Source organism: Chrysemys picta, chromosome 22, assembly GCF_011386835.1.
Source record: "Chrysemys picta bellii isolate R12L10 chromosome 22, ASM1138683v2, whole genome shotgun sequence".
NCBI lineage: Eukaryota > Metazoa > Chordata > Testudines > Emydidae > Chrysemys > Chrysemys picta.
Genome location: NC_088812.1, coordinates 10,003,992 through 10,126,581, shown reverse-complemented (window position 1 = coordinate 10,126,581; position 122,590 = coordinate 10,003,992). Strand labels below are relative to the sequence as shown.

At 48.2% G+C, this 122,590-nt stretch overlaps 2 protein-coding genes and 1 long non-coding RNA gene across 26 annotated transcripts; 1 reads left to right on the top strand and 2 right to left on the bottom strand.

Annotated features, from left to right (window-relative positions):
- Positions 1 to 48,300: 48,300 nt before the first annotated feature.
- On the bottom strand, positions 48,301 to 83,300 carry AKAP8L (A-kinase anchoring protein 8 like). 10 transcript variants are annotated; one of them, XM_065576340.1, is made up of 15 exons: positions 83,092 to 83,206; positions 77,938 to 78,120; positions 73,609 to 73,641; positions 71,962 to 72,024; positions 70,774 to 71,002; positions 66,823 to 67,285; positions 66,191 to 66,314; positions 65,936 to 65,982; positions 65,026 to 65,062; positions 62,950 to 63,058; positions 61,647 to 61,788; positions 60,625 to 60,730; positions 58,998 to 59,128; positions 57,506 to 57,601; positions 48,301 to 49,307 (listed from the first exon to the last, which is right to left on the bottom strand). In XM_065576340.1, the coding sequence occupies exons 5-15, from the start codon at positions 70,935 to 70,937 to the stop codon at positions 48,921 to 48,923; spliced, it is 1,806 nt and encodes a 601-aa protein (XP_065432412.1). In that variant the 5' UTR covers positions 70,938 to 71,002; positions 71,962 to 72,024; positions 73,609 to 73,641; positions 77,938 to 78,120; positions 83,092 to 83,206; the 3' UTR covers positions 48,301 to 48,920. The 10 variants fall into 10 exon arrangements, with proteins under 10 accessions (XP_065432412.1, XP_065432414.1, XP_065432410.1 ...); XM_065576342.1 differs by lacking the exon at positions 83,092 to 83,206 and adding an exon at positions 78,199 to 78,285; XM_065576338.1 differs by lacking the exon at positions 77,938 to 78,120 and having other exon boundaries at positions 83,092 to 83,210.
- A 50-nt stretch (positions 83,301 to 83,350) lies between these two features.
- LOC135977138 (uncharacterized) lies at positions 83,351 to 103,067 on the top strand. Its single transcript, XR_010594488.1, has 4 exons — positions 83,351 to 83,488; positions 84,914 to 85,075; positions 99,434 to 99,549; positions 102,417 to 103,067. It is a non-coding gene; the product is annotated as an uncharacterized LOC135977138 (long non-coding RNA).
- On the bottom strand, positions 90,064 to 113,113 carry LOC101946961 (zinc finger protein 883-like). 15 transcript variants are annotated; one of them, XM_065576355.1, is made up of 6 exons: positions 112,880 to 113,113; positions 104,748 to 104,780; positions 100,695 to 100,805; positions 99,487 to 99,750; positions 97,594 to 97,655; positions 90,064 to 92,191 (listed from the first exon to the last, which is right to left on the bottom strand). In XM_065576355.1, exon 6 carries the CDS (start codon positions 92,181 to 92,183, stop codon positions 90,585 to 90,587), a length of 1,599 nt encoding a protein of 532 aa, XP_065432427.1. In that variant the 5' UTR covers positions 92,184 to 92,191; positions 97,594 to 97,655; positions 99,487 to 99,750; positions 100,695 to 100,805; positions 104,748 to 104,780; positions 112,880 to 113,113; the 3' UTR covers positions 90,064 to 90,584. The 15 variants fall into 15 exon arrangements, with proteins under 15 accessions (XP_065432427.1, XP_065432421.1, XP_065432416.1 ...); XM_065576349.1 differs by having other exon boundaries at positions 90,064 to 92,194; positions 112,880 to 113,091; XM_065576344.1 differs by having other exon boundaries at positions 90,064 to 92,194; positions 100,695 to 100,842; positions 112,880 to 113,015.
- Positions 113,114 to 122,590: the final 9,477 nt, after the last annotated feature.

The following is a 122,590-nucleotide window of genomic DNA, read 5'->3' as shown; positions in this document are numbered from 1 at the left end:
GAAGCGCTGTGGGGGGAGGGTGTGGAGTGAGGATGGGGCCTTGGGGGAAGGAATGGAGTGGGGGCAGGGCCTCTGGGTGGAGCACCCACCCAGAAAAATGAAAGTTGGCACCTGTGATGTAGCGTATCACTGGAAAACCAATAATATACACTGATCATTAGTATTTTTGTGTGGTGTATGAACAGTGAATGCTCAGAGGACTGTACAAATGTGAAGGAAATAAAGGACTAAAATGTATCTGAACCAGATAAGTCTGGAGAGTGGGTAAACAGGTTTTTTTCCAGACAAAGGAAAGGCTGATGCCTCCATCCAGGTGTAATCACAGGTAATTGGCAATCACTATCAAGTGGCCATTCACTAGCATATCAGAGGTTGCAGAGACAGATCAATTTTTATTGTAGAAAACACTAGGTGAGAAGGAACCAGCATGAACCTTTTCCATCAGACTCCATGGCACTTTCCTCACAGCAGGGTACTGAACTTTGAGAAGAATACATTTCAAAAAGTCACTGGATTATAAAAGAGAGGAGCAAAGGACCCTAAGTGATCTTTCACCTGAGGCCTTGGCTACACTGGCGCTGTACAGCGCTGCAACTTGCTGTGCTCAGGGGTGTGAAAACGCACTCCCCCAAGCGCAGCAAAGCGCCAGTGTAATCAGTGCCTGCAGCGCTGCATGTTCGCTCGCAGTGCTGCAAGCTATTCCCCTCGGCAGCGCTGTGAATCCCTGAGTGTAGCCAAGGCCTAAGACAAAGGAGCTGAGCACATTGAACTTTGTGGGAGATCTTGACCCCGAGGTGGCCAGCCACATCTTGCAGGAAGGAGGGGTGGGAAGAATCTTACCTTGAACCAAGACTAGTTTTGTTAAGTCTTGGTCACTAGATAGCATTTTTCACTTCTGTTTTTAACCATTTCTGACTTTATCCCTTAAATTTGATACTCCTGAGGGAATTCTGCACCTAAAAATTAGGTGCACAATATTTTAAAATTTTGCACATTTTATTTGTCAATAAATAAATGTGGCTCCACCATGGCAGTGGGGAGCACAGGCCACTGGCTGCATTGAGGTGGGAGATCACCCTGAAGCCTCCACCTCACCCGATACAGGGACTCGGCAGTGAGGCTGCACCTGACCCTGACACAATGCCCCCGAAACACCACGGAGCCCTGCCCTTCTGTGCAAGGTGTACCAGGTGTGGGTGGGCAGGCTCAGCCCAGCAGGAGCCAAGTGTGGAAGGGCTTAGTGTGGGGGGATCCAGGTGTGGGGTGAGAGGTTTCTTGGTGGGGCACTCTGGGTGCTGGTGGTTCAGTGGTAGATCGGGGGGGGGGGCACAGTGGCTTGTTGGAGGGTGCAGGGGCAATGGGACTCTGCAGGAGTTCCAGGTGAAGGTGGTTGGGGCTCAGCGGGGGAGAGGGGTGTGGGGAGATGGGGCTTGATGGGGTGGGAGTCCAGGTGCAGCTGGTTGGAGATCAGTGGAGTGGCAGTCTGGGTGTGGGGGGCTCATCGGAGGGGCCCAGGTGTAGTGGGGTAGGCTTGTCAGGGTGAGGGTTCGATGGGCCTACTTAACAGGGCAGCCGCATGCCGGGGCTCCCGCTTGCCCCGCGCGATTCTCCTATCCCCTTTTCTTCTCCATCCCCGTCCCCTCATTCCCACATTCCCCTCCCCCTGCCCTATTCCACCTCCTTCCTTCCCCACTGCCTCTTCTCCTCACCCCTATTTCCCCCACCCCGCTTACCCAGCCCCACCACCCCAGCCCCACCACAAGCACTCACTATTGCACAGAAAACAGGAAGGCTCCCAGCACACAGAGGGAGAGCACGACTAGCACTAGGACCCAGGAAGCGGTGTTCAGCTACAGAGTCAGTGGAGCGGAGACACACATCCTCCTTCAGCTGGGCAGCTCTGCGCTTGCAGAAATGGGGAGGGGGCAGTGGCGGATAACCCTGTGCTCCTCTCACCCCCATGCCTCCTCTCTATTTGGTGGGGGGCAATCCTCCCCAAAAAACCTGCACCCATGGTTGTCCGCGTGTGCCTGCTCTGCCCCCGCGCGACTTCCTTGCCGTTTTTGGCCGGGAAGCACAGGAATTGTGCAGGGCGTGCTGTTTTCTGCAGGCACACAGAATCCCCCCAGGAGTAACTTGAGCTCACTTAAAACCTTTCTCTGTTTTATTTGTATTCTGAATCAACCCACTGCTGTGTTTGACATGACGTGATTATGAACACCAGTTAAAGCAACTAGCTGCTGTCTTTTGACTCTAAAGAAGCAACAGACCTTATTACTCCTATGAATGTTCCAAGAGAGGGCTGGACGTTTCAGGGCACACAGTTTTGGGGAAATTCAGGTCTAGGGTTGTGTTGGGATTGTAGTAGGAAGAGAGCTTGAGACATAAGGCCTTGTATCAGAGGGCTGGTATGAGGCACAACCTGCTCACAAAATCTGGCAAGAACGGGGCTAATAATGCAAAAATACACATTCCTAAGAAGTGCTAAGCACAGAGTACTCACGCAAACACAAGTGGTACCACAACATCCCAATACCAAGGATGGTACAAAAACATTCCCCAAGGGTAACAGGAACACACTGATGACTCCTAAAAGATAAAGTCAGGATGACAGTACGTAATAGAGATGTTTTGATTGAACCAACATGTACAAGGTGATGGGTAATAACTAGCCACGTCAGGGCGCAGTAACTAACTATGTCAGAGGCAGTACTAACTTGTTTGTATCAGGGTATAAAGATGAATCTCAGAGGGAGTAGCTTTGTCCCGCCAAGGGGGTAATGGAAACTCCCATCATTCACTGAGCTGCGTCCATTGTCACTGTGATGCTGTATAGAATCTGGGGGACACGAGGATATTATGAATGTCAATATTGTAAAATTACAATGGGTTATGCCAGATGTGCCATGTAAGATATCTGCAAAAATGTTATAATTTGCCAAATACAATAATTTCATTTATGTGTTTGTATCACCTTTGTATTATGGGTTATAGATATGTATGTATGTCTGTATTTCAAAACTTGTGCTATGCTTCTGGGTGACATCCCCAGACAGTTTCAGCACTGCCTAGCCTGCTTGATGGCCCATTAAGGACCATCAGATATACAACTGACCCATTGAGAGAAGGCAAGGGATGCACCTTATGACTCAGCAAGGTATGGACAGATCTCTAAGGCAGGGGTGGCCAACCTGAGCCTAAGAAGGAGCCAGAATGTACCAATGTACATTGCCAAAGAGCCACAGTAATACAGCAGCAACCCCCCTTCAGCTCCCCACTCCTCCCGCCCATCGGCAGCCCTGCTGATCAGCGCCTCCCCCTTACTCCCCGCACCTCCTGATCAGCTGTTTCATGGTGTGTAGGAGGCTCTGGGGGAGAGGGAGAAGCGAGGGCATGGTAAGCTCAAGGGAGGGGGTGGGAAGGGATGGAGTGGGGGCAGGGCCTGTGGCAGAGCCAGAGGTTGAGCAGTGAGCACCTCCCAGCACATTGGAAAGTTTGCACCTGTAGCTCCAGCCCCGGAGTCGGTGCCTATACAAGGAGCCACATATTAACTTCTGAAGAGCCGCATGTGGCTCCGGAGCCACAGGTTGGCCACCCCTGCTCTAAGGCTTTCAAGCCATGTGCTGGGCAGCTTGTGTTTGGGACAAAAGAAGCACAAGCCACATGGCAAAAGACTATAAAAGGCAGCTTCATCTTCTCCATTTTGTCTTCAGTCCTGCTTCTTACCTCTGGAGGAACTTTGCTACAAACTGAAGCTCTGAACAAAGGACTGAATGACCCATCCAAGCTGTGGATGTATTCCACAGATGACTTTCAAGCCAGCAAAATCACCAGTACTGCTAGGAACCTGGTATATGGACTCTGAAGTCTTTGTATGTATGTGACGGCTTTACCATTTAACATCTCTCTTCTTGTTTCTTGTTTCTTTATAATAAACCTTTAGTTTTAGACACTAAAGGATTGGCTGGCATCATGGTATTTTGGGTAAGATCCAAATCTATACTGACCTGGTAACATGGCTGACCCTTTGGGGTCAGAAGAACATTTTGTATATGTGAGCAGAGTTTTTAAATAACTTCTCACTGTACTGGACCTATGTGCTGATTGGGCGCCAGAGAACTGGAATGCAATGAAGGGGGCTGTGTGATTTCTTTTTTGCTTCTTGATAACCAGTGTGGGGATCAAAAGCACAGTTTGTGACTGGTTGGGGAGTTTAAACTTCAGTGTTACCCACCAGTCTTGGGAGTATCTGCTCTCCCTTTTGCAGCCTGCCCTGACCTTGGCGTTTCCAGTGAGGGCTGCCCCAGGCACACCAGGTCACAGTCACAGGCATATATGTCTTAATATCCTCGCAGAGTCTGCCAGGTGCTATTACCACGCTTTGTCAACAATAAACCTAGCCTGGTGCCTTCGTACCTTAATGGATCTTGTGGTCATTGGACAGTTCGCTCAAGGTCTGCTGTACCAGCTGTCTGGGGCAGCACAGAGGGAGAACACACACATGCAGCCGAACATCTAACCACAGGGATCACTTGGCTAATATTGGCTAATCAACAAAGGCTGATGGGTAACTAGGGTAACAAGCAGGCTACTGGAGTCAGAGTTGCTGAACCAGGGTTTCTCAACATACAGACATTCAGTGTGTACTTGTGTGCTGGCTGGGAGCTTCCAGACAGGGAGCTAAAGCAGCAGAGCATTTTAAGACACTCAGGGTTATAGGACAAGTGGTGACACAACCTCTCACTGGTCTGGGTTAAGCCCCCAAAGTGACACCTCTCCATGTAAAATATGTTATAGAAACACAAGAAGGGAGCCATTCTGACAAACAGGATGATAGACACTTTTTTGTGCCCCGAGTGATGCCTGATGGTTCAAGAATGATTTAGAGTCACAATAATGAAAATACCTGTAGTGGTGGAGAGGCTTGCATGTCTCAATGATCCTGAAAGCAATGCTGCCTGGAGTCATGTACTCCCTTAGGGTCACCCATGGCAGAACGGTCAAGGGCGAGGTTCCAGACAAAGTGTGATCCAAGAAGTCCCTAATGGCAGAGCAGATGGAGGATAACTGCACAATGGAGGTGAAACTGTTGTGTAATGTATCAGAGGGGTAGCCGTGTTAGTCTGAATCTGTAAAAAGCAACAGAGGGTCCTGTGGCACCTTTAAGACTAACAGAAGTATTGGGAGCATAAGCTTTCGTGGGTAAGAACCTCACTTCTTCAGACAGTTATAATGGCTGTGAAGGTGGATGAAGGCTGCAGCAGATAGAGGATCTCCAATCGTCATGGTGTCCATGTCATTGGTTTCAAGTCCTCTATCTGTCAAGGATAGTGTGGTGACTGTTGTTCACCAGTCTCCCCACTTTAAAAGAAGTCCCGCATAGGCAAATATGGGAAAATAACATTTGCACAAGTCAAAAGTCCAATGGCGAGTGGCGACGGGAACAGGACAGTGAAATACGGAAGTTCCTAGTCACAGACTGACACACAGGCAGTGGATGTGTGATACAGTCGTCTTGCTCGAGGATTGAGGCAGGTTGGGCATCTCGGCAGCTGCACCCACGACTGAGCAGTCCTTTTTAGGATCCACTCTCCTCACCCTACATGGGGAGGGGATTAGGAAAGGTACCCTAAAAATAGTCTTGCCTCTGTTTTTCCTGGATGGATAGCCGCATCCAGCAGGATCACCACCTCAGCGGTTGAAAATGTAAGACACTTTTCAACTTTGGAACTTGGAACGTATGTACTCTGATGGACAACTCAAACAGCGACCGGCCAGAGCAACATACAGCCCTTATTGCTTGTGAATTGAGTTAGTTTAACATCGATATTGCTGCTTTGTCTGAAACTAGAAGAGCTGATGAAGGACAGGTGAGGGAGGAGAAAGGAAGATACACCTACTTCTGGAAGGGAAATTCTATAGATGAACCCCGATTGCATGGAATGGGCTTTGCCATAATGAACAAACTTGTAAGGTGCCTTTCTGAGGTACCAGTGGGCATCAATGAGCAGTTTATGACACTCCAATTGAGGCTCACCAGAAATCAACAGGCAACTATTATGAGCACCTATGCACCAACACTGGATGCCAATGAGAATGTAAAGGAAGATTTTTATTCTCATTTGGAAACCATTTTATCGGAGATCCCTACAGAAGACAAGATCATCCTTCTGGGGGATTTCAATGCACGTGTTGGACGAGACTACACTATGAAATTAGGTCGATTTAATAGAAGTCGATTTTTTAGAAATTGATTTGATACAGTCAATTGTGTGTGTCCCCACTAAGCGCATTAAGTCCACAGTACCAAGGCTAGCGTAGACTTTCAGAGCGTTGCACTGTGGTAGCTATGCCACAGTTCCCGCAGTCTCCGCCACCCACTGGAATTCTGGGTTGAGCTCCCAATGCCTGATGGGGCAAAAACATTGTTGCAGGTGGTTCTGGGTACATGTCGTCAGGCCCGCCCCCCTTCCTCCCTCCGTGAAAGCAATGGCAAAAAATAATTTCTCGCCTTTTTTCCTGGGTTACCCGTGCAGATGACATACCACGGCAAGCATGGAACCCGCTCAGCTCACTGTCACAGTATGTCTCCTGGGTGCTGCTGGCAGACACGGTACTGCAGTGCTACACAGCAGCATCCCCTTGCCTTGCCTTGCGGACGGCAGATGGTACAATATGATTGCTAGCCGTCATCGTCCTGTGGGTGCTCCTGGCCGACCTCGGTTAGGTTGGTCGGGGGCGCCTAGGCAGACATGGGTGCTCTTGGCCGGCCTCAGTGAGGTTGGTTGGGGGCGCCTGGACAAAAATGGGAATGATTCCAGGTCATTCTCTTCTTTAAGTTTCGTCTAATGGAGTTTCAGTCCTGCCTGGAATATCATGCGAGCTAGAGGCTTCTGCCTCAGGCTGCTCTCCCAGTCGGCAGCACTGCACGGTCGCACCTACCCCAGCCTACCCCTTGCTCCCATGGCTCATGAAGCCTGGACAGTAGTAAGGAGCAGTTCAACTATAGGCTGAGCAAGTGCAGAATGGTGGTAGAATGTGCCTTTGGATGTTTAAAAACTCGCTGGCGCAGTTTACTGACCCGGTTAGACCTCAGCTAAACCAGTATTCCCATCGTTATTACTGCTTGCTGTGTGCTCCACAATATCTGTGAGAGTAAGGGGGAGACGTTTATGGTGGGGTGGGAGGTTGAGGCAAATCGCCTGGCCGCTGATTACGCGCAGCCAGACACCAAGGCGGTTAAAAGAGCACAGCAGGGTATGCTGTGCATCAGAGAAGCTTTGAAAACCAGTTTAATGATTGGCCAGGCTATGGTGTGAAAGTTCTGTTTGTTTCTCCTTGATGAAAACCCGCCCCCTTGGTTCACTCAACTTCCCTGTAAGCCAACCGCTCTACCCTCCCCCCTTTGATCTCCACTTGCAGAGGCAATAAAGTCATTGTTGTTTCAAATTCATGCATTCTTTATTAATTTGTCACACAAATGGGGGGATAACTGCCAAGGTAGCCCGAGAGGGGTGGGGGAAGAGGGAAATACAGGGGTGAGGTAGTTGTAGGGGCACCTCCTAGAATGGCATGCAGCTCATCATAGAAGCGGTTTGTCTGGGGCTCTGACCCGGAGCGGCCGTTTGCCTCTCTGGTTCTTTGGTAGGCTACATGCGGCACTGCTGCGGGTCCCTGTTATAACCTCTGTCCTTCATGCCCTTGGAGATTTTTTCAAATATTCCAGCATTTCGTCTTTTGGAACGGAGTTTGGATAGTACAGATTCGTCTCCCCATACATCGATCAGATGCAGTACCTCCCGTTCGGTCCATGCTGGAGCTCTTTTGGATTCTGGGACAGATGAGCTCTGCATGGTCACCTGCGCTGATCAGCTCGCTACGCTGGCCAAACAGGAAATGAAATTCAAAAGTTCGCAGGGCTTTTCCTGTCTACTTGGCCAGTTCTTCTGAGTTGAGAGTACTGTCCAGAGCAGTCACAATGGAGCACTCTGGGATAGCTCCCAGAGCCAATACCGTCGAATTGCGTCCACACTACTCCAAATTCGACCCAGGAGGGTCGATTTCAGCGCTAATCCCCTCATCAGGGAGGAGTACAGAAATCAATTTTAAGAGCCCTTTAAGTCGACAAAAATGGCTTTGTCGTGTGGACAGGTGCAGGGTTAAATCGATTTAACGCTACTAAATTCGACCTAAACTCGTAGTGTAGACCAGGGCTCAGACCTGTGGAAACAAACAATCGGGAAAGAAGGAGGTGGCAAAAGCAGTTCAAATGGAATTCTGCTCGTGACCAAGTGTGCTGAACATGAACTTATTATTACGAATACTCTTTTCTGACAAAAGGGAAAGTTCAAAACATCTTGGAGACACCCACGGTCAAAGCACTGGCATCTCCTCGACTACGTCATAGTTCGTGCCTGAGATCATAGTGACGTACTTCTCACAAGAGCAATGACAAGTGCTGATGACTGTTGGACTGATCATCGCCTTATCCGATCCACAATGAAAATGAAGATCGCTCCCAAATGGAGGCTGCAAAAGAAGCAGGTTAGGCGCAAGTTGAAGGTTCAAGATTTGAAGGATTCTATTTAGCGTGACCACTTCCAAGCAGTCTTAGAAGAAAAGCTCCCATCAGAGTTTCCGGAAGAAATTTAAGAACATTGGAGCCAGTTGAAAGCAGTAATCATCAATGCCTGTGAGGAACCCATAGGCTACCAAACCAGAAAACATCAGGACTGGTTTGACATGAATGATGCTGAAATTGAGCAACTCATCAGTGAGAAGAGAATGGCATTTTGTGCTTGGCAGAATGACATAAATTGTAATATAAAGAGAGAAGCCCATGCCAAGGTGAGGGCGGAAGTACAATGTAAAACCAGAGAACTCAAGAACAAATGATGGACTGAGAAAGTGCAAGAACTTCAACATCTCGCGGACATGCACAATACGTGTGGTTTCTTTAGTGCCACCAAGGCTGTTTATGGGCCAATTTGTCATGGTCTAAATCCTCTTCGCTCTAAGGACGGAACTGCATTTTTGAAGGACAACAAAGCCATCAATTCTCGCTGGAAAGAACATTTTGAAGATCTCTTTAACCATAATTCTATGGTTGCAGATGAAGTCCTTGAGCAAATCCCTCAACAACCATTTAGGGATGAGCTCGGAGAACCTCCCAGTTTGTATGAGGTACACAATGCCACCAAGCAAATGAAGAGCAACAAGGCAGCAGGTCTAGATGGGATCCCCGCTGAAATCTTTAAAAACGGGTGGACCAGAGCTCATAGGTGCCGACTCCAGCCCTGGAGCACCCACAGAAAAAAATTGGTGGGTGCTCAGCTCCCACCGGCAGCTCCCTGTGGCCCCGCCCCCCTGCTCCAGCTCATCTCCGCCTCCTCCATGATCGCACCGCCGTGTCCTGCTTCTCCCCCCTCCCTCCCAGCGCTTGTGCCGTGAAACAGCTGATTCGCGGGGCAGGGAGGGGGGGGAGGGGGAACACGGTGCGCTGGAGGAAGAGGCAGAGCTGGGGCGGCGATTTGGGGAAGGGATCCAATAGGGGCAGGGAGGGAATGGAGTTAGGGCGGGGACTTTGGGAATGGGGTTAGAACGGGGGCGGGGCCAGGGGGCGGGGATGGGGTGGAGTCAGGGTGGGGAAAGGCGCGGGAGCACGGGCACCCACTGGCACTGGAGAAAGTTGGCGCCTATGCCAGAGCTAATTCAGCAGCTTTACTTGTCCTTAAAATCTGGATGAAGGGGGAGATACTCAGTGAAATGAGGGATACCCTGATTGTCACCCTCTTCAAGAAAAGGGATAAAGTGGATTGTGGAAATTATTGTGGTATCTCCCTCCTAGCTATTGCAGGCAAAGTTCTGGCATGGATCCTTGCAACCCGCCTTCTGCCCCTGTCAGAAAAATTTTTACCGGAGTCACAGAGTGGTTTCCAACTATGTCATGGAACTGCGGATAAGATCTTCACAGCATGGCAGCTGCAAGAAAAGTGTCGGGAGCAAAACCGACCACTGTACATGGCTTTTATTGATCTAACTAAAGCCTTTGATTCAGTGAATCGCTGTGCCCTCTGGACTGTACTTTCTAAGATTGGATGTCCTGATAAATACATCAATGTCCTAAAATTGCTTCATGATACCATGAAAGCGACTGTTCTGAGCAGCACTGGCTCCCAGAGTGAACCTTTCAAAGTACAAACAGGAGTCAAACAGGGCTGTATCATCGCTCCAACCATGTTTGAGGTTTTTATTGCCGTCATTCTTTACCTAATTGCTGGGCAGTTTACAGCTGGCGTTGAAATCATTTACAGAATGGACGGAAAGCTGTTCAGGCGTAGCAGGCTGAAAGCCAAGAGTAAGATTTCCACATCATCTATTGTGGAACTTCAGTCTGCTGATGACAACGCAATCTTCGCCCACTCTGAGAAAGATCTTGAATGTGTTTGCCGATGCTTACTCATGTCTTGGTTTCACTCTTAATATCAAGAAGACTAAAGTGCTCTATCAGCCCTCTCCAAATGAGGTATTACATGCCCCATCTATCAAAATCAGTGGAGTGGCACTGGAGAAGGTCAATAATTTCCTCTACCATGGAAGTCATCTTTCATCCAAGGCAGATATTGATGCAGAAATTCAACGTCGGCTGAGCTGTGCCAGTGTAGCTTTTTCTCGTTTACAGCACAGGGTTTTTGAAGATCACAACATTCGAACAGACACCAAGCTTCTTGTTTATCAAGCCATTATTCTCCCAACACTGTTGTCTGGGTCTGAAACTTGGACAACCTATAGACACCACTTGAAAGTCCTTGAGAGGCACCATCAACGCTGCCTTTGTAAGATTCTGAAGATCAAATGGGAAGACAGGCGCACCAATATTAGTGTTCTGGAAGAGGCAAAGACCACCAGTATCGAGGCAATGATCATCCATCAGCAATTCCACTGGACTGGTCACGTTATCCGGATGCCAGACCATCGCCTCCCAAAACAGGTCCTGTTCTCTCAGCTGAAAGAAGGGCACCGTAACGTGGGTGGACAACTGAAGCATTATAAGGACTTGCTAAAGGACAATCTATAAAAGTGTAATATTGACATTGACACTTGGGAGACACTTGCCCAGGATCGCATAAAATGGAGTGAGGTCCTACGTGATGGTCCCCTTCATTTTGAACTTGCTCGCTGACAAGGCGAAGAGGACAAGAGGCGCAGGAGGAAGGAGAAACTGGTTTCCAGTCATGGTCAACAGCCTCCTGCTGAGCCTGAAAACATCTGCCCTGATTGTAATAGAACTTGTGGTTCAAGGATTGGCCTTATTAGCCACCTGAGGACCCATAACTCCCATAGAAGATGATCATACTCGGTAACGAGTGATCGCCCTTCATCATCAATGAAAATACCCAGCTCCTATATAGCCCTTTCCAGTAATAGCGCTCAACATTTTTTAAATGAGGGCAGAATTATTACCCCCCTTTTACAGATAGAGATACTGAAGCACAATGAGGGAAAGGGACTTGCCCAAGGTCATCTAGCAGGCTAGAGGTAGTACTTGGTCTAGAACCTAGGTCACCTGACTCCTAGTCCCATGGGCTATCCAGTAGGGCAGCATGAAATGTTGCTGCTTAATGACTAAACTAATGCAGAGTGCAGGTTGGCACTCAGTGCCTTGCATGCTTTCTGAACATTGAGTGCACCTAGACTTAACCCCCTGAAAAACAGGGAATACAGAATGCAGGAGATACACACCAGCTCTGCCTCACAATCTTAATTCTGGCACTGGAGTTGGCAAGAACCACAGGGAATATACTGCAAGTGTGGTTCAGCCTGGGATGTTGCATAATAGGCAGAATGGGAAATGTGCTATGTGGGGCAATGTATGCCAAAGAAGTGCATTCTCTCCTTTATCTGCATGCACTCCAGCTGCCCTATGACAGGGAAATGGTGCAAGGATTACTTTCAGCAGGTCACCACAGTTCACACTGCGATATCAGGAAAGGTGCATATGCACCCAGAAGGATCATGCACCCCTATTTCTGTGCTGTGATATGTGGGTTGTGCAAGTAGAGAAGCACTATGGTCTATCGTTGCTGTGGGGATTTCTAGCCGCCTGGAATAGACATGACAGGTAGACATAGACAGGACAGGTAGAAGGGAATCCTTAGGAGAAGGGTCATGGAGTGATAAGACCAGGCATCTATGGGATGGTTTGTGCAGACTAGCTGAAGTGGTTGAGTGTAGGCACGGTATAGCCAGCTGGTGTTCACTAAACTTGACCTAATCACAGCATTGCCTTAGTAAAGACAAAGTTTGATAGTTTGTCATATTGCACTCGTGTGCTGTGTTCCCACTGCACTCCACATCTGGAAGGCTGGTGCACTCTGATGATTGTCTGGGGCAGGTTGGGGCACTGCTCAAAGAGGGCAGAGGCAGGTTATAGGGTGGGGCTGCATTTCTCTGTATTTCCTGGTTTTAGAGGTTTAAGTCTAGGTGCCCTCAACATTTTGGAAGGTTACAAGGCAGCGCTAGGGAATCTTGAATCTGGTTTAACAAATTTTGGGGGGAAAACATTTCCCTTGTTTTTTGAGGAGGTGGTAATAGTGAGAGGGGCATGACTGAAAGGCACCTGTGGTGGGGCAATGAGGGTCTTTCTGGAGCAACTCACTGCCTCTCAGCTACCACATTTGCCCTCCTCCTGACCAATACATGTTCCAGTAGTGCTGGAGGGGCCTTGGGGAGAAGGGAACATGGTACCCGATCAGCTGTGAGGAGACCATCTATCAGCTGGAGGCAGGCAGGGGAAACCCTGACTCCCTACTCTATTTCAGGAGCTAGTTTAGGGAGTAGGGGCTCTCCACATCTCTCTACAGCATAGGCGGGACATTGTTGAAGTGTGACGTGTGGCCTGTTCATCCCAATGAGATGTTCTCAGTTAAATCAGAACAGTTCTTTGAAATTCATATAGCCAGACACCAATAGCCCAGAAAGGTATGAGCTGACCCTTCATCTCAATGGGTGTTCTCCCCACCATCCAGCTAAAGTCTACCCCAGAGGCTGTTGCAGAATACCAGTTTTCAAGACAATCTCACTATGAATGTGCGTTTTAGACCAATGTGAATATTACATTCAACTCCTTATTGGGGAACTGTATCCGAGAAGTCCCTTGACCTAATGACCCCAAATTTTCAATACAATGTACACCTTTACCTTTGTTGTGGCGTACTAGCATTCGAGCTAATCTCACTATGTGCATGGATTTTAGAGTGTGTTGAAAATTTTAAAAAGTTCCTTTTGTGGTAGGCAATGTATTGGGAACCCTTTGATCAAATGACCCCAAATTTGTACCACAAAATGTATCCAGCTCTCTTGCAATACACCACTTTTTAAGGCAATTTCAATATGTATATGGATTATAGAGCAGAGGTTCTCAAACTGGGGGGGGGGCGTGGAATTATTCTGGGGTGTGTGTGAGCAGCTTTAGGAGGAAAAAAAGAAGCTTTAGGAGGAAAAAAAACGTATCGCGTACATTTTACCCACAGAAATGAATCAACTAGTGACGCTGATTCCTCCAGACATAGGTCCTCATCTGGCACTGTGCATTTTGATAGATTTCTGTTAAGCATGCACAGCATTATACAAAGCCATTGCCATCTGTATGTTAATCCATTTGCTACGGCATGGTGTGCACATTTCATAGAATCATAGAATATTAGGGTTGGAAGAGATCTCAGGAGGTCATCTAGTCCAACCCGGTGCTCAAAGCAGGACCAACACCAACTAAATCAACCCAATCAAGGCTTTGTGAAGCTGGGCCTTAAAAACCTCTAAGGATGGAGATTCCACCACCTCCCTAGGTAACCCATTCCAGAGCTTCACCACCCTCCTAGTGAAATAGTGTTTCCTAATATCCAACCTAGACCTCCTGCACTGCAACTTGAGACCATTGCTTCTTGTTCTGTCATCTGCCACCACTGAGAACAGCCGAGCTCCATCCTCTTTGGAACCCCTCTTCAGGTAGCTGAAGGCTGCTGTCAAATCCCCCCTCACTCTTCTCTTTTGCAGACTAAATAACCCCAGTTCCCTCAGCCTCTCCTCATAAGTCACATGCTCCAGTCCCCTAATCATTTTCATTGCCCTCCGCTGGACTCTCTCCAATTTGTCCACATTCTTTCTGTAGTGGGGGGAATTTAATTGTAAGCATGGACCACAATAGCAGTTTTGCTCTTATTACAATAGATTGTTGGCCCATTCGTGCAACAGAAAAAAAAGCAACTCAAGTGAAAAACAAAGAATCCGAAATTGATTCAAGTGAAGCACCGCTGCCGTATATGTACTTATGTAATGGGAAGTAGGGAGGGCATAAACTACTACTGACACCTAGAGGGGGGAAGGGGTTGCAATTATTTGAGAACCACTGTATAGAGTACTTTTTAAAAAAATGGGTGGGTGGGGGTAATATCTCAGGAATTCCTTGATCAAACAGTCCTGCAGTTGCATCATGAACCCCACCCAAATCCCTGTTGCAAATCTGGGCACACCTCTCCATAACTCAGCTATCAGGTCCTGCTTCTTCCTGGCCCCTCCATGCCCTTGGTAAGGTTGGAAGGAGGAAGCTGGTGGGGCTGTGAGGAGTCCACGTACCAGCTGGAGATAGCAAATGGAAAGCGAGTGGAGATTCAGAGTCCCCATCCCAAATCTGGGCCTAGTGCACTGGGAAGGAGCCCTGCATAGCCCTCTGCAGCATGAGGCGGCTCCCAGAGGTGTGAAGCAGACCATTCATCTCAATGGAATGTTCTCAGATGAAAGAGAACACAGTTTGAAATATTAGCTCTGAGATGTGTGAACTGCTCCATTCATCTCAATGGATTCTCTCATCCACCTTCTTTGTCTTAGTGCTTTGATGCCAGTGCTAAGCACCAAGCATACGGAGTCTCAGCTCCCCAGTGCCATTCAGCTCCATTCAGTGCCTAGTAGGTGACTTGAACGTGCCTATTCCCAGTGTCCAGCACAGATCTGGTGCATCATGCCTCATGTTGCTCAGCCGAGTTCAGCAAATCTGTCTCCTCAGAGCACGCATTCATCTTGGCTCAGACTCTTGCACTGGGCTCTCTGGTTTCATTATCAATGTATCAGCTAGTCCCTGCCATATCAGCCCAGCCCCATGCCCACTATACCGGGTTTCATGTCACAGACGTAGGACGAGTCTACACTACAAAATAATGTAACTTAGGTCTACTTAGACATACAGCCACCACCGTAATTAAATCACTTTTGTATGTCCACACTACACTCCTAGTGTTTGCATTGCTTGCTTCGCTGCAGGGAACAGTGTGCTGTGGGTAGCTATCCCACTGTGCAACTTGCCATCATCTAGCACAGAGTGTTTTGGGAAGGGTTTGCAAGGCCTCATGGGGTCAAATGAGTCTTGCAAGAGTGATTGGGAGGATGGTTTCAATGTCCCATGATGCAGTTTTCTCCATCCCATAATTTTATCTGCATCCCATAATGTTTCATGTCTTTTTTCAAAAGCCCTCTGTGAGAACCATGGATTCTGCACACCTCTGCACTGTTGTGATGAATGTTGCAAGCACAATGTGCCTGATCCTGCAGTATTTGCAGAACTGCCAAAGGAGCTGCAGGGAACATGACAATTCCTTGGAGGCTAGGATAGAGAGAAACAATTCAAGGTGGTTGTTTGCATTCACAGGGCAGCTGCAGATGGTGGAGCTCTGGTACTGGGCTCTAGAAACAAACAGTGACTGGTGGAATTGTATCATTATGCAGGTATGGGATGACGAACAGCGGCTGCAAAATCACAAATGCTGGTGGATTACCGGGGTCATTTTACCGACACCAACACAGGATGGTCAGGAAAGGTGCATGATACATGCATCTAAGAACACAGGCCTGTTCAGAAAGCTGCAAGCAGGGACTTTTCTTTCCAGACCATATGATTACCACTGGGGATGTTGAAATGCCAATAGTGATCCTGGGAGACTGAGCCTACACCTTAGTCCCATGGCTCATGAAGCCAACTCAACAGCAGCAAGGAGCACTTCTATTCCAAGCTCAGCTAGTGCAGAATGACAGTTGAATGTGCCTTTGGCCATTTGAAAGGCCGCTGGCGCTATCTACTCATGAGATTAGATCTCAGTGAAAAAAATATCCCAATGGTTATAGCTGCCTGCTTCATAATATTGTGAACCAAATGAGGAAAAGTTTCCGGTGGGGAGGAGGTGGAACAGCTGTCTACTGATTTTGAGCAGCCAGATACCAGGGCTACAAGAAGAGCTCAATGTGGAGCTATATGGCTTAGAGAGGCTTTGAAAGACCATTCTAATAGTGGCATTGTTGGTTTTTTTTGCATGCTGGTATGAACCTTGTGTGTGTGTGTGTGTGTGTGTGTGTGTAGTAATATGACATTGAAAATGCACCTGTTGCTATTATCTGTGAATGATGTCAGACCCAGCCAGCATATGTTGTGAACTAATAAAGATAAATTAAGTTTCTATAAAGAGACTTTTATTCCAAACTTATGCAAACAGACATATTTAGAACTGAATTAAACTTTATAAATATAGGGAAAATAATCTTTGAAAAGGAAAGAACAATCATTTTCATTTCACAAACATACACCAACCATCTCTCTCACGGGTATGTACAATTGTGACTGTCTGTACTCTCCCCCATGGTGGAGTGGTAGGGGTAGCGCAGTGGCCCCAGACATGATGTGGAATGTGTGGTGGTGGGGTGTAGGGAAGTGCCAGAATGCAGTTCTCTATGGGCTGCAGAAGGAGGCAAGCACAAGTCTGTTGAACCTGAAGGTCAACAAGAGTCTCCAGCATGTCTGTTTGCAGCTAGAGAAGTGCTATCATCTCGCGCTGCAAGGCTCTCTCCTTTTCCTGTGCCTGTCTCCTATCCACACGATCCCTGTCCATTCTGTCCACGAGGGTGATCCTCCAAGACCTGTGATCGGTAACTGAAGCAGCAGAGGCTTGCAGGAGTTCTTGGAACATGTCATTCCACATAGAATCATAGAAGATTAGGGTTGGAAGAGACCTCAGGAGGTCATCTAGTCCAACCCCCTGCTCATAGCAGGATCAACACCAACTAAATCATCCCAGCCAGAGCTTTGTCAAGCCATGCCTTAAAAACCTCTAAGGATGGAGATTCCACTACCTCCTTAGGTAACCCATTCCAGTGCTTCACCACCCTCCTAGTGAAATAATGTTTCCTAATATCCAACCTAGACCTCCCCCACTGCAACTTGAAACCATTGCTCCTTGTTCTGTCATCTGCCACCACTGAGAACAGCCGAGCTCCATCCTCTTTGGAACCCCTCTTCAGGTAGCTGAAGGCTGCTATCAATTCCCCCCCTCACTCTTCTCTTCTGCAGACTAAATAACCCCAGTTCCCTCAGCCTCTCCTCGTAAGGCATGTGCCCCAGCTCCCTAATCATTTTCGTTGCCTCTGCTGGACTCTCTCCAATTTGTCCACATCCTTTCTGTAGTGGGGGCCCCAAAACGGGACACAGTACTCCAGATGTGGCCTCACCAGTGCCGAATAGAGGGGAATAATCACTTTTGGGGAGGGATAGCTCAGTGGTTTCAACGTTGGCCTGCTAAACCCAGGGTTGTGAGTTCAATCCTTGAGGGGGTCACTTAGGGATCTGGGGCAAAGTCAGTACTTGGTCCTGCTAGTGAAGACAGGGGGCTGGACTCAATGACCTTTCAGGGTCCCTTCCAGTTCTATGAGATAGGTATATCTCCATATATATTATTATTTCCCTCCATATGTGGGCAATGCTCCTACTAATGCAGCCCAATATGCCGTTAGCCATTTTGGCAACAAGGGCACACTGCTGACTCATATCCAACTTCTCATCCACTGTAATCCCCAGGTCCTTTTCTGCAGAACTGCTGCTTACCCAGTCAGTCTCCAGCCTGTAGCAGTACATCCTCTTCCTTCTCCTCCTTATCTGGCTGAGCTGCTCTGTTGGTGTAGATGGAGAGACTCTCAAGGCCACATTTCCAGATGAAAAAGATACAAAGCACTGAGGTACTATTGAGAGCGTATTCACAAGATAGATGGAAGCTTGGTATGCTGAACTCCCTCCCCTTGATTCACACAAGTTACAAGCACTACATTCTCACTTCTCCTTGGGATTCATAGAGCATGGGAATTGCCCCAGCCATGGTGATACAGCTGGGGGAGGGGGAGACGCGAGTTGGGACATAATAGGGGGTAGCTCGTGGGCATGAGTGTATACGGAATAGGGAAACTGAACTGAATACTGGCACCATTTTCCACGGGTGGTGGTGATTTTAGCTGATAACTCACTCCTAAAGGTAACGGAGGCTAAAATGGAATAGCTCCTGCATCTGTCCGGCTGCAGACTGGGTCTGTATGCTGCTAGCCAGTGTGCTGCAATGGTGCCTGCTAAAGTAATTGCAGAGTGGCATGGGAAAGTGTCCTACCACAGCAGAAGAAATAAGGCAGCTCTTCCCAGAAACCTTTGGCAGAGGATTGCAGACAACCTCCAGGAAAGTTTCAATGAGATCCCTATGAATGATTCACGGGACATCCTGGTGCATCTAAACAAATTGTTCTGCAGGGCCCCCTCTGCCTAACTGTACAGGGAGATGAGAAACAGATAGTGACTTTATCTCTATTGGCTATTGTGACGAACTGGGACTGTTCTTGCTGGGGTGTGTGAATGCTGACAGGCGAGTGTGGCTAGGATGGTCTGCATCGGTGGATGGGAGTCTGCCCGAGGAAACATACCTGAGCTTGTAACATGAGAACCCAGGAGGGGGTTGGAGGTCAGGTGACTTCGGGGCCCGGGAAACTGAACAAAGGCTGTGGGAGGGGTCGCTGAAGGGAGAGTGCTGGAAGCAGGCTGGAGAGATGGCTGGGAGGCAGAGATGGCTCTGACCCCCCAAAGGGGGGTGGGCTGGGATGCCCTGGGACCCCAAGCTGGACCTAACTGAGGGGGGCCCTGTTGTCTGTGCCTGCAAGACCTGTCTTGGACTGTATTCCTGTCATCCAAATAAACCTTCTGCTTTACTGGCTGGCTAAGAGTTGCAGTGAATCTCAGGAAGAGGGGTGCAGGGCCCTGACTCCCCCACACTCCGCAACAACTGGTGGCAGCGGTGGGATCTACTGCACCCCGTGGACGGCGCTTCCTGCAGTAAGTGACTGGGGAGCAGTAAAACGAAGGGGGATTGACGGGGACCAGGCGTGCTGAAGAAGAGTGAGAGAGAGACGGTTATTACCCCTGGGAGTGTGTGACCTCGAGAAGGGCTGGCACACTAGGGGTCTCCCTGGGAACTGTGGGGAGCTGTGAGCACACAGGCCAGCAGGAAGATGTATGCCAAGCGGCTTAAAAGCGACCTGGTGGAGCTGTGCAAGCAAAGGGGGCTGCGCATTGGGAGGCTCACCAAAGAACAGCTCATTGCCCAGCTGGAGGCGGAAGATCGCGCGAATAAACTAATCCCTGTGTCTCAGGGAAGCAGCCTGGCAAATGCAGCACAGGCACCAGTGTCTGTCCCAGCGGGGAGTGGTCAGCCGGCTGCTGAGGGCTTCCCGAGACCCCTCCTTCCTATGCCTAGGGGAAGGGTGGGGAGGAGCCCAGCAAATACCGAAGGCGCCGTGACCCCCCCGGCCAGCAGGGGATCCTCCCGGCGAAGCTCGCCGGCCAGCAGAGGATCCTCCCGGCGACGTTCGGCATCCGTGGAGCGGAATTGGCTGGAATGGGAAAAAGAGCTAAAACTGAGAAAGCTGGAGGATCGTGAACAACAGAGACAGCATAAACGGGAGGAAAAAGAAAGACAGCATCAGCGTGAACGGAAAAAGAAAGAGAGACAGCATCAGCGTGAACGGGAGGAGAAAGAGAGACAAAGACAGCATAAACGGGAGAAAAATAAGAGACAGAAACAGGAAAATGAAAAACAGCGTCAGCATGACCTGAAACTGGCAAGATTGAAGGGCAGCGAACCCCCGGCTGCGGTGAGTGAGGGGGGACCCAGGACTGCACGGATCTTTGATAAGTGCATCCTGGCCCCACGCAAGGAGGGGGAGGACATGGATGACTTCCTGAAGGCCTTTGAGACGGCCTGCGAGCTGCACCGGGTGGATCCCGCGAACAGACTCCGGGTCCTTACCCCCTTACTGAACCCCAAATCCGTGGCATTGTACCGCCAACTGGGAGAGGCAGAGAAAGGGGACTACAAACTATTCAAAAAGGCCCTGCTACGAGAGTTTGGGCTGACTCCTGAGATGTACCGGAAAAGGTTCCGGAGTCAGAATAAAACCCCTGAAATCTCATATCTGTAACTAGCCGTCCGCATGAAAAGATACGCCAGCAAATGGGCTAATGGGGCCCAGACAAAGAAGGACCTAATTAAACTGCTGGTACTGGAGCAACTGTATAAGCGGTGCCCATCCGACCTGAGGCTGTGGTTGGTGGACCAAAAGCCAGAGAACCCGCGACACGCAGGGCAGCTGGCCAATAAGTTTGTAAAAAGCCGGTCAGGGGGTGGCAGGAAGAAGCCCCAAAGGAACAGGCCCGCCGCGATGCAGAAAAAAAGTCACCCTGGAACCTCCCAAAGGGGAAATATGGGGAATCCCCTCCCACGGGGAATGCCCAGCGTCAGGGACAACCGACCGGCTCAAGGGGACCCACAGGACATAAGCTGCTATTACTGCGGCCGAAGAGGCCACGTTCGGGCCCAGTGCCCCAAGCTCAAGGACAGACTGAGCAGACCGAACCCGCATAGGGTTAACTTGGTAGAGGCCCAGACGGACGAGGGGCAGGCTTCTCACGCAAGAGGGGCTGGCAGCTTATCAACTGCTCAAAAGAGAGAAGGGCCCCAGGCCAGCTCCTCTAGGGGGCTGGATGCCCCAGACTCAGGGTTTTTGGTTTATACGGTGGGCGCGGGGCTGTCCCTCCGGAGAGAGTACCTTGTTCCCCTGAAGGTGGATGGGAGGAAGGTCAATGAATACTGGGATACGGGCGCAGAGGTGACGCTGGCCCGGCCCGAGGTGGTGGCCCCAAATCAGGTGGTGCCCAACACCTACCTGACCCTGACGGGGGTGGGCGGAACACCAGTCAAAGTGCCCGTGGCAAGGGTACACCTGAAGTGGGGGGCCAAGGAGGGCCCCAAGAATGTGGGGGTACACCCGTATTTGCCCACTGAGGTATTGATGGGGGGGGACCTGAAGAACTGGCCAAGCAACCCCCAAAAGGCACTGGTTGTAACCCGCAGTCAGAGCCGGCGAGGGGCCCTGCGCCCTGGCCTTGGGGGGGTGCCTTGCCTGAGGCGCAGGACCCTAACCTGGTGGGGAGGGAATGCCCAGGGACACGGCTCAGGGAGGCCGCAGCTTCAGACCCAGCGGGCGAGAAAGAGCAGGTGGCCATCCCTGTCCCAGCTGCTGAGTTCCAGGCCGAGTTACAGAGAGATCCCTCCTTGCGGAAGATAAGGGACCTGGCCGACCTCAATGCGGTACAAACCATGGAACAAGGTGGCCGGAAAAGGTTCCTGTGGAAGAAGGTGTTCCTGTACCAAAAATGGGCTCCCCCAGGAAAAATGGAGTCAGGGGGAATCAGGAGGCAGCTGGTGGTACCCCAAAAGTATCGCCGCCAGCTGCTGTGCCGGGCCCATGACATTCCCCTCTCAGGGCACCAGGAAACCTGGCGTACCCAGCAGAGGCTGCTACGGAGCTTTTACTGGCCTGGGGTCTTTGTTACTGTCCGACAGTACTGCGGATCCTGTGACCCCTGTCAGAGGGGGAGGAAGGCCTGGGACAAGGGAAAAACAGCTTTAGGACCCTTGCCCAGCATAAAGGATCCTTTCCGGAGGGTGGCCAAGGTTAAAAGGGCGGCTCTAAACCAAAAGAGCCCAAAGCACAGACCTCCAGACTGGAGCGCTGGGAGAAGACCACAGCCCAGTTGAAACCCCAGAGGTATGGGGGCGGGGAAAGGGCACAGGCCGCATAAACCTTCCCACATGCGAACTGCGAGTGCCATCAAGCACCCCCGACCTAAGGGGGGGCGTAAAACTGGAGGGGCCTGGTGTAATTCCCACCAAGGAATGGGAGGGATGCGGGGGCATCCATGGGAACGGGGGTAGGTTCGAACTTCCCCAGGTCACTGGCTAAAGTGACCCCGCTCAGTTCGGTCTCGAAGGGGGGAGAGATGTGATGAACTGGGACTGTTCTTGCTGGGGTGTGTGAATGCTGACAGGCGAGTGTGGCTAGGATGGTCTGCATCGGAGGATGGGAGTCTGCCCGAGGAAACATACCTGAGCTTGTAACATGAGAACCCAGGAGGGGGTTGGAGGTCAGGTGACTCCGGGGCCCGGGAAACTGAACAAAGGCTGTGGGAGGGGTCGCTGAGGGCAGAGTGCTGGAAGCAGGCTGGAGAGATGGCTGGGAGGCAGAGATGGCTCTGACCCCCCAAAGGGGGGTGGGCTGGGATGCCCTGGGACCCCAAGCTGGACCTAACTGAGGGGGGCCCTGTTGTCTGTGCCTGCAAGACCTGTCTTGGACTGTATTCCTGTCATCCAAATAAACCTTCTGCTTTACTGGCTGGCTAAGAGTCGCAGTGAATCTCAGGAAGAGGGGTGCAGGGCCCTGACTCCCCCACACTCCGCAACAGCTATTTCACTACTACTTCTAGCATGTAAATGAACAGATGTGTCCCTGCAATATCAAACTCTATCTTCCTTCTCCTGCATCAGGCTCACCTGTGCTGGACTGCAGGGACTGGCTTGACTGCTCTGGAGTCAAAAACAGGTCCTGGCTTGCTACACCTACAGTATCTCCCTGTCACCTGTCCCCCATACTCCCTCTCTTCCTCCTCTGACACCTCCTCCTCACTGTTCACTCCATGGGCCTGGATGGGACTCTTGGGGGTGGTGGTGGGGGTCTCCGCTAAGGATGGCATGCAGCACCTCGTAAAAGCGACATATCTGCAATTCCATACCAGAACAACCATTAGCCTCCCTTCTATTCTGGTATGCCTGCCACAGCTCTTTACCGTTCATGCAGCAGGTCCCTCTTGTAGTTCTTCTCCCCCATGCTCCCCTCATAGATATCGATGTTTCTATGGCTGGATTGGAGCTGTGCCTGCATGGCCTCTTCTCCCCACCGATCCAGGGAGGAGATCCATCACCTCCTGTCTACTCCAGGTAGGAGCAGGTCTGCAGCGTGGAGCCAGCATGATCAGCTGGGTGAGCTCTCCACACTGAGCAAACAGGAAATGGAATTTCAAAAAAAGGGCCGGGGCTGGATCTGGCCGCCAGGTAGCAGAGTTCAAGTGGTCATGGTGGGCCATTGTGGGACACCTCCTGAAGGCCACTAAAGTTGATGTAAGTAACACAGTGTCTACACTGACACTGCTTTGCCCTAACTCTGTCGCACTAAGTGCAACTCCTCTTGCGGAGGTGAAGTTATTAAGTCTGCATAGCAAGCGAGCTACATAGGCAGGAGCGACATTTGAGTGTAATTGTTTACTGAGTTAGGTCAATGTAAGCTGCCTTGCATTGACCTAACTGTAGTGTAGACCAGGCTGTAGTACTGTCCACCAATGGTGTTCAGTGTTGTAAACTTTCTGTAAGTAGAGATGATAAAGCTTGAATAGTGCAATCATTTTTGAAATATTTCTAAACCTTGTCCTTAGTACCATTCAATAGCGGAGCTCAGCTGCAGTCTGCAGATACAAATTTAAGAAGAGGCTCCCTTATTTTTTTCCTCAAGTTCTGCATCCCAAACTTAAAATAATCTGAACATTTTATATACAGCTCTTTCGGGGGGACCCATATCTCAGGAACCCCTTGAACAAACAAACCCAAATTTGCACCACTAACTATATCCCAGCACCATTTGTGGCACACCAGTTTTACAGACACTCCCTATTTTACATGGGTTTTAGAGCAACAGGAATATTAAACTCAGCTACTTACAGGGGAAGGCAGTATTTGAGGAACCCCTTCCCCTGATGAATCCAAATTTGCATCACTAACTCTGCCCCTGGTGCTGCTTATGCAGAACAATTTTCTAAACCATAGGCACCGGCTTCCTGCAGGCTCCATTCCAGGCCCTTCTCCCAAGCCCCCATCTCCATCCTGCCTCTTCTGGCCCCCGTTCCCAGGGCCGGCTCTACTGTTTTTGCCGCCCCAAGCAGCGCGCTGAATTGCCACCGCGGGGCAGTCCGTGTGCCGTTAGGGTGGCATGCACGTTTCCGTGGTGGTGGCAATTCGGCGGCAGCGCCTGTCTTCAGCTGGAAGACAGAAGCCGCCAAATTGCCGCCGCGGGCAGCTGAACATAGAAGTTGCCACTGAATTGCCGCCGCCGTGGAAACGCGTGTGCTGCCCTAACGGCACACGGACTGCCCCCGCTGCTTGGGGCGGCAAAAACACATGGACTGCCGCCCCTTGAAGATTGCTGCCCCAAGCACCTGCTTGGAATGCTGGTGCCTGGAGCCGGCCCTGCCCGCTCCACCCCAGGCCCAGCTCCCACTCTGCCCCAGGCACCGCCCGCACCCCATCCCTTCCCCCAAGCTCCTGTCCCGCCTTTTCCCACCCAGTTCTGCCCCCTCCCACCAGCGTTCCCCAGCAGTGTCTATGTTCTAAACTGTTTGAGCTCTGCTCCACACTTGGCTGCAGATGGAATAAGTTATTTGCAACACAATTGCCAACAGTCACAACCGTAGGAAAGCCCTTCAGTGTGTATGGCAACTTTGGGCCTGCCCCCTGAAAGTGCTCTGTTGGCTTTGGTGAATACAGTTTATTGGATCAATCCCCATTGCCTAAGCTCAGTGCAGTTGGCTGGCAAGAGGTCCAAGTGCAGGATAGTGCTATCCATGACACACTGCTGGCTAAAAAAAGAGATGACTTCCAGGAGCGATTATTCCATCCTACCCAAAGGCTAAACTACGGTTCAGAGAATGAAATAGACAAACTGATTAGTGGAGTGTTGCACTGAATAATGGCAGACCCTCTACAAAATCAGTGAAATCAACGAGTGCTGCCATGAGTGTCCTGCAGGAGGATTTCAAACATTTGGGGATGGAGAGAACCCTGGAACTCTTTCAGAACCAGCTCTATTGGCCCCGGATGGTAGGAAATGTGAGACATGTGTGCATTGTGTATCTAGAAAATATCACCAGCAGCAAGCCCGTGGAGCTAGTGTGCATTGATTTCCTGATTCTAGAGTCAAACTGGAAGAGTATGAGAAACATTTTAGTAGAGACTGACTATTCCATAGAGTCATGGAAATATGGGGCTGGAAGGGACCTTGAGCAGTCATCTAGTCCAGCCCCCCATGTTAAGGTAGGACCAAGTAAAGCTAGATCATCTGTGACAGGTTTTTGTCCAACCGGTCCTTAAAAATCTCCAGTGATGGGGATTCCACAACCTCTCTTGGAAGTCTATTCCAGAGCTGAACTACCCTTATAGTTAGAAAGTTTAAACAATGGAACTCTACAGACAACTATATACAAGAAACCCATGGATCACCACACTTACCTTCATAGATCCAATAACCACCCCAAACATACGAAGTAATCTATTATTTATTGCCAGCCACTCATATACCACAGAATGTGCTCCAAGAAGAAAGTCCAGGATATACATCTTAACACACTTAAAATCGCCTTCACCACACAAGGACACTCCACCATAAAAGTAGACTGCATCATGGAATGGGCCAACTAAATACCCTGAGAGAACCTGCTTCAATACAGAAAAAAAAACAACAAAAACCCTCCAACCACATACCCTTAGTTGTCACCTACCCTCCCCCATACACACTAGAACCATGTGGAGTATCATTAAATAATTACAACCCATACTCGATGGGACCACTTCCTGAAAGAAATATTTTCTGAACCTCCTCTTCTGGCCTTCAAACAACCCCCCAACCTCTACAAGCTGATGATTAGAAGCAAGGTTCCCACAGACCAGGACACACCAAGTCAAAGTGGCACCAGATCCTGACAGAACAACAGATGCAAAATCTGTAGACACATTTCCATTGCTATGATGATCAACATCCCCTACAACACACCTTTCGAGATTCATGGGTCCTACATGTGCCTGTCATAACATGTGGTGTACCTCATCCAGTGCACTAAATGCCCCAGTAACAAATATGCAGGTGAAACAAGACAATCACTATGCTCTCAACTGAACTCACACAGAAAAATGGTAAAAGACAAAAACAACACTTCACCTGCGGATGAACACTTCTCACAAAGAGATCATTCCATATCTGACCTCTCAGTTCTTGTCCTAAAAGGAAACCTGCACAACACCTTCAAAAGACAAACCTGGGAATTATATTCATAACTTTCCTAGACACTACAAATCATGGATTGAATAGAGACACTGGATTTATGGCTTACTACAACAATCGATAACCCACTAAATTCCCCCCCCAACACCCACTGTTTCCCCCTCTTTCTGCCCTGTTAGTGGAGAGGTGTTAACTGGCCATTTCACCTTGAATGGGCCCTTGAAATACGTGTTAACCACTTATGCTAAACAATCTGTTCCAGCTTGTATTTAGCTGTGACATACTTTGAGTACCTTTCCCAGACCTGAAGAAGAGCTCTGTGTAGCTTGAAAGCTTGTCTCTCTCCCGAAGAGAAGTGGATCCAATAAAAGGTTACCTCACCCACTTTGTCTCTCTAATATCCTGGGACCAACATGGCTACAACACTGCAAACAATATTTTTTGTCCAGTTTCAGTGTGTCAGGTGAAATTGACGTTTTGTGACATGTATCAATTTAAATTGAATCCTGCCAAGCCTATCAGGACATTGGGCCCAGATATGGGAGAGGAGCTTTGCACTTCCACTTGCCTCTCCTGCCCCTTCTTGCCTTCAGCTAGTCTGTGCACTCTTCATGGCCCCACTACCTACACATGGCCTCTCCCAGCTTACCAGGAGTAGCAAGTAAGAGGGTGGAGCTGGTCTGTGGGTGGATGGGCTTGGATCTGCAGGGGCTATGTGGTTGGAGTAATGTGCATGATGAAGGGCATGCTGGAGGAGTAGGAGCAGTGTTTGGATTCCTGAGCAGTTGGAGGGGGTGGGGGACAGAGCAGTGGGTGGTGGTGGTGTTGAAATAGTGCATTGAAGTGTGGGGTGGGAATATATGTGGAGTGGGGGAACACTGGAGGCTTCATCTCTGTTCCCCAAACATCTAAGTCTCCCTGGCCTTAACAATGTCACCAGTGACTTCATGCTAGTCCCTGCTCTGTTTCTGCATCCTCTTTCTGACTCCTCAACCTGTGGGTCTCATGATGAGACCTGCCTCTCTGTGGAAAGGGAGGACCAGGCTGTGCTGGACAGAGAGATAGTAGATGAAGTGATGCTGCAGGGACACTGAAAGGACTAGAGTAATAGGACCATTGTGATCATCTAGTCTGATGTCCTCCTTTACAGCACAGGCCAGAGAAATTCCTCTAATTAATTCCTATAGTAGATCTTTTAGAAAAACATCCAGTCTTGATTTAAAAATAGCCAGTAATGGAGAATCCACCATGACCATGGTGAACCAAAGATTAATTACCCTCACTGTTAAAAATTTATACCTTATTTCCAGTCTGAAGTTGTCTAGCTTCAACTTTCAGCCATTGGATCATGTTATACCTTTGTCTGCTAGAATGAAGAGTCCATTATCAAATATGTGCTCCCTATTTAGGTATTTGTAAACTGTGATCAAGTCACCCCATAAGCTTCTTTTTGTTAAGCCAAGGCTGTGTCTACACTGCAAAGTTCAGTCAATGCAAGTTATGTCCATGTACAACCAACGAAGTATGTATATCTCTTGGGCGCATGCACACTTGGGTGCTTGCATTAGCACTGTACATACTCACCAGGAGTACTTGCATCAACCTAAAATGTGATGCACCACAGGCAGGGAAGCCAGTGTGCCCTGTGCCGCCGTCTGGCTCAATTCTTTGTGGGACATTTTTGCAGTAGTTTGGGGGATACCAGCAATTTTCCCAGGGATTTCTGGGAGCCATGAGTCAAGGTCCCAATGTGACAGGTTGGATCACAGAACCCCCCTGGGAGCTGCCACCTGATGTGCCCAGACTACTTCTACCCCTGCTTTCCCAGCCAGCTCAGGACTCCAGCACCCTGTCTTGCTGAGCCAGACACACCCGTCTGCTCCAACACAGACCCAGGGTCTGAATTACTTGCCCCAAAGCTGCAGACTTAACTGAAAGCAGCTCACAGAAGTGTTCTTGTCTTTAACACTCAGATGCCCAACTCCCAATGGGGTCTCATAGACTCTCAGACTTTAAGGTCAGAAGGGACCATTATGATCATCTAGTCTGACCTCCCGCATGATGCAGGCCACAAAAGCTGACCCACCCTCTTTCCCTTGACTCAGCTGTTGAAGTCCCCAAATCCTGTGATTTAAAGACTTCAAGTTGCAGAGAATCCTCCAGCTAGCGACCCCCGCCCCATGCTGCGGAGGAAGGCGAAAAACCTCCAGGGCCTCTGCCAATCTACCCTGGAGGAAAATTCCTTCCCGACCCCAAATATGGCGATCAGTAGAACCCCGAGCATGTAGGCAAGATTCTCCAGCCAGACCCTCATTGACCATTGATACTGTTTACCAGCGATGGCACGCTGTTGATTTGACTAAAATCACGTTATCCCACCAAACCATTCCCTCCAAGGTCTAAACCCAAATAAATCCGTTTTACCCTATATAAAGCGTATGCAGGGTAAACTCAAATTGTTCGCCCTCTATAACACTGATAGAGAGATGCACAGTTATTTGCTCCCCCAGGTATTAACACATACTCTGAGTTAATAAGTAAAAAGTGATTTTATTAAATACAGAAAGTAGGATTTAAGTGGTTCCAAGTAGTAACAAACAGAACAAAGTCAGTCACCAAGCAAAATAAAATAAAATGTGCAAATCTATGTCTAATCAAACTGAATACAGATAATCTCACCCTCAGAGATGCGTCAGTAAGTTTTTTCTCAGACTGGACACCTTCCAGGCCTGGGCACAATTCTTTCCCCTGGTACAGCTCTTGTTCCAGCTCAGGTTTCTTCATGATGGCTCCTCTCCTCCCTTTGTTCTGTTCCAGCCCTTTATATATCTTTTGCGTAAGGCGGGAATCCTTTGTCCCTCTCTAGATTCCTACCCCCTCCTTCTCAATGGAAAAGAACCAGGTTAAAGATGGATTCCAGTTCAGGTGACATGATCACATGTCACTGCAAGACTTCATTGCCCACTTGCCAGCACACCTGTATACAGGAAGACTTACAGGTAAAACACAGCCCTCTGCAGTCAATTGTCCTGGTTAATGGGAGTCATCAAGATTCCAAACCACCATTAATGGCCCACACTTTGCATAAGTACAATAGGCCCTCAGAGTTATATTTCATATTTCTAGTTTCAGATACAAGAGTAGTACATTTATACAAATAGGATGATCACACTCAGTAGATTATAAGCTTTGTAATGACACCTTACAAGAGACCTTTTGCATGAAACATATTCCAGTTACATTATATTCACTCATTAGCATATTTTTATAAAACCATATAGACCGCAACGTCACACCCACCGTGCCACTTTCTCTATCCCATAACAACTCCCACAGCCTCCTACAGTGCTATTGGCCTCTGCCATATCTCTGACAGACGTATGGAGCCTGTAGAGCTCAGCACAATTACCATGATTAAGGCTCTGATTATGTCATGGAGGTCACAGAATCCATGACTTCCATTCATCTCTGTGACATTTTCTGCCTCGGGGCTGGTGCTCCCAGCCGGTCCCCCCACAGCTCACAGCCCCTGCCCTGGTGAGGGGGACCTTGCAGCTGCAACAGGCGATGGGGGAATCCTGCAGCGGGGGGACCTGCAGATCCAAGCGGGGGGACCCTGCAGCTCCCAGCCACAGTGGGAGCAAGGGGACCTCGCAGCAGCCCAGCCCCCACAGGCAGCCAGGGACTCTGGAGTTCCTACTCACTGCAGGTGGCAAGGAAGCCCCTGGAGCTCCCTGCTGCTGGTGGTGGCAGGGGCTCCCCAGAGCTGCTCAGCCACCACTGAACCCATTTTGTCAGGGATATTTTTAGTAAAAATCATTGTCCGGGACCTGTCCATGACTTTTACTAAAAATATCCCTGACAAAATCTTAGCCTTACTCATGAGTATTGCTAATACAGGACGCATGATTCTCCTGTATTTGCACAGCTTGAAGGAGTACTACAATTGGAATTGTGATGAGGAAGATGTGGAGGTTTTGGAGCACAATAACTGGATGCTGATGGACGGAGTGGAAAAAAAAATGCTGGCTTGCTACTAGCGTTCACAGAACTGCTCTACATGGTGGATCACTACTTCTGGGCGTGAGAAACAAGCACTGTTTGGTGGGATCGCATTGCAATGCAGGTTTGGGTTGGCGAGCAGTGGCTGCAGCTCTTCTGGATGTAAAAGGCCACGTTCCTAAATCTGTGTGCTGAGCTTGTCCCCAGACCTCCAGTGCAGGGTCATCAGAATGCAAGCTGCATTGACAGGGGAGAAATGACAAGTGATCATGCTCTAGAAGCTTAGAAAGCCAGATTGCTATCAGTCAGCAATCAGTTTAGAGTTTGAAAATCCACACAGCTTAGAGTTGGCAACGCCAGAATGTGAGCCATTGTAATCCAAGTGTATAAGGTTATTAATGTTTCTACACAGGACTCTTGGAAATGTCTGGGAAATAGCGAATGACATTGCAACAACGGGATTCCTAAACTGTGGGGCGTCAATAGATAGCATACCTTATCCCTATTTTGGTACCATCCCATCTTGCCACAAGTACCCCTACATAAAGCAATAATTTTCTGTGGTTATGCAAACGCTACTGGATCACAGGGGACATTTCACTGATATCGTCGTGGGCCAGTCAGGGAAGGGGTGAGATGCATGCATCTTTAAGAGCAAGGGCATTTTCAAAAAACTGCAAGCAGGGACAGTCTTTCCCAGCTGGTGGATTGCCACTGGCAATGATGAAATGCCAGTAGTGATCCTGGGGGACCCAGCCTACCTTTTGGCCTCCTTGGCTCATGAAGCTGTACACTGGCCACCTCGATAGCGCCAAGGGAATATTCAGCTACCGACTCAGCAGGGTTGTTGGCACTGTGTCTTCACTAAATTGAATCTCAGCAAGAAAGACACTCCCGTGGTTATAGCTGCAAGTTGAGTACTGCATAATATCTATGAAGCAAAGGGGGTAAAGCCGCTGCCAGTGTGGAGGGGCAAGGTGGATTGTCTGCCTGCTGAATTTGAACAGGTAGACACAAAGGGTATGACTACATTGCAAAGTAAGCCCAGAGTAAGTAGAACTCAAGTTCAAAGACTCCGGGTTTGTTAACCTAGGGCTTGAATGTCTACATTCATTTGTAACCCCAGGTTAGGAATTGTTGAACCCACGGCTGGTCGCAACCTGGGGCTCCAGCATCTACACTTCATTATGTGGGCCTAAGTCTGCATATCCCAGACTTCCTAGTGCCCTCCGAAAATGTGGCAACTCTAGCCCTTTGTTCACATTGCCATGTGGGAAAACTTGACTGTCCACCAAACTTGACTGTTCAGACGACAAAATGACAGCCTGTGGGATTGTGGGATCCTGTTGATGGACCCCACAGAGCATGAGTCCAATGGGACTGCGTCTATAATGCAAAGCAACAGGGTTTGAACCCGGGGTCCCAGCTTGACTCAGGCTCAGACCTTCCACCCGTTGGATCCTGGGACCAACCCCTGGGTTAGTGCGATTTGTGTTTAGACAAAAGGGGGGTTAGGCTTGAGCCTGAGTTTGAACCCTGGGCTTATCTTATAGTGTAGACATACCAAAGGCTATTAGAAAGGCCAACCATGGAGCTCTGCAGCTGAGGGAGGCCTTAAAAGACCATTTCACCAGTCAGCCACAGTAGTGTCTGATGCTTTTATGAAAGTGTTTGTTGTGCACACTTTCTGAGATTAACTTTGCCTCCTACTATGCATTCTGTAATGCTTGGTGTAAACTAATACATGGAGGGAAGGGGGTTGCCTATTTGATTGTGTGCAAAGAAGCAGGGAACACAATAAAAGTGCAAACAGTCATATACAAGTTAAAAAGCTTTTACCAACACTATAACAGGGTGGAACCATACTTTAAAATCCCAAGTGAAAATGGAAGTGAACATTTATGTCTATGTATGTAAAAGCTACTACTGTAGCTTGTTGTGGCTACATATACACTGATCTGTTTTTGTTTTTTTTAAGTGGTCAGTATATATGTAACGATTGTGCTTCTTATTGCCTAGCATGGAGTGGGCAGGGTAAAAGACAGTTACCTTTTCCATAACTGGTGTTCTTTGAGGTGTGTTGCTCATGTCTATTCCACAATAGGTGTGCGTGCTCGCCCCGTGCACCAGTGTCGGAAGTTTTTCCCCCAGCAGTACCTGTAGGGGAGCACCCCAGCGACCCCTGGAGTGGCGCCTCCATGGTGTGGTATAAGGGGAGCTGCGTGCTCCCCCAACCCTCAGTTCCTTACATAAGAACATAAGAACGGCCATTCCGGGTCAGACCAAAGGTCCATCTAGCCCAGTATCCTGTCTACCTACAGTGGCCAATGCCAGGTGCCCCAGAGGAGTGGACTTAACAGGCAATGAGCAAGTGATCTCTCTCCTGCCATCCATCTCCGTCCTCTGACAAACAGAGGCTAGGGACACCATTCCTTACCCGTCCTGGCTAGAAGCCATTAATGGACTTAACCACCATGAATTTATCCAGTTCTCTTTTAAACGCTGTTATAGTCCTAGCCTTCAGAACCTCCTCAGGTAAGGAGTTCCACAAGTTGACTGTGCGCTGCGTGAAGAAGAACTTCCTTGTATTTGTTTTAAACCTGCTGCCTATTAATTTCATTTGGTGACCCCTAGTTCTTGTATTATGGGAATAAGTAAATACATTTTCCTTATCCACTTTCTCCACAACACTCATGATTTTATATACCTCTATCATATCCTCCCTTAGTCTCCTCTTTTCCAAGCTGAAGAGTCCTAGCCTCTTTAATCTCTCCTCATATGGGACCCGTTCCAAACCCCTAATCATTTTAGTTACCCTTCTCTGAATCTTTTCTAGTGCCAGTATATCTTTTTTGAGATGAGGAGACCACATCTGTACGCAGTATTCGAGATGAGGGCGTACCATCGATTTATATAAGGGCAATAATATATTCTCAGTCTTATTCTCTATCCCCTTTTTAATGATGCCTAACATCCTGTTTGCTTTTTTGACCGCCTCTGCACACTGCGTGGACATCTTCAGAGAACTATCCACGATGACTCCAAGATCTTTTTCCTGACTTGTTGTAGCTAAATTAGCCCCCATCATATTGTATGTATAGTTGGGGTTATTTTTTCCAATGTGTATTACTTTACATTTATCCACATTAAATTTCATTTGCCATTTTATTGCCCAATCACTTAGTTTTGTGAGATCTTTTTGAAGTTCGTCACAGTCTGCTTTGGTCTTAACTATCTTGAGCAGTTTAGTATCGTCTGCAAACTTTGTCACCTCACTGTTTACCTCTTTCTCCAGATCATTTATGAATAAATTGAATAGGATTGGTCCGAGGACTGACCCTTGGAGAACACCACTAGTAATCCCTCTCCATTCTGAGAATTTACCATTAATTCCTACCCTTTGTTCCCTGTCTTTTAACCAGTTCTCAATCCATGAAAGGACCTTCCCTTTTATCCCATGACAGCTTAATTTACGTAAGAGCCTTTGGTGAGGGACCTTGTCAAAGGCTTTCTGGAAATCTAAGTACACTATGTCCATTGGATCCCCCTTGTCCACGTTTGTTGACCCCTTCAAAGAACTCTAATAGATTAGTAAAACACGATTTCCCTTTACAGAAACCATATTGACTATTGCTCAACAGTTTATGTTTTTCCATGTCTGACAATTTTATTCTTAACTATTGTTTCAACTAATTTGCCCGGTACCGACGTTAGACTTACTGGTCTGTAATTGCCGAGATCACCTCTAGAGCCCTTTTTAAATATTGGTGTTACATTAGCTAACTTCCAGTCATTGGGTACAGAAGCCGATCTAAAGGCCAGGTTACAAACCTTAGTTAATAGTTCCGCAACTTCACATTTGAGTTCTTTCAGAACTCTTGGGTGAATGCCATCTGGTCCCGGTGACTTGTTAATGTTGTTAAGTTTATCAATTAATTCCAAAACCTCCTCTAGTGACACTTCAATCTGTGACAGTTCATCAGATTTGTCACCTAGAAAAGCCGGCTCAGGTTTGGGAATCTCCCTAACATCCTCAGCCGTGAAGACTGAAGCAAAGAATCCATTTAGTTTCTCCGCAATGACTTTATCGTCTTTAAATGCTCCTTTTGTATCTCGATCATCAAGGGGCCCCACTGGTTGTTTAGCAGGCTTCCTGCTTCTGATGTACTTAAAAAATATTTTGTTATTACCTTTGGAGTTTTTGGCTAGCCGTTCTTCAAACTCCTCTTTAGCTTTTCTTATTACAGTCTTGCACTTAATTTGGCAGTGTTTATGCTCCTTTCTATTTGCCTCACTAGGATTTGACTTCCCCTTTTTAAAGGAAGTCTTTTTATCTCTCACTGCTTCTTTTACATGGTTGTTAAGCCACGGTGGCTCTTTTTTAGTTCTTTCACTGTGTTTCTTAATTTGGGGTATACATTGAAGTTGGGCCTCTATTATGGTGTCTTTAAAAAGCGCCCATGCAGCTTGCAGGGATTTCACTTTAGTCACTGTACTTTTTAACTTCTGTTTAATGAACCCTCTCATTTTTGCATAGTTCCCCCTTTTTTAATTAAATGCCAGTGTTGGGCTGTTGAGATGTTCTTCCCACCACAGGGATGTTGAATGTTACTGTATTATGGTCACTATTTCCAAGCGGCCCTGTTATAGTTACCTCTTGGACCAGCTCCTGCACTCCACTCAGGACTAAATCTAGAGTTGCCTCTCCCCTTGTGGATTCCCGTACCAGCTGCTCCATGAAGCAGTCATTTAAAGTATCAAGAAATTTTGTCTCTGCATTTCGTCCTGAAGTGAAATGTTCCCAGTCAATATGGGGATAATTGAAATCCCCCACTATTATTGAGTTCTTAATTTCGATAGCCTCTCTAATTTCCCTTAGCGTTTCATCATCACTATCACTGTCCTGGTCAGGTGGTCATAATAGATCCCTAATGTTATATTCTTATTAGAGCATGAAATTTCTATGCATAGAGATTCTATGGAACATGTGGATTCACTTCCTTCTTGCCAGACAACTCCGTCAGAGGAGAAGGAGGGCAGGATGTTGAATAGACATGAGCAACATATCTCAAAGAACACCAGTTACGGAAAAGGTAACTGTCTTTTCTTCGAGTGATTGCTCATGTATATTCCACAGTAGGTGATTCCAAGCTATATCTGTTGGAGGTGGGTAGAAGGTCACAGACTCTAGGGACGGAGTACAGCCCTGCGGAACCCGGCATCCTCCCTGGTTTGGAGACGATCGCATAATGTGAGGCGGAAGTGTGAACTGAAGACCATGTAGCAGCCCTACAAATGTCCTGGATGGGGACATGGGCCAAAAAGGCAGCCAACAAGGCTGCGCCCTAGTTGAGTGTGCCCTCACAATTGACGGTGGGGGGGATTCCCGCCCGGTCATAACAGGTACCGATGCACAATGTGATCCAATTGGAGAGCCGCTGACTGGAGATCGGCCGACCCTTCATGCGTTCGGCTGAGATGATGAACAGCAGCGAGGACTTTCTGAATGGTTTTGTCCACTCCAGGTAGAAAGCCAGAGCCCATCGCACATCCAGCATGTGGAGGTGGCGTTCCTCACTGGATGCATGGGGCTTGCGGCAGAGGACCGGCAGGAAAACATCCTGACCCATGTGGTAGGCAGAGACCACCTTTGGGAGGAACAAAGAATGTGCGCGGAGCTGGACCTTATCCTTATGGAACACCATGTCCGGGGGCTCGGAGGTCAGGGCCCTGAGTTCCGAGACCCGCCTAACTGATGTGATCACCACCAGGAAGGCTACTCAATTGGGGGTCCCGTGAGGCGGGCCAGCACCACGTTAAGGTCCCACTGTGGGACTGCAGGCACTGAAGTATGGGAAGAGACGATCCAATCCCTTAAGGAATCAGCCAGTCATAGCATGGGAGAATATTGTTTGGCCCTGCACCGGCAGGTGGAAGGCCAATATGGCCACCAAGTGCGCCTTGATGGATGAGGGCGCCAGGCCCTGGGCTCTAAGGTGAAGGAGGTAGTTCAGAATGAGCTGCATTGCGGCAGCCACAGGGGAAAACGCCCCGCTCATCCACCCATTGGGAGAACCGAGACCACTTTGCTAAGTAGGCCCGGCCTGTGGAGGGTCGCCTGCTTTCTAAGAGGACGCGCTGAACCCCTTCTGTTTACGTCCTCTCCTCCTGGCCTAACCAATGAGCAGCCACGCCGTGAGGTGAAGTGCCGCCAGGTTGGGGTGGAGAAGGCAGCCCTGGTCCTGGGAGAGCAGGTCCGGGCAGGCCAGCAACGGCCACAGCGGGGCGACTGCCAGGCCCGTGAGGGTCCTGTACCAATGCTGCCTGGGCCATGCCAGGGCAATCAGTAGGACCCGGGCTCTGTCTGTATTTATCTTTTCCAGGACCTTGCCTATCAGTGGGAACAGGGGGAAGGCATAGAGAAACTGGCCCGACCAGGACAGGAGGGGAAGGCACTGGAGATAGTGCCCTGTCCCAGCCTCCCCTGGGAGCAGAACCGGGGAGAGCGATGGTTCTGCCGGGTCACAAACAAGTCCACCTGGGGAGTTCCCCACTCTTGAAAAAGTCTGTTCACCACCTTTGGGTGAAGGGACAACTCGTGATGAGAGGAGAAGTCCTTGCTCAAGCGATCCACCCGCAAATTCCGGGCTCCTGATAGGTAGTAAACCTGTAGGCAAATGTTGTGGGCTATACAAAAGTCCCACAGCCTGAGGACTTCCTGGCAGAGGACAGAGGATTGGACCCCGCCTTGTCTGTTGATGTAAAACATCCAGGCCGTGTTGTCCATGAGAACCCTGACCACCTGGCCTTCCAGGTGCTAGTGGAAGGCCATGTACCCCAGCCGCACTACCCTGAGCTCCTTGACGTTTATGTGGAGGGCCAGGTACTGCGCAGACCACAGACCTTGGGTCTGAACGTCCCCCACATGGACTCCCCACCTCAGGTCCAATGCATCGGACACCAGTTCTATCGACGGGGCCCTGCCTCTGAACAGGACCCCGTGGAGCATGCTCCCTGGGGAGGATCACCATCGTAGGGAGGCGATCACCAGTTCAGGCACAGTGAGGACTTTGTCCATCCTGTCTCTGGATTGGGAGAATGCCGGGGCCAACCAGAGCTAGCGGGGCCTCATCCTGAGTCTGGCGTGGCGGACCACATATGTGCACGCTGACATGTGACCCAAGAGCTAGAGGCATGCTCTGGCTGTTATCACTGGAAACCTTGTGGGAGGGAGGCTCTGGCCGACGTGGCGTCCAAGACCGCCCCGATAAACTCTATGCATTGTACCGGGACCAACATGGACGTGGACAGAAGGAGCGCCACGTCATCCCGCACCTGCGACCGGGAGCTGCCCTTGACTAGCCAGTTGTCCAGATAGGGGAAGATCTGGACACTACAGCGCCTGAGGTAGGCCGCTACCTCCAACATACACTTTGTAAATACCCTGCTTGAGGAGAACCACATGAGGGGGTCCCCCAGGAGGAATGGGAACAGAGGGTGGTTGGGCAGGGTGGAGGTAAACTGGAGGGTGTAACCCTGGGAGATGGTGTTGAGGACCCATCAGCCCGAGGTCACCACAACCACTCCGAGAGGAAAGCACACAACCGATTAAAGGTTTCCTTCTCCATTGTGGGTGGATCCCTGATGAGCACTGGCAGGGCGCCCCCAGGCAACCCGTCAAAACCGCTGTTTCCCTGCCTGTTTGCCCTTGGAGGACCCAGGCTGGGGGGCAGGCCAAGACTGCCTCTGCAGGTGTTTCTTATAGTCCCACAACTTTTTATAAGGAGGCTCATGTTTAGAGTGGGCGGCCTGGGTGGGAGCCTGCTGCGGCTTAAACTTTGGTTTAGCTGGAGCATAGAGACCCAGAGTTTGAAGCGTTGTGCGGGAGTCTTTCAGGCCATACAGTCCTCGAACTTGGCCCAGAAGAGCCTGATGGTTCACCACCCATAACTGGAAGCTCGAGGATGAATTTTTTCTTCCAAATTAGTCCAGCCTCCTTGAATCTTTATTTTTCGGCGTAGGGGCTGGTTGGCCCTGCCACTCCCTGTGGTTGACCGACTCGACCACCAGGGAGTTAGGGGCAGGGTGGGTGTATAGGTATTCATGCCCCTTGGCGGGCACAAAATACTAGCATTCCCCTCTCTTAGAGATGGGGGCCAATGAGGCCGGGGTTTGCCACAGGGCATCTGAAATTTTCGCCACCCCTTCGTGGAGAGGCAAGGCCACCCTGCCTGGTACTGAAGCGGACAGTATGTTAAACAGGGAGTCCGAGGGCTCCTCCACCTCCTCTGTCTGGAGGTTGAGGCTTGATGCCACCCTTTTTAATAGTTCTTGGTGGGCCTTAGAGTTCTCCTGCGGGACGGAGGGACTGTAATTGCCTCATCAGGGGAGGGCGAGGAGGCTGGCGCCGTACTTTGCGTGTCCACCGGCACCGGAGGATCCACCACTTGGTTGGGCTCCGGGCACAGTGCCGAGGATGTACGTCCCACCGACTCCTTCCTCAGAGGTTGGGAGAGGGAGGCCAACGGCCCTTCTGAGGCTCCAGCCACCGAGCGAACCCCACCGGAGGCTGCACTGGGGGCCACGATGCCCACTGGAATCATTGCACTGGCCACAGGGCCCAGTGCCACTGCACCTGCTGTGGCACCGGGGGAGCGGGCTGTTCGGCCTGGCTGGCCTGACCCATTGATGGACGGCTATGAAGGGAGGCCGGGCTGACGTATGACCTACCACTGTCCCTGGACTGGGAGGAACGGTGGCACCGGGAGCAGTGCTGACCCCGAGACTGACACCACGACCTTGACGTGGACGACCGCAACTGTCGGTAACAGCTGCTCAGCAATCTGCTCTGACGGGCGGATCTGTGACGGTGACTCGCCAGCAATCAATGCCCGGGGCTGTGGAAGCGGTGCTGTGGTGGGGTCCTGGTGCAGGACGATGAACGGGAATGGCGTCAATGTTTATGTCGCAACCGGCTACGATAGCCCCTCCGAGACAAGGACCTTCGGCGGCGTCTGCCTCGATCCCATCGGTGTTCGCTCCTTGAGGTGGAGCGGTGCCTGGAGTCTTGGTCAGATGGAACCCAGCCGGACAACCTGGTGGGAGTTGACAGCGACCCATGTAGACTATGCACGGAATGGTTGCTGAGCATCGAATGGCATCTGGAACGTTCCCTCGACTGAGACTGGTACCGAGTCGGGGGCGACCTCAGAGATCCCAGCGGCAGCTTGCCTCTGGAGCATGGGGCCAACGTTGGCGGTGCTCCTGGTACTGGCATGGACATGATGTCCCGGACCGCGTGCAGGGCTTCGGACGTGGAGGGCATCCGGACATGCGGGGAAGCCTGCTCCAACTGGGCCAGGCTACTCCGCTAGACTTGAGTTGGAGGCCTAGAGGTCGATGGGGATCGAGGACTGCCCAACACGGGTCTAGTCTCTGCCCCAGATTTACTCCAGTGCTGCGTCGGAGAAGGCCTCTTCTTAGCATGCCCCGTGGACGCAGAGCGGTGCCGACTAGTCGATGGCGCCGGGGGGTCGCCGCGCACCAACATCGTGGTGCCCAGTGCTGACTCAGAGCGGCGCGCCGGAGTCGGGGTCAACACTGACTCCATGAGGATAGCCCGGAGCCGAATGTCTCTCTCTCTCTCTCTCGGTCCGAGGCTTAAAAGACTTGCAAGTCTTACAGCGATCGCTGAGATGAGTTTCACCCAAACAGCATAGACAGTCCGTGTGCGCATCACTCACTGGCATCGGGCGCCTACAAGTGTCACACAACTTAAAAAATGGGGCATACCCCGGCCCGGGCGCACTAGCTAAACTAAACTAAAACTAATTGAGTACCAACTACAGGTCACATACGCTGAACGAACAAGAGTTCTGGGGACAAGCTACAGCAAAGTTGGAGCAGAGCAGTTTTGAAGCACCTTCCCTGGCGGCAAGAAGGAACTGAGGGTAGGGGGAGTGCACAGCGCCCCTTATACCGCGCCATGGAGGCACCATTCCATGGGTTGCTGGGGCGCTCCCCTACGGGTACTTCTAGGGGAAAAACTTCTGACACCGGTGCACGTGGCGAGCATGCACACCTATTGCGGAATACACATGAGCAATCACTCAAAAAAGAAGGAAGGCTGTATACCTTGATCCCACATGGTATATTGGGGGGGTGTAGGGAGCAGCAAACATGGAGTTCTCCAAGGACGGGAGTCCAGGGTCTTTGGGTATGTAAGTCAATAATGCTTTGCAACATTTGAGTTTGGTGCCTGAGGAAACCTATCATCTCCATATGCACCTCTTGGTTCTTCTGCAGCAACTGCTCTCTCCATTCTCAGTCTGTCTTTCTCCATGGCCGCATTTAGATGGGTCCTCCAAGTCCTTGTGCACTGGGCTGTAAAGGATGAAATATCCTGCAGAACATATCCTCCCTAGTCCTCTTCTTTCTCTTCCTAATCAGGGTCAGATGTTCACCCAGCATGGAGAGGGCACCCCTCAAGGCCACCATGCCAGAAGTTGGTGATTAAAACAGACAAATGCACCATTAGATTTACAGTCACAACAGAAAGGGAAAAAGTCTCCAAACTCCCTTACATTATTCCCATAAATCCTTTTAATAAGAAATGCTTATTGACACTTGAGCTTTGGAGTGCCTCATGACAGCACCGCTCTGCAGCTTAAACCATGGTGAGTGTGGCCTGGGGGAGGAGGGGCGGAATTCTGTTGCAAGGAAGCTATAACCTTTAGGGCCTGAACCCTGGGGACTGATATAGGGAAAGTGCAGTGAATATTGGCTCTATTTTCACAGGCAATGGTGATTTTAGCTGATATCTCACTCCTGAGGGTGACAAAGGCACACAGAACCCAACTGCTACTGGCATTCTGAAGCCACCTGAGATCACATGCCGCTAGCCTGTTTACTGCAATAGTGTCAGCCAAACTCATTGCAGAGTGGCATGGGAAGGTCTCCTAGAGCAGTGAAAGAAACAAGACTGTGATCCCTAGCATTCTTCACGAGAGGACTGTGGAGTATGTCCATGAAAGTTTCATCAAGATGTCTCAAGAGGCTTGAAGGGACATCCCTAGTCAGATAAACAAAGTATTCTGCATTCCCCACCCCCTGCCGAGCCCAACCAGAAAAACAAATGAAAGGTGGATGCTGACTCTACCTGTTTGTTCTACCTCTGCCTGAACACAGAACACTGATATGATGTGCAATGTGTAACTAGACTGCCATAGAACTCTTTTTGAATTTATTTCCTAACATTGTATTTTGTAACAGTAAAGCAATTAGAATTCAATGTCTCTGTTCTATAAACTTGTGGATGGGATGGGAGACATTTTTAAATGGGGCAGGAAGGGAGATGAGGTTTCGGGGGAAAAAAACCAAACCAAACCAACCAAACCTTTGTAAGGAATAATGCATGTACACACTTACCCGAGCTCTCTTCTTGCTCATTAGCGGGCTCATCTGCGCTCACCTGGCTTGACTCCATCAGAGTTTCAATCAGCTCCTGGTTCACGTCATAGGTCGAGTCCCCTGCTGCGTTCCCCCTGCCCCCTTGATGTTTGTGGTAGGGGTCTCTGCCTTGGGCTCCTCTGAAGCTGTCCACAGTGGTCCTCAGAGTGCTGGTGGGGTCACTGCCATGTGTGGCATGCAGTTTGCTGTAAAAGTGGCAGGTCTGCAGGGCAGCCCCAGGTTTCTTGTTGATTTCTCTTGCCTTGTGGTATGCCTGGTGAAGTTCTATCATTTTCGCATGCTCCTGCTGCTTAGCCCTGTCATGCCCCTGTTCCAGCACCCCCTGTGAAATCTGCACAGTGTTGCTATTTCAACAGCTGTTCCATTTCTGGGCTCACACTGTCTTGTCTCTCCACAGGGTAAGAAGATCCACAACTTTTTGCTTGCTCCACACAGGAGTGTGTCTAGTAGCTCTCTGCATGTATGGAACCAGCATGGTCAGATGTACAGAACAAAAGGTGAGCTGCTAGGTGTACTCATCAAGGCGGGCAATCAGGAAAAGGCATTTAAAAACAGGAGGGAAGGGTGGTTTAAAGTGGGGGGTGGGGAAGTCTGTGACCCTTGGGCAGTGGAGTTCAAAAACGGATCAGAGCAATCACTGTCATGGGGACAGGGTCATGACAGCTGGGGTTGGGGTAGTCCTTCCATCCTGTGAGTGTGGCCTACATTCTTTGTTCCTACATGTACACACTTACATTTAGCTGTAATAAAATGCAGTTTGCTTGTGCCCAGCTTATGAAATGATCCAGTTTGCTCTGTATCCGGGACCTGTGCTCTTCATTATTTACCACTTCCAAGGTTGTGTGTCATTTGCAAACTTTATCATAGTAATTTTGTGTTTACTTTCAGATCATTGATAAAAATGTTAAATGGCATAGGGCCAAGAATGGATCACTGTGGTACCTCACACTCACTCAATGATGATTCCTCATTTACAATTCTATTTTGAGATCAGTTAGCCTTTGTTTAATCCATTTAATGTGGGCCATGTTATTTTTCTATCATTCAAATTTTTTTATCAAAATATCGTGAAGTACCAAATGCCTTACAAAAGTCTAAATATATTACATCAACACCATTACCTTTACCAACCTAACTTGTAATCTCAAAGATATCAAGTTAGTTTGACAGGATCTATTTTCTGTAACATGCAGCCAGTGCATTCTGGGGCCAGGGTAATGACTGCCAAGGAGACAGAGGCAGTGGAGGAGGAGAGCTGAGGAACATGGGGATGGTGTGTTTTTGGTTTTTTTAAACCACAGGAATTAAATTCTCCAAAAACTTCACTAACACAGAGTTAAGGATGTCCAGCACTGACCCATGCCCTTCCAGAATGTGGAGAGTGGCTAAATTTAAACCGCTGAAAACCAGGAAATACCAAGATACATGCCACCCCCACAGCACAATCTTAAGTCTGCCTACTGGAGCTAGCAATAGCCATTGGAATGGTTCAGTAGGGGGGTAGGTAGACATGAGGAAGTTCTGAAAGAGAGTTCCAGTATTTGTTTTGTGCTCCACCGCTTTGAATTACAGCATTTAACTGTATGCACTCCAGCTGCCTTCACCATGTCGAGCGTAGCTGTATTGGATGGTGGAGGGATTAGTTAGAGCAACTTAACAGAACTGTTTCTGTAATATGACTAGGTGCATTGAAGGATCCACTATGCCTCATTTCAGCACTGAGTTCTGCAGGTTGCATCTACAGAGGTGCACCCGGGTGTCTTCTTGCCATGGCGTTTGTCAGCAATCTGCAGGCATGCAGGGCAGCATCTCCAAGGCTTAGTGAGGGGTAGGTGAAGGCAGTGTCTCAGGTGGAATCCTCAGAGCAAGGGTGAAGGGCTGGTAACATACAAAAAGTTGGATGGTTGTGTGTAGAATCAGTGTTTGAGAGTAGCTGCTGTATTCGGCACTTTAACTTGAGTTTTGCTGTAGCCAGAGGTGTTGAGCACGATAGACAGTCTTATGTGCTCTGTTCCCAGTATTCGGTAGCATTAGGGCAGAGTGCTAGCATGTGTGGTATTGGCATGTTGGGGCACTGCTCAAAGATGACAGTGTTAAGAGTGTGTTGCAGAGATAGCATGCACTTTAATTTGGTATTTCCTCATTTTCAGATGTTTAAGTTTAGCCACTCTCCACATTCTGGAGGGCACAAGGCCGCACTGGGCAACTTGAACTCTGGATTAATGAAGTTTTTGGGCATTTAACAATGTTATATAGCTACCGTGTTTATCCCCCATACACAGCTTAGCGACTTAAGACTGAATTGAGGGACACCCCACCTAAAGCCTTAAAAGCATGGAAATGAGAAGTTAGGGGGCAAGTCTCCTGCATTTCTTGCTATCTTCAGATTGCTTAAACAGAGCTGCCACTAACACTCCGATACTCCACAAGGCTTTCACTTCCATCCTCATATGCACTTGGATCAATAAATCAGCACATCTGTCTGTTAACTTCCCCAATGCATGGAATGGGTATTCTTCCTTCACATAGCTGAGGCCACAATTAAGGCTGTATCTACCCTCCAGACTGCTATTGGCAGAGCGATGTTGGACAGGAGCATGAAGAGAGGTGATCCCTGATCAACATAGCCATCTTGTCAAAACCCTCATATAGATGAAATATTACCACCAAAGTTGTGCTTTTATGGGTATAGCTTGTTTTGCTTGGGGTAGGTGTGCCTTGGCGTAGCAGAAGTGCCTGAGCTTTGCCAATATAAGCTGCATCTACACTAGGAGTGCTTTGTCAATAGAGTATACCTATACTACCTAGCACAGGTACCGCCTTAGTCACTAGAAGGGGACCTGATGTACACTTTCCCAATGGGTCACAAAACCATCTGGTAAACAGCTGTAGAAAATGAGAGATAAGGAAGCCTGGGTTCTAAAGCCAGCTCTGAAATGACACTGTAGGGTCATTACCAAAGAACAACTGTAGTTTTGGGTATGCCACATTAGAGACCTGGGTTCTATTCACAACTACCTCTGAAGTAAACTTGTTTTTAACCTGTTGGTTTATTTGTAACGGGAGTATGGCTCATATCTGATTGGTTTCTAAAGTTGTAATCATGATCTACGTTGATCAGGATGGTGAAGTGCAAGAAATGTAGAGAGACTAGTCATGGGATTGTGGTTCTTCATAAAATATCAGGGTTAGAAGAGACCTCAGGAGGTCATCTAGTCTACTCCCCTGCTCAAAGCAGGACCAACACCAACTAAATCATCCCAGCCAGGGCTTTGTCAAGCCAGGCCTTAAAAACCTCCCCCATCTCCCTAGTTAACCCATTCCAGAGCTTCACCACCCTTCTCGTGAAATAGTGTTTCCTAATATCCAACCTAGACCTCCCACACGGCACCTTGAGACCATTGTTCCTTGTTCTGTCATCTGCCACCCCAGAGAACAGCCGAGCTCCATCCTCTTTGGAACCCCTCTTCACGTAGTTGAAGGCTGCTATCAAATCCTCCCACTCTTCTCTTCTGCAGACTAAACAAGACCCGTTCCCTCAGCCTCTCCTCCTAAGTCATGTGCCCCAGCCCCCTGATCATTTTCGTTGCCCTCCGCTGGACTCTCTCCAATTTGTCCACCTCCCTCTCGTAGTGTGGGAACCAAACTGAATGCAATACTCCAGGTGTGGCAACACCAGTGCCAAACAGAGGGGAATAATCACTTCCCTCGATCTGCTGGCAATGCTCCTACTAATACAGCCCCATATGCCAAGGGCACACTACTGACTCATATCCAGCTTCTCGTCCACTGTAATCCCCAGGTCCTTTTCTGCAGAACTGCTGCTTAGGCAGTTAGTTCTTCACTCAGGGAACCGTACCCTAATCTACAGCGTGTGTGATGGCTCTCTCTCTCACACACACATAGCTACTATCATGCTGGGCTCAGTCCATCATCCAAACACTTATGCAGGCTGCTGCATTAACTGCTATGGGGAGGAATAGCAACAGTGATAAATGTCTGTATTTAGGGAACACAACTTTAAAAAAATTTATTTAGCAAAACAGACCACAGCTTATAGATTTTTTTTGCAAGATCCCACTAAATATTTTTTTTTTTTAAAGTGTGTGTGTTTTTTTAAACCTTTGAATATCACCCCAATCTGCACCAAACCAACATGAATTCCAATAGGAATTAAAATTCAGAGGCTATATTTCATGTGGTGGCCACTTTTACATTTCTAAAAAATAATTTTAAGATTTCCTGTCAAAATGAAAGCTTTGTATCCACATGGACTAGACACTTTTAAAATGAACATTTAGATTCTGGAACAAAGGATGAATTGCAGTAAGTTCCACCACCAGTAAGCTGCTAAATCCATAGGGCCCTGTCCCTGTGTTACCATTAATGGAAGTTCTGACTTTGCTTAATAGTATATAGGCCAATGTTTCTAGAACACAGAATCAGGGTTGTAGGCTCTAGCCTGCAGATTTATCTAGTCATGGTCTTGTTGGGTGTAGCAAGCCACCCAACTATTTTTTCCTGGAATGTATGATGAAAGATGGTCATGCTTAGTTTATTAAAAGTTATCCTTAATAGAAGTCATTCAGTAGCAGCTGCACATTAATTGTCACTATTCCTCTTCACCTGCGCAGGAAGAGTGTTCTTGTCATTACGTTCAGGGTACACAAGAATTTTTGGAACACTTACAAGCAACTGGTCAACCCATATTTAGAGGCTCAAAATTGATGTTATGTAAATGAAGATTAGGTCACTAGCCAGAAAACCCAGCTTCAGTATAGTACTTCTAGCTTTACCTACTTTAAAATACCATTAGAATTTGAGGCATAGGCAAATTCCCAAAACTTCACGTTTACAAAAATTGGCCTTGGCCTTTTCTATTGTGATGAATGGCTATAACATCTATTGCCGAGCCAGGAAGTAGGAGAAGCCTGCAGATACTTGCTAAGCTCCAGAAAGGGGAAGAACTGGTTTGTTTGTGGGGGATGGCAGGGAGTGAAGATCAACAATTGTAAATAGAGACTAATATAGTCTCAACCAAAGCAGGGAGCTGCATGAAAGAGTTGAGTCCAATTTTTATATGGATGGTAAGAAGCAAGATGTTATCTTACTTGCCTTTGAGTGCTAGGGGATGGGTGAACTGGAGGGAGAGTTGTAGGATATCAGTAGTGGTTCTAGGAGAGCTAGAAACTAAGAAATTCATATGAATGAAGATGGGTGTAAGAAGAGTTCTGGTGCCTAGAATGAGGTAGGGAGAAACAGAAACAGAGTTAAGTTATTTAAATGCCATTTGATATATTCTAACATAATTGGGGTATGTGAATATTCATATGCTTTAACTCATTTCTACATATTTTTTTCTAAAAAGTAACCTTAGCAACCTTTTAGACCAGTAAATTTCTATGGGTTTGACAAAGTCCTACTTTAGCATAGCTTTTTCAGTAACTTACTGTAGTCATCCTCCTAATTCCCTTCTCTCTTCATAATTAATACCTTAAAGTCAAATTTCCTGAAGCCAACACAGGTATATGCATGTAAGCACAGTCTTAGAGGCCTTGTTCAAAATGGCAATATGCCACAAGCTTCCGATCACTGCATGGTGAACTATCCCAGAAAAAAACACCCCTACTGATCAGACTTCAGGTGGCATCTGGTATCAGGCCATGTTTAAGAGGTCAGTAGTGACTCCTACGCCATACTCGTGTCCCTACTTCAGACCACCATAATAAACATTTTGAAATTCGACCCTGTGCCTCAACATTTACACTAGAACAGGATTAACAAGCTGCTTGTCATATTAACACTGTCTGTGTTGCAAGATCATGATAGAAAATTCTACACAGATGAACACCTATAGTTTAGAAGCTGTGCAGTTCTACTGTATACCGACAACTAGGCTAACTTCCAAATTCTGGAAGAATGAATGCAAGTAGGGAGGAAGAAGTCAGGTTTATAAAGAAAACTGATCAGCTACAGCTACCAGCACTCTATATTCCAGGGAAGTTCCACAAATGTTGGAACCATTAAAGAAGCTCAAGGCAGCTTGTCCCAAAATGGTACCCTGTCATCCAGCAGAGATGTGTCCCCCCTTTTCTACACATGCATCCATGATGGCGCATAAGCCAGCACAGATTTGTCTGTACAAAATTGCTTCAGTTTCCTGCAGTGGCACGCTTTGAAATATCATGGAAGTGTTAAACTTTTGATTTGTGAGCTTGACAAATATACTCAGAATTAAAAAGTCAGTGACTAACCTATGGCAACTTTAGGAAATATTTGTGAATATTCACAAGGCACAATTCAGTTGGAGATCTCAGAAGGGTTATATTAGCCTTATAGAGGAGAACAAACAAAAGAGAAGTGACTTCTTCCAAAACAGCAGCAAAGTTGAGTGGAGCTCAGTGCAGCAGACCACAGCTATTGCACAGCATTGCTTCAATTTAGGAGGACTGCATTTCAAGATCTCCACCTATTACGGGAATCACCAGAACACATACTACTCACCTCCACCTTCAGAAATTAAGGCGCACACAGGGGGGGTAATATCAGTGTAGTGCTTTATCTCCACCCACCGAAAACATTCACCTTTAAGTGAAAGCATTTTACAAACAATACAATGTCGACACCACTTATTTTTGCTTTGCATTAAAAAGGAAGAGTAAAACATTGGGAAGAGTACTACAGTCACATGGAAATTATGCAGAATTTTACAGCATACACTGCAGATTTTTAAACCCTGGATTTCAGACTCCTTTTGCTTCCAGGAAGGCTGGCTAAGGGACAACCCACTTTTTTTAAATATATAAAAGTTTTACAGGGACGATAATAAGAGGTTTAATCTGCCGGATTGTGATTTAGCACGTAGTGCATTAGCACAGTTTGTTTTGTACACATGCTCAAAGGAAATTCTTCTAGTACAAAGCCATCTAAAAACTTGGACTGCACAAAACCTAGCTACTAAAATGAAGGTTTGGTAAAAAAAAAAAAAAAAAAATCTATTTCCAAAAACACTTTACAGATAGAGGCTTTCAACTGCCATAACTAGGTGAAAGTTTAGTAGAATGATAACCAAAAACATACTATGAAGTTTCACAGATCGTTATGCTTTTAAAAAAAACTTAATGCTGGGTCTTAAACAGGTCAGCTTCCCCATCCAGAGTCTACTCCAAGGGCTCATCCTCTTCTGCTGCAGTGACTCCTTTGCTTTCTTCCTCACCTCCTTCCAGCAGTTGCTCTTCCTCCTCAGCCGTGAGGGTTTCCTCTGCAACTTGTGAATTCTTCTCCTCTGTGTAGCCTGCTTCTACTTCTGCTTGTGCCTCTGCCTGAATCTCCTCTTGCTCCCCGTGATTCTCAGTTGCTTCTGCTTCTGGGTTCTCCGCTCGGTCTTGGCTTTCCTCATCTTTATTTTCTTCATCTTGGTTTTCTTCATCAATCTTGTTTCCATCTGCTCCTTCAGTTATTCCCTCCTCTGCATTTCCACTCGTTCCACCCTCTCCTTCCTCATGCTCCTCTTTCTCTTCTGGATCATCTGTGAAGGGATTCTCACCCTGTAAGTCAAGAGAGAATTATATTGAAGCTGTATTTGGACAGATTTGTGGCAGATGTTAGACCTTCTCACTTAATTTCACACACATGTCAGGTACATGAGATCCTCCTTCAGGGCATGAATATTTCTGATCATTAGGCTGGGACCAGCATTTGGAAGTTCTCTGTACCTGAAAGTATTTGTACAGAACCAGAGGGTTTAACCCTGGCCAGCGCGAAGTTAGTGAACCTTACAGCAGTGTGTGATGAAGGCACCCATGAGGTTTGCCTTGTTACTGAGAGTTAATTTTATATTATGTGGAAGTTACTTGTAGCTCCCCTGTTATTCCTTCTCCCAGCAAGGTCCAATAAACTATTGGAGTGCCATGCTTCTGCTGATATAAGCAGACTGCTTTCAGACCAACGAAGTTACCAGAAAAGTAAAAAGACTTGGTATACTTGGTCTATTGAAAGCAGAGCTGTTTGTCATGTCAGGAACAGGGGATGTTCATATTCTGGGAGTCCTCCTGACAAAACTGAGCTATTGGAGACTTATTCTGTATCAAATGTAAAATGACACTCTCCCATCCCCTATTTTAGAAGGTTTTTACCAGGCCTCGTCTATACTGAGAATTCATACCAGTTACAGACAGCAGTGTCACTGTATTGATACAAACCGGAAAAACTGTTATAAGCCAATGTTTGCACTGGTGCAAATCACCCCTTCTCAAAGCAGGGTGAGCTGCAGTGGCACACACTGCAGCTTAGTGTGGACAAGCAAAACTACAATAGGTGTATGTGGTGGTGCAGCTACACCAATGCCTACACTGGGGATTTCAGACAGCCAAGGGCTTAGTCTTGCAACCCATTTCCAATTCTGATGTGATTTAAGCAACTAACATTCAAGAAGTCTATCCATAGTCGAGTTGGTTACCAATCTAAAGATGGGGTTCCAAGTTAGCATTGGTGCTGTACAACATTGGGTAACTGACAGTTTGGAGAAGAACTACTAAAAACCAAGCTGTAACTGAAGACAGGAAGATACAAGCCTTGTTAGAATGCCAATGATAGAGGCATTTTAAGTACTGACAGAAAGAAGCTCAAACCATGAACACCACAGATCAGCAAAGCTATGGACAAATGCTATCACAAGTGGAAAGCCAGGCTTTCTAACGAGGTGCTTACTATTAGTTCCTAGCCATCATGCTTGGCAAGGTATTAGCCTTCAGAATGGTCACTAAATGCAGAGACAAGTGGTGACTTTTTGGTACTAGTCTTGGACTTTCCAGACAGTCCCAACCCATAGACCAACTACTGCCTTGGTATCAATGACAAGTTTTTGCGTTTATGTGGATCATAGGCCCCAATCTAAAAAGGAGAAGGTTACTCACCCTTGTGCAGTAACTAAAGTTCGATATGTGTGTCCCTGTGGGTGCTCCACTTCAGGGGTTGGTGAGTTCCGGTACCATTGATCGGAGAGTTTTGGTAGCAGTGCCTAGTTGGGACGTGCATGCGCAGTAGCGGTCTCGTGGCACTGTTGGCACCTCATCTAGTGCGCGCACAGTCCGACCCCTTCAGTTTCTTTTCTACCGCCGAGTCTTTAATGCAAACTCTGAAGTAGAGGGGAGGAGGGTGGCAGTGGAGCTACTTCTTCGGGTGCTGACCCTATGGGTGGGTCCATTTCAGGTGACTGTAAAGCAGTGCTCTACTGTGGATGGAAGGGCTTCCGAGTTGTATTCATAGTTGACGCTAGCACTGTTAGGCCTAGTATCACATCGGAGTCTGAGTTTTGCATTATTGCATAGCGATTAATGAACGTGTGTTCAGACGCACAAGCGGTGGCCCAACATATCTCTGTGATTGGTAAATTATTTAAAAAGGCTGTTGAGGTCCACATTGATCTGTTCAAATGGGCTCCGATCTCTGTCTGGGATTCTCTTTTTTGTTGTTGATAGCACAGATGGATGCAATTTGAGATCCATTTTGAAAGTCTTTGTTTTGATATTGCGGATCCCTTTGACCTTTCAGCCATGGAGACGAAGTCTTCAGAATGGTTTCATTCTATCTAGGTAGAATGCTAATGCATGTCTAACATCTAGAATGTGGAGGATGGTCTCTTGTGTAGTCTCATGTGGTTTAGGGTAAGTGAATTGATTGGTTGAGATGAAAGGATGATGAAACCTTGGGGACAAATTTTGGGTGTGGTCATAGTGTCACTGTCTTTGAAGAATACAGTGTATGGCTGGTGGGCCATGAGAGCCTCTGTTTCACAAATTTGTCGTGCAGAAATAATTGCAACAAGGAATGCAACTTTCATTGAGAGGTGTAGTAGAGTACAAGTCGCATGTGGGTTCGAATGGTATTTTGGTAAGGCCTCTAAGGAGCAGGTTTAGATCCCATGCTGGTATGGAGTGGTGTATTTCTGAGTACATGTTCTGTATTCCCCATGAGGAAATACTTTGTGATCGGGTGTGTGAATAATGAGACACCACCAATCTTATGATGGAAAGCAGTTATGGCTGCTAGATGTACTTTAACTGTACTTGTGGAGAGTACTGATTGCTTTAGTTCCAATTTGTATTCCAAGATCAAATGAAGTGGTGCTGTAAGTGGAGTTATGCATTTGTTTTGGCACCATATGGAGAACCTCTTCCATTTTTATAGGCAAGTTGCACAAGTGGCTGTCTATCTGCTGGGTAAAACAGGTTTTACCTGTTCCGAGCAGGTTAATTCTTCGTGTTGGAACTATGCCTTCAGATCAAGTTTGGATGGAGGACTTGACCTTTGTCTTATGAGAGGAGAGCCCGTCACAGCAAGAGCGTGTATGGTGTGCAGATTACCATGCAGATCAGGTATGGGAACCATGTCTGTCTGGGCTATAAGTATGACTGTGGCTTCGCTGGTTTGTATCTTGTGTATTACTCTGGAAATAAAAGGTATTGGTAGGAATACATATAGGAGAGATTCGTTACATCTGATGAGGAAGGCATCCCCTAGGGATTGTGTTCCCAGTCCTGCATTTGGCATTTCATGCTACTGCGAACAAGTTGATATGTGGGAACCCCCACATGTGGAATGTGTTGTATGATGATGTCATTCAGTTCCCATTCGTGTTCTTGGGAAAAATTGTCTTAACGTGTACGCCGCTGTGTTCTGCCAACCTGGGAGACATGATGCTGTAATGGTGATGTTGTGTTTTATGGACCAGTTCCATATTTTTATGGCTTCTGTGCATAGAAAGAGATCAAGTTCCCACTGTTGGTTTATGTAAAATATATATGCAGTGTTGTCCATCATGACTTTTATTGTTTTGTTCTGGATTTTTGGGAGGAAATGGTTGCATGCATTGTGAACCGTGTGTAATTTGAACAGGCTGATGTGTAAATGTGTCTCCATGGGAGACCACTTCCCTTGGATTGTATGTTGGTTTAGGTGGGTGCCCCAGCTGATCTGTTGTGATCAGTATGGATGATGGATTCTGCTGGAATGGGATCCCCGCACATTCATTACAGTGGTGGACAAGACCATGAAATGTGTGTTGGACTTTTGGTGTTAGTTTTAGGATTTGTACAGTCTGTGCTTCCAGACAGCCCTGTAGGCAGCACATGTATAGTCAAGCATGTTTTACTACGAAGGTGGTGGCCCCTGTATGTCCCAGCAATTGAAGGAAAGTGTGTGCTGATACCTCTGTTTGTGACCACTGATATGAGAGTGGTCAGTGCTACAAATCTGGTAACTGGCAACGATGCTTTGGCCTCTATGGACTCCAGGTGCGCTCCAACGAAGTCCAATTGTTGTACTGGGTTTAGAGTAGATTTCAGTTAGTTTATTTGCAACCCTAGGGTGTGAAAGAGGGTTATAGTCCTTCGGGTAATGTTTACTGTTTCTGCTTGAGTAGGCCATTTCAGTAGGCAGTCGTCTAGGTATGGGAAGATCAATATTCCCTGTCGGCGCAAATGTGACACAACAACTGCTAGGGTTTTGGTAAAAACTCTCAGGGTTCTTGAAAGTCTGAAAGTTAGCACTCTGTATTGGAAGTGGTCTTTCCCTACTGTGAATTGTAGAAACCTTCTGTGTGCGGGATGCATGGTGATAAGAAAATATGCATCTTGTAGGTCGAGGGCTGAGAACCAGTCCCCCTTTTCCATCACTGGGATAATTGAGTTCAGTGTGACCATTCTGAATCTGTGGATATGGACAAACTTGTTGAGTTTTCTGAGATCTAATATGGGTCTCCATGCACAGTTTTTCTTTTGAGTCGGGAAATAGTGGGAATAAAATCCCTTTCCCCGGTGCTGTTTTGGAACTTGTTCCATGGCATCCAGCTGTAGAAGATGCTTTATTTCTTGTCTTGGGGGGGAGGGATAGCTCAGTGGTTTGAGCATTGGCCTGCTAAACCCAGGGTTGTGAGTTCAATCCTTGAGGGGGCCACTTAAGGATCTGGGGCAAAATCAGTACTTGGTCCTGCTAGTGAAGGCAGGGGGCTGGACTCGATGACCTTTCAAGGTCCCTTCCAGTTCTAGGAGATAGGACATCTCCATTTATTTATTTATTTGTCATAGAAGGTGGTTGTGAGAAAGGTCCCTGAAGTGGGACAGGGAGAGGGAAGGGGGACAGGTAGGTGGAATGGAGATAAAAGGGATGACATAACCTGTTTGAATGATCTCCAATACCCAGTAGTCTGTGGTGATGGAGGCCCACATACGATAGAATGGTCGTAGCCAATGACCAAAGGTCTGGGTTGGTGGTAGTACTGGTTCTAGTTGTTGGGGGAGGTCAGCCAGACTCTCGACCAACATTTCAAAATTGCATCTTGGCTGGTGGTGCTTGGGATGCCGCGGACAGAGACTGGGAAGGACAGTGTCTTTGTGGCCGAAGTCTGGGTCTCTGGTTGTCATGTGGCCTCTGTTGTTGTTGCGATGTATGGTCTGTTGCAGGAGTATGGTTGGCATCTCTTCTGTCTGTTTGGGGGTGTGTAAATGCCGAGGGTTCTCAATATCACTCGTGAGTCCTTCATGGAATGTAGGACTTCATCTGTCTTGGTGGAGAACAGCTTGACCCTAATCAAAGGGGAGGTCTTCTATCTTAGTTTGGAGTTCTCGCAGGATACATGAAGAACGTAGCCACAATGCTCTGCGCATTACTATTGCTATTGTGTGTGCAGCTGTGTCAGCGACATCAAGGGATGTTTGGAGCGCTGTTCTGGCTATGAACTGTCCCCTTATTAACGACTGCTTGGAATTGTTCCCTCTTGTCTTCAGAGATTTCACTGAGGAACTCGTTCAGTTTAACATAATTATCGTGGTCATATTTCGCTAGCAACGTTGTGTAGTTGGCCATGCAGACTTGCTGAAGAATAGACTTTCTGCCCAAATAGATCTATTCTCTTCCAATCCTTGTTTTGGAGTGTGGATCGGGATTGGAGTTGTTCATCCCTGGCTGGCGGCATCCACCACTAAGAAGTTGGGCTGTGGGTGTGAAAAAAGAAAGCCCATTCCTTTATTAGGTACATAATACTTTGTCTGCAGGTTGGAAGAATAGTGGTGGGTGTTTGCCACACCGTTTCCATCAAGGCATAATTTATTGGCAGGGCTATCTTTACCATAGAAGAGGTGTGTAAGATTTTTAAGAGTTGGTGTTGGGTCTCAGTTGCCTCCTCCAGCAGAATATTCTGCCGGTGTGCCATTCACCTGAACAATTCTTGAAAATGTTTAAAGTCACCTGCGGCAGTGGAAGGTGGAAGCATCACCGATCACCCAGAGAGGACAATGAATTGTGAGCAAGTGAGGTATCTTGTTCTGTGGATTCCCCTCTATCGTCTCCAGTCTCCTCTGAAGGCTCTGGTAATGATGCTGTTGTTTAGCGTATGTGTCTCCTCTGAGGAGTGGGAGGTTTGGAGAAAGGAGACTTGCAGGCTCCTCAGGATCCCATTGTGGTCACTGTATAGGGAATGGCATGGGAGGGCACATCCAGGGATTGGTGAGCCAAGGATACATGTCCCTGGTAAGCTGCGCTCTCGTTCTTGTGTAGGACATGGATATCCGGTGCCTGATGAGAAGACTTCTTCCTCAAGGTCCTCCCAGTCTTCACTGGAAAATGGTGAAGCAGTAGGGGAATCTGGTTGGTCCAGTGCTGTTGGTACCAGTGAGCTGTTGGTGCCAAACAGAGGCAATCTGGGAATAGAGGTTACTTCCATGTCTGCCTTATGTGTAAGAGGACACAATGCCATTGTTTAGGGTGCTGTTTCTTTCTGTGCCAACGCTTTAAATAGTAGCTTGGTCAGTACAGATGGTTTCTGCGTGGCCTTAGTCAGTGCTGGTGACGTCGTCCTTGATATCTCTGTGGACGGTTCTGATGAAGTTGGTGCAGACATTGCCAGTGGCGAAGGCTGTGGCACCGTGTCCTTTGTAGGAGTAGTCGGTGCCGTGGAGGTGGCGGCTATTTTCTGCCTATCACTTGACTCCTTTCCCCTACCGGCAGAGCTCCTGGTACAGAGGAGGTGCCTGTGCATCAAAGGTGCCCACTCTGCCTGAGGTTGGCACAGAGGGTAGATATTTCACTGGAAACCATTGCTTTTTTAACTGTTCTCTGCTTGGGGAGGACGTGGCCCTTTTCCTTGATTTTGTAGAGACATTAGCACTTGCTCAGTCCACCGAGGATGTACCCAGAGAGTCCCTTGTCGAGGGTTGTCCGGGATCTGAGGTGGACGTTAGGGATTTCTCCATTAAGATGACTAAGTCGGAGATACCTGTCTCTCCTCGCTCAAGCTTTGATGTTGCTGCAGTGAGTGCACTTTCGTGGTATGTGCGACTCACCTAAACAGCGGACGCATTGTGAGTGCCCATCTGAAATAGGCATTGTTTCCTTGCATGAAGTACATCTCTTGAAACCTGGGGATCCAGACATATTTTTGATGTCCCTCATAGGATGGGAAAAACAAGAGGGAATTTTTTTTTTGAAGAATGAGCTGTCAAACAGGAATAACTGAAACTTAACACACACTAATTTAACTGACTAATTATTTAGTTAAGACGCAGTTACTAGTAATCTAACAACTTTTCTAGGATTTCTTTGATGTTGCTGGTGAGTTCCGTCTCTGGCCGAGGATGGTTGAGAAGGAACTGTAGGGGTCGGGCTGTGTGCGCCCTAGATGAAGTGCCAATGGCACCACGAGACAGCTACTGTGCATGCACACCCCAACCAGGCACTGCTAATGAAAATGTCTGATCAATGGCTCTGGAATGCACTGACACTTGAAGTAGAGCATCCACAGGGACAGCACTCGAAGAAGGTGGATAAGTTGTTTACCTTTATAATATTCAATATCACTCTTCTGAAAGGGAGAGCAGGCCTGCTGCTAGTAAGCACTGCTCCTTACTTCTAGCCGCCTGCCCCTGTCTTAATGCACAAAAGTAGTCTGAACTATGGGAGAGGGTATGCATCAAACAGCTAGCTTTAACTTGAGCTTCTTACCCAGAAATCCATTTCAACACTAGCCAACTGTTTACAGCACCAAGGGAAGTCAAATTAGCAGCTCTTGAAAGTATATACTATCTTGAGTACTCAAACTGACTAATTCCAACAGTAATAGGCTAACAATGCTACATTTTTGCTAGTGACCCTGACTATAAAACTGCTTAAATTCTATTCCATTCAACTGAAAAGGGACACATTTCTCATCCCTTGAAGACCTGGACTTTGCAGATGAGGTCGTCGCTCTATCACATACCCAACACTGATTCCATCACAAGAGTAGCAATAAGATGGACACCTGAAGGCAAATGAAAACGTGGCCACCTGAAAACAACATGGCGAAGAGCTGTGGAAGCCGACCTGAAAAACCTCGGGCACAGCTGGGAAACCATTGAAAGACTTGCCAGAAACAGACAGGAGTGGAGGAGTGCCCTAAACGCCAGAGGCTTAATAGGAACATGATGATGATGAAACTGAAAGTCTTAAAGGAAGAGCCTACCCCTGTTCATTCAGGAATTAGGAGCAACATTAAAGGTGGGAGACAGTAGAGATGAGGAAGCTAGTCATACATACTATGAAAGTCCTTGAGCACCACTCAGCCAACCCTTAGGGATCTGACATTGTATTGGGAAAGTACTTTGGAACTTCAGCCTAAGAAGTAGCTAGCAGGTAGTCCGAAAATTCTGCAGTGCAGAAGCTGCGTGGCTCTCTGCTCAATCCAACTGAAAGCTGCTTTGCAAGTATTTACCTTCAAATACCGCTCCAATTTCTTGCTGATTAGTTTGTTATTGAGAATACTTCTTGCAACTACTAAAGATGATTTCTTGGACTGTTCCATCATGGCCTAAAGGGAACAGGAGTATTTAAAGAAAACAGAGTTAAGTTTTGAACTGAGTCATGTAATACTTCAGTAGTTGCTTCTAGCCCAATGGTTCTCAAACTGGAGTCCGAGGATCATGTCTGGGGCCACTGGCCCCGCTGAGCAACTCCTCCCCCTCCCTCCCAGTGTCTCCTGCACGCTGTGGAACAGCTGTTCAGCGGCATGCAGGAGGCACTGGGAGGGAGGGGGAGGAGCAGGGATGGGGCACGCTCAGGGGAGGAGGTGGGGCAGGGTTGGGGCCTTAGGCTGAGCAGGGGTTGAGCACCCCCAGGGAAAATTAGAAGCTGGCTTGGGGGGCGGGGGGGGGGGGGTTTCCACAAAATATTTTAAATAAAAAATGGGGGTCCTCAGGTTGCTCAAGTTTGAGAACCACTGTTCTAGCCACGTTTATCAGTTATTGGAGACATGCTGAACGACTCTAGATGTGTTTGACACAACCAAGTTTCCTATCTGCCAACATTACCACCCCACCAAATTTAGTTTTTAGCATGCTCCAGAATTTGTATTGACAATGCACAGCTTTAGAGGCAATGGGCATGTGTGACTTTACATCCCATCTTTTCCTTGGTGCCAAGTGTGGCTTTTGGGGCCCTGGGGAGGGAATCTCATCTTTCAATCCTTTTGTGGGCAGGGGTAGAGGTAACATGAGCATTCTAAAAAAGCATACATAGTGGAGGGACATGGAGCACCTGAAAAAGTCTGCACTGCATTAATTGGTAGCCATTTCATTGCTAACATGCTTTAGTGCTAATATTTAAATAGACATTGGGCTTCACAATCAACACCTTCTTTAGATGTATGGGACAATTCAGAGCCATCTGCTCAGATTATCTATTTAAAGATTTAGGAAGGCTATTTATACATGTGAGGTTCTCTTTAAAACCAGAAGAATCAAAACATCAGAGGATGGATTCTACAGCCAATGGGTTGCAGAAGATATGGGATCCTGATAGCATGTTACACCGCTGTTCCTCACAATATGAAGAGATTACTTTTCTGCTGACCTCTTACAAGAGAAGATCAGTATTCTACAATAATAGACCACCATATTGCAGTATCACAACTATGAGCTGTTACCATAGAGACCACTACTGCAGAAAGCTTTAAAAAGGCTAGTCCTGGTTTTAGGTTCCATTTTCCCCCATATAGTTCATAGGCTGTATGAATGCAATCATATCCAGTTTTTAGCATTCATCAGCTTGTTTCATTAATTAAAACAAAATCCTGCAACCTGGGTTTACCATGCAGGGATAAGCTGATCTCCATATCTGCCCAGCCAGCTATAGTGGTATATTGTCTCATATTATATATAAATTACACACACACACACACACACACATTTAACCAGCTGCACGCTTACTCTGCGGTTGTGGTTGTGGTCAAGGGACTTCAGGTGCTTCTGGATAATTCCATACTGCATTGGGATGAAGAGGTCACATGCAGCACAGTGAGCAGCCTCCACCTTTTTAATAAAGTGTTCCATGCCAATATCTGAGGAGAGACAAGAGCTTTGTTCATCTAACTTGAGTTGTGGTGGCCACACCACACTTCAGGGAGTTTTGCAGTTTTTTCTGTGAGTTCACTTATCTTTAATATACTCAAGCACCCCTAGAGACTGTTTCCTACAATGTGATGCTCAGTCTTGACCAATAAGGATGAGGGGGAGCATTGCATAGCCATAGTCTAACAGACCTGAGGCCCAGAGTATGGCTGTACATCTCAAAGATGAATGCTGCTGGTCACTGCTGCATCAGTGCATTGACTATAGCATGCAAAATATTTCCAGCTAGTTGATCACCAAGCTAGCCTGCAGTACACAATTGTGTCCTACATCAGTGGTTCTCATCCAGGCGTATGTATAGCCCTGGGGGTACGCAGAGGTCTTCCGGGGGTACATCAACTCACCTAGATACTTGCCCAGTTTTATCAAAAGCACTAGCAAAGTCAGTACATACAATGATCTGTTTATACTGCTCTATACGCTATACACTGACATGCAAGTACAATATTTATATTCCAATTGATTTTAGGATACGGTCAAAATGAGAAAGTAAGCAATTTTTCAGTAATAGTGTCCCATGACACTTTTTAAAAAGATGTCTGATTTTGTAAGCAAATAGTTTTTAAAGTGAGGTGAAACTTAGGAGAACGCAAGACAAATCAGACTCCTGAAAGGGATACAGTAGTCCGGAAAGGTTGAGTGCCACTGTCCTACGTTACTTGCTGTTGACACACCTCAGTGCCATCTCTCCTAGAAAGAGGATATGACTTTCCTCATAACTAACTTCTATAATTTTACTCTAACGTGAGAAATAAGGCTCCTGTATATGAATCTGCTGATTATTCTTGTGTGAATTTAGAGCTCTCCAAAATAAGAGCAAATTACTATAGCATGCAAGGTAAATATTAAAGCATAAATACGGGAAAAGACTTCCCATCTTGCACAAAGTAGTAAAGTTGAAGAATCACCAGCTATAGACACGTGTTCCTGATCAATATTTCAGTTTTCCATGAGCCGCTTTTAAAAGCACGGTTCCACTCTGGAAGTTTACTATGCAATAAAAGGTGCCTCAACAGACACTTCATGTCTGAATAGGATCAGATGATTTAAGTAACAAGAATACTTTACTCCTGTTGGCACTGTAGAGCAACTTCTATTTCTTCCTGTTTATCAGTCTGGTTTGCCATGGCACCGGTGGGACTGACTGGCAACAGCAATTAGGTTGTACAGGTTCCAAGAACAGAACCTGCTTTGCTAAACCTTTACTGGTAACAAAAACAAGGAAAGAATCTAGTTTGATTCTCAGATCTCAGGATAGCTTTAACCAGGCTTTACTTGTGAAGTGTGCACATTTTAAAAACTCAGCATAACACAAAAGAGGAACCTCACAATGGCTTTTGTTTTTCCCATTTTCTGAGGGAAGTTGCACATTAAGGTAGCTTCACAAAAAAACAAACTATGAAGATGCAGGGAGACTTGCTATTACCTTGGGTAAGATCTTGGTCTTTATAGATCTGTTGGATAACTGCATTAATGTCTTCAATTGCTTTACGGCGTTCTTCGGTTTTTTTTGTTTTGTTAGCAACGTAATCCTGTATTGTACAAAAATATGTGTTATTAACTTCAGCTGTACATCTGACCATTAAATGTGACCATCAAAAATGCAAAGCACAGCATGTATTGTACTTACTCTACACTGCAGTTGTGCCTTTCATCAGGGCATTTCAAGACCTTTGCGTCCCCTTAACCCAGCCCTAACTGTCCTCCTGAAGGTAGTCAAGGACTGTCTGCACTTTATCTATAAAGTGCAGAGAACTCAGATCCTGATGCCCAGTCCTGTGCTCTAAATCACACCTGTAGTAGTAGTTTCACATCTAAGTTTTCATAGTCTTGACCAGGGGTCTCAAACATGCGACCCGCGAGCTCCTCACGGCCCCCCCACCCTCCCCCAGCATTTACCTAGAGAGGCTCCGGCCCGATGTGCAGCGGGGGCTCAGGATGGGGGTCGGGGTGCAAGAGGGGTTTGGGAGAGCGGGCTCTGGCCTGGCACGCACCTGGGGCCAGGCAGGCTCCCTGCCTTCCTGCCCCCGCGCTGCTCCGGGAAGCAGCCGGAACCTGGGTCTGTGTGTTGCTCTTGCTTCAGGCAGCACCCCCAGCAGCTCCCATTGGCCACAGTTCAGGGAAGGGGTTGGAATGGGGGCGGGGAAGGGGTGGGAAGAGGCGGGGCAGGGCCTCATGGAAGGGGTGGAGTGGGGGTGGGGCCGAGGGTGGTGGTGGGGGAGGTATCAGTAATGCAGCCCTCGGGCCAATGTACTTGTCCTCATGTGGCCCTCGTGGTCATTTGAGTTTGAGACCCCTAGTCTTGACCATTTGAACTATCCATTCACATCCAACTATCAAAGTTTTTTTGTTTGTATTTTTTTTTTTTTTTTAGGTCTCCGACAACCAACTTGAAATAAAAGTGCACTGTATAGCCTGAAGTAATGGGAAACTTAACCAAAGATTCACCTGGAGGAAGTCAGCTGTCTGCTGAGGCAGTTTTGTTCCAACAAATTTGAAGTGTTCCTTGTGGAATTTGCTTTCCAGATGAACATTCATCTCATCCTCATAGAAGGTCCGATATTTGCACAGCGAACAAACAAACTGAATCCTACCAAGAGAAAGTTAGAACCAAGTGAGAAATCAAACCCCAAGCCCCAGGGTTCCATTCCAGGCTCCCCATCAGCTTGACAATACTAGTCATTTCCTACTAGTACTTAGCGGTACAATTAAAAAAGAGCACAGCTCATTCAAGAGGACAAGTCTTATACCTGGGTTGAATGGTCACATCCTTCCTACAGGTTTTAATACAGATTTTAAGGCCAGAAGGGACCATTAGCAGTAATTAGTCTGACATCTCATATAACCAAGGGCAAAGAATTGCAGTAATTCCTACACCAAGCCCAATAACTTATGGGACAGCTAGAGAGGATTTTAAGAAGGATGTCTGTCTCGATTTAAAGATTCCCCCCCCCCCCCCATAATGTAGAATCCATCACAGCCTGTAAGTTGCTCCAATGGTTAATTATCTTCAATGTTAAAGTTGTGCAACTTACTTCATGTGAACTTCTCAAGTTTCAGCTTCCAGCCACTGGATCTCATTATGCCTTGGTCTATTAGATTAAAGAGCCCTACGGTCAGAGAGCTCCCTGTGTAGGTAACTAAGGTCTTAAAGAGGATTCTCTCAGTCCACCTATTTAGTTTATCAAATATAAGGCTAAGCCTAACTGTAAAGCAGGTTTCCAATTTGTAACTTATTGTTTTGACATTTCTCTGAACCTCCCCAATTTTCCAGTATATACACACATATACACACACACACACATATATATATATACACACACACACACATATATATATATATATATATATATATATATACACACACACACACACACACACACACACACACATATTTTTTTAAAAGAAGTGGACACCAAACCTGGACACAATATTCCAACAGTGGTCTCAGCTGTATCATTCACAGAGAGGGAGGTACTGATTAGAGTTCTCCATTTTATAATTAGCTAACAGTCATTTGTACTTTTGCCTTACCAGCTCCCTATGAGGTGTTAAGCCAATTTTACAGATGATGGAGAGACTGGTACAGAGAAGTTCAGGTAACTACTCCTGGTTTTACCAACAAGTCAGTGGTAGAGCCAGGGACAAAAGCCAGAACCTAGATGCCAAGGCCCATGTTCTAAACATTAGGCAATTCTCCCAGAATTCTCAGACAGGATGTATACTGTGTCACTGGAAGAGGAAGATGTACCTTTCTACCATGCGATCCCGATGCCTCTTTTTCTGCCTCTCTTGAGTTTTCTTGCCTGCCTGCAATTTGCGCTTGATTTGACTGATCTCTTCTTGAATTGTTAAAGCACCTAGATGTATAAAGCAGGTTGTGTTTCAGGGCACTATTTGTGGACACCAACTGATTAAGAGGATTCACCTAGACAAGTTTAGTAGCCAACTTGACTGACCCATATAGCTCAGAGATGACAAAGTTATAGTGAAGTGTTGGAAAGAGCTGCTCCCTTAACAATTCCTGCTGTTGGCCAATTAAAAAGGAGCATTGCTAGTCTATTAACAGATGTCCCATCACTCTCTGGCCCAGACTTCAGAAAGGCTGAGCTTGGGTGAGGATGGTGAGAGCATACCTCTTCTGATACAGTTTCCTAACCCATCATTTCTGATGGTGATATAATGCCCCTGGTTTTACTGGGAAAAGATAGCCCATTTTAGATTAGGTGTGAATCTGACAGTTTTTAAGAGGCAACCAATCTCACCCCTTTGGCTTTTGTGCACATGGCACACAAGAGATGAAGGTTGTCAGCGAAATAGGAACTGAATTCCTCCTATAAAAAAATCCCAATTTTTTCAAAAGCAGGAAGTAGCTTCCACTGTTCTACTGGAATGACACGAGTACCCCTTTGGTTTCCCAGCCAAGGCTTCTCATATGGTTTTATACTGCTGCCATCACATTCCACTGATAGCAATTGCAAGTTAGATACTGTGCTGTCAGGGTTCTAGACAGATTCTTCCTCTGGTGAGAGGTCACCATGCTTCTCTAAGCAACCCTCTCCCCAGCTGCCACAACAGTGTTGGCACATCAAACTATCCCATGGACTCTACTCTAACCAAATAAAACGAGGAGGAGTCTTTGTGGCACCTTAGAGACTAACACATTTATTTGGGCATAAGCTTTTGTGGGCTATAACCCACTTCATCAGATGCATGGAGTGGAAAATGTAGTAGGCAGGTATAAATACACAGCCCATGAAAAGATGGGAGTTGCCTTACCAAGAGAGTGAGTGAGGGTGTGGTCAGTGCTAACGAGGCCAATTCAACATGGCCACATCCACCCTAATTTAATTGGCCTTGTTAGCACTGACCCCCCACTCGGTAAGGCAACTCCCATCTTTTCATGGGCTGTGTATTTATACCTGCCTACTGTATTTTCCACTCCATGCATCTGATGAAATGGGTTATAGCCCACAAAAGCTTATGCCCAAATAAGTGTTTTAGTCTAAGGTGCCACAAGGACTCCTCGTTGTTTTTGCTGATACAGACTAATACGGCTACTCCTCTGAAACCTCTAACCAACTAGTATTTCTCTAAGGTACTTATAGAGCCCCATTTCTATAGCATCTGAGTGCCTCACAATCTTTAACACCCCTATCAGACAGCGAAATACTTTGTTCCTTATTTGTAAAATAGGAATAAAGTAAGAGAAACTGAAACACTTACCCAAGGTCACACGTCTGTGGCAAAGCAAAGATTTGAACCCAGGTCTCCTAAGTCCCAGGCTAGCACCATAACCACTAACCGTCCTACCTTGTCCATGGGACCCCTCTTCTTCATAGCAGAGAGGCACACTATAAATCTCACATGAGACCTATAGCACTGGCTAGGAGTCACCAGATTCTGTGCTGGATTTCCCTATGTTTCCTAAAGCACCTCAATCATGAACCGTAACATCCCCTAGTATTCTAGGCCTAGCAGTGTGCCAGACAAACAGATATCCACTAGGGATTATGTACTGTGTACAGAAACCAGTGCAAGCTCTAGAGTGATGAAAGATTAGAGCTTTAACTCAGATCATCATAATCCACCACATAGATTTCTGTACAAGCTACAGCTCAGAGAACAAAAGGAGCAAGACAGTGCCTGAACCAAGTCAGTCAGACTATTACTTGGAGCCATTTCCTCCACAGCAGAGTCCTTTATTGGCAGAAGGTTTATGCTGTACAGGGGTGTAACGTCTGAAGAGCCTTAGCACATCCCTTGATGAAGAAGTTCTTGGCTCATTTCCCCAAGAACGCTTTTAAAGAATTACATTCAGACTCACCTTTCTCAGAATCTTTTCCTTCTTCATCTTCACCCTCCTAAAATACAATTTCAAGAGGTTATCAGCAATCCCTAGCTATAACTTTTGTTGGTCTTACAGAGAAAGTGAGCACATACTAGTTTTACATCTCTTAACCATCCTGCTCCCCAAAGAGACTCCCTCCTGACTTCAGATAGCAGGGTTCCCTGTCTGAGGAACACATTTAGCCTGCGGTTTGGCAACAGTACTACACATTGTGGATTTCTAGGTTTCCTCACCCTATTCCTAGTCATTTTCATAAATTCTCTAGTCACATATTTTCAGCTCTTTGGAGCAGGGCTTGTCTTGCTATGCACCTGTACAAGTATCCTCATACCTTCTATGGGTCATCTCGATTATCAGTTCAAAAGGTTTTTTTTTTCCCCTCCTGCTGATGATAGCTGATCTCAATTGATTGGCCTCTTACAGTTGGTATGGCTACTCCCACCTCTTCATGTTCTCTGTATGTATAAATATCTTCTGTGTGTTCCAGTCTATGCATCTGAAGAAGTGGGCTGTAGCCCATGAAAGCTTATGCTCAAATAAATTTGTTAGTCTCTAAGATGCCACAAGTACTCCTGTTCTTTTAGTGCTCCAATCAATCTCTGTTGGGGCCTGCAGGTATTACCGCAATACAAAATAAGTAATCTAGGGAGGATTTACAACCTTCAAGCTTTCTTACATGAGGATCCAATCCCCCCACTCCTCACCAATCCCAGCTCTCTACAACTGAAAGGTAAGAAGTGGTTCCCACTCATTGCAGGAAGATTCATTTGGTTTTTAATGCTGCCATCACAACATTCTGCCCTCAACTCTAGTTACATGGCCACTCATCCACTTCCCTCAAGCATTATGGTCTTTACTGTAAATTACAAGTGTCAATTTCACTTACAGCTTTGGAGCCCTCCTTCTCTGCTGCTTCTCCTTCAGTCCCTTCCTCTGAAAAGCACATTACAAATGGTCACCATGCAAACAGTAACAGTTGGGGAGCTCAGAAAAGAATGGTATTAACAACTTTACCACCAAATTAAATATTCAAGAGAAACTGAAATGTCAGAGCCAATTACTACCTGAAACAAAGGCACTCTGATAACTTCAGACAACTAAGAGCTAACTCATTAGTAGTCATCACCAGAGAGATTCTTACCATTCTCAGAGTCGGAGTTGTCAGAGCCATCAGTTTTTGCTGCCTTGCTGTCAGGTTCATCAGTGCTGTCAGTTTGTTTTCTCTTCTTAGAGGTAGGGTCCTTCTTGATTTTCTTTTTCTGTGACTAGAAAGGAAAATATCAGTCCCCAAATGTACATTCTGAGACCATCCCCTGCCAACAGCAAATAAGTCTACATTAAGCCACCTTAAAAGGTCTTTATATTGAACTAAACTTCCCAGAAAACACAGTTATGTTTCTGACAGGCAAAGTCAGTCAAGACAGATAACATTTTGCACAGTCCTTCAGCATATCAACCTTCCTTCAGCATATCAGATTAAATCACAAAACTATAGCACATTTACTTTCCTAGCTTTACAATAAAAGCGTCAAGATTAAACACTCTGGATGCTAAGACTGCACTATGAATGAATGTGGCCTCTTCAAACCATTTAGAAAACAGTAAGATGCCAAGCAAATAATGCACAGAGGTACAAATTTCACTGTGGAAACTAAGTATGGTATTTCAGAGAATAAGGCCCTTTGCACTCAGAGCTGGACAGTGTAGTTTGTTGGGAAGTGAACAGTCTCTATACGAGGTAAATGGGTGGGAGGGGATTGCACAGGTACTTACTTTAAAGTCTGCGTCCCACATTTTCCAGTTTCTCCTCATTCGTTGTTTCATGCCGCCTCCTCCAAAGCGCATGTTTCCAGAGAAACCTCGCATTCCCTGGAACATGCTGAGTTCTGGGATAATGTTGTGGGAGAAGAGGGATGGGAGCCTAGAGGAGCCGTGGGGGCCATGGCCCCGCCCTCCCATTGGCTGCTCATTCCACTGTCCGCCCATGTGCCCGGAATATGAAGATGCCATGGGTCTGTTATTTCGCCCGTCTCTGGCCCAGTTCTGACCCCGCTGGCCAAAGTTGTCCCGTGCTCTGTTCTGGTACTGGTCCCTGTGGTTCCCATAGAAGCTGTCATAGCAACCTTCATAGGCATTTTCGGTGTCATGTTCAGCCTCACTGTAATCATAGCCGGATCTGTATAGATCACGGTCGTTCAGTGAAGACCTTGAGTCGTAGGACTCATATGTATTATACCTGCAAGAGTCGCACAGCAAGCAAGGAATCCAGTCAGTAGCATATAAAGGTACCACATTACAGCCTGCCGAGAAATGGCAGCAGAAAGATTAAACAAAAACAACAGAACTGTTCATCTCATTTATATAAAAAATGGTTCTGAGGTTTCACTCAACATGGGAGTTTTTCCGTGTGATACAGCAGCGGGAGAAGGGCATAAATAGAATGGCAAGTACCAGCAGGGATTCAGTTCAACCTCAGTCCATCACTGAAGGACCACATATATCTAGTCAGATTTACATATGCCTAACGTGCCAGGAAGCCCACACCAAACTAATCTTCAATTTCTCTTAAAATTACTAAAACAACAAGGAGTCCGGTGGCACCTTAAAGACTAACATTTATTTGGGCATAAGCTTTCGTGGGTAAAAACCTCACTTCTTCAGATGCAAATTACTCTTCAAATTACTGTGTCACACACTGATCTTTTTTAAAAAGAAAAGTTCCCAAGCTGAGCAAAGGTACCTCCGTTAGCGGTAGCTGTGGATTTTCAACTGTACAGACATTCAGATTTTCTGATTTCAATTTAATACATTCACCACCCGCCCTCTATTTAGCTATGCTTAAGTCAGACTGAACAATCCAAATAGTTAAGAACAAATGCAGAGCTAGTTAGACCACAAAGTAATAGTCCCACTTTTCTTCCCCCACTCGATTCTGAATTGTTAGGAGGAACGGCTTAATTTAGGCCTCGTCTACACAAGAAAGTTTCTGCGTATAATGCATGGTGTGAATTTAAGCCAACAATCATACTGGTAAAACCTCCTCATGTGGGCATCTATTCTGGTATAAGAGTGCCTTTTCTTGATTTAGCTTGTGTCTCTTGGGAAGGGTTTTTACCAAGTCAACTTTCCCATGTAGACATGACTTTAGAGTTATTACTGGCCACTGTAGTTTCCACAAAACCAGTTTTTAACCAGGACAGTTTCAGAAGAAAAATACAAAACCTGCAGAGGAGATTTAGACTTAAATTCTGTAATATCTAAAGTAGTGCCTCTGTACATCTTATGCAGTGGCTGATATATCATCTTTGCTGCATATTGAGTCTATCAAAGTTTAAGGGGAGGCTCCACACTCTTCATGATAACATGCTACTTTACCAGATGTGCCATAGCGTGAGGGAAATCCACACTCACCAAGAGAGAACACAAACAGGTTCACACATTACACAAGGAAACAAGAACACAATGTCAAACTAGCACTGGGGCACAAACCCCAGTAGTTATGCTCTATAGCAAGGTCTTGAAAGCAAGGAAGTTGGAAGGAAACAATGGCTGGAGGAGGAGACACTAACTCCAAAGCCAAAGAGAGCCATTCCATCTACTGATATTAGAAGAATCATCCAGACTAGCAATCACCCAAACTCCTCAGAGGGTAAAGCTACAAGTGCCAATTTACAGTAAACCAGAGCTTTCAACTGCAGCAACTGAATAGCCCTCCCCACACTCTGGTTTTTAGGAAATGAGACTGAAGGCTAAAAACTGATGTTTTCTAAACCACTACTTTCATCCTTTTGTCCCTTAAATGGTTAACTACATTCACTTTGGATATTTGATAACTTTTCTCCAGCAAGAGCTAGAATCTGTTAACAGGACTGGGTTACGAGCCAAGTATCATCTAACATGACCGAACTATGCATGGTATCTTGCCCGATGTTTGGGGCTTGGAGCAGAAGATCCCAATTGTGTGATGTCTGAATAATGGACAAGGGCTGGAACATCAAATTCAAAGTGCTCATCTTATGAAATTAGAACCCAGGAGTTTAGTCAATTAAACTATTCACCTGCTGCCTTGCAACAGTCCTTTCCACTCCCTACAAGAGAGGTACAGATTCATAGATGAGGCCAGAAGATACCAGTGTAATCATCTATTATTTCAAGTATAACAGGCCAAAGAACTTCCCTACAGCATCTCTTTTAGAAAAATATCCAATCTTGAATTAAACGTTTTACCCTTGGTAAGTTGTTCCAATGGTTAAATACCATCACTGTTGAAAGTTTGCACCTCAATTTCTGTCTAAGATTTGTCTAGTTTCAACTTGTTTACCTTTGTCTACTAGATTAAAGAGGCTGCTATTATCAAATATTTTTTCCCCCAGGATGGATTTAAAAAACAACAACTCTGATGTACTTTACATGAGTGCTTTTAAACAGAGTACTCCACCAAAATCTATTTGATGCAAGACTTCAGAGGAGTAATTCCTTAAAACTTTGTGAAGCCTACTGTACATTTGTCCTCTATTCCATAAACATGTAGCAATTTTACAATATTCAAAAGTCATATGCTACTAGTAATTACTATTGAACTATACTTTTGGTAAACATATCCCAAGTTCTTGTGAAACTTTTTATGAAGTTTTTGTAGTTTTAAACTTGGTTGGTTAAAACAAAGTACAGATGCAACAATAGCTGACTGCAAACAAACCAGAATGCACTCCAACATAAAAAGGATAATAATGTATAAAAGTCTCTTGCAGGACATTTCTTACTACTAACAAGCTATGCTTTCATTCTAGAGAAGAGGTTCTGGTTTGCTTACATTATATGGAATTTAGTTTAAGTTATTTTGACAATGTCTCTGAACAGTAGCAGATAAACTTCAAGTTCTCTACAAAACAGATGTCTCCTCTACATAGATGTAAATCTGCCATTGTTCAAATAAATACTTGTACATAAGCAAAATACTCAGAAATGGATTTGCTGGGATGAATTAATATTTCACATAAACCGAGAATGAACAGCAGTGTTGTAGAAGTATTACATTTTGAATATAAACTCATTTTGAAATTTAACACGAGAAAATTTTTGTGAAGTGAACAGTCCTTATTAGTACTGCATACACTTTGGATTTAAAACATGGTCAAAACCTCACTTGATCTTTTCTAGACATCTGTACTGTATTCCCAGCCAGCAACCCAAAACTGGAACAAAAAGGTCACTTTTAGATTAACAATTAAGCTTAAAATCAAATGAGGGACACAGGCAAATGAATGTTGTGGCAATGCTATAGAAATGAAATACATCAGCAGGCTCCCAGATATAGAAATATTAAGGAATCCCTTCTTTATTCATCTCCAGTTTAAAACTGTGAGAAGATTTCCTCCCCTCCTCCCCCCAATTAAACATATCCTACTACTGCTGTAAAGATTGCATCACAGTTCAAGTACCTGTCACCAGACTATTAAGACTTCACTACTCAAACTGGGATACAAATGACTTATTTCAAAAATATAAACAAAAGAAGGAAAATCCAGCTAAACCAATTCCCTTTATCCATCTGTTCCTCTTGAGAGCTAAAATGTGAAGACAAAGTGAGAATGAGGTCAAAATGAGAAAGAAGTGAGAGGTAGCAACTCTGATAGTCAGCAGAAGTTTAGAGTAGCGGTTCCCTTAGGAAAAGACACTAACCTGTCTGGTACTGAATCTTTTCATCTTGATCTCTAGACTCACCTGTCTCCACCTGAGCCATAATGTCCTCCTTGCATTGTGTCCGTTTCTAGATGAGACACCATATCTAAGCGCTGGTTCATTTTTGCTATAACAGCATCGGCGCCAGTGGAAGTGTTAGGGTCTGTGTCTGAATTAGGCATTTCCCAAGAGTTTGAAGTGGCCATACCATACCCATAATTGCCAGAGTTATCTTGACCGTATCCATATCCATAACTATATCCCTCGTATCCTGAAATGAGAAAGTGTCATTGAGAATTCCAGTCAAGCAGCTGAGCTAACATTTCTATCCAAGTTTAGACACAGAAGTCCCAAGAGTGCCCCTTCTCCACAGAATGTGGTGGTTTTAATTTACATTTAACCCATTTTTCCCTTACAAGACACCTGCCAAGGTGTGTTAGTGTATCCGACATCAGGACTTGAAAGTCAAAACATACATGGAAGAAACTTCACACCAAATCCCAGCAATATAGTAACCGTCTACAATTTGCCCCAACTAACATTTAACCCTCAATTTTCATTCTTGCTCTCACTCATGGACAGGGCAGGCTGCAGTGTAGCCTACACAAAGGCTTCCATGACAATCCATTTGCCTGATAAAAAACAGATTCCAGAGAGAACATGGTCCAGTCACCCTCAGAAAGAACAGCTAGTGTGGCATGGACATTTAGGCACGTGTAAAGGGGTAGGTTGTGTGAGAAGAAATAACAAGATAACATATTTAAGACAAGCCTAGTTTAGTTGAAAGTGGGCTTGTCTCTATGTCAGTTTGACATGAAGTTGTGCTGTATCCATACCCAGTTATGTTCTGACTTCATAGCATAAAATTCATACCTCTAAGCTAGGCAGTCAGTTCACGTTATAATTGCAGTGATTTGTTCGAATTAGATGACATTGTGTCTGGGGTCTATTCTTCTAGAGACGCACAAGAATTCATGCAATTCTAAAAATGGAACAATAACCCCACACTATCTTTAACCAGCATAAATATCACTTATGTCACTTCTGTTCCCTCTCCTGCCCACACGTAAATGAGAGAAATGGCCCCCTCAGTTGTATGTTATCTCAGGGGTGATGGAGAACAGCTTCCTCAAATGCAGCCCACGACATGCTACTTACAAAGCACATAGGGACAGAAAACTGACTAAAATGGCATCAGTGTTCTATGCTGTTTTCCCCCTTTTAACTTACATTTTAGGTTTGCTCAGTTCACCCATCAGCATGTCCTACTGCCAACTCTGTATTTCTGGGATTCTTAGTATCATGCAAATTAAAGCAGAGATTTGCTAATCTGAATTTATGAGTCAAAAAGTTATTGTGAACAAATTGTGATTTAGTAAGTGAAACAGACAGTACCACAAGATGTACTTTGTTCTAATGTCTTTTGTAGTTTAAGAATATTTAATAGCATTAGGAGGTAGCATGAGCTAGTGGACAGAGCACTTACCTAGGAGTCAGGATACCTCTGTTCCTGACATGCCACTGACCTACAATGTCTTTGGGGACATAGGTGCCGACTCCGTGGGTGCTCCGGGGCTGGAGCACCCATGGGGAAAATCTGGTGGATGCTCTGCACCCACCGGCAGCTCCCTGCCCCGCCCCAGCTCGCCTCCACCTCCTCCCCTGAGTGCACCGCAACCCCGCTTCTCCTCCCAGCGCTTGCCACCATGAAACAGCTGTTTCGTGGTGTAACAAGCTGGGGGGGGGGGCGGGAGGGAAAGAGTGGGAACGTGGCACGCTCAGGGGAGGAGACAGGGAAGAGGCGGGGCTGGGGTGGAGATTTGGGGAAGGGGTCAGGGCGGGGGAGGGGGTCGAGCACCCACTGGCACCAGGAGAAGTTGACGCCTATGTTTGGGGAAGTCACTTAATCTCTCTAACCTTCCCTCTGTCTTGTCCCTTTAAACTGTAAATTCTTCAGGACACAGACTATATCACAATATACCTGTTCAGTGCCTAGCATAACAGGACCCTGATCTTAGATGGGGACCCTAAGGTGATACTATAAACACAAGTAGTAAAACAATGACAAGCTCATCTTACTGCATATTTTGCCAAAACTAGTTGATTGAAAAATGGGGGGGGGGGAGGGGAAGAGGAGGAGAGAGAAAATCATGAATATTTTCTGGTTTTTACAAAAGTAAGTTTTCCAGCTAGCTCTGAAGATGGTGAAAAGGTCATAAAATCCTTTGTACAACACTGACTACAGTTTAAACTACCAGTCAGGGATACAAAAAACATACTATACTGCTTTGCTAGTCAGTCTTTGAGGAGTGGATAGAGGCTTCCTTGTGCTAATTAATGCATGCAGATTAGTGAGATTCTACCACACAGCTGGGCATCACACTAGTCTTAGCACAGTGAGCATGGCCTCTGGAAAAAGACAAGTATTTATAAAGGGAGGCCTGTTTCAAGTTTGAGTCTAAATGCCGACACACTGCCATTTTTCGTGTCTTTCTGGCACAAGAACTAGAAATTCAGTCTTCTAGCATGCTATGACAGCACTTTAATCTTCAGTGCCATTTCACAGAGAAGTGATATCACACAGAAAGATTGAAGGAAAACAGATAGTGGATACAAACTGCTGACTTCTGGGAACAGAAATATCTGGTTTTGTTGATGCACAAGGCAGAATAGTAAAGACTGTCACAGTTATACAGGCTCTGCAACGCTGACCGAAATAGAGTGGCATGTGACCTAAGAGGATATTATTCAGGGATGGGGGGGGGGGGGGGGGGAGATTTGAGCTGTGAAAAATTTCAATTTTATAATCATTTTTCTGACTGATTAAATGACATCTTTTCATGATGATGTAATGTATTAAGATTTTACTATACTTGCCTCTGTTTGTCCCAGAGTTCCAGTTGCCATAACCTAGAAAAAGACCAAAAGCTGGTCAAAACCCAAATTATATGGCAGGGGTCGGCAATCTTTCAGAAGTGGTGTGCCGAGTCTTTATTTATTCACTCTAATTTAAGGTTTCGCGTGCCAGTAATACCTTCTAAAAATGTTAAAATGTCTCTTTCGATAAGTCTATAATATATAACTAAACTATTGTTGTATGTAAAGTAAATAAGGTTTTTAAAATGTTTAAGAAGCTTCATTTAAAATTAAATTAAAATGCAGAGCCCCCCGGACTAGCGGCCAGGACCCGGGCAGTGAGTGTGCCACTGAAAATCAGATCGCATGCCGCCTTTGGCACACATGCCAGAGGTTGCCTACCCCCGTTATATGGTACGCTCTAGCTAGAACAGCTGGCATGAAGGAGAATCTATGCTATCTAAGATCTGATCATCAAATGCACCCAAATAAGCCTGACTGTATCACAGGGGATACCCCTAAAAAGAGATCCGAGCTTGACAAACCTATATTACTCTGGAGGAATTCTGCACCACTGAGCATACAGAATTCATGTCCTCCGCAGATAAGGATGAGGAATCAAAGGGAAGTCACAAGAGCAGTCATGTGCCCCTCCCCAGCAGCACAGGCGTGTGGTATCCTCTTCTGGCTGCTCCAGGCACCGAGGTAAGTCGGGGGGGGGGGGGAGGAGAGAGCTTTATTGTAGTTTTAAGAATGCTTGATAGAGATCTTGTAGGTGCTTGTCTCTATCCGAGGGATTGGAGCAAATGCAGTTATATCTTAGAGCTTGGCTGTAGACAATGGATCGTGTGGTGTGTCTTGGATGGAAGCTGGAGGCATGTAGGTAAGTGTAGCGGTCAGTAGGTTTCCGGTATAGGGTGGTATTTATGTGACCATCGCTTATTAGCACAGTAGTGTCCAGGAAATGGACCGCTTGTGTGGATTGATCTAGGCTGAGGTTGATGGTGGGATGGAAATTATTGAAATCATGGTGAAATTCCTCAAGGGCTTCTTTTCCATGGGTCCAGATTTGCTCCAATCCCTCGGATAGAGACAAGCACCTACAAGATCTCTATCAAGCATTCTTAAAACTACAATACCCACCTGCTGAAGTGAAAAAACAGATTGACAGAGCCAGACGAATACCCAGAAGTCACCTCCTACAAGACAGGCCCAACAAAGAAAATAACAGAACACCACTAGCTGTCACCTTCAGCCCCCAACTAAAACCTCTCCAGCGCATCATCAGAGATCTACAACCTATCCTGAAAGATGATCCTTTACTCTCACAGATCTTGGGAGACAGACCTGTCCTCGCTTACAGACAACCCCCCAACCTAAAGCAAATACTCACCAGCAACCACACATCACTGAACAAAACCACTAACCCAGGAACCTATCCTTGTAACAAACCCCGATGCCAACTCTGTCCACATATCTATTCAAGTGACATCATCATAGGACCTAATCACATCAGCCATACCATCAGGGGCTCGTTCACCTGCACATCACGTATGAGATTCACTGGACTTGATTTGGGAAAACCCTGCATGATAAAGTCCCCTTTCTCCCTCCCACCCTCTCCTGAAAAGTGAGGAAAAAAGCCTGAAACTGACTTTTTGTAGATTCATTTTACTTCCGTTAGAGCTTCACTTGGAATAAACCAAATAAATAAAAGACATTGAAAACAAAACAACAAACCCCGAAGCCTTTCTTTTAGTGTCACTGTTTCCACATAGAAGAGTAAAGCAAAGAGGTTTCCAAATCCAGACTTATTAAAATAAGCTATTTCCTCTCTACAAGAGGTTGGCAGGATGAGGAGCAAGGTTTGAAGTTTTATTTCTCATCAGATTTCACTTGTTGAGCACATGCCCCAAGTAAAACGGCCCGAAAAGAAGAAAAATAAATAGAGGCAATCAAGAAAGGGAAATATCCCTTTGGTATGTGTGGCAGAGAATCCAAGACATACAAGGTGCTTCCAGGGGGTCCTTTCACCTCCTTGTCATATTTCTGATGGTTGAGCAGAAACAGGGTTACCAGATAGCAACTGTGAAAAAATGGGAAAGGGGGTGGGGGGTAACAGGCGCTTATATAAGAAAAAAGTCCCAAAAAATGGGACTGTCCCTTTAAAAACAGGACATCTGATCACCCTAAGCAGAAACCTAGTCTCAGCTGCATGCATATTTGGGTTACATGAACGCAATTAACACTTCCTGCCACTGATTCGCTGCTTCTAAACTCTCCATCTTCCTCTCCTCCCTCAGGTCGACCCATCCCATGTGTTTCCATGTCTGATAGCTGAAAACGGGGTCTTGTTCCAGATTCATCTCCCCGGGTTTATTCTTGCATCTCACAGCTCAACAAGAGATGACATCTCAGGTATGCTGGAAACCTCAGGAATCTGAACAGCCCACCTTCTGAGAGCTAACTGCTTCTTATAGTCTTATCCTGGATGACAGAAACCCTGATCCAACTGCGCTTAAAGTACAAGAGAGGACTACCAAAGACTTCCCGAGGAGCAGAATTAGGTCCACAGAGAGTACTATAATCAGGACACTAGACGGAATCCATTCCAAGAGGGCACCAACATCCATTGCTGGATACTCTATTTATTCCATTGCATGAAAAGAATGGGACTTCTCAGCCTGGGAATTCTGCCTCATTGTGAGGCGAGCAATTTATTTTCATTCAGAAACTATCATGGACAAGTTCTAGATAGGGATTCAGCATGTTTCAGTCTCTATATTCATTCAATACCAGGTTTCCACTGCCAGATCTCAACCACAGTCTGGATGGACAGCTGGGGTAAAAAGGGGATTCAAGTACATGATTGTTGTGACAATCCATTGCAGCACTTTGAGATCTGTGCATGGAAAGGGTTACCTAAGCCTTTAGAGAAGGAAAGGGAAGAATAAGTTATCCTACTGGACTCCTTGGGCAATTTAAGTAAGAAAAATTAAATTAGCTAAATTGGAATTTAGCCAACATACTACAGTTAATTCCCTTTCCTCGGCAAAATGTGCAGCAACATTTAAATGACCACAAACGATCAAGGCCTTGGTTTTAAGTCTTCTCCAAAAGGTGTGTATATTATCTAAATATTATGTATATTATATACACCTTCAATATTAGGCCTCTCCATGCTGTTTTCAATATAAAGAAACTACCCCACCTAGAAGGACAGAGAAAACTCATCCACTATTTCCTTTTTACCATGGGTTTCTTCCCTGGGCTCCAACCAATAGACCTCTGCCCTCATATGTCAGTAACTCCTTCCAAGAAGCAATTCAGTTCTTCTGGCTACTCATTTTGAGCTCATGCCTAGCCACCTTTTGCTTTGCACTGATGGCTGGGCTGAGACCAAGAGCATTCATCATGTGTTCCAAATTAAAACATAGGCTCTTTGTAGGAACCTGTTATAGCAAAGCAAATGAGTGCACATGTTCTCTTAGGGTATGTCTACACTCAGGATCCCAGAGCCCAGGCTCCAGCCCAAGCCTGGACATCTACATTACAATTTTATAGCCCTTGCAGCCTGAACCCCGCGAGCCTATGTCAGCTGACACAGGCCAGCCGCAGGTGTTTTATTGCAGTGTAGACATACCCTAAGAGCTACTAGTCTCCTGGCTCTTTTTTATGGAGCTTTAGTTTGTCTCTATAATGAAGCTGAGTACATCTTCAAAGGCTCTCTCATTTGGGAGTAATTATCACATTAGAACAATTCAGGCTTTGGACACCAAACTGAAAGGAACCAGGATCTTTTGTAGACCAAAATCACGTCTCATTTGTGAATGGCAAGTAATTCCCTCGACATTTAACAATGTTTTTTTTTTTTTTTGGTCCCCGGAAGCGTTGAGAATTTAAAAATATTAATATATTAAAAAGCCTGGAGAGTATCCCATGCCAGAATGATCCCTCTATGAGCTATAGTTTGAAATAGATCATCAGTATAACCAATCTGGATATGTGGACTCTCTACTCAGACCCTACGCCACCAGCACCCCCAGCTATCTCCGTGACACCACTGATTTCCTGAGAAAACTACAATGCATTGGTGGTCTTCCAGAAAACACCATCCTAGCCACCATGGATGTAGAGGCTCTCTACACAAACATCCCACATACAGATGGAATACAAGCTGTCAGGAACAGTATCCCTGATGATGCCACAGCACAACTGGTTGCTGAGCTCTGTGACTTTATCCTCATGCACAATTATTTCAAATTTGGTGACAATATATACCTCCAGACCAGTGGCACCGCTATGGGCACCCGCATGGCCCCACAATATGCCAACATTTTTATGACTGACCTGGAACAACGCTTCCTCAGCTCTCGTCCACTCACGCCCCTTCTCTACCTACGCTACATTGATGGCATCTTCATCATCTGGACCCATGGGAAGGAGACTCTGGAAGAATTCCACCACGTTTTCAACAGCTTTCATCTCACCATCAACCTCAGTCTGGACCAATCTACACAGGAGGTCCACTTCCTAGACACCATGGTACAAATAAGTGACGGTCACGTTAACACCACCCTATACCGAAAACCCACCAACCGCTATGCTTACCTTCATGCCTCCAGCTTCCATCCCGGACACACCACACGATCCATCGTCTACAGCCAAGTGCTGAGGTACAACTGCATTTGCTCCAACCCCTCAGACAGAAACCAACACCTATAAGATCTTCACCAAGCATTCTCAAAACTACGATACCCACATGAGGAAATAAGGAAACAAATCAACAGAGCCAGACGTGTACCCAGAAGCCTCCTGCTGCAAGACAAACCCAAGAAAGAAACCAACAGAACTCCACTGCCCATCACCTACAGTCCTCAGCTAAAACTTCTCCAACGTATCATCAGTGATCTACAACCCATCCTGGACAACGATCCCTCGCTTTCACAGGCCTTGAGAGGCAGGCCAGTCCTCACCCACAGACAACCCGCCAACCTTAAGCATATTCTCACCAGCAACCACACACCGCACCATAGTAACTAACTCAGGAACCAATCCATGCAACAAACCTCGATGCCAACTCTGCCCACATATTTACACCAGTGACACTATCACAGGACCTAACCAGATCAGACACAACATCACCGGTTCATTCACCTGCACGTCCACCAATGTAATATACGCCATCATGTGCCATCACTGCTATGTACATCGGCCAAACTGGACAATCCCTACATCAGGGATCGGCAACCTTTCAGAAGTGGTGTGCCGAGTCTTCATTTATTCACTCTGATTTAAGGTTTTGCGTGCCAGTAATACATTTTAATGTTTTTAGAAGGTCTCTTTCTATAAGTCTATAATATATAACTAAACTATTATTGTATGTAAAGTAAATAAAGTTTTTAAAAAATGTTTAAGCAGTAAAAATTAAATTAAAATGCAGAGCCCCCCAGACTGATGGCCAGGACCCGGGCAGCGTGAGTGCCGCTGAAAATCAGCTTGTGTGCCGCCTTCGGCACACAGGCCAGAGGTTGCCTACCCCTACATAAAAGGATAAATGAACACAAGTCAGATATTAGGAATGGCAATATACAAAAACCTGTAGGAGAACACTTCAACCTCCCTGGACACACAATAGCAGATTTAAAGGCAGCCATCCTGCAGCAAACAAACTTCAATACCAGACTTCAAAGAGAAACTGCTGAACTTCAGTTCATTTGCAAATTTGACACCATTAGCTCAGGATTAAACAAAGACTGTGAATGGCTAGCCAATTACAAAAGCAGTTTCTCCTCCCTTGGTGTTCACACCTCAACTGCTAGAAGAGGGCCTCATCCTCCCTGATTGAACTAACCTTGTTATCTCTAGACTGATTCTTGCCTGCATATTTATACCTGCCTCTGGAAACTTCCACTACATGCATCTGATGAAGTGGGTATTCACCCACGAAAGCTTATGCTCCAATACGTCTGTTAGTCTATAAGGTGCCACAGGCCTCTTCGTCGCTTTTTACAGATCCAGACTAACACAGCTACCCCTCTGATACTTGTCACCACATAAATGTGTTTTCTAGGTGAACAATGATAAAAATATATGTATATTGAGTCATTACTATGTTCTATCGCGACCCCCACCTCCTCCTCAAGAAGTAATCCTATAATCCATACAAGGGTTAAAACAGATCTCAGATTAATGCTTCAGATTAATGTTTCAAATTCCACAAAAATGGAAACTGAGAAATCCAGCAATATATTTTTGTTCAAGTTTCGAATCTATTAGTAGTCCAACCATTTACTAGATTCTTGTAAAGTGCAGATTAATTAGCTCTTAATATTTGCAACAGCCTACAAGATTGCAGTCAAGGAGTACATCCTGAAAACCTCTCTCTACCAATATAAAATGCATTCTTGTTTTGAGGAGAGCTACATGCTTCACATCGCTTTTACCCTATTTCTACCTGGAAGCACAAAAATAAGACTTTCCCTACAAACTGTATAACAGACAAGCAAAAATTCTATAGTTCTTTCCACTATACACCACATCAAAGCTCTTTACCATACTACTTAATAGGGATTCTTAACTTTTATTCACTGATGACCCCCCAAACCAACCACTTCGTCTATAATACCACATCCCAGAACCTTTTGTGCTGTTTCAACAATGAAAAGAGTGAGCAGTTTGCTTTTTGCAAGTTCTTTCACACATGGTGGAGAGGGGAGGGCAGCTAGAGGGACACACACACAGAACTCCCAGTTTGAGGGTGGGTTGCAGAGACTAAAATAGAGCGGGGTGCGTGGGTGGCATTCAGGGAACTCGTGGGGGAGAAAGAGCGATACAATGAGCTGGAGGTGCATGTTATGAGCTTGACATACAGAAGCAACAATTTCTATGATCCTCTAGCTATGTTATGAATGACTGAAATCAGTTTTTACAGTCAATGCATGTGAACTCAATCATTTCATATTTAAAAATACATCAAGCAAAAATTCTTATGGAAAAAGGTTATGAACAAAGTACAACTTTCACCTACGAGATAGATTCAATAAAGCTAATAACTGGAGCAATTTGTATTCAGAAGGTCCTTCAAAACCATAACAAATGGAAACAGTTTTTACATTAAGCCTTGAGTCTGTAGAAAATGATAGCAGTTCCATAACCCTAAGGTTGAGAATCATTGCTATACATGCACAGCACTGAACAGGCTGCCACTTTGGGGAAGAAAGAGAGCAATCCGGTGGCCAGCTATCACAGTGCACAATTGAGGTATGGGTCTTGATAAGCGAGAGATCGCCTTGATAAGTGGTGACAAACCCCTTATATTTAGACACAAAAGTGTCAAGCAATGCAGGAGTTACAAACCCAATTATAATATTAATTTGTCCAAATTGCACATATTGTACTGGAAGGTAACATTTTGAACATTCCCAATACAACTGAGTATATAAGGCAAATTTCATAACTAGATTATAGTCTTTTAGCAGTACAGTATTATTGAATCTGAGTTCTCTGTTACAGACCCAACATCACTAAGGTTAGTACCTTCCCTGCCTCCCCCCAACCTCTCTCATTTTATTTAATACAAAACATGTAACCCAGCACATAAGGGCAGTTAATTGCAACCACACTGAGGAAGAAAAAAAATCTCAAACCTATAGCAAAAAGCAGCAAAGCTACAAATTCTGGGCTCCCAGCCTAAGCCCTGAGACTCTGTACAGGACAACTTCAACTACACAATCTTGAACTACCCTTTCCTTTGTTTCAATAGAGGGTAGGAGAAGCAGGGACTGATGCCCCCTCTCATATGCAGAATCCCATGTGCCTGGTCACCCTGGCTGGGTATAAATCTCAATTTCTCTCTCCCGAGCTCATCAGTTGAAAGATGCAGGGGGAAGGGAAGAATCTGTGCCAGCTTTACCCTGCTTATTGCCCCCCCAGCTCATCAGCCAGGGATATTGGTGCCAACTTCTTCTCCTTGCTTATTACATGCCCCCCAAAGCCCATGCAATGGTGTGAGGGGGAAAGGAGAGAAGATATCACCATCACCTTCTCCACCCTTATTGTACCCCATTCCTTCAAGCAATGGTGAGTGTATGCGAGGAAGCAGTGTAAATTTCTTCCACCATTGCCAAGACGATGCAGTGACAGTAAGGTAAGGGTATAATCAATTCCACCTTCACAACTGACAGAGAATATTACCAATGCAGGGTTTCCCCCTCCCTTATTATTTATTACACACATACTCACATCAATGCAATGCTGCATAAAGGGGGGAAAGCAAGTCAGCTCCTCCTCTAGTTATTATACCCACTCACCAGAGGCCAATTCAATGTCTGTATGGCTGAATAGTACTGCCAATGCCGCCTCCTGGTTATTAAATCCCCCCAGAGCCTGTGCAATGGTGTGGGTGTGTGTCTATCCCCCTCTCCTTGTATATCTTGCCATATGTCCAAACCCCATGTAAAGGAGGATGGTTCATGGTGTATGTGAAGGGTGCCAGTGGTAGATTCCCCCCTGCCCCTGGCAGGCCCCAGGCAATTCTGTTGTGTGGTGTGTGCGTGTGTATGGAGTGCTGAGTGCCAGCTCTCCCCACACAGTGCTACACAATGTGTATGATGTATGTACAGTAGTGTGTGTCAGTGCCAGACATACACACCCCAAGGTCCATAACACTCTGTGGTGACGATAACGTGTGTGTGGAGTAACAGGCCCCCTGTAATGCTGTGCAGTAGGGGTACGGGGTGAGTACCCCACCAGGCCCCACACTATATAGTAGGGGGACAGGGTCAGCACCAACACCCCAGCAGGCTCCATACCAGTCCCCCTGCAGGCCCCATATTATGCCATGCACCAGAGGGTCGGAGCCAGTGCTGATCCCCATGCTGTGCCATGCAGCAGGGGGGTCAGGGCCAGTGCCAGCCCTCCTCCACTTTAGTGCCCATGAAAACCCACATGCAAGGCCATACAGTAGGGGGGTCAGGGCCAGTGGCACCGAATGCCATGGCATGCAACAGGGGATCGGGATCAGGGCCAGCCCCACCCCAAGTCCCCAGGCCATGTCTGTGGTAGCGTATCGGGGTCAGTGCCAGCGCCAATCCCCTCAGGCCCTGTGCCATGCGGTAGGGGGTCGGGGTCAGTGGCGGCCCCTCGCAGGTCTATGACATGTTGGTGCTATGGGCCGGGGTCAGAACCTGCCCGACCCCCACAAGCCCTAGGCTTATGCGGCGGGTGGAAAGTGACGGTCAGGTCCCCATCCACCGTCGCCCCACGGAGGCGGCAGCGCGCAGGAAGGAGCGAGCGACTGGGCCAGCCCTTCGCCCACCTCCAGGCCCGCCCCAGGGCGCCGAGGGTGGGGGGAGCTCGGAGCAGGCCCTGCAGGCCGCCGGGAGGGACGGGAGGGGAGGGGAGGGGAGGGGCAGCGCCGAACCTCCCTCACAAACGGGGGCAGCCGCCATCTTGCACCCAGCCGGCCCCCGCCCCGAGGGCCCGGCCCCGGCAGCCGCTCACCTGAGTAGCTCATGACAGCGGCTCCACGTCCCACTCTCGCCTCACCCCCAGCCCGCTGCTGCCTCCTGCGACAGACGGTAACGGCAGCTGCCCAGCCCCGCCTCCCGACCGCATTGGACGCGCTGCTCCGCCCACCCGCCAGTCATTGGTGCCTGGGGCTGCCGCGCCCGCCTCACTCTCCTTCCACTGGAGCAATAGCCCGCAGAGCTCTGTTGCCATTAGAAGAAAAAAGCCATCAATCAAAATCACTCTGACTTTCCATAGGATAGACAGAGGTCACTCAAGAACCGCTTCAACTGCGAAAGGCGGACATTAACGTCAATCGAAAAGATTTTAACAGCTCATTGGTCAAGATATTTGTCAGCCATTAAACGCCACAGCAAGGACGGGCGATTGGGTAAGAGAACTGTCGATCAGGAGGCAGGGTCACGGCGATATCCTGCTCTCTGGTTGGTCAGAAGTAGGCAGGCTAGGTTGCCCTGGGTGTACACAGACGGACCGATGGCAGCTCGGCGGGGGGTTGACGTGCGGACCCTTCTTGGGGCGAGGCCCAAACCCAGGCTGGCCTATGGTGGCTCCGCAGGGACATGGGGCAATGCGGCTGTCAAAGCCTCCGTGCCGGGCTGCGATCCGGGCCCTGTCCCCGGGGGCTCGCCCCACCAGGCTGCCCGAGGCCCGAGCCGGGCTCCCGAGCCGTGGAGCGCAGCCGGCTGGAGCCTGGCCGTGCCCAGGGCGGCCCCCGTGGGGGGCGGCGCCGGGCCCCAGGACGCGGGACACAGCGGAGTTAGCGGAACGTGCAGCTGCTGCACACTGAGGCCTCTGCCCTGGAGCGGGGCTGGGATCCCCCGTGCGGCAGCTGAACCCGCACGAACAGGGACGGGGGCTGTGCTGGGGAGGGCACCACAGCGGGGCTGGGGAGGCTCGGTGCGGCTCGCTGCGCTTCACACGCGGCTGAGGAGCGGCCTGCGTCCCGGCTACGGCCCCGTCTTCCTCCACTTAGCCATCAATGGGCCTTGCTGAGTGGGGCCCTGCCACCTGGTCCCCCACAAAGTCAGAGATGGGTCCTGCAGACCAGGCCGCGGCTCCTCTTTCCTCCACAAAGCCATCAGTGGGCTCCACCTACCCAAACCGACCTACTTTCCCCCACCAAGCCATTGATAGGCCCTGCTGGCCCAGACCTGGCTCCACTTTCCCCTGCCAAGCCAGCTGTGGGCCCTGCATATCTGGGCCCAGTCCCGTGTTCCCCCACCGAGCCATCAATGGGCCTTCATCCCCCCTCATTCTAGGTCTGAGAATGCCTGTGTCTCCTTAGCCTGGGCCTTGGCCTCCCCCGCAGGCAATGCCCACCTCCCCATTCTGAGGTGGGCCATGCTTCCTCCCACCACAGGGCAGAGACTCATCCAGAGACCAAACCAAGGGTGGCTCCTTGTTCAGAGGGGTAACCTGAAGGGAAAGGCAGGCCGAGAGCCGGGGATCAAGAATGACAAAAAACAGGACTTTCAATGTCTTGGGAAGACTTACAGATTTCCCAGGACAGCTACTTCAAGAAATGGACAGTCCTGCACAGGTGGCAACCCTTGCTCTGATTGAGCTAGCATGGTAAAAACAACAGTGTAGCTGTGGCAGGACAGGTTAGCTGCCCTACATACATACCCAAGGTTTCAGATGGGATTGTACTTGAGGTGGCTAACTAGAACTCTGCCCATGCAGCGGCAGCTACGCTGCTTGGCACACACCTTCCTCCTGCCTTCTTTCTGCCAGTGTCTATGTAGACAGCCTGTCCATATGAGGTTGAAAGAATGCATAACCTGCTTTATTACAGGTGGTGGAGTCCCCCTTGGTGCACTTGAGGTTGGTCCTGACTGGTATCACCAGGATTGGAGATCCAGGAGACTAGAACCGGAGGGACTGGGTCGACCCCTGGACTCTCCGCCCGTACATGGGGCTCTCCACCTCTTGCATGCCCCAGTGTATGCTCCAGGAGGTGAGGGCAGCCTTAGTACCTGTCTCTTGTGCTTTCCTCGAGCGGGCCCTATGGGAAGGTGTTCTCTGTCCACCCCTCACTTCTGGTCCTCCAGACCTCACCATCAGGTCCCTGTCCCTGGAAGCCTCCCTGGCTGCATCACCTGAGCAGGCTGCGTGACCTGTGAACTGCACCCAGGAAACAGCTGCTCCATACCCATCACTTTCTTACCCTCGTGTCTTGCCCCAACACCCGGGACCTCCTACCACCCATGGAAGGTGAGGAATGCCGGTGAGCCAGTCTGTATTCTATCCTGGTCCTGCTGTCCGCCCAGCATATTAATTGGCAGCTCTTTCACATAGCCCCGAGCATGTGTGCTTCACCACCGCCCCTGACACTTGCTCCTTTGGCGTTGAGGGGGAGATCTTGGCAAACATCTACCTTGAGTGTACCAGGTTGCAGCCCCTTTTCTGGCTCTTCCAGAACCTCCTCATATTCTAACCACACCTTCCCCCTCATCTCCTGATATATGCATACCCCACCTGTGACCCCACGAAGACGCGAGACCTCACATCAACCTCCTCCTGGCATCGGCCATACCAGGAGGAGAAAGCTAGATGTGCAAGTGGTCTGTGACTGGGACCTATTTCCGATTGTCCCTGAAGTCACGTCTCCGGGCAGAGTTCCTGTGGGCCATATCCATTGGTTCCTTGGATGCCTTAAGGAGCAGTGGGTGCTGGCTAGCGTTCTCTTCTTGGTGTCCCCCTGCTTTTGACTCTGTGACCTTTGCTCCTGTCCCTGTTTTTTCATTTGTTGTCCCCCACATTCAGTTGAGACCTGGGTCTGGTAGCTCCTCCCCTTATGCTAGAGAGGGGCTGTTGGTTGTGGGTGGGCTTCCCCAAGAGCCTCAGTAGGTGCAGCTACAGTAACTCCTCACTTAAAGTCGTCGCAGTTAATATTGTTTCGTTGCTGATCAATTAGGGAACATACTTGTTTAAAGTTGCACAATGCTCCCTTATGACATCGTCTGGCAGCTGCTGCCTCCTTTGTCCACTGCTTGCAGGATTCTCTGGAAGAGCAGCCCCTCCTTGTGGGGATTAGAACCGGGGGGGGGGGGAGCAGCAGCCTCCCCCCTATCAGCTCCCCTAAATTCCCTGTAAGGAATGTGGCTCCGCAACTGCCCAGCAGCAGTTCAGCTGTCCCTCCCCCCACTGCCCTGCTGTTCCTACCCTGCCCTCTGCCTTGGAGCTGCTCCCGGGAGCTTCTGGTTTGCTGGGGGAGGGGGAAGGAAGGGTGCTGATATCAGGATGTCCCCCTGCTCCTGCCCCCCCACCCCCACTCTGTACCCCCTCTCCACAAAGCGGAGGGTGACATGGCTCAGGAATAGAAAGGAGGAAGCTGTTGCTTCCGGTCTGATCTGCTTAAACGGGCAATATACTTGAAGTCAGGTCAGCATACGTAAAGGGGCAATATACATCTCTCTCACTCATGCACGCACCCCCCCCCCAGCACTTTGGAAAGTCAGCACCTGTGAAGCTGTGCATATGCTGTCAGGAGGAGGGAGTGGTGCGCTCCAGCGGGAGAGTGTGGGCTCATCATCATGTTCAGTTTTTGCATGGAAGTGTTTGCAGCTACTGCTCTGCATCTATTGTGTTTCCTCCCTCCTGCCTCAGTCCATGCTGCCTCGTAGAGTGTGAGGCTACATTAACAGCATATTAACCCTTGAGGGCTCAGCCGAGTGCTAGTTCATCATTTAGCAGCAAGGCATTCCCTGAGAAATAGTCCACCCTCTTACTCCACCACCTCAAACAAGCTTCACACTCATTCACTGCTGTGTACAATATTGAACTGTTTGTTTAAAACTTATACTATATATAATGTCTTTTGTCTGGTGAAAAAAATTTCCCTGTAACCTAACCCCCCCATTTACATTAATTCTTATTGGGAAATTGGATTCACTTATCATTTGGCATAAAGTTGCATTTTTCAGGAACATAACTACCACGATAAGTGAGGAGTTACTGTACATTGCTATTTTTACCATGAACTAGTGTGAGTATGTCTACTTGAGCTGGAAATTACACCTCCAGCTCCCATATAGACCTACCCAATCACTCTGTGCAGTAATCCAATCACTCTGCAGCTCCAATTTTATTTCATACTGTAGCTGCTCTCACTCAAGCTAGACTAACTCCAGAGGAGTTGGCCTGAGTGAAGGCATAGTCTCAGAGAGCTCATTTATAAGCAGAGGGATGTTGCGTAGGAGGAAGAAGGTGGAAAGTGAGAGACTGAAGCTCAGTTTATGTAACTTATCAAAGGTAAGGGTGACTTGATCACCGTCTATAAGCACATCCAGGGGGATATTTCTGACAGAAGAGGGCAGGCTGAAATGCAATAGCTGGGAGCTAAAGCTAGACAAATTCGTGCTAGAAATAAAATGCAAATGTCTAATTGGGAGGTGGATTAACCATTAGAATAATTAACCCCCAGATGGGGTGGATTCTGTATCACTTGGAGACTTTTAATCAATGATTATGGGTGAAGAATGCAATGCTGTTGCAAAAAAGACCAATGTCATTCTGGGGTCTATTAGTAGGAGTGTTGTATATAAGACATGGGAGGCACTTGCGCCTCGTGAGGTCTCAGTTGACTCTGTCCAGTCTTTAGAAGTGGACAAATGATTAGGGGGCTGGAGCACATGAGTTATGAGGAGAGGCTGAGGGAATTGAGATTGTTTAGTCTGCAAAAGACAAGAATGAGAGGGGATTTGATAGCTGCTTTCAACTACCTGAAAGGAGGTTCCAATGAGGCTGGATCTAGACTGTTCTCAGTGGTACCAGATGACCGAACAAGGAGTAATGGTCTCAAGTTGCAGTGGGGGAGGTTTAGGTTGGATATTAGGAAAAACTTTTTCACTAGGAAGGTGGTGAAGCACTGGAATGGGTTACCTAGGGACAGGGCCGGCTTTAGGCCGATTCAGCCGATTCGGCTGAATTGGGCCCCGCGCCAAGAGGGCCCCGCGCTGCAGCTGTCCGCCCCGCCCCCAGCTCACTTCCCCCTCCTCCCCTCCCCTGCACGCCCCGCCCCCTCCCCTGCTTCCCGCGAATCAGAGATTCACGGGAAGTCTGAGACGAAGCAGGGGCGGGCCAGCAGCACGAGGTAAGCTGGGGTGGGAGAAGGGCTCCGGGGAGGCGCGGCCCGTTCCTGCAGGCCCCAGCGGCTCTGGCCCGGCTTGGCTCCAGCCCGGCGCCCGGCCCCCGGGGCCCGGCTCCGGCCTGGTCCCCGCGGCTCGGGTCCGGGGTCCCCCCCCCAGCGCAGCCCCGGCGACGCGGCTCGGGTCCGGGGTCCCCCCCCCCAGCGCAGCCCCCGCGACGCGGCTCGGGTCCCCCCGTCCCCCCCGCGGTGCAGCGGGGCTCGGCTCCCCCCGCGGCGCGGTTCGGCCCCCCCCCCCCCCCCCGCCGTCTGCTCGGCTCGGCTCCCCCCCCCCCCCCCCGGCGCGGCTCGGGTCGTCCCGTCCCCCCCCCCCCCCCCCCGGCGCAGCTCCGCCCCCAGGAATTGGGCCCCGCTCTTGCTAAAGCCGGCCCTGCCTAGGGAGGTGCTGGAATCTCCTTCCTTAGAGGTTTTTAAGGTCAGGCTTGACAAAGCCCTGGCTGGGATGATTTAGTTGGGAATTGGTCCTGCTTTGAGGGGGTTGGACTAGATGACCTCCTGAGGTCTCTTCGAACCCTGATATTCTATGATTCTATGAACAGGTTACTGAGGAAGGTTATGGAATTTTAAGAAAAGGTTAGACAAACACCTGCCTGAGGTGGTCTAAGTATACTTAGATGACCTGTAGAGGTCCTTTCCATCCCTACAATTCTATGATTGTTTTCTTAAAATGAGTTGCACTTACTACTTCCAGTGCAGCTCCAATAGTGGCAGCACCAGTGTACACCGGCTTCAGGTTTAGATGACACAGTGATTAAAATGCTAATGCCTGTCACCACCCATCATTGCAAAAAACTAGTGGAATACCATGTCCAGTTCAGGTGCCCACAATTCAAGAAGGATATTGATAAACTGGAAAGGGTTCAAAGAAGAACCACAAGAATGATTAAAGGATTAGAAAACATGCCTTATAGCAGGGGTTCTCAAACTGGGTTCAGGACCCTTCAGGGGGTCATGAGGTTATTACATGGGGGTCACAAGCTTTTAGCCTCCACCCCACACCCCACTTTGCCACCAGTATTTATAATGGTGTTAAATATATAAAAAGGTGTTTTTAATTTATAAGTGGGGTCACACTCTGAGGCTTGCTATGTGAAAGATGTCACTGGCACCAAAGTTTGAGAGCCGCTGCCTTATAGTGATAGACTCAAGGACTGCAATCTATTTAGCTTAACAAAGAGAAGGTTAAGGGGTGACTTGATTACAATCTATAAGTACCTATATGGGGAACTATTTATTAATGGGCTCTACAATCTATCAGAGAAAGGTCTAACACCATCCAATGTCTGGAACTTGAAGCAAGACAAATTCAGACTGGAAATAATGCATGAATTTTTAAGAGAGAGAGAGAAAATTAATAGTTTACTGAGGGTTGTGGTAGATTCTCCATCACTGATGATTTTTAAATCAAGACTGGATGTTTTTCTAAAAGCTGTGCTGGAGGAATTATTTCAGGGAAGTTGTATGGCTTGTGTTAAACAGGAGGTCAGACTAGATAATCACAATCGTCCCTTCTGGCCTTAGAATCTATGAAATGGAGGAAATTTTAAGAACAACATTCTAGCCTTGACAAGGTGGGATGGAAAGAGCTGTAAAGCCAGTGTATGAGCAAATGCCTTGGGACCTTAGACTAAATATTGCCCCCTGAAAAGAGCAGCTGCATCTTCAGTGATCACAAGAAAAACTTTTGTGGGAACACTGATGGGAGAACCCTTAATAAATCACAGCTGGAGGCTAGACAGCCACACAACTGTTATAAGACACAGCATCTGAAATGGGACACTAGGATGGAAAATGGGTATGCTGGACAGGTTTTATTTCATATGGGGAGAGACTGCAATACAACAGGAAATATAGTATTAAAAGCAAATTTTAAAAAATGGGAATAGAATCTAGGTGTCCAACAGGAATTAAAATCCTGGGATGGAGTCTGGCCAGAACAGACAAAAAGAAGGAACAAATGCTAGGGAGCTGCCCATGGGACTGAAATGGCCTGCACTCTGTCTGCCAGTGTCTATGTAGACAGCCTGTCCATATGAGGTTGAAAGAATGCATAAGTTAGACCCCCTTAGACTTGCCTTATTACAGGTTCCTTAGCTCCTGTGGCAAGTGGGATCATCTCCCGGATCTTGCAACAGGCGAGGCTGGGGCGGGCAGCCGCCGCTGGCAGTGTGAAGTCTAACTCCTGGGGAAGGTTTCTAGTCTTCAGCATTGTACACTGAGTAATTTCTCCCCCTATTAAGTGTCCTGCTGGCCCCATGCTGTTTATTGCAATGTTGGGAGCTTGCTCAGCAAACAGACACGTTGGCCAGCCCCATGTTCAGGGTTTCTGTGCTAGGTGGGTTCTCTGGTGCTCTATGAGGTTGGAGCTCCAGCTGAAGCTCTTCCCGCAGTCAGTGCATTGGTAGGGGCGCTCCCCTGTGTGGATTCGCTGGTGTTGGGCGAGGTTGGAGCTCTGGGTGAAGCTCTTCTCGCAGTCGGAGCACTTGTAGGGGCGCTCCCCCGTGTGGGTGCCCTGGTGTCGGATGAGGTGGGAACTCTGGCAGAAGCTCTTGCCACAGATGGTGCAGTGGTAGGGCCGCTCTCCAGTGTGGGTGCGCTGGTGGCTGACCAGGTGGGAGCTTTTGCAGAAGCTCTTCTTGCAGTCAGGGCACTGGTAGGGGCGCTCACCCGCATGGCTCAGCCGGTGGCTCAACAGCTTTGTGCTCTCCCCAAAGGTCTTTCCACACTGGGGACATCGGTAGGGCCGGTCACCTGCATGGCTGAGCTGGTGCCGGGTGAGGTGGGCACTGACCCCGAAGCCCTTCCCGCAGTCCCCGCACTTGTAGGGTCTGTCGCCCGTGTGGATACGCTGGTGCTGCACCAGGTATGAGCTGCGCCCAAAGCTCCTACCACACTCCCCGCACTTGTAGGGCTTCACTGCCACATCAGCTCGCGGCTGGCTGCCAGCAATGCGGGAGAAGCGTGTCTCACACTCAGCACAGTGGTGTGGCCGTGGCCTCTGCTGGATGCTCCGGGTGAAGCTCTTCCCACAACTGGCGCACGTGCAGGGCAGCTCTCCAGCGGCATGGGTGCCCTGGTGCCGGATGAGGTGGGAGCTCTTGTTGAAGCTCTTCCCGCACTGTGTGCACTTGTAGGGCCTCAGCCCCTTGTGGATGCGCCGGTGTTGGATGAGCGCAGAGCTGCGGGTGAAGCTCTTCCCGCAGTCGGGGCACTTGTCTGGCCGCTCGCCCGTGTGCACGCGCTGGTGCTCGATGAGGTTGGAGCTCCAACTGAAGCTCTTCCCGCACTCTCCGCACTTGTAGGGGCGCTCACCCGTGTGGATGCGCTGGTGCTGCACCAGGTTGGAGTTCTGGCTGAAGCTCTTCCCGCAGTCGGGGCACTTGTAGGGGCGCTCGCCCGTGTGGGTGCCCTGATGCCGCAGGAGGTGGGAGCTCTGGCTGAAGCTCTTGTTGCAGTTGGTGCACTTGTAGGGCTTGACACCCTGGTGCACGCGCTGGTGCTCCGTCAAGTGGGAGCTTTGGGTGAAGCTTTTGTCGCAGTCAAGGCACTGGTAGGGGCGCTCGCCTGTGTGCACCCGCTGGTGCTGGGCGAGGTTGGAGTTCTGGGTGAAGCTCTTCCCACAGTCAGAGCACTTGTAGGGGCGCTCGCCAGTGTGGGTGCCCTGGTGCCGGATGAGGTGGGAGCTCTGGCTGAAGCTCTTGTTACAGTCAGTGCAGTTGTAGCGTTTCTCTTTGAATTGGAGCCCTCTCCCCCAGAGCGGGGATCTGCCCAGGGGCTGCTGCTCTCTGTTGTTTCCCCCCAGCAACTCCGACCCGCCAGGACTGTCTGAGCCAACTTCCTGGGGGATGTTCCCTTTGGGTCTACCCTCTTCCTCAGGACCTCCCTGCAGAGGGCTCTCCGCCTCCTTCTCACTCATGATCCCATCTGCTGAAATAAAAGAGAATCCAGGCAATCACTCACTTGCCCCCTGGGTTGGGAGGAAAGAGGAACTGCAACACAAGAATTTGGGGTGGGGGGGGAGAATTGGAAAGGGGAATTTGCAAAAAAGGTTTACTGTTGGACCTAACAGAGCGCACTGGTCCTTTAAGGGCATGCTTATTACAGGGCCTCTGTCTCTTTAAAGCCAAGCATTCTGGGAATTGTTGGGCCAAGGCCTCAGTCGTGGTAGGCTGAAAGCAAGGCCTGCTGGGATTAGACAGAGATAAAAGCCAAGCTGCTCTAGCAGTAGAGAAAGGAATCTTTTATGGGGTGGGTAGCTGTGGCTGTTAGGTCATTTCTGGCAAGAGCTTGGAGAAGGAAGCTGTCTGGAACTATGACCATACACTGATGAGAAAGCTAGGAGTTCCCTGTAGCTCAGCGAAGTGAAAGGACTGTCATCAGAGTCCAGTGGGAGGGCTAAAGGGAGCCTCTGTAGCTGAGAGGTGGAAGGCCAGCTGTGATCCAAGGGAGGCTGGACTGTCTGCAGACTGTAGTCTAGTAGCATAAGGATAAAGTGTGGCTGGAACTGGGGGAGGGTGTCCTATGCCAAGTATTGGAATATTTTGGGCCATTAATAAAACCAGGACCTGGGAAGTCAGGCTACTTTGGAACTCTAGCTGAGGGTGTGTGTGTGATACAATATTGCCAACTCCAGTGACCTCTATTGTGTGATATTTCATGTTTGCCTTAAAGCCCTCCTGGCTGGAATTAAGAGATTGCATGAGAATCTCAGCTTTAATTCTTCAGAGAGGTTTCCTGCACTCCTGGCTACAAAGAACTGCTTGTAAACTGCTTGTGTGCAGCCTGAAGGCTCAAAACCAAGAAGGCAGATAAACCCGGTTTTGTTTTCTTAAAGCTCATGTTTTTTAAGTCACTCATGGTATTTTTGGGGGGAGGTGGGGAACAGAGGGGAGAGAAGCTGACACTTTTTGAATACTTGTAGTTGGGGATAACAACAGTCACTGAGGGGGGAAACTGAGGCACAACTGTACCCCTGGTGATGGAGGTGTAAGTTGAACCTCCTACACAAACAGACCAAGCACTGTGTTGCCCAAACATGTCTGGAGGGGAGAGACAAGGAGAGCCGATGAGCAGCTGAAGTGAAACAGAGAGCATAGATGAAGTGAGGGACTACCACCAAAAATCCAGTTGGGATTGATAAAGCCAGAGCTGCTCCCCTCCAGATCACCCCATAAAAGAACTTCTCCCATTACTACAGTGGCTTGGCTTTTATAGCCTTCTAATCTGAGCAGGCCTTGCTCTCAGCCTGTCAACCCACAAGCTATAGCTAATACAAGTCCCAGAGCACCTGTAACATGAGTGCTCTTAAAGGTTCAAGAGCAAAACTTTCTTGCCAATTCCTCTATTCCCACCCCCCCCAATATTCAGTGGGTGGATTTAAAAAAAACACAGGATTTTAACAAAGGCATCAAGGAAGAGTTTATTCTTGATCTTATTTCAATATTACCTCTCCCTGTGCTGCCATGGAGTGAGCTGGCTGACTGGCTTCCAAGGCAGAATGGGGTGACAGGCTGGGCTGTGCACCCCCAGAACTAGACTGGGAGACCCTGCTGGGCTCTGCATGTTCCTGCCATTGTGGCCCTGGAGTTGTCTGGGTTGTGGTGGGGTAACCCTACTGGACTGTGCATTCCCCACCCCGCGCGGCCGCCGTTCTCCCATACAGCTAGTTGACTGGGTTGCAGGGGAGACCCCTGCTGGACTGTACATTTCCCCCACGCTGCCTTGGAGTTGGCTGAGTTGTGGGACCTAGCTAGGCTGTGCACTCCCACATCACTCCTGGTGTTGCAGGGCAGTGCAACCCCCATGCTAGCTGGGTTGGGGGTGGTTCCTATAGGGCAGTGCAACCCCCTCACTGCCCTGGGGCTGGCTAGGTTGGGGGTCCCTGCAGGGCATGCACCCCCATGCTACCCTGGGGCTGGCTGGGTTGTGGGTCCCTGCAGGGTGGTGCACCCCCCTTTGCTGCCCTGAAACTGGCTGGGGTTGGGGTCCCTGCAGGGCAGTGCATCCCCCCCCTCACTGCCCTGGGGCTGGCTGGGTTGGGGGTCCCTGCATGGCACTGCACCCCCACCCTGCCCTGGGGCTGGCTGGTTTGGGGGTCCTTGCAGGGCAGTGCACCCCTGTGTTGACCTGGGGCTGGCTGGGTTGGGGGTCCCTGCAGGGCAGTGTACCCCCCAACTCACCCTGTGCAGGCAGTGCAGAGAGCCCCACAGCCTGGCCCCAGTTCGGGTGAAGGCTCTTGTTAACATGCTCCCCCCCGCACAGGGCACTTCTGAGCCTCTCTAGCCGATGGAAGACTCGGACTCTCTGTGGTTGTATCACTCCCATTCCCAGCTGCGTGGGGGGCCGGTCCAATCCCCGTTTCCGCAGGACAGCCTGGGGCACTTGCCCATCACAGCCCGGGCCAGCAATCCCACCACTTTATCATAGTAGGAATACTGGGGGCTTTCCCTTGCTGCCTGAGCCTTTAAGGGTGCACGTAGGGCTGGTTCTCCAGCGCTTCTCAGTGAATGCCAGGGCCAGACACTCGCTCTGGTTAAAGTAAAAGCTGAGATTTCTCTGTGATCACTGGACTCCAGAGCTGGGGCTTGAAGAAGAGCAACAGAAGTCACCAGTGTCAAAACGTGACCCCCTAAAGACTTAGGGAGGCAAGTAAAAACCCCAGGATGATTAGTTTAAGAATAACTAGGTTTTTAAAATAATCTATTGATTTTGGAATGTGTGGGTGAGTTTTAAAAAAGATGGCTTTAGGTAGTATTTAGAGTTCAGGGCTGTTGTTGGGTGTCCCCCCCCCCCCTCCCCCAAAACCATTTAGTTATGCCTTCCCCACTGCAACATTTCTCATTCCGTAAGGGGGTGGAGGGGGAATCCAGCTTTTCTCCCAGCCACAAAGACTAGAAATGTTTTTAAAGGTAAAAGCTGATATTGTGCTCAGGAAATTTGTGTCCTTCCTCTCCTGTCTTATATGACAAATACATTGTTAAAAACTGTAGGGATTTAGCATTAAGGTGGAATTTATGATTGCATGCAAATTAACCAGTGACATAACTTTTATAAAATGTTGCACATGGAGCGGTACCAAATTTGGCAGCTGTTGAGATAGTCTGTGCTTTGGAGAGCTTACAAGTGAAGACCCAGATCCTGCCAAAACTTCCCATATTGAGCATTTGCATAAATCTTGGTAGAATCAGAGCCTAAACAAACAGAACGCTCATTAAAGGAAGGGATCTTGCATACTATCAGGGTGATGGTTTGCAAATGTCAAGTTAGTACCATGATGTTTTGTGTCTTCCTTAGAGACCCCAAACTGAGATTGAATCACCTAGCGCAATGGGTCCCCAAATAGCTTGGAGTATAAATAGGGTTGGTTGGGTTATAATGCAGTATTGGGTATTTGCTCTATTTTTATTTATCTACATTAAATGTCTGACAGGGCAGGGGTGGCTGGCTGAGGGAGGCACTAAGGCAGGCAGGGGTGAACTAAGGGGGAAGGAGCATTGAGGGGAGCAGGTAGAGTGACAGCATGAGGGAAGGGTTTAGAGCCAGCAGCCAATCAGCAGAGGGATGAGAATGTCTAGAACTGGAGCAGCCCCTGTGATGACATCAGTGCTTAAACGTCCCTGGTGCTGCAGCTGCTCCTGCTGGCTCGAGTCTTGGAAGGGATTCTCCCTTACACAGATCTGGGTGCTGGATGCCTCACACCTGCCCCTGCCTGCAATGTCCTAGCCTCTGGTCAAGAGATGGGAACAAGTTGTGGTGTCTGGGCCACTTGCATGGTGGCTAGGGACAAAGCAGATGAGGGTGGGCTGTGTGCTAACTGCCCCAATAACAGCTATGTGGGTGAAACCAGGCAGACACTACACTCTTGAATGAACTCCCACAGACAAATGATAAAAGACAAAAACACCCTGTCTCCCACAGGTGAGCACTTTTCACAAAGCGACCACTCCGTATCTGACCTCTCAGTCCTCATCCTCAAGGGAAACCTGTGCACACGTCTCTCGGGGGTGGATTTTTCACACCCTAGAGAGAGGGCGCACTATGCCAACGTATGTTTTTATTGTAGACCAGCCCGGAGCACCTTTCCCAGATCTGAACAAGAGTTCTGTGAAAGCTCCAAAGCTCGTCTGTTTCAACTACAGAAGTTGGTCCAATAAAAGATATTACCTCATCCACCTTGACTCGCTCCTGTTTTGGGGGAGGGAGGAAGACAACACTGATCTAGGGATTATGGGACAGAATTGATGTATCCAGAGATTTGAGTTTGGGGAAGTGGAGATTGCAGTGTTGACAACCCCACGTGTTCAAAAATTATGAGTCAGACCTCAAAAAAAAAACAGATGCTTCTGGTTGAAAAATCATTTTTGGCTTCATTTTCTCTGCTTTCTGAGCCTTTAAGGTGACACTTGGGTCACATTTTTAAGCATTACTCCTCAACATGAAGAGCTGGGGACTTAGGGTGTGTCTATACTACAAGCACTGCACCCCTGCTGCTGTAATGTAGACACTACAACAATGGAAGGTGTTTCTCCATCACTGTAGTAAATCCCCACCCTTAGGAGCCAGTAGCAAGGTCAATGACAGAATTCTTCCATTGACCTACCTGAGTCTACAGTGGAAGTTAGGTTGATCTAACTACGGCCCACAGATTGCAAAAATTTTCCACAGCCCTGGGCGATGTAGCTGGGTTGACCTAAGTTCCAGGTTGACCTAGTTCCAGGTCTCATCTTTTTTTTTTTTAAATAAAGGGTGTTGCTGTTCTCACTCAGTCTTGTGACTCCAGAAGCTGGGGCTTTGGGGGGAAAAACACCAAATATTGCAAGACTTGTGACAACTGGTGTCAGACAACCCTATGGGTTGTGCAATTCCCTAAGCGGAACTTGTGCAATTCTCCCTTGTAAAGTCGCTCCTCTTCCACAGAATCTTACAAGCAGGCAGCCAAACGCCGTTATAAGGGAGCATTGCACAACTTTAAACGAGCACGTTCCCTAATTGAGCAGGGACGTAACATTGAAACAACAACAACATTAAGCGGGATGACATTAAATGAGGAGTTACTGTACTGAAGTTGAGCTGACTGGTCTGTAATGCCCCAGGTTGTCCTTATTTCCCTTTTTATAGATTGGGACTAGATTTGCCCTTTTCCAGTCCTCTGAAATCTCACCCCTCTTCTATGACTTTTCAAAGATAATTGCTAGTGGCTCAGATATCTCTACAGTCAGCTCCTTGAGTATTCTAGGATGCATTTCATCAGGCCCTAGTGACTTGAAGACATCTAACTTAAGTAATTTTTAAACTTGTTCTTTCCCTAATTTAGCCTGTGATCCTACCTCATTTTCACTGGCATTCACTATGTTAGACGTCCAATCACCACCAACCTTCTTGCTGAAAACTGAAACAAAAAAAGTCATTTAGCTCTTCTGCCATTTTCACATGTTCAGTTATTGTCTCCCCCCCCCCCCCCCCGCCACCACCACCACCTCATTGAGCAATGGGCCTACCCTGTCCTTGATCTTCCTCTTGCTTTTAATGTATTTGTAGAATGTTTTCTTGTTACCCTTTACTTGTTATTAGCTAGTTGAATCTCATTTTGTGCCTTGGCCTATATACTTGCATTATCTGTTTATATTCACCCTTTGTAATTTGACCTAGTTTCCATTTTTTGTAGGACTCTCTTGTGTTTCAGGTCATTGAAGATCTCCTGGTTAAGCAAGGGTGGTCTTTTGCCATACTTCCTATCTTTCCTACACAGCGGAATACTTTGCTCTTGTGCCCTTAATAATGTGTCTCTGAAAATCTGCCAACTCTCTTGAACTGTTTTTCCCCTTAGACTTGCTTCTCCTGGGATCTCACCTATCAATTCCCTGAGTTTGTTGAAGTCGGCCTTCTTGAAATCCATTATCTTTATTGTGCTGTTTTTCCTCCTACCATTCCTTAGAATCACGAACTCTGCCATTTCATGATCACTTTCACCCAAGCTACCTTCCACTTACAAATTCTCAACCAGTTCCTCTCTATGGATCAAAATCAAATCTAGAACAGCCTCTCCCCGGTAGGTTTCTCCACCTTCTGAAATAAAAAAAATGGTCTCCAATACATTCCAAGAACTTGTTGGATAATCTGTGCCCTGCTGTGTTTTTTCCCCCTTAAGAGATGTCTGGAGTTGAAGTCTCCCAAAACCACCAAGTCCTATGCTTTGGATGATTTTGTTAGTTGTTTAAAAAGTGCCTCATCCACCTCCTCTTCCGGGTTAGGTGATCTGTAGTAGACCCCTACCATGCCATCACCCTTGTTTTTTTACCCTTTATCCTTACCCAGAGGCTTTCAACAGGTCTGTCTCCTATTTCCATCACAACCTCAGTCCAAGTGTATACATTTTAAATATATAAGGCAACATCTCCTGCCATTTTTCCTTGCCTGTCCTTCCTGAGCAAGCTGTACCCTTCTATACCAATATTCCACTCATACGTATTATCCCACCAAGTCTCCACGATACCAGCTATGGCACAGCTGTGTTTATTAACTAGCATTTCAAGTTCTTCCTGCTTATTCCCCATACTTCTCGCATTAGTATACATACATCTAAGATACTGATTTGATTTGCCCCCTCTGTTTTCTCTGGTCTCTTCCTTATCCCTGCTATAATGGCCCAGGCTCCCTCCCAGCCAAAGATGAGGACAATGCACTATAGCTTTTAATAATACAATATAAACTGAAGCCATGGGAAAATCCTGTGGTTTATTATATAACAGATATGATCTGAATGGCCCCATTGTCCTGAGTCTAGGACCTTCCTTGTCCTGAAGATTCTTCTTGATCCTGAATTATAGCAATGTCAGGCTTGAAGGACTGAGAATTCATCATGTCCAGCCCCCTGTGCTGAAGCAGGACCAGCTGAACAGACAGCATCCCTGACGGGTGTTTACTGACCAGGTTTCCATGGTCTTTCAACTGGAAACAGACTGAGAGCAGTGCTTCAGAGATTCTTCTGGCCTCCTAGAGAGAGATCTGCTAAGTGGTGGATCCCAGACACCTCTCCCCCGGGAAATCCACAGAGTGGCAGATCCCCACCCCCAAGCTCTTCTATAGCATCAGGGAGACTGGTGAGTTAGGGTCTCATTCAGATATAAGGGCTTTGTATTAATCTGATGTTTCTCTGTCTGGTTCTAGATCCAGGATCTGCACGGTCCTCCTTACCTGAGGGATGTGTTCTGGGCACTTACCAGGAAAGGAGATGCACTACTGTCTGGAGATGGAGGCGTTGGAAGCTTTCTTGATTTCTGCAGGTAGGTGGCATGGGTTTACAAGAGCGTTGAGTCTTGTGAGTTTGGGATCCCTGCACCTCTGACTTGTGCTCTACTCTTTGATGCACTCTTCCATGCTAGCTGTGGAATAGGGACAAATCCACATTCGTTCCAATTTCCTTTTCTGCATGCGAGGAACAGTGCTGTGCTTCCAGGGACAGGGTTCCAAGTGCTGCGAGTCTCCTGGCCAAGGAGAGACCCCGTAAGTGACAATTCCCAGAAGGATAGTTTGCTCAGTGACCCCAGGGATTAGCCCCATGCATGTGTGGAGGCGGAAGGGAGGGTAGATTAAGCACTTCCTCAGGGTAGCTTCATTAGTGTTGTCATAAACATACAGCTAAGGGTAGCATAAAATCCCTCCTTTACCTGTAAAGGGTTAAGAAGCTCAGATAACCTGGCTGGCACCTGACCAAAAGGACCAATAAGGGGAGAAGTTACTTTCAAATCTGTGGGGGAAGGTTTTTGTTTTGTGTTCCTTTGTTCTCTCCGAGTCAGCGAGGAACCAGGGCAGGGAAGATACATCTCCCTAAGCCATATCTAAGCATCCAATATTACAGAAATAGTAAGCAATAGCAAGGAAATGCGTTAGATTATCTTTTGTTTTAGCTTGTGAATTTTCCCTGTGCTAGAGGGAGGTTTAACCCTGGTTTTGTAACTTTAAAGTTTTGCCTAGAGGGGAAATCCTCTGTGTTTTGAATCTGATTACCCTGTAAGTTATCTTCCATTTTGATTTTACAGAGGTGATTCTTTTATCTTTTTTTTTTTCTAAATAAACTTCTTTTAAGAACCTGATTGTTTTTCGGTGTCCTAAAGACCCAGGCGGTTTGATCTGTGCTCACTTTGTAACCAATTGGTTAGGATATTATTCTCAAGCCAGCCCAGGAAAGGGGATGTAGGAGCTTGGGGGGATATTTGGGGGGAGGTAGGGCTCCAAGTGGCCCTCCCTGAATGTTTGTTTAAATCACTTGACGGTGGCAGCGATACTAAGGGCGGGGAAGGAATTTGTGCCTTGGGGAAGTTTTAAACCTAAGCTGGTAGAAATAAGCTTAGGGTTTTTTTCATGCGGGTCCCCACATCTGTACCCCCGAGTTCAGAGTGGGGAGGGAACCCTGACAAATGAATTTTACCTTCTGCCTGTAGACTCCAAGGTGCTGAACAGAGCTTCTCCCAGGCCCTTTGATAGCAGCGCCACTGTAGGGACAGATGTTCCCTCCTCGGCCACTCACAATCTTCTCTAACTATTTATTTAGGAAGGTTTAACAGGTTTACAAATCTCTGCCATGTAAACGTTGGAGACAAAACAGTCATTACAACAGTGAGCTCTTCTTTAGAACAATCTAGTCATACAATAAATCAGCTCTCTCCATTTCACAGGGTGCTACCACTGACAGAGCAAGTCTCTTTCCAATACCCACAAAACGCGGGTTCTATGATTTTATCACAGACAGTGAAATCTCTGATTGCACATATTGAACAAGCCAGGCCTGTCTATCAAATAGTAATATTCAAAAAAATTGGACAGGTGCACTGGTATTTTGCAGGAGAATGTACTTTGAGTATTGAATAAATGGTAACCAAATATCTAAGTGTCCTTTGTCTGTTTTGCTGAGTATATAATTGGTGCATTAATTTTTCCATAATCCGCCACATTTTTTGAACCAGTCCTCTATAGTTGGACTATTTATTTTCCTGATGGGAGGCTAGCAGTATCTTAGCAGCTACTAGCAGATGAGAGATTAATTCTGCATTCTGTTTGTGTGACCATTTTTGCTAGAAGGATTATCAGAGGATCTTTCATAATCAAACTTCACTAATTGTTGGATATTTATTACAAATTGTATCCCAATGCTCCACCGTACATACATACAACCTCCTCTTTCATCATGGTTTTTCCAACACTTATCCCCATTCAATTGCTATTTTTAATCTGACCGACGTGAAGTACCACTGAAGCAGTATCTTAAAGACATTTTCTTGCATCATGCTACAGTTGCTGCTCTTTCCCAGATCAACCCCTGTTCCTCTGGGGTAATTTGTCAGTGCAAATCCTTTTCCTAGCATGTCAGATATGGACATTTTTTTTGTTAAGAAAGTGGTCTGCAAAGATTGATTTGTTTTAATTCTTTTATTTCCCCAACTACCAGATGCCATTGCTTCTATTAAAGTTAACTTTTTGTTTTAAAAGAACTCTTTTCTAGAAAGATGAGAAACAATGTTTAACCTAAAGGTACTATTACCATGGGAGAGTGGGTCAGTTAAAGTTGTGATCTCTGAATAAGTTAGAAATGTTCCTCCCTGAATGCACCTCACACTCATTAATGTTTGTATAGACTCCCCACCCCTGAAAGGCAAGGTAGGGCTATTATCCCCTTTGTACAGATGGGGAAACTGAGGTTCAGAGAGACGTGACTTGTCTGAGGACACACAGGAAACTCATGGCAGAGCAGGGAATTGAACCCAGGTCTCCCAAGTCCTTAGCTCATGCCTGAATTATTGGCCCATCCTGCCTCCTACCAGGGCCTTAGCTGGAGACACTTGGGCTCGTTGTGCCAGCTCCTGGAACTTGTCCTAGTTTTGAGACAGTGTTGGTGGCTGATTCTTCTAGATGCCAGAAGAGCAGAAATAGGCTTGTCTGGATATTCCTCATTCCTTTGTCTCCTTCCAAATGCCAGGCAGCTCAGCTTTGCCTTTCTGGATTGTCCGAGTTCTTGCAATAATGGAACCCCTCTGTGAAGAGGGAAGACAGGAGGGCCTAGTGCAAGGTTGATCAAGCCAGAGAAATCCTGTCTCCTTGGTCAATAAAGAGCACCCAGACTTACCCTTGCTCTCCCCTCCCTGATCTCCTGTAGAATCTGGGACAGCATAAACCCTGGATGGAAGGGATACCAATAACCCTGACTGTACTTGAGACAGAAGAGGAGCAGTGGATGCTGTGAGATCTCACCTCCTGGAGATGAATGTCCCATGGACGCAAATGGATACATTGCCCAGTGCTTTGGCTAAAAGGGGCTTGAGCCCACTGACTGATTGGCTCAAGCCAATCTGCTTTGGTACTCAGCTTCCCTTTCAGTGTCGCATGGCCAATTGGTTGTGCAGTAATGATGTGAGGGCTCAGTGCCGTTCTTAATGGAAGCTGTATTTTGTTCTAATATCTTTTGTAGTTTAAGAATGTTTAATAGCATTAGGAGGTACCATGAGCTAGTGGACAGAGCACTTACCTAGGAGTCAGGATACCTCAGTTCTATGCCTGATATGCCACTGACCTTGAATGTCTTTGGGGAAAATCACTTAATCTCCCTCACTTTCCCTCTGTCTTGTCCCTTTAACCCTGATCTTAGATGGGGACCCTAAGTGATACTATAACACAAGTAATAAAACAATGACACTGCTAGCAAGCTCATTTTACTGTATATTTTGCCAAAACAACTACATCTCTACCCCGATATAACACGGTCCTCGGGAAACAAACAAACAAAAAAAACAAAAACAAAAACAAAAAATCTCACCGCGTTACAGGTGAGACAGTGTTATATCAAACTTGCTTTCCCCCGCCCCCCCCGTTCCTTGTTCCCTGATCGCCCCCTCCAGAGACCCCTGTCCCTAATCACCCCCATGCTCCCTGTCCCCTGACTGCTCCAACCCCTATCCACACCCCCCGCCCCCTGACAGGCACTCACCGGCAGCAGCAGGAAGCAGAGCAACGTGGCCCCGGCCCACTCCACTCCGCCACCTCCCAGCCACGGCACTCCGCTTCCCACTGCCGGTGAGTGCAGGGAGGTTGGGGAAAGGATGCCCCTCGTACTCACCTGCGGCGGGAAGCGGAGCGACGCGGCCCCAGCCTGCTCCGCTTTCCTTGCCCCGGCCCCAGCTGGGGGGGGTGGAGGGAGGAGGTGTTGGGGAAAGTCCCGCACTCACCTGCGGCGGGAAGCGGAGCGACGCGGCCCCAGCCCGCTCCGCTTTCCTTGCCCCGGCCCCAGCTGGGGGGGGTGGGGGGAGGAGGTGTTGGGGAAAGTCCCGCACTCACCTGCAGCGGGAAGCAGAGCGCTGCAGCTAGGAGCTGGCAGAGTGGAGCGGGCTGGGGCCAGGCTGCTCCGCTTCCACCACTGCCAGTGAGTGCGGGGGGGGGGGGGGGGATGATGATCCCTTCCCCCAAGCGACACAGCTGGGGCCAGGGTGAGGAAAGCAGAGCAGGCTGCTCCCAGCCCCCTGCTAATCCCCCGGGCCACTCTGGGACTGCGTGCCCCCAAAATTGCCCCCCAAAGCTCCTGCCTAGACCCGGGGGGGCTGACCGCCCCCAAGACCCTCTGTCCCTTATCCAACCCCTCGGCCCGGCACCTTTAACATGCTGCTCAGGGCAGCGTGTCAGAGCTTTAGCACGTTGTATGCGAACCCATGTTATATCAGGTCGCATTATATCGGGGTAGAGGTGTAGTTGATTGAAAAATGGGAAAAAATCATTAATATTTTCTGTTTTTTACAAAAGTAAGTTTTCCAGCTAGCTCTGAAGATGGTGAAAAGGTCATAAAATCCTTGGTACAACACTGACTACAGTTTAAACTACCAGTCAGTGATACAAAAAACATACTATACTGCTCTGCTAGTCAGTCTTTGCGGAGTGGAGAGAGGCTTCCTTGTGCTAATTAAAGCGTGCAGATTAGTGAGATTCTACCACACAGCTGGGCATCACACTCTAGTCTGAGCACAGTGAGCATGGCCTCTGGAAAAAGACAAGTATTTATAAAGGGAGGCCTGTTTCAAGTTTGGGTCTAAATGCCGACGCACTGCCATTTTTTGTGTCTTTCTGGCACAAGAACTAGAAATTCAGTCTTCTAGCATGCTATGACAGCACTTTAATCTTCAGTGCCATTTCACAGAGAAGTGATATCAGACAGAAAGACTGAAGGAAAACAGATAGTGGATACAAACTGCTGACTTCTGGAAACAGAAATATCTGGTTTTGTTGATGCACAAGGCAGAATAGTAAAGACTTGACTGTCACAGTTATATGGGCTCTGCAATGCTGACCGAAATAGAGTTGCGTGTGACCTAAGAGGATATTATTCGGACATGCGGGAACAGAGTTGAGCTGTGAAAACCTTCAATTTTATAATCATTTTTCTGACTGATTACATTAAATGACTTTTTTTTATGATAATGTATTAAGATTTTACTATACTTGCCTCTATTTGTCTCAGAGTTCCAGTTGCCATAACCTAGAAAAAGACCAAAAGGCGGTCAAAACCCAAATTATATGGTAAATGTCAGCTGTTCTAGCTACAGCATAAGGAGAATCAATTCTATCTAAGATCTGACCATCAAATGCACCCAAATAAGCCTGACTGTATCAAAGTGGATACCCCTAAAAAGAGATCAGAGCTTGACAAACCAATATTACTCTGGAGGAATTCTGCACCACTGAGCATACAGAATTCATGTCCTCCGCAGATAAGGATGGGGAAGAAAAGGGAAGTCACAAGAGCAGTCATGTGCCCCTCCCCAGCAGCACAGGCGTGTGGTATCCGGTGCCTGGAGCAGCCAGAAGAGAGGTAAATCACCAGGGGGGAGGGGCCCTCCCATGAGCATAGTTTAGGGAGGACAGGGGGTATTGCCCCCCGTCACCCCCCCCAAACAGAAGCATGGCATAGGGGGCTGTGTGGGGTCACATTCCACTGCCCATTTCTGCAAGTGCAGAGCTGCCTGGATGATGGAGAGTGCCCCTCCCGCTAGCTGACTCCGCCTCCTGGTGCCAGTCATACCCTCTTATATGCGTGCTGGGAGCCATCCTGTTTTCCATACAATGGTGAGTGCCACTGGTGGGTCATGGCAAGGGTGGCAGCAGGGGAGGGGCGGAAGAAAGGGGGACAGGATTGGACAGGGGGAATGGGATGTAGGAGTGAGGGGAGGGAGATAGGAGCAGGGGACAGTGGGAAGAGGAAGGCAATGGAATGGGGAAGAGGCAGTGGAGAAAGGGATAGGATAAGGAAGAGAAGTGGATGGGGGAGGGATCCTGGCGCTGGTGGCAGCAGCAGCTGGGGCTCCCCTATTAAACAGGCCCATCGAACCCTCACCCCGACAACCCCCACACCTAGACCCCCCAACCAATTGCACCCAGACTCCAATCCCAGCAAGCCCCACTCCCAGACCCGCTCGCTGAATCCCATCTTTCCCCACCTGGATCCCCCTGCAGAGTCCCATTGTCCCTGCATCTGGAACCTCCCTTGTGCATCCAAATCCTCCATTGAGCTTTCCGCACCCAGAGTGCCCCCCACAAAACCCTCTTACCCCACATCTGGATTCCCCTACACTAAGCCTGCCACAGTTGGACCCTGCTGGGCTGAGCCTGCCTGCCCACAACTGGTGCGCCTGGTGCAGAGCTCAAGGGTGTTTCTGCAGCAAGCCTGGCCCTTCTGCTGTATCAGGTACAACCTCACTGCAGAGTCCCTGTTCCATGGGTGATCTCCCACCTCTGTGCAGCCAGTGATCTGTGCTCACCACTGCTATGCTGGAGCCTCCACATTTATTTATTAACAAATAAAATTTGCAGAATTTTCAAATATTGTGTGCAGAAATTTTCTTGGCACAGAATTCCTTAGGAGTACCATATCAACAAGTAGGAAACATGCTCTAAAGAGTAGTGTCCTTACTCATCAGTTTCTGTACAATATTATTTTAATTCAAGCTTAAGTTTCTAGCACCTGTAACTGCAAAGATACCCTTCCAACTGGGAACTGGTGAGTTTTGTCTTTCAAGATCTACAGAAAGATGCAGCTTGGAAGAAAGGCTGTTATTTGCCCAAGGCCTAGATCACAGCATCATCTTGGACTGGAAGGGAAGGAATCACTCACTAGCAACTTGCTTTGCATCTAGTCATCCAGTCTTAGGGATGGGATATGCTCTCCACTGCCTGTACCCTCACTAGGGGTTTGTCTACAGTACAAAATTTGTCGCTTACTGATAGGTGCCATCATACCAGTGCAGAACATGGATTAGCTGCAATGGTAACAGTGGCCAAAACAGTCAACACCACTTGATTTTAACCAGAGTTTCTGAACCTCCACTGCAAAATCCCTAATACACAGGAATCTTCCTGCTGGGTTAGGTTCTGCAAGATTCAATAGGTGGGAATCCCGCTATGTGGGCTCCCAAATTCCTATCCAGACCCAGAGTAGGACTACACTGGATTTGCTACAAAGAGTGTAGTTGCAGAGAAGGAGCAGGACTTGCCACCAAAAAAGTTGTGAGCCAGAAGCTCTTTAAAACTGGCATTATCATCTCCTCTTAGAGCCTGGAATACACAAGTTTCCTGACTAGTTTTAGCATTTTCCTACATCAGCAATAGTGCTGCATTTCTAGCCCTGCCAGAGGCTGACTGACATGCTTCTGTTTCATGCTGGTACAGAAAGGTAACTCCTCAAGATTATGCATATCTCAATAAATGCCACACACAAAGTGAGCTTGCCTCTTAAAATTACCATCAAGACACTGAGAATGTTAGTTAAAAACTGGAGGACTTTGCACTAGATAATACCAGTTTTAAACAGACAACTCCATCCAAGAATGGAGTTACATAGAGATTTTGTAGTCTGAGTTCTTTTAAAGGTAAGGAACAGAGATATAATGCCTACTTCCAATACAAAGAATCATAGAATCATAGAATATCAGAGTTGGAAGGGACCTCAAGAGGTCATCTAGTCCAACCCCCTGCTCAAAGCAGGACCAATTCCCAGCTAAATCATCCCAGCCAGGGCTTTGTCAAGCCGGGCCTTAAAAACCTCCAAGGAAGGAGACTCCACCACCTCCCTAGGTAACGCATTCCAGTGTTTCACCACCCTCCTAGTGAAATAGTTTTTCCTGATATCCAACCTGGACCTCCCCCACCACAACTTGAGACCATTGCTCCTTGTTCTGTCATCTGCCACCACTGAGAACAGCCGAGCTCCATCCTCTTTGGAACCCCCCTTCAGGTAGTTGAAGGCTGCTATCAAATCCCCCCTCATTCTTCTCTTCTGGAGACTAAACAATCCCAGTTCTCTCAGCCTCTCCTCATAAGTCATGTGCTCCAGACCCCTAATCATTTTTGTTGCCCTCCGCTGGACTCTTTCCAATTTTTCCACATCCTTCTTGTAGTGTGGGGCCCAAAACTGGACACAGTATTCCAGATGAGGCCTCACCAATGTCAAATAAAGGGGAACGATCACGTTCCTCGATCTGCTGGCAATGCCCCTACTTATACAGCCCAAAATGCCGTTAGCCTTCTTGGCAACAAGAGCACACTGTTGACTCATATCCAGCTTCTCGTCCACTGTGACCCCTAGGTCCTTTTCAGCAGAACTGCTACCTAGCCATTCGGTCCCTAGTCTGTAGCAGTGCATGGGATTCTTCCGTCCTAAGTGCAGGACTCTGCACTTGTCCTTGTTGAACCTCATCAGGTTTTTTTCTGCCCAATCCTCTAATTTGTCTAGGTCCCTCTGTATCCGATCCCTACCCTCTAGTGTATCTACCACGCCTCCTAGTTTAGTGTCATCTGCAAACTTGCTGAGAGTGCAGTCCACACCATCCTCCAGATCATTAATAAAGATATTAAACAAAACCGGCCCCAGGACCGACCCTTGGGGCACTCCACTTGAAACCGGCTGCCAACTAGACATGGAGCCATTGATCACTACCCGTTGAGCCCGACGATCTAGCCAGCTTTCTATCCACCTTACAGTCCATTCATCCAGCCCATACTTCTTTAACTTGGTGGCAAGAATACTGTGGGAGACAGTATCAAAAGCTTTGCTAAAGTCAAGAAATAACACATCCACTGCTTTCCCCTCATCCACAGAGCCAGTTATCTCATCATAGAAGGCAATTAGGTTAGTCAGGCACGACTTCCCCTTCGTGAATCCATGCTGACTGTTCCTGATCACTTTCCTTTCCTCTAAATGTTTCATAATTGATTCCTTGAGGACCTGCTCCATAATTTTTCCAGGGACTGAGGTGAGGCTGACTGGCCTGTAGTTCCCCGGATCCTCCTTCTTCCCTTTTTTAAAGATGGGCACTACATTAGCCTTTTTCCAGTCATCTGGGACCTCCCCCGATTGCCATGAGTTTTCAAAAATAATGGCTAATGGCTCTGCAATCTCACCCGCCAACTCCTTTAGCACCCTCGGATGCAGCGCATCCGGCCCCATGGACTTGTTTTGCTTTACCTTTGCTTCTTGTACATGTTTGGGTATGTTTTAAGCCCCTTTATATCAGAGATACAGAAGTTAACACAGAACGTATTAAACTGTAAGTCATTCCTCTTGTACATGCAAAACATTTATCTAGGATCCTTTACCAAAGAATCATTTGACCACAGATATATGAACAGATAATGGTATCTTATTAACTTTTCTGCTAATCAAATCAGCTGTACAGAGAAACTAAATGACTATAGAAATAATATACTGTAGGAAAGCGAACAGAAGGGCAATCAACAACTCAAGTTACAACAGGGCTAAACTCTAGCTTAGACATACCTTAAGTATCAACCAAGTTAATATTTTTGGAACATGTAACTACCTGTCTAGTAGAACCTGGACATAGGGCCAGGTGCATCCTCCACCCCAACTGCACTCCACTCATTTCATAAGGTCAGGGACATCAAAAAGTAACTGTATTAGATGAAGACTGGTGAATTAAGTGCAAGAAACCCCAGTATTGTCTCATCACACCTCCTACCATACACTTTTGCACACAAGTAATTGCGTCATCATACCCTTCCCTCTCTGTCTGTGTTAGTAGTTGGCAATTTCTGGCACCCAATTCCCAAAGTCAACCCACAATTACCAAAATCAACCAATTCCTCATGTCACACCACATTTATCTAGATTCAAAGTCTGCACACAATCTTCCAAGGATGAGCTATTTTTTTTTTTTTAAATATACATTTCATTCTGGGCATTTATTTTCCAAGGGATACTCACCACATAAATGTATTTTCTAGGTGAACAATGATAAAAATATATGTATACTGAGCCATTACTATGTTCTACCCCTACCCCCACCTCCTCCTCAAGAAGTAATCCTATAATCCATACAAGCATCAATACAGATCTCAGATTAAAGCTACAAATTCCACAAAAATTAAAACTGAGAAAGCCTCAAGTAATATTTTTGTTCTAGTTTCAAATCTATTAGTAGTCGAACCATTTACTAGATTCTTGTCAAGTGCAGATTAATTAGCTCTTAATGTTTGCAACAGCCTACAAGATTGTAGTCAAGGAGTACATCCTGACTACCTGATGAAGGAGACAACCTTCATCTACCAATATAAAATGCATTCTTGTTTTGAGGAGAGCTACATGCTTCACATCACTTTTACCCTATTTCTACATGAAAGCACAAATATAAAAGAGACTTTCCCTACAAACTGTATAACAAACAAGCAAAAATTCTATAGTTCCTTCCAATACACACCACATCAAAGCTCTTTACCATACTACTTAAAAGTTAAGAATCCTTATTAGCCACTGATGACCCCTCAAACCAACCACTTCTTCTACAATGCCACATCCCAGAATCTTTTGTTCTGTTTCAGCAGGAGTGAGCAGTTTGCTTTTTCAAGTTCTTTCGCATATGGTGGAGAGGCAAGGGCACCCAGAGCCCCAGAGGCAGGGGGACACACACAGAACCCCCAGTTTGAGGGTGGGTTGCAGACACTATATTAGAGCGGGGTGCGTGGGTGGCATTCAGGGAACTCGTGGGGGAGAAAGAGGGATACAATGAGCGGGAGGTGCATGTTATGAGCTTGACATACAGAAGCAACAAACTCTATGACCCTCTAGTTATGTTATGTATGACTGAAATCAGTTTTTACAGTCAATGCATGTGAACTCAATCATTTCATATTTAAAAATACATCAAGCAAAAATTGTTCATAACATTTCCCATAAGAAAGTACAACTTTCCCCTATAAGATAGATTCAATAAACCTAATAACTGGAGCAATTTGTATTCAGAAGGTCCTTCAAAACCATAACAAATGGAAACAGTTTTTACATTAAGCCTTGAGTCTGTAGAAAACAATAGCAGTTCCATGACCCCAAGGTTGAGAATCATTGCTATACATGCACAGCACTGAACAGGCTGCCACTTTGGGGAAGAAAGGGAGCAATCTGGTGGCCAGCTATCACAGTGCACAATTGAGGTATGGGTCTTGATAAGTGAGAGATTGTCACCACTGATCATGGCAAACCCCTTATATTTAGACACAAAAGTGTCAAACAGTGCAGGAGTTACAAACCCAATTATAATATTAATTTGTCCAAATTGCAGTATTGGAAGGTAACATTTTGAACATTCCAAATACAATTGAGTATACCAGAATAAGGCAAATTTCATAACTGGATTAATAATCTTTTAGAAGTACAGTATTATTGAGTCTGAGCTCTGTGTTACAGACCCAACATCACTAAGGTTAGTACTTTCCCTGCCTCCCCCCCCACCCACTCCCATTTTATTTAATGCAAAACGTGTAACCCAGCACCCAAAGGCAGTTCATTGCCACCACACTGAGGAAAAAAAGAAAAAAAAAAAAAATCTCAAACCTGCAGCAAAAAGCAGCAAAGCTACAAATCCTGGGCTCCCAGCCTAATCCCTGAGATTCTGCAAAGGACAACTTCAACTAAACAATCTTGAACTACCCTTTCCTCTGTTTCAACCGAGGGTAGGAGAAGCAGGGACAGATGCCCCCCTCTTAGATGCAGAATCCCACATGCCTTGTCATCCCGGCTGGGTATAAATCTCAAATTTCTCTCTCCCGAGCTCATCAGTTGAAAGATGCCGGGGGAAGGGAAGAATCTGTGCCAGCTTTATCCTGCTTATTGCCCCCCCAGCTCATCAGCCAGGGATATTGGTGCCAACTTCTTCTCCTTGCTTATTACATGCCCCCCAAAGCCCATGCAATGGTGTGAGGGGGAAAGGAGAGAAGATATCACCATCACCGTCTCTGCCCTTATTGTACCCCATTCCTTCAAGCAATGGTGAGTGTATGCGAGGAAGCAGTGTAAATTTCTTCCACCATTGCGAAGACGATGCAGTGACAGAGAATATTTATTATCAGTGCTGGGTTTCCCCCTCCCTCATCATTTATTACACACATACTCACACCAATGCAAGGCTGCATACAGGGGGAAACCACACCAGCTCCTCCTCTAGTTATTATACCCACTCACCAGAGGCCAATTCAATGTTATGTATGGCAGAATAGTACTGCCAATGCCTCCTCCTGGTTATTAAATCCCCCCAGAGCCTGTGAAATGGTGTGGGTGGTGTGTCTATCCCCGTCTCCTTGTATATCTTGCCATATGTCCAAAACCCATGTAATGCAGGATGGTTGGTGGTGTATGTGGCAGGCGCCAAGCAATTCTGTTGTGTGGTGTGTGCGCGTGTGTGTGGAGTTGTGAGTGCCAGCTCTCCCCACAGAGTACTACACAATGTGGATGAGGTATGTATGGTAGTGTGTGTCAGTGCCAGACACACAAACCCCAAGCTCCAGAACACACTGTGTGGTGGGGATAATGTGTGTATAGGAAGTAGTAGGCCCCCTGTGATGCTGTGCAGTAGGGGGACGGGGTCAGCACCAACACCCCAGCAGGCTCCATACCAGTCCCCCTGCAGGCCCCATATTATGCCATGCACCAGAGGGTCGGAGCCAGTGCTGATCCCCATGCTGTGCCATGCAGCAGGGGGTCAGGGCCAGTGCCAGCCCTCCTCCACTTTAGTGCCCGTGCCAACCCCCATGCCATGCCATACAGTAGGGGGGTCAGGGCCAGTGGCACCGAATGCCATGGCATGCAACAGGGGATCGGGATCAGGGCCAGCCCCACCCCAAGTCCCCAGGCCATGTCTGTGGTAGCGTATCGGGGTCAGTGCCAGCGCCAATCCCCTCAGGCCCTGTGCCATGCGGTAGGGGGTCGGGGTCAGTGGCGGCCCCCCGCAGGTCTCGGACATGTTGGTGCTATGGGCCGGGGTCAGAACCTGCCCGACCCCCACAAGCTCTAGGCTTATGCGGGGGGGGGGGGAAAGGGACGGTCCGGTCCCCATCCACCGTCGCCCCACGGAGGCGGCAGCGCGCAGGAAGGAGCGAGCGACTGGGCCAGCCCTTCGCCCACCTCCAGGCCCGCCCCAGGGCGCCGAGGGTGGGGGGAGCTCGGAGCAGGCCCTGCAGGCCGCCGGGAGGGACGGGAGGGGCAGCGCCGAACCTCCCTCACAAACGGGGGCAGCCGCCATCTTGCACCCAGCCGGCCCCCGCCCCAAGGGCCCGGCCCCGGCAGCCGCTCACCTGAGTAGCTCATGACAGCGGCTCCACGTCCCACTCTCGCCTCACCCCCAGCCCGCTGCTGCCTCCCGCGACAGACGGTAACGGCAGCTGCCCAGCCCCGCCTCCCGACCGCATTGGACGCGCTGCTCCGCCCACCCGCCTGCGAAAGGCGGACATTAACGTCAATCGAAAAGATTTTAACAGCTCATTGGTCAAGATATTTGTCAGCCATTAAACGCCACAGCAAGGACGGGCGATTGGGTAAGAGAACTGTCGATCAGGAGGCAGGATCACGGCGATATCCTGCTCTCTGGTTGGTCAGAAGTAGGCAGGCTAGGTTGCCCTGGGTGTACACAGACGGACCGATGGCAGCTCGGCGGGGGGTTGACGTGCGGACCCTTCTTGGGGCGAGGCCCAAACCCAGGCTGGCCTATGGTGGCTCCGCAGGGACATGGGGCAATGCAGCTGTCAAAGCCTCCGTGCCGAGCTGCGATCCGGGCCCTGTCCCCGGGGGCTCGCCCCACCAGGCTGCCCGAGGCCCGAGCCGGGCTCCCGAGCCGTGGAGCGCAGCCGGCTGGAGCCTGGCCGTGCCCAGGACGCGGGACACAGCGGAGTTAGCGGAACGTGCAGCTGCTGCACACTGAGGCCTCTGCCCTGGAGCGGGGCTGGGATCCCCCGTGCGGCAGCTGAACCCGCACGAACAGGGACGGGGGCTGTGCTGGGGAGGGCACCACAGCGGGGCTGGGGAGGCTCGGTGCGGCTCGCTGCGCTTCACACGCGGCTGAGGAGCGGCCTGCGTCCCGGCTACGGCCCCGTCTTCCTCCACTTAGCCATCAATGGGCCTTGCTGAGTGGGGGGTTGCTCCAGGCACTGCCTCCCGAAGCTCCCATTGGCCGGGAATGGGGAATGGGCAGCATGCAGAGCCCTGTACCACCCCTCCCCCGGGGCTGCGCGGGGACATGGTGAGCGGCGCGGCATGGGGCACTGGCAGGCAGGGAGTGTGCCGCTGCGGGAAAGCGGCGCCAGGCCGGGCCGGAGCCCAAACCCCTCCTGCACCCCCATCCCTGCCCAGAGCCCCCTGCCTGCACCCTGTTGAGCTGGGCTCCCCTTCCCCAGGGCCAGGCTGGCCGCTTTAACAGCCCCATGTGCTCCCTGGCAGCCTCCCACCCGGCAGTACCAACACAGCCGCTTAAGGTGGCCTGCGGGGGTGCTGCCACAGCCCCCCCACACACAAGGCAGCTGCCCCCCTCCAGCGCCCAGGGCCCCAAACCCGCCTGCGGCTCCCCGCGCTGGCCGGGGGCCTGGGCACCACCCGGGAGGGTCAGGCCGTCCCTGAGCCCAGCCCACCTTAAGTGGGGCCCGGGAGCCAGCAGGCCCAGGGCAGGAGGCGAGCCTGGCCCACAGCCCCCCCCCCCCCCCCCCGCAGCCCGGCTGCGAGCTCAGCTCCCCGGCACTGTTCGGGGGCTCCTGCCCGGCACCCTCGGCCTTGAGTCCAGCCCTGGGAGCAGTCTGGCCCCTCTGCAATCCACCCCGGCTGCCTCTGCCCGGCCTGGCCCCAAACGCCCAGCCCGGCCCCCTCTGCCCAGCCCCTGAGCCTGCCTGCGGGGATGGGGGAGCCCAGATCCCCAGTCCCAGGCCTGCCTGCAAACAGCCTACCCTCCTGCCCCCCCAACTCCCTGTCCTGAGCCCCCTGCCTGCACCTCTCACCCCAACCCCCTGCCCTGAACCTCCTGCCCCCCAACTCCCTGCCCTGAGCTCCCTGCCTGCACCTCTCACCCCAACCCCCTGCCCTGAGCCCCCTGCCCCCAACTCCCTGCCCTGAGCCCCCTGCCTGCACCTCTCACCCCAACCCCCTGCCCTGAACCTCCTGCCCCCCAACTCCCTGCCCTGAGCCCCCTGCCCTGAACCTCCTGCCCTGAGCCCCCTGCCTGCACCTTATACCCCTCCTGCACCCCAATTCCCTGTCCTGAGCCCCCTGCCTGCACCTCTCACCCCAACCCCCTTCCCTGAGCCCCCTCATACACCCCACACCCCTCCTCTGCCCCAATCCCTTGCCCTGAGCCCCTTCCTGTACACGGCACCCCCTCCCACACCTCACCCTTTATGATGTTTGCCTTTAAAAAAAAAAATTCCCTGGGTGCACACCCTAATGAAATGTGCTGCGCATGCCTATGAATGATTTAGTTGGTGTTGATCCTGCTTTGAGCAGGGGATTGGACTAGATGACCTCCTGAGGTCTCTTCCAACCCTAATATTCTATGATTCTGTGATTCTAAGAATAGCTCTCTTGAGGTCCAGCTTAAAGATTACAAGCAAAACAAAAGCACCTGAGGTTAGCACAGAGGAATCCACAAGCCATAAAGAAATAAAAGGGATAAACCTAATCATGTCTTCCTCGATGTTTCCTGATCTACTTACACATCTGGGGTTTTAGATGAGTAGTTTATGGTATGATACTGATGATTTTTCATAACTGACTCAAGGGTCTCACAGCATAACTGCTCCCTGTCTTCCTCTCCCCGAGAACAACCACAGACAGACAAAAGGGGAATCTTGTTTCAATTTTAAAAAGTTCTAGCCTTCCCATTGGCTCTTTTGGCCAGGTGCCCACTCACTTCTTTTTATCTATGCATAGCAGTGAGACTTTTTAACCCTTTACAAATAGAGCAAGTAGAGACCAGCTACTAAGAGGGATTGTATAGCTACTGGCTGGCTGGGTGTCCATAAAAGGGAACTGCCCCCCACCCTTCATTTATCACACCCCTTCCCCCCCCCCAATCACAGATGGTGTTGGCCAGCCTGGTTTAGGTCAGGTCCACACCAGCTGGGATTTCTTCCTAGAGGTTTAAGAAAATAGAGTTAATACGATACATGCACCTCTAATTTTACTACTAATTACATGAAGAACTAAACAGTATTTTTCACGTTTTAATGACTACAATGACTTAGAATACAGGGACATTTTTACCCGGCTTATTCTAGGAAACCTTCCCAGGAGAGTGCATCAGCCACTTTGTTAAAGGCTCCTGAAATGTGTTCTATTTCAAAATCAAAGTCTTGAAGAGCTAAACTCCACCAAAGAAGTTTTTTGTTAGTTTCTTTGACTGTGTGAAGCCATTTCAGTGCAGCATGGTCAGTCTGCAGGTGGAAACGCCGTCCCCGAATGTATGGACATAGCTTCTCCAGAGCATACACAATGGCGTAACATTCTTTTTTTGAGACTGACCAGTGGCTTTCCCTCTCAGAAAGTTTTTGCTGAGAAACGCGACAGGATGGAATTGTTGATCTGGTTCTTCCTGCATTAAAACTGCTCCTACACCATGCTCGGATGCCTCTGTTGTTACGACGAAAGGTAACAACGAAAGGAAGTCCGGGGCCCTTTATACAGGGTTAGACGTAAGGGCCGCCATAAGCTAGTTAAAGGCTTTCTGACACTTCTCAGTCCACTGAACTGCATTTGGCTGTTTTTGCTGGTTAGGTCTGTCAGTGAGGTTGCAATTTGGCTGTAGTGTGGTACAAATGTCAGTAATACCCGGCCAAGCCCAGGAAAGATTGGACCTCCTTTTTTGAGTTAGGGACAGGCCAATTTTGGATAGCATTTACTTAAGCCTGTAGGGGGTTGATAGTTCCTTCACCCACCTGGTGTCAAAGGTACATTACTCTGTTTAGGCCTATTTGATATTTTTTGGCCTTAACGGTTAATCCTGCCTTCCTTATGCACTGGGCGACAGCTTGGAGGTGTTCCAGCTGTTCTGCCCATGAATTTGAGAATATAGCCACGTCATCAAGGTAGGCGACTGCAAATTCCCCAAATCCAGCCAGAAGGTTATCTACCAGCCTCTGGAAGGTGTCGGGTGCATTTTGCAGTCTGAAAGGGAGCACATTAAATTCATACAGCCCTACATGGGTGATGAAGGCTGACCTTTGCTTGGCTGGGTCATCTAGCTGCACTTGCCAGTGCCTCTTAGTTAAGCCTAAGGTGGAGATGAACTGGGCACATCCCAGTTTTTCCAATAGCTCATCTGTGCATGGCATTGAATAGTTGTCTGGGTGAGTCACAGCATTTAGCTTACGGTAGTCCACGCAAAAGCGGATTTCCCCATCTGGATTGAGAACCAGAACCACTGGAGAGGCCCATGCATTCTCAGAGGGGCGGATTACATCCATCTGTAACTTGTCCTTGATCTCCCTTTCTACTGTGGTTTTGGGCTTGCGGAGCCATCCTGTAGGGTTAGGCTCTAATTGGGCAAGCATCACCTGTGTCAATGGAATGGTACACCCATTCTGTCCGTCCTAGGGTGGCTGAAAACATTGGTGCGAAGCTGGTGCACAGCTCCTGGATTTGCTGTCACTGCTTATGCCCAAGGGTCATGGAAAGGCTCACCTCTTCTATTCCACGGTTGCTTTTTCCTTCATAGTAGACTCCTTCAGGCCTGTCACGGGTGGGACTCACCCCTGCGGCGCCTCCTGCTGGTTGTTCAGGGAATTAGCATTTCCAGCCTCCGGAGCAGGCCAGTGTCCTGCTTTCCACTGGGCCCGAATCCCTCCTGGACCCTGGTGCTGTTTTAACCCCTCCGGGCAGGAGCAGGGTGACCACCCCGCTACAAGGCCACTCAGTGTCGGCTCTCTCCTGGGCTGTAAACTGGAGAACCTTGATTTCTCAGGAATAAAAGGCTTTAGAGAATTAACATCATATACTTTAGGTTTTAGAGTAGAGTCTGGGAACGCTATGAGGTAATTAACAGCTCCCAGGCGCTCTTGGACTATAAATGGCCCCTTCCACAACGCTTCCATCTTATTGGCTTGGAGCGCTTTCAGGACCATGACTTGGTCACCTACTCTGAAGGAATGCTCTCTGGCATGTTTATCATACCAGGCCTTTTGCTCCTGGTGAGTATCCTGCAGGTTTTCTCGAGTAAGGGCTAGAGAGTGTTTGAGGGTGTTTGGCAGGTTGGTTACAAAGTCCAAAATGTTAGTTCCTGGAGAAGAAATAACCCCCTTCCACTGCTGCTTTACCAACTGTAATGATTCCTTAACTTCGTGGCCATAAACGAGTGCAAAGGGTGAAAACCCCAAACTGCGATGTGGTACGGCCCTGTAGGCAAAGAGCAACTACAGCAACACTAGGTCCCAATCATTGGAGTGCTTATTCATAATTTACATATCATGGCCCCCAAAATCCCATTAAACTTCTCCACTAGGCCATTCGTTTGATGGTGGTAAGGGGTGGCAACCAAGTGGTTCACCCCATGAGCTTCCCAAAGATATTTCATGGTCCCTGCCAGGAAGTTAGTTCCCGAATCCATAAGGATGTCTGAGGGCCAATCTACCCTGGCAAAAATGTCTGCCAATGCCAGTGCCTGGCTCACGTTTTTAGCCCTGGTGTGGCTTAGAGCTACTGCTTCCTGCCATCGGGTGGCAAAACCCATGAAAGTCAGTATGTACAGCTTTCCTCTGGGTATCTTCTTAGGGAAAGGACCCAGAACATCCACAGCTACACGCTGAAATGGAACCTCAATTATGGGGAGTGGCTGGAGAGGGGCTTTGACCTGGTCTTGGGGTTTTCCCACCCTCTGGCACACCTCACAAGACCGGACATAGGTAGAAATGTCTTTGCCCAGTGGAATGACTTTCCCAAATGGTCTGTGGTCCTGTTCACCCCAACATGGCCACTAGGGTGATCGTGGGCTAAGCTCAAGAGCTTTTCCCTACACTTAGTTGGAACTACCAACTGTCTCTGAGGATGCCAGTCCTCCTTGTGCCCACCAGAAAGGGTTTCCTTGTATAAGAGTCCTCCTTCTACAAGAAACCTGGACCTACTGGAAGAGCTGAGAGGCGGTGGGTCATTCCGTGCCGCCATCCAGTCTCCCTTGAGGTTTTCATCCGTTATTCTCCGACATCCGCTTCCTGCTCTGCCTGGAACTGCTCCCTTGATGCTGGAGACATTAGTTCCTCACTGGGTTGTGGACCTGGGCTTGGTCCCGTTAGAAGTGATGCTGGTAATGGGGGTGTCTCCATTGATTGTGAACCACTCTCTGGTTGAGCTTTGTGTGCCAGTTTAGCTGCTGCTGCAGGTGACTATGGTGGGGATGCAAGCACGGGCTCTGGTGCTGACAGCTCCGCCAGTTCCGATCTTTGGGCTGGTTCTGGCTGGGTCCCAGGAACTGGGCCTACAACTGCTGCCATAGACTTTGGTCTGGGATTTGGTTCTACCACCTCTGGCTGGGTCCCCGGGCCTGTGGTATCAGGGGACATAGACTGGGTCCTTGTAGGAGGCTCAGAAATGGAGTTAAGTATGGAGGCCTGTTTAGCCTAGCTGTGGGTGACCATCCCCACCCTTTTTGTTAGCCTCACATGGTTGGCTAAGTCTTCTCCCAGCAGCATGGGAATAGGATTATTGTCATAGACTGCAAAAGTCCATATTCCTGAGCAGTCCTTGAACTGGACAGGCTACTTGGCTGTAGGCAAGTTAAAACAGTTGGCCTTAAAGGGTTGCATCGTCACTTGGGCCTCTGGGTTGATGAATTTGGGGTCCACCAGGGATTGGTGGATAACTGACACCTGTGCTCCAGTGTCTCTCCACACAGTAATCTTCCTCCCGCCCACACTCATAGTTTCCCTTTGCTCTGGGGGTATTTGCGAGCATCTGGGCCTGAAGGTGATGAGTTGCAGTCAGCTGGTGCTCTTGGGGCAGTTGGCCTTCACGTGCCCCAGCTCATTACATTTAAAACACTACCAGCTGACTGTGGGCTGTGGCGAGGTGGGTGGTTGGAGAATAGGGTGGTAGGACAAGAGGGCATCTGGAGTTTCTCAGGCTGTGTGGAGGGCTCCTCCTTGGGAGGTGGGGCCTTGGGCTGACGGGGTGTCATCTCAGGTTGCCCCTTCTGGTATCCCCACCAACTGCCACTAGCTTTCTTCTTCTCCGCCACCTCCACCCATTTGGCTCCAATCTCCCCCACCTTGATTTGGGCTTCCCATCTAGGATGTACCTTTCTATTTCCTCAGAAACACCCTCTAAGAACTGTTCCATTTGTGTTAGGAGAGACGGATCTTCCAGAGACTTAACATTTGCTCCTGATATCCAGGCATCCCAATCTTTTACAATGTGGTAGGTGTGTCGGGAAAATGCCACATCTGGTTTCCACCTTAGGGCTCTGAACCACCGATGGGCATGCTCGGGTGTTAGTCCCATCCTAATTCTGGCCTTATATTTAAAAGGTTTGTACTCATTCATGTGTTCTTTAGGCATTTCAGTTGTGGCTTCAGCTCCACCATATACTGGTCTGGAGGGATGTTGTACCTTTGTAAGAAGGCCTCTGTATCATTGCCTACCTTGTATGTGGGGAATTTCTTGGAATGGGGAGTGGTACCTGGAGAAGGACTGTTAGGGCTACCTGGTTGCCTCAACCAGTACCAGGTTTACCATGGTGCCAGTGGCTCCATGGTGCCAGGCCCACACTCAGAAGGGGCCCCAGTGTCTGGACTGTGGCCCCACCTCTCCAACCCGCTCTGCCTGGGTTCTGCCCGGATGAAGCCCCACTCACCCCTCTTCACCCCCTCTTGCCCACCTAACCCCTGGGGCAGGGGTGGGCAAACTATGGCCCACGGGCCAGATCTGGCCCATCAGTGCTTTGGATCTGGCCCGTGGGATTGCTACCCCCGTGGTGCCGCGGCCCCCGCGACACTCCCGGAAGTGGACCACACCACGTCCCTGCGGCCCCTGGGGGGGAGGTGGGGACAGAGGGCTCCATGTGTTGCCCTCGCCTGCAGGCACCGCCCCCCACAGCTCCCATTGGCTGGGAATGGGGAACCATGGCCAATGAGAGTTTCAGGGGAGGTACCCGCAGGCGAGGGAAGCACGCAGAGCCCTCTGCCCCCCTTTCCCTAGGGGCCGCAGAGACGTGGTGCCGGCCACTTCTGGGAGCGGCGCAGGGCCAGGGAGTGCAGGCTGCACACCGCATCCCTTCCCACACCCTGCACTCCCTCCCACACCCCAACCCCCCGCCCCAGCCCTACATTCATGGTCCTGCATGCGATTTCCCCACCAAGATGTGATCCTCAGGCCAAAAAGTTTGCCCATCCTTGCCCTGGGGCGTGAGTGCTGGGCTGCACTCCAGGCATGTGGGTCCTGAGGGAGCCTGGCCAGGACAGGCCGGGCTCCCACTCTGTCCTGGCTGCTTGTGCCGCTTCGGAGGGACCAGAGGGATCCCTGACCGGCCCCAGCAGTGCTGCAGGCTCAGCCCATGCATGGACCTAGTCACTTCCAGGAGGCCTGCGAGTGTGGCTGGGGGGCAGGAAGGGGGTGGGGGAGGGGTCTCTGGAGGGTGTGTGGGGGGGCACTGGGAAATGGGGGTTCTGTGTGGGGTACTCCTGGGGGAATGAAAACAGATCCCCTGCAGATTTCTTTGCTTCCCTTTCAAAAGTGATCAAGAAGCAAAGGGAGAAGTGTGGCAGCTGAGAACGCCCATGGGTTTAGTTTGGGGGGCAGTGCCCCCAAACAGAGGTAAGACGTGGGGGCTCACAGAGTCATATGCCACCTGGACCCCCACCCAAATGAACCTACCTCCCCTGCACCTAGACCCCCCCCGCTGAGCCCCAAACACCTTTACTTGTATCCCCTGCAGAGTCCCATTGCCCCTGCACCTGGAACCCCCCAATGAGCTTCTGTGCATCCAGATCTCCCACTGAACCACCCGCACCCAGATTGCTCCACAGATAACTCTCTTACCCCCACCTGGATCCCCCTCCACGAAGTCCCTCTGCACTTGGATCCTGCTGCCGGGCTGCGCCTGCCCCCCCGCACCTGGTGCACCTGGCACAGGAGGGCAGGGCCTCAGGGTGTTTCTGAGACAGGCCTGGCCCTTGCACTGTGTCAGGGTTGGGTGCAGCCTCACTGCTGAGTCCCTGTCCCAGGGTGGGATGAGGGGAGGCTGCAGGGTAATCTCCCACTTCCATGCAATCAGTGGCCTGTGCTCCCCACTGCCATGTTGGAGCCATTTATTTATTGACAAATAAAAATGGCAGCATTTTAAAATAGGGTGCGTATAATTTTTAATTTTTTGGTGCAGAATCCCCTCAGGTGCTGTGCAGCTGTGATGGTGGGACTGTGAGGAAGGTGGTGGGCAGTGGGGAGGTCTATGGGCGGGGGTACTGGGCGAGCGGTGTGGTGTGCAGGGTGCTATGCAGTTGTGGTGGGAGGCCAGCGGGGGAGATCTCTGGCAGGGGTGGGGGCTGGGCATAAGGGTGGGGCACTGGGCAGGGGGGGCGGTGTGGTGCGGGCCCGCCCTCAAGGGGAAGGGGTATGCTGGCGGCACAGGGCTGGACAGGCCAGTGTGCATCTGGCAGCTGCAGGTTTGTAAACAGTGCCCTCCTGTTGGACTGCGTGGAGTGGGGCTGCCCCCACCGCGCTGTGCCTCATTGCCCCCAGCCCGCCCTTCACTCTGGAGACTGACCATCCTGCCCCCTGCACCATGCCCCATTGGGGCCCAGAAATATGTTTGACACTGGGCCCACAAAAAGTTAATCCAGCCCTGGACCCAGCTTAGCCCTTTCCAGCTCTAAGTGCTTCATCTCCATTTCCACCTCCAAGCGCTTCGTCTCTCTCCTCTCCTCCGCTTCCAAGAGCTTCGCCTCCGCTTCCAAGCGCTTCATCTCTCTCCTCTTCTCTGCCTCCAAGCACTTCGCCTCTGCTTCTGTCTCCAGGGAGAAGAATCTCTAGGAAGAAATTCCTGT

Excerpts from the sequence above, each read along its gene's own strand:
- AKAP8L (XM_065576333.1), bottom strand. Across the intron at positions 67,286-70,773 it reads TATGGCTCAGGTGGAGACAG|GTATAATACATATGAGTCCT; the intron begins GTGAGTCTAGAG and ends CGACTCTTGCAG. Across the intron at positions 65,063-65,935 it reads AGAAGGAGGGCTCCAAAGCT|GAGGGTGAAGATGAAGAAGG; the intron begins GTAAGTGAAATT and ends ATTGTATTTTAG.
- LOC101946961 (XM_065576355.1), bottom strand. The coding sequence starts at position 92,183 with ATGAGTGAGAAGGAGGCGGAGAGCCCTCTGCAGGGAGGTCCTGAGGAA.